Source organism: Hypomesus transpacificus, chromosome 11 (genome assembly GCF_021917145.1).
Source record: "Hypomesus transpacificus isolate Combined female chromosome 11, fHypTra1, whole genome shotgun sequence".
NCBI classification, from domain to species: domain Eukaryota; kingdom Metazoa; phylum Chordata; class Actinopteri; order Osmeriformes; family Osmeridae; genus Hypomesus; species Hypomesus transpacificus.
In genome coordinates, this window is record NC_061070.1 from 850,244 (window position 1) to 992,089 (window position 141,846).

Here is a 141,846-nt window from a genome sequence, read left to right on the forward strand (position 1 = left end):
TTGGCCTCCCCCTCTCCTCCATGCCTCCCCCTCTCCTCTTGGCCTCCCCCTCTCCTCCATGCCTCCCCCTTTCCTCTTGGCCTCCCCCTCTCCTCTTGGCCTCCCCCTCTCCTCCTGGCCTCCCCCTCTCCTCCTGGCCTCCCCCTCTCCTCCATGCCTCCCCCTCTCCTCCATGCCTCCCCCTCTCCTCCTGGCCTCCCCCTCTCCTCCATGCCTCCCCCTCTCCTCCTGGCCTCCCCCTCTCCTCCATGCCTCCCCCTCTCCTCCTGGCCTCCCCCTCTCCTCCATGCCTCCCCCTCTCCTCTTGGCCTCCCCCTCTCCTCCTGGCCTCCCCCTCTCCTCCTGGCCTCCCCCTCTCCTCCATGCCTCCCCCTCTCCTCTTGGCCTCCCCCTCTCCTCCTGGCCTCCCCCTCTCCTCCTGGCCTCCCCCTCTCCTCCATGCCTCCCCCTCTCCTCCTGGCCTCCCCCTCTCCTCCTGGCCTCCCCCTCTCCTCCATGCCTCCCCCTCTCCTCCATGCCTCCCCCTCTCCTCCTGGCCTCCCCCTCTCCTCCATGCCTCCCCCTCTCCTCCTGGCCTCCCCCTCTCCTCTTGGCCTCCCCCTCTCCTCCTGGCCTCCCCATCTCCTCCTGGCCTCCCCCTCTCCTCCATGCCTCCCCCTCTCCTCTTGGCCTCCCCCTCTCCTCTTGGCCTCCCCCTCTCCTCCTGGCCTCCCCCTCTCCTCCTGGCCTCCCCCTCTCCTCCATGCCTCCCCCTCTCCTCCTGGCCTCCCCCTCTCCTCCATGCCTCCCCCTTTCCTTTTGGCCTCCCCCTCTCCTCTTGGCCTCCCCCTCTCCTCCTGGCCTCCCCCTCTCCTCCTGGCCTCCCCCTCTCCTCCATGCCTCCCCCTCTCCTCCATGCCTCCCCCTCTCCTCTTGGCCTCCCCCTCTCCTCCATGCCTCCCCCTCTCCTCTTGGCCTCCCCCTCTCCTCCATGCCTCCCCCTTTCCTCTTGGCCTCCCCCTCTCCTCTTGGCCTCCCCCTCTCCTCCATGCCTCCCCCTCTCCTCCATGCCTCCCCCTCTCCTCCATGCCTCCCCCTTTCCTCCATGCCTCCCCCTCTCCTCCTGGCCTCCCCCTCTCCTCCTGGCCTCCCCCTCTCCTCCTGGCCTCCCCCTCTCCTCCATGCCTCCCCCTCTCCTCCATGCCTCCCCATCTCCTCCTGGCCTCCCCCTCTCCTCCATGCCTCCCCCTCTCCTCTTGGCCTCCCCCTCTCCTCCTGGCCTCCCCCTCTCCTCCATGTCTCCCCCTCTCCTCCTGGCCTCCCCCTCTCCTCCATGCCTCCCCCTCTCCTCTTGGCCTCCCCCCGCCCAGATAATCTGGCCCGCCCATGAAAAACTGAGTGCGATATCGCAAGTGCGATATCGTTTTTTCCTGGAGAGACATCATGGCGAGCAAATGAATGAAGCACAACAGTTGCTCAGTGCTTGGATGTACAAATGAAAACAAAAGTCTTTTTTTAGTTCCTTCATCTGCACACTTCATCTTAATTTTATTTTCGCTGGAAATGCGCTGACACAACTTCCCAAAGTTTTGCATGTCTGCGCCAAACATTTCAGCCACCACTGTTTCCTTAACTTGAGCCAATACAAGGTTGGCCTTGCTGACCGTCTGAAATTAAATTCTGGATCAGTACTAACTCTCCTTGGTCCAGCTACAAACCTCGGACAAGTAAGTCAACTGACGCTATATCATTTTGTTGATTACTATATGGTTACCTAGCTTGTTACCCTTAGAATCTGGCTGTAACATTAGCTCTGCAGCCATCAGCTGAGGTACTGTCGCTAATGTAAAGGTAGATGGCATCAAGTGTGTGTGTGAATACAAACGCTCTAACGCGAGTGTTGTACCCTTCTTTGTTATTTGGATAACCGTTCTGCTGTTGGTGTTATGGCTCGCGATATCCGCTTTTCTCCTCATTGAAATGACCTGATCTGGGTGATCAGATGAGAATGGCTAAATTCGAGGCATCTTACAGCAACGGGGCTACGAGCCATTGCGATACATCCCTTGTAAACATTAGCACATGTTGCCGCCCCTCTCCTCCTCATTAGCATTTAAAGCTACAGACACAGAAACAGCGCGTTCTGAGGAAAGCTCATTGTGGGACTACTCGTGGTGCCTATAATTCTGCACCAAGGCTGAATTTCGGGAAAGATGCTTCAGATACAGTAATAGGGGACCACTAAGGCCTATATAAAAGCATCCGAAAACAGCATTTCATGTGACCTTTAATTTTCCACTCCTCTCTTTTCTCAGCCCCAATCTAGTGTGTGTGTATGAGTGAGTGAGTGAGTGAGTGAGTGAGTGAGTGAGTGTGTGTGTGTGTGTGTGTGTGTGTGTGTGTGTGTGTGTGTGTGTGTGTGTGTGTGTGTGTGTGTGTGTGTGTGTGTGAGAGAGAGTGAGTGTGTGCATGTGAGTACAACCCTCTATGTGCCCACAGTGTCTCTAACCTCACTCACATACACAAAGTCATTATCTTACATCCCACAAAGCCAATTAAAACAACCACTGTTTTATCTCATTCGAACAGGCGGCTTGTTACTCCACAACCATGTCCTGATAATTGGTGGCTTCTGATCCTTGCTGTAATGAGACGTGTCTGAGCTGGAGATTGGGAGCGTTATCAGGAGTGTTCTGAAGCAGCATACACTCCTGCTTATTAGCATGCCTGTCCAGGTGTGGCACATATCTAGGAGCCTATATAGCCAGGGGGCTGGATGGCTAGGAGGCTAGAAAGCTAGTTTGGCTAGGGGGCTTGATAGCTGAAGGGTTAGGAAGCTAGGGGGCTAAGAAGCTAGGAATCTAGGGGGCTAGGAAGTTAGGGGGCTAGGGGGCTTGGAAGCTAGGGGGCTAGGGGGATAAAGAGCTAGGGGGCTAGGACGTTAGGAAGCAAGGGGGTTAGGACGTTGGGGGTTAGGAAGTTAGGGTGCTTGGAAGCCAGAGGGCTAGGAAGCTTGGGAGCTAGGAAGTTAGGAAACTAGGGGACTACATTTACATTTACATTTACATTTATTCATTTAGCAGACGCTTTTGTCCAAAGCGACTTCCAAGAGAGAGCTTCACAAAGTGCATAGGTCACTGATAATAACAACAAGATAGCCCCACAGCATTGCGGGTAGTCAAAAACAAGAAGTACATATTGTGGACAACCAAAAAATAGTGCTAAAGGGAAGAAACCATAAGAGCATGTAGTTAAACAAGTTAAAATTACACAACATTGATCTCTAAGTGCAGGTGTACCTGTAGGAAAGCAATAAAAATAGGATTAACTAAAAAAAGAAGAATACAACAGTTTAAATCAGCTACCACTAACCAACAAGAGCAACAGTCTAAGCAAGAGTCATTGTGAACCTTGAGGAAACTAGCGTTGGATTCAGCAAACCATTCCTAAGTACCATTGTACTCCCGGAACAAGTGCGTCTTGAGCCTTCTCTTGAAGGTGGAGAGACAGTCCGTGTCTCTGATGGAGGTGGGGAGTTGATTCCACCACTGGGGTGCCAGGCAGGAGAAGAGCTTGTGCTGGGACCGGGCTGTCTTGAGAGGTGGGACCACCAGGCGGTTGTCTGAAGAAGACCGTAGGTGGCGGGTGGGGGTGTAAGGCTGCAGGAGAGACTTGATGTAGTCGGGCGCAGTTCCATTCACTGCTCGGAAGGTCAGTACCAGGGTCTTGAATCTGATGCGGGCCGTTATGGGTAGCCAGTGGAGGGAGATGAGGAGCGGGGTAACGTGGGAGCGTCTGGGTAGATTGTAGACCAGACGGGCCGCTGCGTTCTGAATTCTCTGAAGAGGGCGGGTTGCGCATGATGGGAGACCGGCGAGCAGCGAGTTGCAGTAGTCCAACTTGGAGAGGACAAGTGCTTGGACAAGCAGCTGGGTGGAGTGCTCAGACAGGTATCTCCTGATCTTCCGGATGTTGTAGAGGGTGAATCTACACGACCGGGAGACCGCAGCAATGTGGGCCGTGAGGGAGAGCTCGTTGTCCATGGTCACCCCAAGGTTCCTGGCAGAGGATGAGGGGGTCACCGTCGCAGATCCCAGGGTGATTGAGAAGTCATGGGAGATGGAGGGTTTGGCCGGGATGATGAGAGGGCTAGGAAGCTTGGGAGCTAGGAAGTTAGGAAACTAGGGGACTAGGAAGCTGAGGGCTAAGAAGTTAGGGGGCTAAGAAGCTAGGGGGCTAGGAAGCTAGGGGGCTAAGAAGTTAGGGGGCTAGGAAGCTAGGGGATAGAAAGCTAGGGGTGCTAGGGGGCTAGGAAGTTAGCGGGCTAGGAAGCTAGGGGATAGAAAGCTAGGGGTGCTAGGGGGCTAGGAAGTTAGCGGGCTAGGAAGCTAGGGGATAGAAAGCTAGGGGTGCTAGGGGGCTAGGAACTTAGCGGGCTAAATTGCTGGAGGGTTAGGAAGCTAGGGGACTAGGAAGCTAGGGGGCTAAGAAGCTAGAGGGTTACAAAACTAGGGGGCTAAGAAGCTAGGGTACTAGGGGGCTAGATGCCAGTTAGCTAGAGGGTGTAGTATGTCAGTACAAACACAGAGGAAACTTAACCCTTCAGCATGTCGCGTGTCTTCTCTCCTGCATGAGTGTCGTGTGTGTCTGGTATGTGCTCATGCAGACCACCATGAGCTGGAGGGGGGGGTCTCTCTCTCTTAAGCCCCCAGGCCAATAACAACAGGGTGGTCTCTCTCTCTTAAGCCCCCAGGCCAATAACAACAGGGTGGTCTCTCTCTCTTAAGCCCCCAGGCCAATAACAACAGGGTGGTCTCTCTCTCTTAAGCCCCCAGGCCAATAACAACAGGGTGGTCTCTCTCTCTTAAGCCCCCAGGCCAATAACAGCAGGGTGGTCTCTTTCTCTTAAGCCCCCAGGCCAATAACAACAGGGTGGTCTCTCTCTCTTAAGCCCCCAGGCCAATAACAACAGGGTGGTCTCTCTCTCTTAAGCCCCCAGGCCAATAACAACAGGGTGGTCTCTCTCTCTTAAGCCCCCAGGCCAATAACAGACCTCTGCCACCTGCAGTGGAATCCGGATGGGAAAATGTTGCTGTGATTTCCCTAAAGAGCAAGTGTAACATTTGCCGTTGAGTTTCAGGGAAAAGCTTTAAGCAACAGGCCTCTCTCTCTCTATCTCTTTCTCTTTCTTTTTTGTTGTTCTAAGACTGTTGTTCTAAGATTATTGTTTTAAGACGTTGTTCTAAGATTGGCCTGAGTCCTAACAGTGTTAGGAACCCCCTGGCTTCCCAGTCTCTTAACAGGCGTACATTACACTGTACGCAGTGTACACACACTCACTGGCACACACAGTCACTGACACACAAACACACACTCACTGACACACACATGAACAAAAACCAGAATAGGAAAGGTTGGCACTATACACAGAAATCAAATCCAGGTACCCCCTTCCCCTGATTCATAATATCGCCTCCCTCAGGCCCTGAGACACAAGCTGTTGGCTAATGCGAATGCTGGTTTAGCATCGTTAAAGTTTAGCATCGCTAAAATTGAGAAATGACCACCAAAGCGCAAGGAAGGCACGGAAAGGTAAGGGAGAAAAGGATCGACAGGCGAATGCCATAAAATGTGCCAACATTTAGAACATGTTTGGGGGGGGGGGGGGGGGGGGCTTTAGCTGCTTCAACATCAGCATAACCTGTAGAGGAAGGGGGAGAGGTGGCTACTCGATATCAAGACAACATTGAATTAATATAGATTTTCCATCTAAATTATCAGAATGGTTGAGATAGAAATCTGAATGCCATACAGGCCTAAACGTTGAATCACTATTGCAATACCGATGAAACATAGCGATAGGGTACAAGTTTTTGTACCGTTATAAAGCGGAAAAGTATCTAAATTGGAAATGAGAATACGCGGATGGCCGTGTCCTCTAGCTAGCGAAATCCTAACTTAAACAATGTGAATCTGATAGCAGATAAACAGGCTAAATAGCCTTCATTTCAAACCTATATGTAATAGCATGCCCCATTCCATTACTGCAAATACATTTATATATAGTCATTTTACATTTAGTCATTTAGTCATTTATATATTTAAAACTATTTCTGTAAAGAAACTCTTGATGTAATCTCCAAAACTCATGCTAAACAAAACAGAGTTTAGATAGAGTTCGGGGAATTGTTGGTAAAGCATACATTCTGGATATAACTATCGAAGCATTCGGTCTTGAACACGCAGCATGGACAACAGTTTCTTTCCAAGGGCCATCGGGCTTCTGAATAGACATTGATATGGACACTGTCACTTTCAGCCATCAGCAATATTGCACTATTGTACTTCACTTGTCTTAGGTTAGAATAGGTTTATAAGGTTAATATAGGTTATTTCAGCTACTGGTTGCATTGTAAGCAATATTGCACTATTGCACTTCACTTGTCTTAGGTTAGTATAGGTTTATAAGGTTAATATATGTGTATTTAGAGGTTTAGTATACTATTTTGAAAATTGTATATTATTTGTATATTACGAGGTTTACTATATTTGAGCTTATCATAGATGTAATCTATGTTCTGTGTACTTATGTTATGCCAGGTGCCCAGTCTGACCCTGTGTTGTTCTGTGCATCTGACAATAAAAGACTTGAACTTGAGACCTGCTCTGATCAGGCCTGTTTTACTTGGTTGATATGATAGAGATAACCTTTGACCTCCCTCGGCATCACCCCACATTCCCAGAGTGCAGAATGTCCCATCTCTCTCCACTCATGAGACATATTAGCTTTAACACCAATGCACCTCGATCTACAAGTTCAAATACTCAAAGAAGAAGGAGATGAGAAAAACAAGAGACGTGACACCAACAAACAAAAAGCAGGATGAATAGGAAGAGAGGGGAGTTTAGAATCGTGGCAGATCCATCTCTTCACCAGCTGTCAAAGCTGGACTTGGAGTGGAAGATTAGGGGGGAACAGCGTCCAGGCTGAGACAGAGAGAGTTTGGTCTTGCCGCTACATCAGAGCCCTCCACCCCAATCAGCAGTCCCTCTCAAAAACCCACAGCACTCCAGAGAAACGTTTATTGAGAAATGTAATATTTGGCAGTATAACAATAGATTGACAGTGAGAATCCAAACATTTTTGTTATCGTACAAGGCAAAGAAGGTTGAACATGTCGCACATTCTAGTATGAATAAAAGTGTAGTAGGTATAAAACAGGTACATGACTCCCTCTCTGACTTCCCTCTCAGGATGAAGCGCAGCAGACAGGCTTATCTTTCTTACACAGCCGGCAGGACACACACACACAGCCGGCAGGACACAGACACACAGCCGGCAGGACACACACACACAGCCGGCAGGACACACACACACAGCCGGCAGGACACACACACACAGCCGGCAGGACACAGACACACAGCCGGCAGGACACAGACACACAGCCGGCAGGACACACACACACAGCCGGCAGGACACAGACACACAGCCGGCAGGACACACACACACAGCCGGCAGGACACACACACACAGCCGGCAGGACACAGACACACAGCCGGCAGGACACAGACACACAGCCGGCAGGACACACACACACAGCCGGCAGGACACACACACACAGCCGGCAGGACACAGACACACAGCCGGCAGGACACACACACACAGCCGGCAGGACACACACACACAGCCGGCAGGACACAGACACACAGCCGGCAGGACACAGACACACAGCCGGCAGGACACACACACACAGCCGGCAGGACACAGACACACAGCCGGCAGGACACAGACACACAGCCGGCAGGACACAGACACACAGCCGGCAGGACACAGACACACAGCCGGCAGGACACACACAGCCGGCAGGACACACACAGCCGGCAGGACACAGACACACCTGCTGTCTGGCCATCAGCAGAGACTCATATAGGCAGTGCTCCATAGATCCTTCCTAAGCTGGGGTCTCTTCCAGAGGCATGCTGGTTGCTGGTGCTACAGGTCTTCTGCTACACAACAATCCAGTGGTGTGTGTGTGCACGTGTGTGTATGTGCATGTGTGCGTGTGTGCACGTGTGTGTCAGAGGGCACTGAAGATGGCTTCCATTCATTGCATCCGTACAACACAACATGAATATCATACATGAATGTCATTCTCATGCATCCCATTGAACAGGAGATGCCACCATCAATCAGTTTGAGAGAGAGAGAGAGAGAGAGAGAAAGGGGGGGGGGGGGAGAGAGGGGGGGAGAGAGAGAGAGAGAGGGAGAGAGAGAGGGGGAGGGAGAGAGAGAGAGGAGGGGGAAAGAGTGGGGGAGGGAGAAAGAGAGAGGGGGGGAGAGAGAGAAAGAGAGAGAGGGAGAAAGAGAGAGAGTGAGAAAGAGAGAGAGAGAAAGGATGGATAGAGAGAGAAAGAGAGAGGGGAGGGGGAGAGAGAGAAAGAAAGGGGAGGGAGAGAGAGAGAGAGAGAGAGAGAGAGAGAGAGAGAGAGAGAGAAGAAAGAATGTGTGCGTGTTAAAATGTTCATCTGGCGTGAAGGATGTGACGTGTGCATGTGTTTGCCAGAGGCGATGCAGGATCAAACATTTTCAACTTTTGAAAATAAATCTAATCTCAAAGCCCTATCCTCCAGAAACCATTTCTCCTAATCCCTTTCTAGACATCTTTACACATAAAAAGACGTACATCACCGGCATGCTCCCAGATAAGGAGGGTACACTTGTAAGTGAAACGCCAATGGAAAGCCAAAATGAAGACATTCGGCCAGACAAGAGGAAGCTGGCAGGCCTGCAGATCTTAGATGGAAACATAAAATCCATTATTTTCTCCAGAGATGTGGTGGTTCTGGCCCAGTCTGCTGCACAGCCCTTCTCCTTTCTTGGAATTTGTTCCGCTGTACTGAGGGGGCTAATGAGGTTTCTGTGAGGTGGGCTAATTTTAGAGGGGCTCCAGGTGTTGGTGGATGTGGAGAAGATAAGAGTTATTCCAGTCGTCGTCCCCCTCCCCACATCTCTGCTGAGGGCCCGGGGGGTGAGGGTGGGGGGTGAGGGGTAAGGGAGGGGGGGGGGAGCTTCCTGGGAGTTGATGGGGGGGTGGGGCATCTGTCACTGAGTACTCATTTTAGCTAAACTCCACGGGAGAAAGGTTGAGGACAGCTGCTTCTGGTACCTGGTACAACACAACACACACTCACACACACACTCACTCTCTCATTCGCATACACGCACATGCACACACACACACACACACACACACACACACACACACATTACTACTAGTCCAACAGGGGGGGAAGACAGGTGCATCTCCTCCAGAAACAACAGTCAAGACATCTTGGAGAAAAAACAAACCATGTCCTAGAACAGTCTTGGATTTCATCCACTGGGTGGGAAAACACATGTCCACACTAATTACTTTGTCTCTCTCGTCACCGTTGTTGCCCTACTCCCCCACAAAGATGGGGTGATGCAAGGGCAACTCTTTTGTACGCTCCATACAATGACTCATGCTGTACAATGAGAACATTCTTTGGAAATGAATCTCCATTTGAATAACAATGACAGAAAAGAAAGCAGTCCTGTAATAACAATTACAAAAACAAAACCGTTTTCACCCTCAACACTTCCCATACACCACCAACTGCAATCTGAAACGTAGACATGTTTCAGTACAAAAGGAAGAGGAGGTTGGTTGTGAGTGAGGTGGTGTTGCAGACCTCTCCCTGGGTCTGTGTTCAGGCCGGACTGAAAGCGTGGTTGTAGCATTCAGAGTAAATCTGTCTATCTGGGTCGTCTGCGTCGTCTAAACCCCGGCCGGCTGACTCCTGCGTCAAGGGTTCGATGTCCTCATCCGATGTGGAGGGATGAGTGAGGATGATCCTTGGGATCTGGGAGGGAGGATTGACGAGAAATGGAACCAGATTCAGGAAACAAATTATTAAAGAGAAATGATACAACCTTAACCTAATTTGACACAATCAAATTTGAGTCTACAGTAAATGTACAAACTGAGGTGGGAGGTTGAAGTGGTGAGCAATAATTGCAAGGAGTGAGCAGGTTGATAATAACGGGGGTCAGTCACTGAGATCAATGTTACCTCATGCTTCTACAGTGGGCTACCTGCATTTAGCAGAATAATTGTTATTTGGAAATTTGTCGGCTAAACAAAAACCATTAGGGTCCTGAAATGTAACCTTATTTGCAACCAAAAAGACAAATCTGATCTAGGGTCTTGCAATTTACATAGGTCATGCCTTTGAGTATAGAGCATTCAGATTTTAAGTGGTAATTTGATCATAGCAGTAATATTGTAGTAAGTACTAAATCCATGGCAATCCTGTCTGGTTTGAGACACTGAGGAAGTGACTCCTGATCGATCATAGCACAAACACAAATGTTTTTCAGTAGCATAAGAAACTGTGCACCCTCACAAAGAATAATAAAGTATTTTTTCCCCACCCATACGTTAGGGGAATGTTTAGTGAGAATGCTGTGTAAAATGTTCATACACTTGTTTACAAGCACATTCTGAACCCTAAATACATTTAGTCACAAAAACATTTTCTGGCCAGTGTCAAAGCATTGCTAATTCACGTTCTACAGCATAAAAGTAAATTGACGGTGTCTATTTGAATGCAAATGGATATATATCAATTTCAACAAATTAGCATATTGTTGAAATAATAATTTACTCAATCCAAACAACCAAATTGCAGTTTGCAGTCCACCAGGAATGCACAACAAAGAAACACGATTTGTGAATTTGTTTGTAGATGCAGAGTTCTGTTTTTGCAGGTGAAAACATATGAACAAATGAAGGGCACAGCTTTCATGTAATGAATCATGGCTGTAGAATACAGACCTGTTGTGGTGCCTGTAACCCACAGTATGAATAATGGAACAGGGGTTTCTGACGACAGCACAGATGGGCAGCATCAGAAGCTCACTGTGCTCTGAGAAGGTGTGGTAAGACATGGCTCTTACCGTCATGGTGTTCTTCACCTGCTGTAAGGTGTCGGTGAAGGACACCTCAGGAGAGCGACCAAACAGCCTCCCATTCAGGCTCCTCTCTGGATCAGCCTGCCACACCAACACAAGCAAGCGACATTTCATTGGAAAGAAAAACAATCATTTGAAATGTTGTTAAGGTGAGAAAGGGGAGGTAGAGGTGTTTGCAACAGATTGTGATATAAAGCTGAAGGTAGAAAACTTTTGGGAAATCCCCCCAAGAATAAACTCATAGCAGAAATTCTTAATTGAAAAAAAAAAAGGAATATCGAAAACCCAAATGTTCTGCCAGTGAACCCACTCTGAATTATGATTGGTCAGCTCACCAGTCCATTGCCATTACAGACAACTGCCTCTATTCTATTGGTCAGGAGCTTTCTCCCCACAGAGGAACTCTCCCCAGCCAATGGCTGCGGCGGTGGTTGTGAGAGGATGCTTCCATGTCCCCCCTCATGTTGTTGGTCCCCCGGCACCTCCATCTCCGCGGTGACACGGGTGGTTGTTGTGGCAACGGCGTCTCTTAGGAAGTTCCTCTGTCTAAGGACCATCATCTTAATACAACTCCCAGCATTCCTCAGGGCGCTGACAGCCTGGTGATGACTCACTTCCTGCATGTCTAGACCATTTACCTGGAAGACGGGAGGGGGGGGGAGTTAACTTTGAGGGAGATATTCTAACACACCAAATACAGCTGCTTCATCTTGTAGCTTTAACATTACAGATACATGAGGCAGGGGGAAAGGAGAAACCAGGGAGAAGGAGAGAGAGAGATGAGGCAGAGGAAGGAGAGGAAGGAGAGGAGGAGTAGAGGCAGGGGAGGAGTAGAGAGAGATGAGGCAGAGGAGGAGGATAGAGGAGATGAAGGAGAGGCAGGGTAGGAAGGGGAGAGGCAGGGGAGGAGGAGGAGGAGATGAAGGAGAGGAAGAGGACAGGCAGGGGATGAGGAGGAGAGAGAGATGAGGCAGAGGATGAGAATAGAGGAGAGGAAGGAGAGGAGGAGGAGAGGCAGGGGATGAGGAGGAGAGAGAGATGAGGCAGAGGAAGGAGAGGCAGAGGAGGAGGATAGAGGAGAGGAAGGGGAGAGGCAGGGGAGGAGGAGGAGAGGAAGGAGAGGCAGGGGAGGAGGAAGAGAGGAAGGAGAGGCAGGGGAGGAGGAGGAAGAGAGAAAGGAGAGGCAGGGGAGGAGGAGCGAAAGGAGAGGCAGGGCAGGAGGAAGAGATGAAGGAGAGGCAGGAGAGAGGCAGGGGAGGAGGAGGAGGAGGAGGAAAAGAGGAAGGGGAGAGGCAGGGGAGGAAGGAGAGGCATGTTGAAGCAAAAGTGAAGACAGGAGAGAGTGATGAGGAGGTCAGGGTTGGAGGAAAGAGAGAGGTAAGGTGTGAGAGGTCAGGGTGAGAGGTCAGGGGTGAGAGGTCAGGGGTGAGAAGTGTGGGATCAGTTCCAGGTCATTAAAGCTTGTCAAGTGCCTCAGTTCTCATCCTCTGGAAATAACACCTCTATTAATACCAACCTCCTTCAGACTGTTTACCGCCCTGTTTATAATTAAATGTTGTTCACATATTCAGCCCAGTGTTAGATCTTGCACATACATTTATTTAGGCTTTGATTTAGAGTATTTTTGGATTGTGTTTTGTCAAGGAACTATGACAGGCTTCAGTGTGAGTATCCTGTTGTCAAAGATCGCCCCCTTCGGTGCAGCAACAGTACTGCAGCAGCAAGTCCCACTGCCTGTCATGAGCTAGGGGTTAAACACATACGTATGAATGAAGGGCTAGGGTTAGCAGGGGGTTAGTATAGATACCATATTTTTCGGAAATAAAACCGCGATTTAGAACCCAATTTTAAATGTTTCTTGTGGCGGTGCGGTTTATATTTTGAAGCGGCTTATAGCACGTTTTTATGACAAAACAACAGTAGAAACACTTTTTTCGTGAATGCTATTTAACCCGTTAAGGAGTTAAGAAGTAGCTTCCCATATATGTGATCGTTCGAACGCGGGTCTCACAGCGTAACGTCGCAAATATGCGTAGCCGGTGAAGCCACCTCCCGGAAATTCGTTTTTGCAGGTTGGGATATCTGGCATAGCACGATAACATTGCTACGAGTATTATACTAGCTCACTTAGCCCGGAAGCTAACTAAAGCTAGCTAGCTACCGTTTTGGAAAAATTACTTACCCTTTGGGGACCGTCGGAAATATTTAGAACTCACGCGTCTACAGGTTAATATTAGTTCATTCTAGAGCTGTCAAACGATTAAAATATTTAATCACGATTAATCCCATTAATGTCATAGTTAACTTGCGATTAATCGCAATGAATCGCATATTTTATCTATTCAAAATGTCCATTGATTTCTATTTGTCCAGTTATTTTTTCTCATTTTGATGCTCTTATCAACATGGAAAAGTGGATCGGATTGCTTAGTGCAAATATTTTATTTTATTGAAAAAATTGCAATCTCCTGGCTTTGACAAGGGGGCGGAGAATTTGCATCAGCTGTGTGCTCGGCCATCAAGTGGTATTTCAGACTGGACATGCTGCGATGATGGGTCAGTTCACAACGACAAAACACACAGATCACTTTGGTCTTACCAATGGAACCATTTGGCAACTTTTTAAAAGTAAATGTTCCATTCAGAATTTTGTTGGCATCCATTTCGGCGTCCACTCAAAACGTAACGTTAGCCTACTACTCTTTAGCCGGGTCGCAAGCCCAGACAAGTGTGTGCGGCGTGCCTGTTGTTTTGTTTCCGGTGTAGCTAATCCGGTGTGGTGTTGTAGTTTTTTTAATGTCAGTAGAAAGTGCAACAGTGCAACAGCATGTGAAAAAAACTAAAGTTTGCTTGGCCAAAGAGAACGATAATCGCGCGGAAAACAAATTGACCCTGTTAAAATGGGTTTGTGTTAACGCCGTTAATAACACGTTAAACTGACAGCACTAGTTAACTCCCGGGCAATAGAAAACATACAATACGCACTTCCTTACTTTTGTTTTCGAAGTGTGTTCCACAATGGCATGCTATACTGCCTATACTCGTGCATTGCTTGGTAGGCTATCATTGTTCCCGTATCAAGTGAGTGGGTTGCGCTTTATAGAAAATTCGGCTTATTTTCCCAAAAATACGGTAGCTTGGGTTATGGTTAGTGTAGATAGCTGGGGTTATGGTTAGTGTAGATAGCTGGGGTTATGGTTGGTGTAGATAGCTGGGGTTATGGTTGGTTTAGATAGCTGGGGTTATGGTTGGTGTAGATAGCTGGGGTTATGGTTGGTGTAGATAGCCGGGGTTATGGTTGGTGTAGATAATTGGGGTTATGGTTGGTGTAGATAGCTGGGGTTATGGTTGGTGTCGATAGCTGGGGTTATGGTTGGTGTAGATAGCTGGGGTTATGGTTGGTGTCGAGAGCTGGGGTTATGGTTGGTGTCGATAGCTGGGGTTATGGTTGGTGACGATAGCTGGGGTTATGGTTGGTGTAGATAGCTGGGGTTATGGTTGGTGTCGATAGCTGGGGTTATGGTTGGTGTAGATAGCTGGGGTTATGGTTGGTGTAGATAGCTGGGGTTATGGTTGGTGTAGATAGCTGGGGTTATGGTTGGTGTAGATAGCTGGGGTTATGGTTGGTGTAGATAGCTGGGGTCCAACCTCGAGGACTCTGTCTCCAACATGGACCCCTGCCTTCTCAGCTGCACCTCCTGCAGAGACCCTGGATATGAATATGCCCTGTGAGAGAGAGAGAGACAGAGACAGTGAGAGCAGTAGTACAGAGCTGTATAGAGCAGCAGTATATAGAATCAGTGTAGAGCAGCAGTATACGGTTTGTATAGATAGAGGAGAAGTGTAGAGCTGAAGTATAAAGCACTAGTATAGAGCAACAGTATCAAGCAGTATAAAGCAGCAGTATAGAGCAGTAGTATAGAGCAGCAGTATAGAGCCGCAGTAAAGAGCAGCAGTATAGATCAGCAGTAAAGAGCAGCAGTGTCAAGCAGCAGTGTAAAGCAGCAGTGTAGAGCAGCAGTGTAAAGCAGCAGTGTAGAGCAGTAGTGTAGAGCAGCAGTGTAAAGCAGCAGTGTAGAGCAGCAGTGTAAAGCAGTAGTATAGAGAGCAGTAGTAGAGCAGTAGTATAGAGAGCAGTAGTAGAGCAGTAGTATAGAGAGCAGTAGTAGAGCAGTAGTATAAAGAGCAGTAGTCGAGCAGTAGTATAGAGAGCAGTAGTGGAGCAGTAGTATAGAGAGCGGTAGTGGAGCAGTAGTATAGAGAGCAGTAGTAGAGCAGTAGTATAGAGAGCAGTAGTAGAGCAGTAGTATAGAGAGCAGTAGTAGAGCATAAGTATAGAGAGCAGTAGTAGAGCAGTAGTAGAGAGAGCAGTAGTAGAGCAGTAGTAGAGCAGTAGTATAGAGAGCAGTAGTATAGAAAGCAGTAGTAGAGCAGTAGTATAGAGAGCAGTAGTAGAGCAGTAGTATAGAGAGCAGTAGTAAAGCAGTAGTATAGAGAGCATTAGTAGAGCAGTAGTATAGAGAGCAGTAGTAGAGCATGGTATAGAGAGCAGTAGTAGAGCAGTAGCATAGAGAGCAGTAGTAGAGCAGTAGTATAGAGAGCAGTAGTGGAGCAGTAGTATAGAGAGCAGTAGTAGAGCAGTAGTACAGAGAGCAGTAGTATAGAGAGCAGTAGTAGAGCAGTAGTATAGAGAGCAGTATTAGAGCAGTAGTATAGAGAGCAGTAGTAGAGCAGTAGTAGAGCAGTAGTAGAGCAGTAGTATAGAGAGCAGTAGTAAAGAGAGCAGTAGTATAGAGAGCAGTAGTAGAGCAGCAGTAAAGAGAGCAGTAGAAGAGCAGTAGTAGAGCAGTAGCAGAGCAGTAGTAGAGCAGCAGTATAGAGAGCAGTAGTATAGAGAGCAGTAGTAGAGCAGTAGTACAGAGAGCAGTAGTAGAGCAGTAGTATAGAGAGCAGTAGTAGAGCAGTAGTATAGAGAGCAGTAGTAGAGCAGTAGTATAGAGAGCAGTAGTAGATTAGTAGTACAGAGAGCAGTAGTAGAGCAGTAGTATAGAGAGCAGTAGTAGAGCAGTAGTATAGAGAGCAGTAGTAGATTAGTAGTACAGAGAGCAGTAGTATAGCAGTAGTATAGAAAGCAGTAGTAGAGCAGTAATATAGAGAGCAGTAGTAGAGCAGTAGTATAGAGAGCAGTAGTAAAGAGAGCAGTAGTATAGAGAGCAGTAGTAGAGCAGCAGTATAGAGATTAGTAGTAGAGCAGTAGTATAGACAGCAGTAGTATAGAGAGCAGTAGTAGAGCAGCAGTATAGAGAGCAGTAGTATAGAGAGCAGTAGTAGAGCAGTAGTATAGAGAGCAGTAGTAGAGCAGTAGTATAGAGAGCAGTAGTAGAGCAGTAGTAGAGCAGTAGCAGAGCAGTAGCAGAGCAGTAGTATAGAGAGCAGTAGTAGAGCAGTAGTAGAGCAGCAGTATAGAGAGCAGTAGTAGAGTAGTAGCAGAGCAGTAGTATAGAGAGCAGTAGTAGAGCAGTAGTGCAGCAGTATAGAGAGCAGTAGTAGAGCAGTAGTAGAGCAGCAGTATAGAGAGCAGTAGCAGAGCAGTAGCATAGAGAGCAGTAGTAGACCAGTAGTAGAGCAGTAGTAGAGCAGCAGTAAAGAGAGCAGTAGTAGAGCAGTAGCAGAGCAGTAGTAGAGCAGCAGTATAGAGAGCAGTAGTAGAGCAGTAGTAGAAGAGCAGTATAGAGAGCAGTAGTAGAGCAGTAGTAGAGCAGTAGCAGAGCAGTAGTAGAGCAGTAGTATAGAGAGCAGTAGTAGAGCAGTAGTAGAGCAGTAGTAGAGAAGCAGTATAGAGAGCAGTAGTAGAGCATGGTATAGAGAGCAGTAGTAGAGCAGTAGCATAGAGAGCAGTAGTAGAGCAGTAGTATAGAGAGCAGTAGTGGAGCAGTAGTATAGAGAGCAGTAGTAGAGCAGTAGTACAGAGAGCAGTAGTATAGAGAGCAGTAGTAGAGCAGTAGTATAGAGAGCAGTATTAGAGCAGTAGTATAGAGAGCAGTAGTAGAGCAGTAGTATAGAGAGCAGTAGTAAAGAGAGCAGTAGTATAGAGAGCAGTAGCAGAGCAGCAGTATAGAGAGCAGTAGTAGAGCAGTAGCACAGAGAGCAGTAGTAGAGCAGTAGCATAGAGAGCAGTAGTAGAGCAGTAGTATAGAGAGCAGTAGTAGATTAGTAGTACAGAGAGCAGTAGTAGAGCAGTAGTATAGAGAGCAGTAGTAGAGCAGTAGTATAGAGAGCAGTAGTAGATTAGTAGTACAGAGAGCAGTAGTAGAGCAGTAGTAGAGCAGTAATATAGAGAGCAGTAGTAGAGCAGTAGTATAGAGAGCAGTAGTAAAGAGAGCAGTAGTATAGAGAGCAGTAGTAGAGCAGCAGTATAGAGATTAGTAGTAGAGCAGTAGTATAAACAGCAGTAGTATAGAGAGCAGTAGTAGAGCAGCAGTATAGAGAGCAGTAGTATAGAGAGCAGTAGTAGAGCAGTAGTATAGAGAGCAGTAGTAGAGCAGTAGTATAGAGAGCAGTAGTAGAGCAGTAGCAGAGCAGTAGCAGAGCAGTAGCAGAGCAGTAGTATAGAGAGCAGTAGTAGAGCAGTAGTAGAGCAGCAGTATAGAGAGCAGTAGTAGAGCAGTAGCAGAGCAGAAGCAGAGCAGTAGTAGAGCAGTAGTATAGAGAGCAGTAGTAGAGCAGTAGTAGAGCAGCAGTATAGAGAGCAGTAGTAGAGCAGTAGTAGAGCAGCAGTATAGAGAGCAGTAGCAGAGCAGTAGCATAGAGAGCAGTAGTAGAGCAGTAGTAGAGCAGCAGTAAAGAGAGCAGTAGTAGAGCAGTAGCAGAGCAGTAGTAGAGCAGCAGTATAGAGAGCAGTAGTTGAGCAGTAGTAGAAGAGCAGTATAGAGAGCAGTAGTAGAGCAGTAGTAGAGCAGTAGCAGAGCAGTAGTATAGAGAGCAGTAGTAGAGCAGTAGTAGAGCAGTAGCAGAGCAGTAGCAGAGCAGTAGCAGAGCAGTAGTATAGAGAGCAGTAGTAGAGCAGTAGTAGAGCAGCAGTATAGAGAGCAGTAGTAGAGCAGTAGCAGAAGCAGAGCAGTAGTAGAGCAGTAGTATAGAGAGCAGTAGTAGAGCAGTAGTAGAGCAGCAGTATAGAGAGCAGTAGTAGAGCAGTAGTAGAGCAGCAGTATAGAGAGCAGTAGCAGAGCAGTAGCATAGAGAGCAGTAGTAGAGCAGTAGTAGAGCAGCAGTAAAGAGAGCAGTAGTAGAGCAGTAGCAGAGCAGTAGTAGAGCAGCAGTATAGAGAGCAGTAGTTGAGCAGTAGTAGAAGAGCAGTATAGAGAGCAGTAGTAGAGCAGTAGTAGAGCAGTAGCAGAGCAGTAGTAGAGCAGTAGTATAGAGAGCAGTAGTAGAGCAGTAGTAGAGCAGTAGTAGAGCAGCAGTATAGAGAGCAGTAGTAGAGCAGCAGTATAGAGAGCAGTAGTAGAGCAGTAGTAGAGCAGTAGTAGAGCAGTAGTAGAGCAGCAATGCGGAGCTGCTTTGCAGCCCTCCGTCCTCTCCTGGGCTGGGACTAACCTCGTCTTGCTCCTTGTAGGGCAGCGAGCCCTTCCCTCCCGCTATGCTGATCCCAAGGCTGCTCCTCTGCCCTGACACCTTGATCTGCAGCTACCCAGAGAGAGCAGGGGAGGGAGGGAGAGAGAGGGAGGGAGAGAGAGGGAGAGACCCAGAGAGAAGGGGGAGGGAGGGAGGGACCCAGAAAGAGAAAGATTAGGTGGGAGACTAATTTATTTACTTCCACCATCACTAAAAATTCCTTCCTCAGAGACGTGTGACATTATACTGGAGATCTCAGAGAGCTAATTTTTCAACTAAACCAGCCTCTAAGCCCTGGTCCTCATGGCCTGCATGTTTGACATGTTTCCCTGCTCCAGCACACTCTGATTCTAATTAATGGATTTTTATTAAGCTCAGCAAAAGCCTGATGTTGACCTATTCATTTTTATAAAGGTTTGTTGAAAGGGGGCAACATCTAAGCACTTTTAGTACAAGAAAGGTGAATTTCAAATGGATTTTTTTATATATATCCTAATGAATAAAGCATGCAGACCTGGGTTGAGAAAGGCTGCTCTAACCCTAAAGGTGTATTCAGCTGATGGCTGAAGATGTGTTCTGTCTTAGATAGCCTGGAGGTTTGGGGAAGGTGGTGTTGGGTTACTCTTAATGGCACTTGGGAGATGAGTGGCTCTGAAGGAAGGGTCGTCTCCAAGGAAACGGCCGGGCTCGGCTTCCGATTGGAGGAGGGGAAGGGGCTCTCTGAGCTCTGTGGGGGGTCGCCATGGGGACCAGGGATGGCGTGGGCAGCTTTGTGGCGTTGGAGCTTCCTGTCGTCGAGGCGTTGGGGACGGACGTGCCTCGCTACCCCTTCCTCCTCTAAGAAACAGCCAGCAGGACCTCTCTTCATGAAGGGGGAGAGAGACAGAGAGAGAGAGACAGGTAAATGGATAGCATTTATGTAGTTCCTTTCTACCTTTGAAACACTCAAAGTGCTTCAATTTTCTTGCTTCTCTTTCTCCCATTCACACGGCGGCAGAGCTGGCATGCACGGTGCTGGCCTGCCCATCCGGAGCAACCTGGGGCTCAGTGTCCTGCTCAAGGACACTTTGACACATGGCCTGGAGGAGTTGGGGATCGAACTGGCAACCTTGCGTTTAATGGATGACACTATCTGCCCCCCTGAGCCACAGCCACCACAGAGAAAGAGACATGGAGAGAGAGAGAGAGAGAGAGAGAGAGAGAGAGAGAGAAAGACAGAGAGAGAGAAAGACAGAGAGAGAGAAAGACAGAGAGAAAGACAGAGAGAAAGACAGAGAGAAAGACAGAGAGAAAGTGACAGAGGAGAAAGACAGAGAGAAAGTGAGAGAGAAAGCGAGAGAGGGAAGGGTAAAAAGACACAGTGTCACTCTGGCACCACCAAGCGTGGCTATGAGAGATCAAGCTCACGTCCTCAGTGTGCTCCTCCTCCATCTCCTCCTCCGCCTCCCTCTCAGGGCTGGCGCAGCAGTTCAGCACTGTGTCGTTGACGGGGAACAGCTTGAGCGCCCCCTGCAGGCTGTCACTGGCGGCTCCCCACTGCAGGCCGGAGACGGGCCAGTTCTGGCTGCTGGAGTCTTCCCCGCACCCTGTGTGAGGCTTCCCCCTGGCCTGGAGAGAACAGCCAGAACATGGAGCTTATAGCTCAACACACCACTCCTCCACATTCCACCACCAGGGAACCTGAATGGCCTGTCTGCTGACATGAGGTACTGCCATCTGGGACAGCTGCTTGGTGTTAACCCTAATGCCTTAACGGACCGCTGAGGGAACATGATTGGTCCATCTTCAGGAGGAGCCTGTTAATGAAGTGTCAGTGATGACTTTGACAGGTCTGGAGAGTGCCGGGAGGCAGCACATGGATCAGCAGATGTTAGGAAGATTGGCAGCCCTCTGCTGGTTACTGTGTGAGTATGTAGCTGTGTGAGTCAAGGCTCTGGCTCCTGTTCTCTGACGGTGCTATCTCCCTCCCATTACCCCCCCCCCACCCTCCCTTTTCTTTTTCTCTCTCATCTTTCCGTTTAGTTTTTTTGTACTCCTGTGGTAAATTCTTCCAAGCTTCTTGCAGGATTCGTCATAAATTGGCTCCTGTTGTTCTCTACTGTGCCCAAGTATCCCACAAAGCTTCTGTGGTGTCCAGGTGGACGCTGACGACACCATGAAGTTCTTCACATGGACTTGGAGACTTTCATGCTGTGTGGACGTTCTCAAACCAAAATAGCACATTCAACCAGAAGAGGAATGACATCATAGTTGTCAGTGAGACATGAGAGATTCTCGGCTTGCTGTCACGGCTCAGATTTTGGCAACACTTTAAATGAACGTTAAATACATTTACTACCAAGTAACTACATAGCAATACCCTGCAAAACATTTTGGGTATATTGAAATTGCTATGTAATTAAACAGTATATTAAGTGATAGCGGTATTGGTTGTTACAAAAGTTGAAGGTAATATGGGGGAGGGTGTAAGGGGTGAGTTAAACGTAAAACGGGCGGTTTCCAAAAAGCCACGTGTTGACGTCAACTCGGTGGCTCCACCTTATTTGGCTCTGGTCTGTACCTTTTGTCACGCCACAAAATGTACATACACATCTGACCATATGCTCAACACAACCGCAAGCTGTTAATATGATTTTGTCGCTAACAGTTATTAGCAAGGCTAATGTCTCCTGTATCTAGCATCTAAAATGTATGATGATTTAGATTATGGCAATGGGTTTAATGTCATTTTATTTTCCTGACTGTTTCATTCGAATAAATAACCTGTGTTGTCATGTAAATCTACAATTCACGATGCATGTTTGCTCCGCAGCTTCGCTCGTTGTAAACCAAACCAATCAGGGCGCAGCTCATCTATATATTCATGAGCATATCATAAAAGGAGAAACCCTCTAGTTTAATTCCAGGGCTAATTTACAGGGTGCATTAGGGCTCATAGAACAGCACCCGGGACATTTTCAGCCCAACCAATGTTACATACCCTATTCAGAGACCTTAAGGAACAGTGTGAAATACCCTATAAAATCAGTCAATGACCCCTTTAAGTGTATTTGTACATCACTTAAGATAAATACAATAAAAACTATTTAGGTAACGTTAAAGTAAAGTGTTGCCCCTTTTTTGGTTTAATTTTGAGTACTTGCTACAACAAAGGCAGGAACATACTAACATGTTTCCATAGGAACATACTAACATGTTTCCAGATGAACATACTAACATGTTTCCATAGGAACATAATAACATGTTTCCAGATGAACATACTAACATGTTTCCATAGGAACATACTAACATGTTTCCAAAGGAACATACTAACATGTTACCAGATGAACATACTAACATGTTTCCAAAGGAACATACTAACATGTTACCAGATGAACATACTAACATGTTTCCAGATGAACATACTAAAATGTTACCAGATGAACATACTAACATGTTTCCAGATGAACATACTAACATGTTTCCAAAGGAACATACTAACATGTTACCAGATGAACATACTAACATGTTTCCAGATGAACATACTAACATGTTTCCAAAGGAACATACTAACATGTTTCCAAAGGAACAAATTGGCACTTTCCCCCCTCCTTCCCCCCTACTGGATGTACCCTCTTGCCTCAACCTATCACATCTTCAGGTTCATGGTTTACACAGTATTGTGCATGTGCAGACAGGAAGTGTAGACTGAAGCCCTCCCCTTCCAGAGAGATATACAGAAGTTCCTCTAGGAGACAAGGTCACTTCCTGTGCAGAGTGAGACATGGTTACATCCCTGTGCTGTCTGGGACAGCTGATGATAGCTGAGCGGTATCTTCAGTGAATCATTAGGCTTTCATTGTGCCAGGAATCATATCTTTAGAATCAAGGCTAGACTGTGACCTCACATATCATAAACACCCCCGTCTCCCCGTACGTACACCAGCATATTACACAGTCATACATGTTCACTGATGAGATGCAGCTTCATGTTCACACGGCAGCAGACAGATGGAACCGATGGAACAGACGGCCCAGGTAGGTGAGTCAGACCACAAGGTGAGACATGCAGGACTGGAGACACAGGAAGGGACGGGGTGGTGGAATGAACCCTTCGAGAGCATTTATAGATTCAGGTGAAATGTATTTGAAAATCTATGAAGTTTGATTTGATGAGAGAGTATGCAAATGAACATCCTATTGACTTAATTTAATCAGCAACTAGTTAATAGTGCTATTTTGCTGCTCTTATATAATGAGTTTAAGTATATTAAAATGAATAAATTAATCAACTTCATGAGAGCAGGGATGTCTTGTGATTTTGGTGGTTTGACGTTAACTGATGAGAAGATTATGATTTAAAGTAAAATAACTGAGGTGACAGTACTAATGTTATTCTTACTCAACATATTTTCACAGTATATTTTATAGATTCACAGGGGTTTAGGATGCTTAGTTTGAGGGTCATATAAAAAAAAATCAAATAACTTGGTTTTATACCCCTTTTATTGTATCAGTGGTTAAAAGTCATCCAAATAGCAAGGCTAAGAATTCCTGCCTATTTGAGAATGTGTTTTGTGCAGCTTAATCAGAAAATAGGAATCGATTATAATAATTATAATGAAACAGTACGTCAAAGATGTAGAAATCAACATTAAAACCAATTTTATGGTCCTTTCCTGGCAAAAAAAATTAAGACAAAAAAAATACATATATTGTAGTGTACCAGATGAACAACAGCCGTTCCTAATTTAAGACAAATATAAGACTTTGAGAAGAGCCTTACTGTACAGTTAAAAAAACAACAGCATTTTCAACCAGCAGTTAGTCTTGCTGTTGTTTATACTTTTATGACAGTATAAAAGGAAGTCAAGTCAAAAATAACAATTTTAAGAATCTGTATGATAAAAACAAAGCAAGGCAAAGCAACTGGGGAGAGCCAGGCAGCCTTGCTCACTTCCTGCCACCCAGAGGAGGACAGGAGCGAAGCCTAGCTAGATGCTCTGGATAATCAGCCCTCACTTCCTTATTCACCCAGCCAATCAGAGAAAGTCTACGATTCATCCAGGAAGTCACATGACAGTGGTCAGAAGCTCCAAGGCTACTGACTCACCCCAAAGACAATTTTGTTCATTTCTTTAGTAAATAAAATAAGTACCAATTTCGATTATAATTGTTTTTTTTTGTTTGTTTTTTTTACCTGAAATTGATAAAGAGGCTGGCTATACAATTTAATTTACACCATCTGAGCTGCCAAAACGTATAAAAGTATCAATATTCACAAAATGTCTGTACAAGAATCCTCAATCAGTAGGTTCTAACACGATTGGGTAAAATGTTTCCCCAAAATGTAAAAAGTAAAATAGTCACCCAGTGTTTTCAAAAATAAAAATAGAACACATATATATATATATATATATAATATATTTAAGACGATTTTAGACAATATTTAACTAAAAAAAGTACAATAGTGCAACTACCTACTGTCCATAAAAAAGCATCTCTCTCTCTTTTTTAAACAACTAAAATGTAAAAATTAAATTAAAAATAAAAAAAGGAGCAAACCTGTGCAGATTATTTGCCATGGGAATGGTTTGATCAGTCAGAAGGCACATGAGCCCTGGTAGTGTGAGAGCCAAAACACATGGGGAGGGGGGGGGGGGGGGGGGGGGGGTTAGCTGCAGATGACAGAGGAAAGTTCTAGAAGGTTCCGGAAGGTCTTGGAAGATTCTGGAACAAACAGAACTGGTTGTGGAGAACACAACGGAATCCCAGGGCGGAGCCAGAGGAGGAAGAGGTTCATAGCCAGGCCACAGTAGGGGATTGTGGGTAAACAGTTGATGGATGGTGTGTCTGAGCGGGTGAGGAGGGGGGGGTGACGAGAAGCGAGAGACGGGGGGCTGGGAGCGGGGTCAGAGGTCAAACAGAGGTGGTGACCCGCTCGCCAGCGCTATTGACCTCGTTTTTGTTGGAGTCCAGGCCCTTGGCTGCATTCAGGTCGTTCCGCAGGTTCTCCACAGCTTTTTTCATGGTCTTCAGCTCACCTGGGTGAGGTGTAGCTCTCCTCATCAGGGTTCCCTGCAAGGGGAGGGGGACACCATTATGTTCAGAATACGAATTATGATAATAGGATGTCAGATGGCTGAGCGGTGAGGGAGTCGGGCTAGTAATCAGAAGGTTGCCGGATCGATTCCCCGCCGTGATAAATGACGTTGTGTCCTTGGGCAAGGCACTTCATCCTACTTGCCTTGGGGGGAATGTCCCTGTACTTACTGTAAGTCACTCTGGATAAGAGCGTCTGCTAAATGACTAAATGTAAATGTAATAATAATTATAATGTTTTATCTGTAATTTGCTTATCTTATACTCAAAGCGCTACAGTACAATAAAAATGACTGAACTCATAAAACATAATATACTATAACAATATTAACATTTAAATTAACAATTAAAGACATTACTAAAAAGGTATGTTTTAGGCAAATGCTCAAAATGGCCAAGCGAAGGAGCACTTTTCCAAAGTTCCACAGTTTGGGAGCAGTGCATGAGAAGGTTCTTCCACCCATGGTCTGTGATAGTCAGCTGACCGAACAGGTTGGGGATGATGGTAATAATAATGATTCTTATAATGGGTGTGGATCTCCTCAACAGGGTTCTTAATGAGGGGAGAAGCAGGACGTTATTATATTAAAGCTAAGATAGATGCCATCATGCCATAATTAAATACATTCAAATATGAGAAACAAAAAACAGATATTGTCTCAATTTCTGCGCTTTCCTCCAGCTCGTGTTTGATTGACAGGTTTCACCAAAGAAGCCAAGAAGGAAGGCCTGCCTCGGCTGGAACAGGAGTGCTAGAACATGATTGGCTGGAACAGGAGTGCTAAAACATGATTGGCTGGAACAGGAGTGGCTGCTCCAAAAAGGAGAACTGTACATTCCTCTGGCACTGAGCTGTCGGTGTTGCAAAACAGCTCTCAGAGTGCCCCGTCAGCCAACTCAACCCGTCAGCTGACGAGGCCTGTAGTGCACTAAACCTTGTTTTGGTTTTTACTGAAGGAAAATTGTACCTTTAATGATAATAATAATAATAATGGCCATTGTTCTCCAAAACAGGAGTTCCCAATTGGGGGAGGAGAGTTACTTCAGTACACAGACCAAACAGGTCTGTGTGCTATCTCTGACCATGGAGGTGTCATCTTGAGGGTGTTGTTGTGAAGACTCGAGCCTGCCTGTCTTGTTAGTCTGCAGGCTGATGGTGACATCCATGACACTTTGGACACTCTTCCAACATCAACAACCTCAGCACACACACACGCCTCCCTGCCACATCACACTCTGTGGTTCCTCCGCCCCCCCACACCCACACAGATACCCAACCTTTGCACACGCTCACCTTCTCGTCGTCCTCCTCCTCGTCGTCCTCAAGGAAGTGGATGGCGCTGATGCGCTTGGGGGCGTGCTCGTCCCAGGTGTCGTCCGCCATGCCGTGGACCAGGCTCTCCAGGGCTCCGCAGCGCGCCAGCGTGTCCGTGCCTGACACAGGAATAGCGACAGGGGGCCAACCAATCAGCACACAGGGGTGGGTCTCAATCTGTCCACCTCCCTCCTCATGTCTCCTTCTCTCTCTCTCCACAGTCTACTCTCTCTCGCTCCGCTCTCTCATTCCATCAGTCGCCCCCCTCTCTCCACATCTCTCTCTCTCTCTCTCTCTCTCTCTCTCTCTCTCTCTCTCTCTCTCTCTCTCTCTCTCTCTCTCTCTCTCTCTCTCTCTCTCTCTCTCTCTCTCTCTCTCTCTCTCTCTCTCTCTCCTCTCTCTCTCTCTCTCTCTCTCTCTCTGCCCATCTCTCTCCCTCTCTCTGCCTCTCTCTGCCTCTCTCTGCCTCTCTCTGCCTCTCTCTCCCTCCCTCTGCCTCTCTCTCCGTCTCCTGGAGCCATCATAGGGGATCAGCAGAGCCAGAGCCCAGCTGTGAACAGCCCACAGGAAGAGGAGGGGCTGTGGGCCTGTCAGTCAGCAGGTTCAGACTCCAGGCTCCACCCACACATCAACACCAACATGCTAGTGCTTCAGAAATAACACATGAACACGCTGGTGCCTCAGATCCTGGGACTGTTAAGCTTTAATTCCAGCAGCCGTCTGCAAACAACTTCAGACCACTAACCCCAGTGAAAACCCATCTTGATGAAATGAGCACTTGACCTAAAAGGTCAAGTGAGAGAGAGATCCAGAGAGTGATACAGAGAGAGAAAGATTCCCCAGATTACAGACCGTGTTTCCTGTATGATTGCTGAGCATGGTGCCCGGCCTCCTAGGCCTGTGACCCGGAGCTTGTAAATGAGAGCTTTGAACTGCCTGATCACAGTTTCAAATCCCAGCTTAGTCACAGGCTTACAGCAAGACAATCTCCACCCTCCCACACCCTGTTGTAACCTCCCGGCACCCCGTAACCCCTCTTCCCTACCTCATGTCCCCCCTTAACCCCTCCTCCCTACCTCCTGTTCCCCCGTAACCCCTCCTCCCTACCTCCTGTCCCCCCGTAACCCCTCCTCCCTACCTCCTGTCCCCCCGTAACTCCTCCTCCCTACCTCCTGTCCCCCCGTAACCCCTCCTCCCTACCTCCTGTCCCCCCGTAACCCCTCCTCCCTACCTCCTGTCCCCCCGTAACTCCTCCTCCCTACCTCCTGTCCCCCCGTAACTCCTCCTCCCTACCTCCTGTCCCCGCCGTAATCCCTCCTCCCTACCTCCTGTCCCCCCGTAACCCCTCCTCCCTACCTCCTGTCCCCCCTCCTCCCCTCCTCCCTACCTCCTGTCCCCCCGTAACTCCTCCTCCCTACCTCCTGTCCCCCCGTAACCCCTCCTCCCTACCTCCTGTCCCCCCATAACCCCTCCTCCCTACCTCCTGTCCCCCCGTAACCCCTCCTCCCTACCTCCTGTCCCCCCGTAACCCCTCCTCCCTACCTCCTGTCCCCCCATAACCCCTCCTCCCTACCTCCTGTCCCCCCGTAACCCCTCCTCCCTACCTCCTGTCCCCCCGTAACCCCTCCTCCCTACCTCCTGTCCCCCCGTAACCCCTCCTCCCTACCTCCTGTCCCCCCATAACCTCGCTCCTTAGCCTCTCTCTGGGAGCTGGGCTCAGATCCCCTGCTGATCCTTGGGGATGGAAGGTTACATGACTACATCTCTAACTGGGAGGTGGGGTTCGGGAGGACAGGAAGTGGTATGGGGGGGAGGATGGAGGTTAACCACAGAAGAAGATTCCCAAAGGGGATAACGCCTGTGTAGTTTCAATAAACATGGGATCAGAAGGATAAATGGAGTCAGGCCTGAGAGAGAGAGAGGGACAGAGAGAGGGAGAGGGAGAGAGGGGGAGAGAGAGGGAGGGAGACAGTTGCAGAGTAAGAGAAAGTGTTAGACACTGAGAGAGCTAGAGCGAGTTGGAAAGAGAGAGAGTAAGAAAGGATGAGAGCTAGAAAGAAAGAAAAGGAGCAAAAGAGCTAGGGAGAGAACAGGAGAGAGAACAGGAGAGGGAGAGAGCTAGGGAGAGAACAGGAGAGAGAACAGGAGAAGGAGAGAGCTAGGGAGAGAACAGGAGAGGGAGAGAGCTAGGGAAAGAACAGGAGAGAGAACAGGAGAGGGAGAGAGCTAGGGAGAGAACAGGAGAGGGAGAGAGCTAGGGAGAGAACAGGAGAGAGAGAGAGCTAGGGAGAGAACAGGAGAGGGAGAGAGCTAGGGAGAGAACAGGAGAGGGAGAGAGCTAGGGAGAGAACAGGAGAGGGAGAGAGCTAGGGAGAGAACAGGAGAGGGAGAGAGCTAGGGAGAGAACAGGAGAGAGAACAGGAGAGGGAGAGAGCTAGGGAGAGAACAGGAGAGGGAGAGAGCTAGGGAGAGAACAGGAGAGAGAACAGGAGAGGGAGAGAGCTAGGGAGAGAACAGGAGAGGGAGAGAGCTAGGGAGAGAACAGGAGAGAGAACAGGAGAGGGAGAGAGCTAGGGAGAGAACAGGAGAGAGGAGAACAGGAGAGGGAGAGAGGTAGGGAGAGAACAGGAGAGGGAGAGAGCTAGGGAGAGAACAGGAGAGGGAGAGAGCTAGGGAGAGAACAGGAGAGGGAGAGAGCTAGGGAGAGAACAGGAGAGAGGAGAGCAGGAGAGGGAGAGAGCTAGGGAGAGAACAGGAGAGAGGAGAACAGGAGAGGGAGACAGCTAGGGATAGAACAGGAGAGAGGAGAACAGGAGAAATAGAGAGCGAGCTCGAACAAGAGCTAGAGAGGGGGGAGACAGTGAGCGAGACAGCTAGAGAGAGAGAGAGACAAGTGCGACAGCGAGACAGAGAGCTTGTAATGGCAGCAGGCCAGACAAATCTAAGCTCTTTAACCCTCCAATCCAGTGAGGTTTTTCTGAACACAACCAAGGAACAGAGTCTGCAGAGAGAGGGAGGGAGGGATGGGAAGAATGGAAGGAGGGAGGGAGGAATGGAAGGAGGGAGAGAGGGAGGGAAGAAAGAGAGGAATGGAAGGAGGGATGAGCAGGATGGAGAGAGGAGGAGGGAGGGAGTGATGGAATAGGTGGCATTAAAGGATGGACTGATGGAGGGATGAAAGGATAGAGGAACACAGTGATTCCTGCAGGACCAGTGGATTGATGTGATTGGATGATGGATCGGAGGTGCCGAGCGCACCCGCTCCGCTTCCCCAGGCAGACCATGTGACCCCGTCACGTGACCCCATCACATGTCCTGATGTGATGGGTCCCGAGGTTGATTTTGACAAGGAAACGGCAGGCTGCGAGTTGTGTGACATCACCTAACCTGAGGATTAACCCAGATAGAGGAGTAGTCTATATAGGGGCGTGGGGGGATTAGAAACCATCATCTATTTATACTTGTACGTTCTGTTTGAGCGTAGCCCAGGGCACCGTCCTTGAAGAAGCTTTGAGGGCGGTTTCTCTCCCTAATAATATTAAGAATGTACTCATTTTGAACACATTCATCCAAGGCAGCATACAGGGGGGTTTTGAACCTGTGCTCCCCCACTGAGCTACACTCATCCAATTATCTATGAACACTGCCTGGCTTCCAGAATGTTCTCCACTGCTGTTCTTACATAAAGGTCCCAGATGTTGACCGTTGGACTGAATTGGGAATATACAAAGTTGACGAAAGAGATATAGAGGATAAGAAAGAAAGACAGCAAGTGGAGGGAGGGAGGGAGGGAGGGAGGGAGGGGAGGAAGAGGAGGATGGATGGTTGAACAGAGGCAGAGCAGGATGGATGGACAGAGGAGGATGGATGGACAGAGGAGGATGGATGAATGGTGACCAGGAGCGTACCTTTGTTGTCCGTCTCGCAGGGCTGCTGGGGCAGCAGCACGCAGGTGAGCACCTTTTCCCCCGACTCTGGGTCCACGTCGGTCTGGAAGGTGAGCAGGGGCTGGGACTGGTTCTCTGACAGCCAAAGGGCCTTCAGGCGCAGGGTGGTCAGGGACATGGGCAAGTGGGCCAGTCTGGAGGGTCACAGGACAGTTCAACACATGGTAACATTCAGGTTACCCTGGTCACTGTCGTGCACCACCACATCTCCAGATCAAACTCCGGAAGAACGGCAACTTAATTCAATGCTGTGACACCTGAGATGAAGCGGAGGTCAGAGGTCGACCGGGTGTAGGTGAAGGTCAGAGGTGGAGCGTGCGTGGGTTTGAATACCTGTTTCCGGAAACGTCGAAGACGTGTAGTTCTGTAGCCTGGGACAGCTCAGAAGGGATCCGGGTCAGCCTGTTCTCCCGCACACAGAACACGTTCAGGCTGCTGCAGCCGCCGATCTGAAACAGGGAGGAGCAGGCACACACATCAAGTCAGGGTGTGGAGGGGCAGGCAGATGGGGACCTGCGGTCCTGGAGGCAGACCGATCGACTGGCTGTGACACTGGGCAGACGGGGATAAAATTAGCCACAATTAACCTCGGAGTGTGTCAGTAACTGCAGGGGTTCTGCTCCACACAAAGCGCCTGTAGCACCACCTACTGAAGCACAGAGAGAGGGGGACAGAGAGAGAGAGACAGAGAGAGAGACAGAGAGAGAGAGAGAGACAGAGAGAGAGAGACAGAGAGAGAGACAGAGAGAGAGACAGAGAGAGAGACAGAGAGTGTGTGTCTGACTGAAGGTGTGTTTGTGTGGATCAACCTGCTGGGGGAGTCCTCATGTCAACAGGACATTGGGTGACCCTGAGTGCTAGCTATGTATACAAGATGAGTTCAACTGGTACTACTGTTGAATATGAATCACCTACTGAGGAAGTGTCTGTGTGCTGGTGTATGTGTTTATGTATGTGTGAGGTAAACTACCAGTGTGATTTCTAAAAGGAAAGAATCAGAGCCACTCGAGAAAGAAATTAAATGCTTAAAGAATTCAACCACCTAGTTGTAGGTGTGAATGCATGACACAGGGAAGTTACTGAATGACTTCTGGAGTAAACAACCTCAAATATAGTTTCCAGAAAAGACTTTTCTTCTGGGTAAAACATGAGATGGCCTGGAGCCAATTGTATAAAATTAGACCTAGTCTTAAATGTAACTAAGTCTGACTTGCCATAGACACTTCAATGTACCTTTTGCAAAAATCTTACCTCTGAGTGACTAACGTAAGACTGACTTAAACAGCCTGTTGTGCTTTGCATTATGGGTAAAATAAGACACTTCGAAAGATTGATACATTTAAACCTGCTGAAAACCTATATCTGTTGGAGAAATACAATATTGAAAATGTTGTCTTATTGGCAAATAGAGTATGCATTCTTAAGCTTCTTAGACAAATTTAACCCCAACGCTAGTTCCATTTATCAACAACTCCAATGCAGCTGGCTGGCGCTAGCATCAATAAAGTGAGTTATGTTGTCATGTACATTTTAGAGGAAAAGCAGAACCCAGTCAACATTATCTGCAGTTACAATTAACAAACTTCATTCCTTTTGTAATAAATCATGCTAAGATAATGTCGTAGCCTACTAACAGATTCTTGGCGTAGCAACTAAGCCCTTACCGCAAGCCTTAGCCAGGGGGGAGAAGTGGCTAACTTTTCTTCCTCAAATTAAGTCAGTCTTACTGTTTATGCAATAGACAGGCTTAATTAGAATAGTCTGACCTGACGATTCAAGACTGTCTCAGGCTAAGACTAGTCTTAAACTAAGTTTATGCAACTGTCCCCAGTGGGACTCCCCAGGTCTCAACACAAGATGTACACTCAAGCATCTTCTCTCCTTGAAAGGACGTCCAATGGCCCCATCTCCTGACCACCTGGGACCTTAGTGCATGGCCCCATCTCCTGACCACCTGGGACCTTAGTCCAATGGCCCCATCTCCTGACCACCTGGGACCTTAGTCCAACAGGAGGATTGGATCAGTTAGGCTCCCATCACCGCTATTCCATGACTCTGTGACGCTCCATTCATGGCAGAGGCAGAGATAAGGCAGGGACAGCATAATAGAGGGAGGGACAGCATGGTAGAGGCAGGGACAGCATGGTAGAGGCAGGGACAGCATGGTAGAGGCAGGGACAGCATGGTAGAGGCAGGGACAGCATGGTAGAGGCAGGGACAGCATGGTAGAGGCAGGGACAGCATGGTAGAAGTAGGGACAGCATGGTAGAAGTAGGGACAGCATGGTAGAAGTAGGGACAGCATGGTAGAAGTAGGGACAGCATGGTAGAAGTAGGGACAGCATGGTAGAGGCAGGGACAGCATGGTAGAGGCAGGGACAGCATGGTAGAAGTAGGGACAGCATTGGACAAGCAACAAGACCCTTCCACGTCATTGTTTAACCCACTATCTCACTGCCTGTTTCTGTCTGTCTGTCTCTCTCTCTCTGCCTATCTGTCTCTAACTCTCTAAACAGACAAGAGGTTGAGAACAAAATGTGGACACAAACAAACACACACTGTGGCCCTCATCTTTCTGAGTAGGTCAGAGACATGAACAGTCCCAGCTCAGCTGCAGTACAACAGCAGGTCTGTTAGCCCATGAGTCTGAACCCTGCAGAGACAGCTGTGATTGGTGCAGGCCCTGCCTGGGCAGCTGATGTCATGGTACTGTCTGTACCACACACACGTGCAGACCAGTATGGATGCATTAACGCACACACACACACACACACACCAACAAAAAAAAGCTATCGAACAGACTTTTCATTCAAAGCTAACATTGAGGTGGGTGAGGAAGGGATCGAACCACAAACCCTCTGCTAACCCCTTTCGATCAATGCAAACCTAGTTCAGGTTCTGGACTGTTACTGGAGCCAGTTTGCCGTTTGTTCACCTTATGAACCTTGTAAGAACCGGTTTGCCCTTGCCTGGGCTGGAGAGACCTGTCATGATGTCACTGTATACATCTGGGTCTCCGCTTCCCCAGCAACGCTATGTCGAGTAACTTCTTTAGTTTGTTGCTTATTTGTTCAAAGTTTCTATACAAAAGCACGCAGCGGCCATGTAGCGCTGGGGTTTATTGATATACAGACTTTGCTCTCAAAGCTCCCGAAAGCTTCTTTTGGATTTCCACGAGGACCACAGCTCAAGGAGACTCGTTTGTCTCCTCCATGGACCGCACGTAAGCTGGGAACAGGAGTGGGTCGATCTATTAACACCATATGGAGAGTCAGGTGGCTGAATGGTGAGGGAATCAGGCTGGTAATCTGAAGGTCGCCAGTTCGATTCCCGGCTGAGCCAAATGACGTTGTGTCCTTGGGCAAGGCACTTCACCCTACTTGCCTCGGGGGGAATGTCCCTGTAGTTACTGTAAGTCGCTCTGGATAAGAGCGTCTGCTAAATGACTAAATGTAATGTAAATGTATATCTCAGTTGACTTGTTTTCACCCAATACCAATAGCTTAGCCAGAATCTTATTTTGGGACGGTCCCATCTTAAAATGAAGGGGCTTCTCAAAACGATTCTTTCATTTTTAGGCTACACTACTGCCACATACACCAGACAACCCATTTACCACAAGTACTGCTACTGCATGTACAGAAGAAGGAGAGAAATAACGAAAGATATCAACTGCTAGCATGTGATTGTAGCATGTGATTGCAGCAGGTGATCGCAGCAGGTTCCCTCAGTGTCGGGCAGCGTGTGGGGCAGCGTGTGGGGCAGCGTGTGGGGCAGCGTGTGGGGCAGCGTGTGGGACAGCGTGTGGGGCAGCGTGTGGGGCAGCGTGTGGGGCAGCGTGTCGGGCAGCGTGTGGGGCAGCGTGTGGGGCAGCGTGTGGGGCAGCGTGTGGGGCAGCGTGTCGGGCAGCGTGTGGGGCAGCGTGTCGTTTGTCTCAGACGGTGAGTAGGAGGAGGCGGAGCCTCACTCACCATATGGTCACAACTCTCCGGTTGCTATGACAACATTGTGGAGGACAGCCGCTTATGTGCGTGAAGTCATCTTTTTTAAACCTTTTTTGAAAACCCAGGAAGGGCTGACCTAGTTACGACTTTTCTTTGAGAGCGTCCTGGCCAGGACAGGCAGCAGCAAGTCACAGGGGGCTTACCTCTTTGGGGAGCCAGCTCAGCTGGTTCCTGTCACAGTTGAAGTTCGACAGCCTCTTCAGTTTGCCAATACTCCTCGGCAAGTTCTGGAACACAAGAGGCGAGGAGGAGGAATGTTACTGTATACCAAATGCTGACAATCTGCCCATGGTTAGAGTATACCATCAAAATCTGTATTTGTACAGTTGTCAGTCAATCAACAACAACACATTTGAGATGACTGAGGTTGTGAAGGCAGTTGACCAGGGCTGGCTGGATGCCAGGTCTAGGATTATTAAGTCAATATAGTGTGAAATGCATATTTAAATCTATATCTCTTGATTTCTATTTACAGGTTAGGAACACTAAGGTTTGACGGTAATCAATAACAAAATAGATATTAACTGTACACACTAGTGTTGCCACGGTACTAACATTTCAGTAGTCAGAACTGTGATAAATATGACCATGATCATTGTGGATGGAGTTCAGACCAAATGCAATGACTGGACAGGCAACTTGCTATAAATTCCGGTATCATACTTCTTTATTCATGTAGGTTTTGAGTACCGACTTGTTACCACGGTACTGGCTTTTTTGACCCCACTCGTAGACACCAGAACACAGTTCAAAAACGACATAAACATGTACACTAGAACATGTGTACATAAGAGATACACACAGACTCTGTCACACACACACACACCATGTATAATCACAGAGAACACTCGTACACTGATGGCTGTAGGCCAGATGCTCTGATTTATTAACACGATTAGACAGTGAAGATGACAAACACATCTAATTGGCTGGTGAGGACAAGCAGCATCCCACAGCAGGAGGCTCTCAGCCAATCAGCAGGGCCGCTCTGAGGACAAGCTAAGTGGTCAGAGGTTAAACTATTTAAAGAAGCTCTTCTATTTGGGGATTTCTCACTTTATATATCTTTCCAGAGGTCCATCTCCCCTGTAGACATCTCTCGCACCCTCGCTCTCTCGTCACTCACACACAGAAAAGCCAGCATTCGACACCCCAAAACCCATCCAAGCCCTTCTCTGTCAGGACCAGCTCAGTCAGGCTCACCTGGATCTGGTTCTCTGTCAGGACCAGCTCAGTCAGGCTCACCTGGATCTGGTTCTCTGTCAGGACCAGCTCAGTCAGGCTCACCTGGATCTGGTTGTCTGTCAGGACCAGCTCAGTCAGGCTCACCTGGATCTGGTTGTCTGTCAGGACCAGCTCAGTCAGGCTCACCTGGATCTGGTTCTCTGTCAGGACCAGCTCAGTCAGGCTCACCTGGATCTGGTTCTCTGTCAGGACCAGCTCAGTCAGGCTCACCTGGATCTGGTTGTCTGTCAGGACCAGCTCAGTCAGGCTCTTCTGGATCTGGTTGTCTGTCAGGACCAGCTCAGTCAGGCTCACCTGGATCTGGTTCTCTGTCAGCACCAGCTCAGTCAGGCTCTCGCAGCTCCCTATGCTCTCGGGTAGGTGGGTCAGGCGGTTCTGGTCGGCCTTCAGGATGGACAGCTTCCTCAGTTTACCTGCAGAGCACAGGCCTCAAGTCACACTCATACATAGACCCTGCCCAGCACATTACGGAGAAACAGGGAGAGAAACAGACAGAGAGAGACAGAAAGAGAGGGAAAGACACCCAGGGAGAAACAGAATGAGATACAAAGAGAGATACAAGGAGAGAGAGATACAAAATAGAATAGAATATACTTTATTTTTTTATTGTGCATTAGATACACAACTAAATGTGCTTGTGCAACCACAAAAAAAACTATGCAGAGAGCGAGAGAGCGAGCGACAGTGAGACAGAGAGACAGAGAGACAGAGAGACAGAGAGAGAGAGAGAGAGGAGCTCGGGGCTGACCGATGCCCTCTGGCAGAGCGTCGATGAGGTTCTGGGAGACCAGCAGGTCTGACAGGGCCTGCAGACAGCCCAGCTCCTCTGGAAGGTGCTCCAGCTTGTTCTCTGATACGTCCAGACACACCAGACTCCTCATGCTGCCCATCTCCTGAAGGACGCACACGCAACAGGGCACACACACACACGCAGGCAGGGACACACACACACACAGGCAGGGACACACGCACAGGTGCTCATACACAAACACACACACACACACAAACATTTACTGAGGCAAGATGTGTAAACATACATGAACAGATGGAATCATTATCCACTTAATAGGCTTCATGTCTTTAAAAGCAATCGCTTGCTGTGGTATCAAATTCCATGAGAACAAGCTGCCCTTTAAATGTCACAACAAAACTCTTTAAAGTCATATTCAAAGCACTGACAAATAGCAGCATGTTAGAAATAGCTTACTGCAGGTATTTCAGCCAACTGGTTCCCATCCAACCACAGATCCTTAAGACTGACAAGTCCTCCAATTGTCTCTGGCTATGTGGGAGGCAGGAGGGGAGGGGAAAGAAAGGAGAGACAGAGATACAGAGAGAGAGAGACAGACAAAGAGAGAGAGATTGATATATACGTACAGTGAGACAGTGAGAGATATAGAGATCCAGCGAGAGATAGAGTGGGACAGATACAGGCAGGTATATATCGAGAGACAAATGCACACAGACAGAGAATGATATCTCGGTGACAGAGACAAAAAGTACACGAGGCTGTGGAAGAATGTCAAGGATGAGGGAGCTGTTCTTCCCCTGTGGAGGAGGTCCAGCTCTCTGTGTGTCAGGTCTGGCCACGCGCCCAGGCAGCCTGCATGCTCACCACACAGCACTACTGCAGGAGCACTACAAGCTGCCAACACCACAACCTGCAAGACGCTTCAACTCTACCTAACTACCATGTGACTACATAGCAACACTTTACATTGAGGTTACGTTAACTACCATGCAACTACATAGCGACACTTTACATTGAGGTTACGTTAACTACCATGCAACTATATAGCAAAACTTTACATTAAGGTTACGTTAACTACCATGTAACTACATAGCGACACTTTACATTGAGGTTACGTTAACTACCATGCAACTATATAGCAAAACTTTACATTAAGGTTACGTTAACTACCATGTGACTACATAGCAACACTTTACATTGAGGTTACGTTAACTACCATGCAACTATATAGCAACACTTTACATTAAGGTTACGTCAACTACCATGTAACTACATAGCGACACTTTACATTGAGGTTACTTTAACTACCATGCAACTACATAGCAACACTTTACATTGAGGTTACTTTAACTACCATGCAACTACATAGCAACACTTTACATTGAGGTTACGTTAACTACCATGCAACTACGTAGCAACACTTTACATTGAGGTTACGTTAACTACCATGCAACTACGTAGCAACACTTTACATTGAGGTTACGTTAACTACCATGCAACTACATAGCAACACTTTACATTAAGGTTACTTTAGCTACCAAGTAACTACATATCACTTTACATTAAGGTTACATTAACTACAATGTAACTACATAGCAATGGTTGTAGTATTGTTTTGCCTAAATATCTTTTCCACACCTGCACACTTGTCAGATGGGAAAAATTATACTCTTTTTAAAAAAACTTTATTGATCCTGTTGACGAACACACCCTGACCTCTCTCTCTCCACACTTGACCCTGACCCCTCTCTCTCTCTCCACACTTGACCCTGACCCCTCTCTCTCTCTCTCCACACTTGACCCTGACCCCTCTCTCTCTCTCTCTCTCTCTCTCTCCACACTTGACCCTGACCTCTCTCTCTCCACACTTGACCCTGACCCCTCTCTCTGTATGTGATGCTATCTTGTTGGGGAGATTTCCTGTCCACTTACCAAATTGTAGAGTTCATTGTTTCCGAGGTCCAGTTCTTCTAGTCTGTGGAGTTGAGACAGTGACCTGGGAGGCAGGACCAAGAAAGACAGTTTGACTTTACTACTCACAGTTACAGTTAGAGATACACTAACAGTTAGTTAGTTGCAGTAACAGTTACAGTTAGTTAGTTACAGTTAGTGACAGTAGCAGTTACAGTTGCACCGGAAGGGTTAAGCACACTGACTGGTCACCTTCCCTTGCTTCTAACAGATTTCACACCCAGATGTGTGTGTGTGTGTGTGTGTTGGCAGCAGCAGTTCCAGTGGCAGGTGACATGTCCCTGCTGAGATGGGGAGTGCCTTGTTGTGCCAACATTGGAGTCAATCTCTAGTGAAGCGCTGACGCTGTTCATGCAATTTAGAAGACACCCTGTCCTATGTCCTGTGTGACTGATCTGTAGCCAGCTCATACTGCCCTTGGGAGCAGATAGACAAAGAGAGAGAGAGACAGAGAGAGAGAGAGAAAGAGAGAAAGAGAAAGTGAGAGAGACAGAGAGAGGTCCCGAAAGAATCCCAAAAGAGGGAGGGAGAGATAGAAGACAGGGAGTGGGAGAGAAAGGGAGAGAGAAAGAGACTGAAAGAGAGCAATTTAAGAGAGAGTCACTCGCTTTGATGTCAGTTGAGTGGGCATGTCCAGGTAGGGTTGTTTGGGTTTGTGTGTGTATGCAAGCGTGTGTGTATTGTGTGTGTGTGCAGGTATGGTAACAAGAGCACAGGGAGTACTGTGTGTGTGTGATTTTCTAATTACTCATCACACCAGACAGACAGCAGGACAGGAGACAGACATCAGGACAGGTGACAGACAGGAGAATACTCACTCAGGCAGGAATGTCAGAAGATTTTCTCTCAGTTCCAGAGACACCAGGTTGGTGAGGCTGTAGACACAACATGACATGTCTTAGTCAGCTAAACAAAAGACAAACTTGTTGGTATTTAGTTGCATCAATGGAACCTCAGCCAGCCTACCACAGAACCAGAGCCTGCCTCGTGCTATCAGTGCCCTATGACCAGGAAGCGAGAAGTGTCTGCTTTTATCACAACCTTGACACAATCTCGCCAGTAAACACAGCCCACGTTTAAACCCTGTGTAGGATACAACATCCTGCAAGAAGCTTGGAAGAATTGACTACAGAGTACAAAAAAATAACTTGACGGAAAGATTAGAGAGAGAAAAAGAAAAGGCAGGGGGGGGTAATGGGAGGGAGGGAGTTAGTGGTTGAGCAGGCCGTTGTACCATGACCTTTGAACGATGCCTGTGCATGCCACCTTCAGTCCGAGGTTCAACTGCAGGAAGTGCTATAAAATGCGCCTGTTGAGACGGAGCAGTCATCCACTTAGCTATTACTATCTTGAAAAAGTGCAGAGTCAGGTAAAAACACCCTACACACCTTCTGGCAGCTCCAATAGGATACAGGTGGAAGCCCCTTCTAGTGGTGTCCCAGGACGGATCACAGACTGGAAGGCTCTGGTCCTGCACAGCCAGCCAATCCTTCAACTGCGTTACTGTCTTTCAGTGACCTCGTGTGTCGAACGTCTTTTTATAGCAACAAGGCAGCTATCCGTGTGAATGCGCTGGATCCCAGAAGCACAACAAACACATGACCCCAGCAGGAGCAGTGACCAGGGGGATTAGTAGAGTCCCACTGAGCTTTAATCTAAACACAATCTCTGCTGCATAACAGACGAGCCCTCCTCTGTCACGTCGATGGACGAGGAACGTTTGCAACTGGTGCTGTTGTGGGATGCTTTCTGCTGCGATGGCAGGGTTGGTGAGATACCAGATACTGGGTTTGGATGGTGAGGTACCACCAGGGTTGGAGAGGTACCAGGGTTGGTTAGAGGTACCAGGGTTGGTGAGGTACCAGGGTAGGTGAGGTACCAGGGTAGGTGAGGTACCAGGGTTGGAGAGGTACCAGGGTTGGAGAGGTACCAGGGTTGGTTAGAGGTACCAGGGTTGGTTAGAGGTACCAGGGTTGGTTAGAGGTACCAGGGTTGGAGAGGTACCAGGGTTGGAGAGGTACCAGGGTTGGAGAAGTACCAGGGTTGGTTAAAGACATGGAACCTATACCGACAGGCCTAATGGACTCGCTCACTTAGTCTTTAACAGCGTAGTAAGTAAAAAAACAAAAATAGTGGATAGTGACAAGATCTCTCTGGCTAAGTTATCACCACATGTTCCTAGTGACCTGCTGTGAAAGCCAGCGTCTGTGACTTTAATGGACAGTCATGAGCGTAGAATTACGAGCCGTCTGTAATCTAGAGCCATTTATCACTGAGAGGGTTAGGCAGGAGAGGAGGACAGACACACGTCTGGTAAATATAGCTTCCCGTTCATGAGAGGATGTGTAGTCATCTCTAATTTACCACAGAGCGGCAAGTTCGAACGACACAGCTTTCACTCCCACCCTGGTCGGTCTTTAATGTGCCGAGGAGGGAGGGAATAGTAGGGAGGGGAATAAGAGATAAGAAGAGAGGGAGAGAGTAAGAGGGGGGGAGACAGAGAGGGAGACAGTGAGAGAAAGAGAGCACCAAAGAGACAGATAGAGAAAGAAGGAGGAAATTACACAGGAAATGAAGTATGTCTCAGAGGATGAGAGAACAGGAAGCAGACCCAGCATTCCGGCCGCTGGTCTGCCATCTCTGCCCCGCTCATGTCCCTCCGAACGATGAGAACAACAGAAGAACACAGATACCGGCGTTCTTCATCTAAACATGCTGCGTGTCTATAAGAGTGAGTCGACAACAAGGGGTAAGGACCTCAAAGAGATCTGTGGGGAACGCCTGACCGGGTCAACAGTGAACCGCTCTACACCAGGACCTCACCACACTCTGTGGAAGGTGAAGGAGGTCAACTTGAGTGTCCAGACCGTCTGCAGGAGGGAATACAGAGACATACTTACTTTCCAATGTTCTCAGGAAGGGCTTGCAGAGAGATGTCGTTGATGGAAAGGCATGTGAGGTTCCGCAACTCTGGGAAGCTCTCCGGCAATCTGGGGAAACAGACTCAGGGCTCACACACTGGCACGGCCAGGGAACGGCTGTCGGCTGCCTGGAGCCAACTAAACCTACTGCATCACTCTCTCTTCACATGTTCTGCTCCCCAAACGGTTTCAGACTCACTTTCACCTAAGCCTACATTTGTGTTTGAAAGAGTGAGTGAGTGAGTGAGGGAGGAGACAGTGAGAGTGATATATATAGAGCACAAAAAAAGAGAGACAGTGATACAGACATAAATACAGAAAGAGGACACTTTTGGACCTATGTGTGTGTGTGTGCGTGTACAAACTGATTTGTCCCCCCCCCCATTTGCCCCCATTACAGTAGGCATGCTGCATCTAGGCTGAATTTAAAGCTGGACAGAAATATTCTGTCACACACGTGAGCCAGTCCTACGCAACACCATGTGGTGCTGTGTGTCACACACACCCAAATTCCCATGCAATTACAGAGATATGTTTTCATTGTTATGCAGCCAGAACAGCCTTGTAGATTGTGGTATATTGTTCTATAGTGTTATTATTAAAACACATTCCATTTATATTGGTATATCAGTCCACACCTTTGTGTGTGTGTGTGTGTGTGTGTGAGAGATGAGCTTCAAAACACCAAAGGACATAGGAATAATGAAACCAAACTCCCCAAAAAAGCTTGTTTTGAAAATAGTTCTCCATCCATCTCTCCTATTTGAGCGAGCAAGCAATAGCCCCTGTCCCCCTGTCATGTGACCGTACCTGGTGAGGGGGTTTCCGCTGAAGTCTGCCACCTGCAGGGCCTTGCAGTAGGAGATGGTGTCTGGGATCTCCATGATGTCTAAGAGAGACAGAAAACACATCAGGACTACACAAAGACTCAGCACGACCTGGGTAGGGCTCAGACACTACACCAGTGTTTCCCACACATAGACTAATTTGTGGCGGTGCGCCACAGAATCAACACCGGCCTCCACATATTGCGTTTCATGAAACATTTTTTTGTATCGCTATTTAAGTTAAAACACGCAGCGTATTCGTTCAGCTGCATTTCCTTTCCCCTGCCCTCCCTCCGTCTCTCTGTCACTCATGCGTCTTTCTCACATATGCACAGTCACAATGTTAGCACACGTTAGCAACAATGCATACATACGCCGTTCTAGTAAGACCGACAGCTATATCAGCGAGCTTTCAGCATTAGTGCCGTAGCTAAAAGTCGAGGAAAGTTGAGGCTACTTTTCGCTAGGTACCTTACTCGAAGGTCCCCCTTCTTTCTTTAGGTGAGAAGTCTCAGGAGCTAACCTAGCTACTTACCCGGTGTCCTGGAGCCGACCAGTTAAATAGTTGTTTAGCACTAGCGTGGCTACATGGATAATGCAGAAATGATATATTAGTTGTTGTTAATTTTGTGAAGGTGTGAATCATTTAGGATTAATATTTAATGTAACAAATTATTAACAAATTAACTGTGTAACGAATTATTAACGAAGGAATTATTACGACTCCCCCCCCCACCCCCCCCGGTCTGACAACCCCCACCCCCCTCCCCGCCACAACTAGATTTCTATTCTGTGGGAAACACTGTACACACAGACTCAACATGACCTGAGTAGGGCTCAGACACTACACACAGACTCAGCTCGACCTGGGCAGGGCTCAGACACTACACACAGACTCAACATGACCTGGGTAGGGCTCAGACACTACACACAGACTCAACATGACCTGAGTAGGGCTCAGACACTACACACAGACTCAACATGACCTGAGTAGGGCTCAGACACTACACACAGACTCAGCACGACCTGGGCAGGGCTCAGACACTACACACAGACTCAACATGACCTGGGTAGGGCTCAGACACTACACACAGACTCAACATGACCTGAGTAGGGCTCAGACACTACACACAGACTCAGCACGACCAGGGTACGGCTTAGACACTACACACAGACTCAATATGACCTGGAGAGGGCTCACACACTACACACAGATTCAGCATGACCTGGGTAAGGCTCACACACTACACACAGACTCAGCATGACCTGGGTAGGGCTCAGACACTACACACAGACTCAGCACGACCTGGAGAGGGCTCAGACACTACACACAGACTCAGCATGACCTGGGTAGGGCTCAGACACTACACACAGACTCAGCATGACCTGGGTAAGGCTCACACACTACACACAGACTCAACATGACCTGTGTAGGGCTCACACACTACACAAAGACTCAGCATGACCTGGGTAGGGCTCACACAATACACTACAGACTCAACATGACCTGGAGAGGTCTCACACACTACACAAAGACTCAGCATGACCTGGAGAGGGCTCACACACTACACACAGACTCAGCATGACCTGGAGAGGGCTCACACACTACACACAGACTCAGCATGACCTGGGTAGGGCTCACACACTACACACAGACTCAGCATGACCTGGGTAGGGCTCACACATTACACACAGACTCAGCATAACCTGGGTAGGGCTCACACACTACACACAGACTCAGCATGACCTGGGTAGGGCTCACACACTACACACAGACTCAGCATGACCTGGGTAGGGCTCACACACTACACACAGACTCGGCATGACCTGGAGAGGGCTCACACACTACACTACAGACTCAACATGACCTGGAGAGGGCTCGCACACTACACACAGACTCAGCATGACCTGGGTAGGGCTCACACACTACACACAGACGAGGCTTGCCGGACTCAACCATGAGACAGTACATGTCAATAGAGATTCTCAAAGGAAGACAGGTCCTAAACAGGCTGGCTGAAACTATCTAAACAGGAATGGCAGGCACATTTCTACCATTCCGCTGCCAGCCAGCGTACAACATTCTTCCAATACATTTTACAGACCCAGACGGTAAACACTTAACCTCAATAAAACATAACCCCTTTGTGTGCGTGGGTCTGTGTGTGTGTGCATGTGTGTGCGAAGGGGGGTCTGTGTGTGTGTTAGGGGTCTGTGGGTGTGTAAAGGGGGGTCTGTGTGTGTGTGTGTGAGAGTGTGTGAGAAAGAGGGTCTGTGTGTGCATGTGTGTGTGTGAAGGGGGGGACTGTGGGTGTGTGTGCGCATGTTTGTGTTATGGGGGTCAGTGTGTGTGAGTGTGTGTGTGTTATAGGGGGTGTCTGTGGGTGTGTGCGAGTGTGTGTGTGTTATAGGGGGTGTCTGTGGGTGTGTGCAGTTCTATAACAAGCAGGCTAGGTCGTGCAGGGCACTACCCTCAACAGTGGAGCCTCCCTGGCCAAGATGTGTGGGCTGAACTCTACCACTGTGGCTTGGGCAGGAGGCGGGGCGTGTGAGGCACGGCGTGTGAGGCAGGGCATGTGAGGCACGGCTTGTGAGGCACCGTGTGTGAGGCACCGTGTGTGAGGCACCGTGTGTGAGGCACTATGTGAGGCACCCTGTGTGAGGCACTGTGTGTGAGGCACTATGTGAGGCACCCTGTATGAGGCACGGCGTGTGAGGCACGGTGTGTGAGGCACTATGTGAGGCACCCTGTGTGAGGCACTGTGTGTGAGGCACCCTGTGTGAGGCACGGCGTGTGAGGCACTGTGTGAGGCACCTTGTGTGAGGCACTATGTGAGGCACCCTGTGTGAGGCACTGTGTGTGAGGCACTATGTGAGGCAACCTGTGTGAGGCACAGTGTGTGAGGCACGGTGTGTGAGGCACGGTGTGTGAGGCACTCTGTGTGAGGCACTCTGTGTGAGGCACTCTGTGTGAGGCACTGTGTGTGAGGCACCCTGTGTGAGGCACCCTGTGTGAGGCACCCTGTGTGAGGCACTGTGTGTGAGGCACCCTGTGTGAGGCACCCTGTGTGAGGCACTGTGTGAGGCACTGTGTGAGGCACTGTGTGTGAGGCACTATGTGAGGCACCCTGTGTGAGGCACTGTGTGTGTGGTACTATGTGAGGCACGGTGTGTGAGGCACTGTGTGTGAGGCACTATGTCAGGCACCCTGTGTGAGGCACTGTGTGTGAGGCACTATGTGAGGCACTGTGTGTGAGGCACTGTGTGTGAGGCACCATGTGAGGCACCCTGTGTGAGGCACCATGTGAGGCACCGTGCCAGCGCAGCAGATCCCCGCCCAGCGGAGCAGGACCAGGCCCTGAGTCGTGTCTCAACAGCCCAGGATCCTGTTGTCTCATGTCAGCCTAACGTGGACAGAGACACAACTGCCAACGCATTGTGTTGGGACTTTCAGTGGGTCTGAGTGAGTGTGAGTGTGTGTGTGTCCGACCCCCTTCTTCCTCTCTGTGAAGCACATTGTGTTGCCTCCTGGTATGAAAGTGCTATTTTTGTGAGTGAGTGAGAGTGAGAAAGTAAAACTTGTCTCACCATTGCGGGAAACATCCAGCTCGACGAGCTGCATGAAGTTGGCGATCTCTGGGGGAAGGCGCTGGATCTCGTTGTCACTCAGTCCCAGTTTTCTTAGCTTCACCAGCTGGAAGAAAGGCTGAAGAGAAACCCGGGTTTACACCCAGACAGGGACGTTACACACAGAGGAGGGCAACTTCTGAAGAAACATTGGAATTTGTCCTGATTCACACACAAAGTAAGAAGAACATTTGAAAGGTTAGCAGAGTTAGTGGTGGACCAGAGCAAAGTATAGTCATTGAGAGTGGTCAGTGGCATGGCAATGATTGGTCAGTCCCCGATCATCCTGACGTAATGAACTGTTCTCCAGCCTCTGCATGGCCTAATTGTCTTGGTGAGGCCTCGTCCTGGCAGTCCCAGGCTCACAGAAACCAGCTACCCCACCTCAGGAAGACTTTCAGATGGATACGGGGAGCCACAGGAAATGAGCAGAACAACCTTCGCATCAACCCTCCGGCCCGCTTGAACGCTCCTGTTCTAGCCTTGCCAAAACGTGAGCCAGGCGCTGCGCATCACCAACAGCCTCGAGACCTACACAGCGAGTGGTGATTTGGAAGCTAACAGAACACCAGCCAATTAAATGGAGAGCCAAGTCAGCATCGACAGCAACGGCAGGGGCCAAAGGTCGAGTCAGCTAGGGATCATGAAGGCTTGTGCAGCCCTCTGCATGATCCCTCTCTCTCTCTCTCTGCCTCAGCTATGTAGCCTAGCTTAGCCTACTTCTATGCTCAGCCCGGTATGTGCCAGTGCCCATTTAGCAAGAGCTGCTAGCATAACAGATCGATACAGTGATTTTCCCTATTGATGAAAGCGGACAGCAAGCCCCAACACATCAGCACCTATATCCGTCCCCGACAGCCAGGTCTCCCACACAGTAGATCAGAGGTGGACATGCTCTGGGCTCCAGGCTCTGCTAGCACTGTGCCCTGCATAACGTCTCAATACAGATTTGCCAATCATTAGGACACTGATCATTACGTAACATCTAGGGACGTAGGCATTCCAAGGCTAACCCAGCACCGATCACTAGTAGGTTAGGTTAATCCCCAACCCTTAGCGCTGAGCTAAAAGCTAGCCCTACAGCCTAGATGGGGGTTTCAAGTTCAAGGTTTATTTACCATTTGTAACAAGTTCCATTTGAATGATTTGGTCCAGCTCCTCCTGACAGTTTCCTAGCAGCCTATAAATCATCTAAACTTGTAATAAATCAATCCTAACCTATATGAGCTATTGCTACAAGATGTGTCTAGTATCCTGTTTAAAGGGTATGTGATTGGCAGTTCAGAAATGCTACGTTTCTGGTTCTGTTTCAACCCTGCTAGCCATGTCATTCTCATGCAAGATCACAACAAGATCACAATAAGATCACAACAAGTTTACTGGAAGCTGGAGAGGGGGACAGGCGCCTAGGGCACACCCCAACAAGAGTACCTGGATGGGGGGGGGGGGAGTATGCACGATACTAGCATGCATTAGGTTTCATGCTCGTCTTGGTCATTTGTTTGTGAACTTTGTCAGGTCTGAATGATTAGATTTCAGTTGCTGAATGCTACTGACCAAGGGCTATGTGTTCACCTATTCAGTCATACAGACGTACAAGATATAGTCATTGAGTCAAAAACCTTGACAGAAGCTCAGAAGAAAATGTGCCCTGCGGTCTCAACTCACTCTTAACCACTGTTTCAGACCAAAACCACTGTTTCAGACCAAAAACACGAATCACCCGCTTGGTTGACGTCCCGACACAGCAGGTTTTCAACCGACGATGACGAAACGCCTGCAGGCTAACAGCAAACTGGTTCCCCTCGCAGCCACCTCACCACACACCAGCACCCCTCCCCTGGCCTGGCCTGCATGCTGGCCCCAGGCTCCTCTCACACCGAGTTACAGGCTACAGTCTGCTGTCACCACTCCGCCTCGGTAAAGCCTAAGTCAATATTTGACATGGCCATTAGCTCCTCTGAGGTTTAGGCTTCTGTAAGCGACGCAGGCAGACCCTGCTCCTCGGGTCTGGACTAGGCTTGTGACACCGGCCTGGGCAGAGGTTGTGTCAGCCTTGCTCGTCAGGTTTTAAGAGAGGAAAGCGACAGCGGAAACTAAAGGCTTCAAGATTCGGCAGACTCGCCCAGCCGCTCCCAGCCTGGTCAGTGGTGCTTCCTGAGAGCATCTGTAAACCTGTAGGCTGATAGCTGCACAGCTTTCTGGGAGTTTCTCAAAGCAGCCCAGGTATCAGTGACACCGTCTGCTTCAGGAAAATCGACAAGAAATCTAAGTCAACCGACCAAGGAACAACAAGTGCTTGTTGTTTGCAAAGCCTGGCTTACTAGAGACAGGCCGGTGGGCCATCTTTTCAATGATCCAGCATGACTAGGCCAAGCCAAGGTGACAAATGCTCCAGGGACAACTTGTTCAAACAAACAGCTGCAGAAATTCATTAGGTTAAATACACAGACTCCTGGTGTACACCAAGTTTACGCATCTGAGAAACAGGGGGCATCTGGAGGTCACGTAAACCAACAAGGGAGAGCAGCCATGGAGAATGTCAAACATTCCAGGAGCCTTTGACATGGTCCCATCTCCAGTCTCTCTGCCTGCTTTGACTCAGGCAGGAGAAGGAAAAAAGAGGGAATGTTAGGCTAGCTAGGGTAAAGGTAGGCTGGGTAAAGCAAGGCTGGGTAAAGCTAGGCTGGGTAAAGCTAGGCTGGATAAAGCAAGGCTGGGTAAAGCTAGGCTGGTTAAAACTAGGCTGGGTAAAGCTAGGCTGGGTAAAGCTAGGCTGGGTAAAGCTAGGCTGGGTAAAGCTAGGCTGGTTAAAACTAGGCGGGTTAAAACTAGGCGGGGTAAAACTAGGCTGGGTAAAGCTAGGCTGGGTAAAACTAGGCTGGGTAAAGCTAGGCTGGGTAAAGCTAGGCTGGGTAAAACTAGGCTGGGTAAAGCTAGGCTGGGTAAAGCTAGGCTGGGTAAAGCTAGGCTGGGTAAAGCTAGGCTAGGGTAAAGGTATGCAGGCTACAGGTAGGCGGGGTACTCTAGTCGAGGGAACACTTTGATAAGGAGCTTGGGTAGCTTAGCTTTCCCTAGCCTATGAGGCTGACTGTATGCCTCATGAGGAACTCTACCATGACAACTTCTTTAAAAGTTGCAAACTGTGGAAGGGAAGAGAAGTGTGGACAATGCTGTTGTTAACAGACGATCATCTGATGGTTGCTACCACTATGTAAGAGGGGGGTCTAACACAGGGACAACAACCCAATCACCTTTCAGGGTAGGCTGCTTCCCTGTTCACCCACTTCCACTTAAACTACATGAAACTGGAAAACATGTTAGTCTTTAATTTAATTAGTTAATTATTATAAAGTAACACAACAAAAAGGAGCTCTAAACAAAACTTGCTTATTAGTGCCATAGCTGAATCTCATGGATAATGTGGGAGATGGTAAGAGCAAGATATGATTAATTGCTTTGATCGTAAAAGGGCCATCTCTAAATATTCAGATCAAACAAGTGTGTGAGCCTATTCTATCCTACTTCAGGTGAAAACTTGGGGAAATATGGTTGGGTGCAGAAATGAGCCCATTCCTATTCCTACAAGTTTTCAATAAAACTGAAAATGACAATTCTATACCGAGGTTCCTTTCTCCTCAAATGGGTTCAGACCAAATTGACCATTCTCGGCAGCGCCTTTCTTCCGTGTCATGTACTGATAACTGGTTAGGACAGAAACTCAAGAAAAGTATTTTCTAAATCAACCAGAACATGTGTATGTTTATATAATATACTTCGCTCAACCCAATGCTTAGAGGCAGTCATCTTTAGAATACAATTCACTGCCATTTAACGAAAGCCTAGTCAATTTAGTCTTGTGTTACATAACAAATGCGACTGCATGTGATAGGGCCACTACAAGCGTGAATCAACAGTAATCGAGAATACTGACTGTGTGACAGATACTGCTTTCACTCCGCTTGTTCAGATAGCATTAGCGACAAGGCAGGGAGCACCACAAACAGGAGTTGGTCTTGACGAGCTGAATCTCATCCTGCCACGCTTGAGATCCCCCCCTTCTCCTCGCTTCAACAACCACACGGAGCGGGGATGACTGTGCTGTGTCTGTGCATGCCATAGCAGGTCCTGTGTCTCTGAGCGCTGGGTGGTTTGACACCTGGGTTAGTACGGTCCAGGGGAACAGCGTGCTCAGTGACACTCCCTTCTCACACAACACCACTATACTGAAAAAGGGATGACCGAGAGGAATATAAAAGGTGTGTTTCCTGCTGATAAATAAGAACTTGGACAATGTTATCGTTTGTTTTGGCTGTGCACCCAGCAAGACATGTCAGGTTTTACCATTGGGCAACTTTATATTCAGAATTAAGATGCAGCCTATGGCTCTTCTGTTTTCTCTTAGAGATCTGAGAGTATTCCTTGTATTTCTCATTGTTTTGGGATCAAATCATCGTAAACTTCTTTCAATTTAGGGGTGAATCATTAAATTGCGCAAGGGAAGTTTGTTATCAGTTTATTAGGGGGTCAGATGATTTTGTGGTTAGGGAGTCTGGCTATTAATCAGAAGGTTGTTGGTTCGATTCCTGGCCCTGCAAAATGACGTTGTGTCCTTGGGCAAGGCACTTCACCCTACTTGCCTCGGGAAGACTGTCCCTGTAGGCCTACTTACTGTAAGTCGCTCTGGATAAGAGCGTCTGCTAAATGACTCAATGTAAATGTATCAATAATAGCTGATGTGACAGGAGTTAATAGCTGAAAAGCTGATTCCTAGGAGTGCGACCCAGTCAGGTAAACGCGGATCTGAAATGAATAAATGTAAATCTGCATACTCGATTCAACCTATGATTTCACATACTTAGGCTAATCACCAAAAACTGAACAGAAAACATCTCATATTGGAGTTATGACTCCTCGTTTGACAACGGGGCACTAAGACAAATTGGAGCCTCCGTTGAGACTTGAGTTATCAGCTGTCAGCCGGTGCACCGGCGGACATGAGGGAATGTTAAACGACGGCCCGTATTTACGCTCGTCTGAAAACGTGAATACCCACTTAGAAGCCTATAACTTAAAAGTAATTGTAATAAGTAATATAAAAAGCTGTGCCAAGCCCCAAGTCTAAACTTGGAAATCTTAGAACTACAACTTGCGTGCAGTGGACGGCGGATCAGCGAACTGTTCCCACGAGATGCAACATGTATACACCTTGAATATACCGACATTATATTTGATGGGGGTTTACAGCATGTGTCGTAACGATAAAATGTTAAGTTAATCATTGAACTTCTCGAATCGCTCCAGTTTACCTAATTGTGCTAGGTAGCCAAGCTAGCTAACCGTTCGTCGCTTACCTTGGGCAAATCACGGAGTTGGTTGGCGTCCAGTAAAAGCTCCTCCAAACTCCGTCCATAGCGATAAATCTCATCGGGGACGTAGAGAAGAGAACAGTGTCGTTTATCGACCATTTCTACATGACGGTTGCACCGCCAGAGTGGGATGCAATGAAACATCACGGGGTGATGCAAAATCTGCTATTAAAGTATCTCGTAAAGACGCCTATAAAACGTAAGACCGAGCGCAACAGTTTACTGCATGCACTATAGCAACTATTTGGCTTTCTCAATACAAGCTTCCTTTCCGAACGAATTGCGACAAGTTAACATCCAAACCACCTCCCCGTCCGTAAATAAATAGCGTTGAGCATTAGCATGGAATAATCGTCTGTCAGTCTCAGTTTGTGACTTTGTTGTTAGGTTTTTCAGATTTTGCGGTAGTCTCTTTGATCAGGTTACCACTGGAATGTTGAGCAGTTCTCACAATCGTGTGTCGAAAAAAAGTCCCATTTCTGATTCCGGTGGTTTTCAATTCGTTTATTGTTATCCTGGTCCTAGAGTTAATTTCCTCCCGTCCAGTTTCTGACCCGGAACATTCAACTCCCTCATTCCAATCCGACGTCACCATTCCTGACTGCTCCTCCCTTTCATTGTGTTCCACTGTAAGCGACACATCGCTCCCCCACTGTTCGTTCAAACTGTTGCACTCTGTGGGTTATTTTCGTATACATTTGAGCTATTTAATACCAATGTATTAGGCCTATGGCCAGATCTATATAAAAATACGACACAATAAAATGTAATACAATTAAAAAGTTTAGAATTAAACAGGCTACTGGAACAAGAATGATTGCTTTGAACCACAATCTACCATAATCTAGCCTACTTTTCTATCACAAGTGATAGAAAGTGCTTAAGCGTTCCTAATTAGCCTACCTACATATTTGTTTCTATTGGCACTGGTAAGGGAAATATATTAATCATAAATGATACAGCATGATCTTTATCATGTTTTGCATTGCCTACTTTACTAGACCATATAACAATTGGCTGTGAATGGCTGTCTAACCTCTTTGTTTTAGTTTTTCGATATGATCAAAGATTGTGTATGGGGGTAGCTAGCTCTAGCCTATATATTTGATATGGGACCATCTGTCGAACATCATCAACTCCACATCACACCAATAGGTGGTGATAGTTCTCCATTTATCCATGAGAACCCAAAGCTGCAAGAAGACAAGGGAAATAAACCTCAAATATCAGACACGCGTTGTAGGCTACATTAACTTGACAATGTGTAGCCTATAGTTAACCTACAGGTTAACGTAAAGGTCGATTTGTGTTTGACTTGATGTGTCGTTGTTTGAAAATAACCATGCCTTCACTGAACGAATAGTGTTCGTCAAACAGCGCCTCACACGGGCCGTCGATGTTTAAATTCGGGCTTGTAATGGTCCGCCATAAAAATGGACCAGCCTTTTCAGACTCAAAGCAGGCAAAGTTTACGTTACGTGAGAAGTGTAATAGCAAACAGCTAAACAAAAGTTTTAATACTTAGTAAGTAACTAGTTTGAAATTGTTCATAATTCTTCTCCTTCATCCTCCTTCCACGCGCCGCTTATCCTAGTCGGCAGGAAAGGTGACAGTGCTTAAACCACTCGACCGTGCTCTGTGACCGTCAGCCTTCAGGCACTTACAATACCACATTTGTAAACCAACTGTAGCCTACCAGTCATTGTAGAACTTTCTATTGAAACAAGTACATCAGCAGTAAATAGATTCAATTATTGATTAAAATGTAGGCTACGTAAATAATTAGCCGTTTTGTTCATGTTGTCTTGTCGGTAGGGTAGTAGGCTACTCATTTCCCATCTTTCGAAAAAAAAATCTTAATATAAAAAATAAAAATGGCGATAATTAAATTATTAAACTAGCCTAGTTCCATCAGATTGTTTTTTTTTGTTTGGGATGATATTCCACCCCTCCTTCACTATTTAGCTGGAAGGTGGAAGATTGGAATGCAGATTTAGACTCCTGTAATACCTTGAGATGCTACAAAGCTTTCCCTTCCTAAGAAAGACATCCCTTCCTACCTTGGCAGAACCTTCCTTATAAACGGAAGTACAGACACCAATGTTTTGTGCTGGCAGTGGAGGGCGGGGCTTAGAGCACACCTGAGTTCCTTGGAAACTCCTCCACACTAAGAAGTTAGAAGGGTTCTTTTCAGAGCAGCGCTGGTTTGGAAGCACTGAGAGTCAAACTGTTCAAGGGGATACATGGATTAAAATATTGTGCAGTAACCTGGAGCCAGAGGCCTACCTGGACTGAAGCAGCCTTAAGGACATTGAAGTGGCTGACAGGTGTGAGGTCTGGACAGGTGTGGTTAGTGGACAGGTGTGGGTAGTGGACAGGTGTGATAAGTAGACAGGTGTGGTTAGTGGACAGGTGCGGTTAGTGGACAGGTGTGATAAGTAGACAGGTGTGGTTAGTGGACAGGTGCGGTTAGTGGACAGGTGTGATAAGCAGACAGGTGTGGTTAGTGGACAGGTGAGCTGTCTGGACAGGTGAGCTGTCTGGACAGGTAAGAGGCTGAAGAACAGCATGCGTCCCCCTGCCTCTGTTCAAGGCAGGCTGCGTCTGCGACCGTGGCTGGAACAGCAGATCCAATCTGGGAGATACCCAGGGGTGTCCTGGCTAGACCAGGTAGGAAGCACAACCCCTTCACTTACTATTATTGTTCACTGTGTCTGGTAGCTGACATGTGGTTACTTTGCTCTGTGCCTGGTAAAAACAGACCGTTCCTTGACTTTGACCACCAAAATACTGCATATGCATTATTTGTATGTCGCTTTGGATAAAAGTGCCTGCTAAATAACGAAAACATATGAATATTACAGAATGACAATGACAAAGATTCAGTGTTTCCGCTATGTTGATGTTGGCGTGGCGGTATCAGAAATAGGACTGTACAAAAGGCCGTCTATCAGCTGTGATTGTTAGTAGGAATAGCAGAATAGCACGGACACACGCTTCACATCACGAGCGGGCACGCGCCCCACTGTGCGTCCTTTAGAACTGTAAGTCGTATAACTTATGCTGTCGGTTCATTTAAGCCTGTTATTGTATTAGTCTATAGTTCTTGCAAATTTAAATTAAGTTAACTGGTGATTTTCGTTGTTTGTATTCTCCACCTGCTTGCTAAATTGCACGGGGCTGTTGATTTGATAGCAATTGCTGAACTTGCTCACGTTTGTATTTTACATTTACAATTAGTCATTTAGCAGACGCTCTTATCCAGAGCGACTTACAGTGAGTACAGGGACATTGTCCCTGAGGCAAGTAGGGTGAAGTGCCTTGCCCAAGGACACAACGTAATTTGGCACGGTCGGGAATCGAACCAACAATCTTCTGATTAATAGCCCGACTCCCTAATCGATCAGCAACCTGACCCCCATTTTAGATGCATTATTATGCTGAAGTAGTTACACTGCATTAAGATAATGTAATTTATAGTGGGTTTATTGTTATTATTATTATTACAAGCAGGCTTTTTAGATCCAGACAAAAAGTTCCATACATGATTAGATATATTGTGTGAAAACGACACAGTAAACATCACAACCGTTAGTATTTGTTTCCAAACAGGAAGTTAAATTTGTGTTAATTTGAGACATGTCTGTGCATGTGGAACATCGAAGCGCAATACTTTTCTTGTCCTATTTCATCTCGTCAATTGTCTCTTGGTTCTCAGTCAGCAGGGGTGTTCCAGATTCCATGGAAGCATGCAGCTCGTCACGGCTGGAGCATTGACAGGGACGCCTCTCTGTTCAGGAGCTGGGCTATGTACACAGGTAGCAGACCAGGCAGATTCTCTCACACACACACACACACACACACACACACACACACAAGCCCTAACTGTATCGTTTCCGCGCTACTCTATCTTTCTCTACTCTGTTTCTCCCTCAGTCTCTCTCTCTCTCTCTCTACTTTCCTCTAACTTTCCCTCTCTCTCTCTCCCTCTATTTTTCTCTCATCCTTTATTTCCCTCTCCCTCTTTCATGACCTGCTGAATGTCCTACAGTTCGTTGCCTCTCTACGACATTTATCATTTTCCTGAAGCTTGCTGCTGTGGCAGGATGTGTATCAGTTTACCCTAAGGACAGGTCGTGGCACCTGATATCATTACTGAAGCCATACCAAAGGTCACATTCAGGAACAGATACCCATAGCATCACACTGTAATTCATCTCCTGTCTGGGGGCTGTAGTTATCTAAACATCACAGTACACAAGCAACAGCACCAGCTGAACTAACGGCTAAAGTGTTAACTCCCCTTTCACACTTGTAATCGGACAGTACTGGTGAACCTGTGGTATTTGTGATTGGCTAGTAGTTAACCTGTAATGGCAGTGATTGGCTGTTCTTTATGCAGTGATCAATGGAATTGGCTACATTGGCAATAATTAATCACATATCCAGATCATTTTTGCAGAGGGGATAAAAAATCTAATTCTGGTAATGCCTAGGGCAGGGGTCGGCAACAGGCGGCCCGCGGGCCAATTGTGGCCCGCCAGCGATTTTATTTGGCCCGTCAAAATATTTCCAATTATATATTTTTTATAACGTTTTTTTCCCCGTCGACTTTTATTTTGAAACCGGAAACTGGGTATGGTGTCATTAGATGTTGTCGACTTCATGCAGCGCCGGCGTCGCCTGCAGCCCGGTTGACTTGAAGTAACCAATGGCATTCTCAGCTTCAAGGCAGCCGGCTGTCGGCGCTGCCGTCGCTGCATGAAGTCGAATACACTTATTGACTTTTCTGAAGTATTTTTTCGCCATGTCATCGCTACCATATGATCGCTACACCTCACGGCTGACAGATCGCCTGAGGTGAAAGCACAGTTATGGTTAGTAATCATGGGCAGCGCTCTCTATGGCAGCGCTAGGAAGGGGCTAGCAGGTGCTTCAGCACCCCCAAGAAAGACCAAAGCACCCCGATAGCACCCCCCACGACATTGCTTATTAATTTATAGTTTCAGGCCCGGAATGGCCATCGGGAGAATAGGGAGAATTCACGGTGGGCCGCTTTGCCCGCTTATAAATTGGGCCAGAAGATCGCCTGCTTTCTCTTTGTTTTTTTCACACACCGAATAACAGGATATGCCTTAAGTTTGTTAAGTTACTGTGTGACTGAAAAGTAAGCTAATAGGCTACATTATGTTTTAATCTAATTAAGCGCATGATCAGACCGTGCATTAAAAAGTGCAGTTCAGTTGTCGCGCATGTTTCTCAAACACAAACCATAATTTATTGTTGTGGAGGGAGTTAGCTAGATTAAGCTGAAGCGAAAAAAATAAAATGGAAGGGATAAGATCCCAGGAGGAACTGAAAAAGCCAGGTAAAAAATTAAATTTTTGCTCGCATTAATGTGAAGTTCCGATTTCACCTCACATTAAAACCTTGACTAGGTCCTAGTAATCCTATTCTCACTTGATGACAGTATTTATGTGCACCAACGATGACGACCCACCACGTTGGGATGACAGTGACGACCATGTTGATACAGTTCGTTAACAGACCACCAATGGGCTCATGCACATGGTTTATTATCGTTAGCTATTTGTAGTAGACATACCCATTCTCCATATAGGCCTAGTTGTTGCGAGTGCACGTATCGCAAGGGCACCTTTCGCAGCGTCTAAATAGGCAGTAACCCAGACTCTGGCCCGCCGTCTAGTGGCGAGGAAAAATACTGGCCCGTGGCCCAAGTTACTTGCCGACCCCTGGCCTAGGGTATGAGACTGGGCCACTGTTTCAGCTGCTGTACTGTGGTGTCTAAGCTGCGGTGGCTGTAAGATTCTTTGCCAGCATTCACATTCTCCTCTCACACACCTCATGATTTAGTGTTCTGAAGAACCCGCACAGCCGCAAGAGCAGGCACACAGGTCTGGTCGGATCTGTAGGTCTTGGCAGGTGACCAGGAGTGTGTGTGATTGGGTAGTCTGTATATGTATGTGTGTGGGTGTTTGTGTGCATGCATGCTTGTACATGAGTGTATGTGTGTTCGTACGTGTCTTAGCAGGCAGGCTGGCGCATAGATAGATCTTAATGGATGTGCTCTGCTGTGCGTGTATGTGTGTGTCTATGTGTGTGTGTGCATGTCTGTGTGTGTGTGCAGGCAAGTATATACCGGGCAGGGACAAGCCAGACCCCAAGACCTGGAAGGCAAACTTCCGCTGTGCCCTGAACTCCCTGCCGGACGTGAGGGAACTCCGCGAGCAGAGCCTGAAGAAGGGCAGTCTGGCCTCCAGGGTGTACGCGCTGCTTCCCCCCAGGGCCACGGGCCGGCGGAGGAGAGGTCAGCGGAAGGGATTCGAGGATCTAAGGGGCAGGGCTTAGGAGTCAGGGGTTAAGGGCTCACCAAGAAGGGAGGGGCTGTGGGTGCAGGGTGCCACACGCTGGTTTCCATGGTGGATTTTTCTCTGTAGATCTTCATGCCTAACCCTAACCCTTGCCCTGCCCTTGTTTGTCTCTCTGCTGGTCTCTTTGATTATCTCTATCTGTATCCTGTATGTTCACCTCGATGTGTCTTCCACAGGTCTCTCTTCTGGTCTCTCTCTGGGTGCCCAGGGATGGGAGGCAGCTGTGAAACTCAGGCCAGACCCCCAAAGCAGCTCCTGTGTTCCCCTGGACAGGTTCCCAGGTCAGCCACCAAGCCTCTCTCCTGTCCACAGCTGTGTGCTGACAGCCGTGTAAAAACAGCTAGGATGTTTCTGGCCTTCTGCAACTCCCTCCACGCTCTCTCCCCAGACGTGTTCTGCAGCTCCAGAGGGCTGCAGGAGGACGGCAGCTCGGGGTCCTTCCAGGCCAGGGCCAGGGAGAGTCTTCCCCCCTACTGCACCATCAAGCAGGAAGAAGCCACCACGGCGGAGCAGATCTCCTACTGCTCCTCCTCCTCCTCAGCCACAGCCGAGCAGATCACCTCCTCCTTTCATCTCCTCCCACAGGCCTCTTCCTGCACCCCTCACACACAACGTGAGAACTGCTTTTTGTGGTACAGACGGATACACGCCTTCTCCAACAACCCTAGAGTGTTTGGTAACGGCCCTGTGTGATGTGTGCAGGTATCTGGGACAGCCCCTCAGTCGACCAGGAACAGACAGAAGCTGTGTTTAAGGTAGTAGCATCGCTGAGGTCATATACCGGAGACTGTTTACATCCATCCTAACTCTAACCACTGATGTCATATACTGGAGACTGTTTACATCCATCCTAACCCTAACCACTGATGTCATATACTGGAAACTGTTTACATCCATCCTAACTCTAACCACTGATGTCATATACTGGAGACTGTTTACATCCATCCTAACCCTAACCACTGATGTCATATACTGGAGACTGTTTACATCCATCCTAACCCTAACCACTGATGTCATATACTGGAGACTGTTTACATCCATCCTAACTCTAACCACTGATGTCATATACTGGAGACTGTTTACATCCATCCTAACCCTAACCACTGATGTCATATACTGGAGACTGTTTACATCCATCCTAACCCTAACCACTGATGTCATATACTGGAGACTGTTTACATCCATCCTAACCCTAACCACTGATGTCATATACTGGAGACTGTTTACATCCATCCTAACCCTAACCACTGATGTCATATACCGGAGACTGTTTACATCCATCCTAACCCTAACCACTGATGTCATATACTGGAGACTGTTTACATCCATCCTAACCCTAACCAATGATGTCATATACTGGAGACTGTTTACATCCATCCTAACCCTAACCACTGATGTCATATATTGGAGACTTTTTATGGTTTACTTGGGAACATCAACTCAACACACTCCCTACTCTAGTTTATTCAAGACTTCCACCTTGCTAGCAGACATCTTTGTGTGCCTGTGTGTGACAAATAGAGAAAAGAGTATAAATATATTTATATTGTGTGTGTGTGTGGTGCAGATTGTGGACCAGTTGAGCAGCTCAGACTGGGGCCAGTCAGGAGAGCCCAGATGCTGGAGACCTCCTGGTTCCTTCTGGGAAGACTGTTTCTGTAAGTGCTTCTTTAACATAGCTCACCCTAGCGAGATAGACCAGTCCTGGACCAGTCCTAGGGCTGAACTACCATAGCTCAGCCTAGCGAGATAGAGCAGTCGTAGGGCTGAAGCTTGTTTCCCTGACACAGGTTAAGACAGGTCCCTGTCTCTCCAGACGTGGACAGATAGCCTCATTATGACGACAGATCAGCTGTGCCCACTCTCCAGCCTAGCTGTCCGGTTGTTCATGCCAGATTGCTTGTTTCTTTTGACTGTGAGGGAGCCACCTTCTGTGACAAGTGTCCTCTGCTGTTCCTCCAGCTGGTGACCTGGACCCCCTGACATCAGACCCCGGGGCCCTGCAGGCGGACAGCTACTGGCCCTGCGCATCGCTCAGAGCCCCTGTGGAGGCATGCACACCGGGCCTGTCTCAGTAGCCCAGCCCTGCCTCCTCCCCTGGTTCTGCTCCCCTGCTGGAAGAGGACATGGTCCAGTGCCCGCTATGGGAGGGGAGGACAGCAGGTGACAGTATTGAGACGCACCCGTAGTCCCCTCAGACTGGCAGAAGGGAGATGCTACGTGTGTTCCAATTCTAGAACAGGGTTTTAGAACAGTAACAACAATGTATTTAGCTGACGCTTTTATCCAAAGCAATTTGAACTTCGACCTCTTGATCTGCAAGCACATGCTTTACTGATAAGCTCTACCCATCCTCGTATACCCAGCCCAACAGAGTTTTCCTAAGCAGATATTAGATTCAACTTTGTAATTAAACAGCACAAGTCCAGTACAACAAAATGCATTTAGCAAGGGCAGTGTTTCAATGTTGAGAGTGCTTAAGGACAATGTCTTCAAGTGCAATGGCATGTATAAGGAGATGTGAAATCATGTAATCTGGTAAATATAGGTTTTTCACTCAACTTGAAATAAGTGTTTCTCCTTCTGTCACATATACAGACAGATAAACAGGCCTGTAAGTGTCAATCACCTAAACATGTTCTTTGTGTGTATTTCAACTATAAATATATTTGTATTTTGAATTAAACATGATACTTTCATAGTCTTTTCAGCATATTTTTGTATGGAAACTTGTGATGCAGAACACTGAACCAGGAAGTGAGACATCTCTAATGTTAAAGATCCTGTCAATATCCTGATCCTGTGGAATTGAAAATTAGTTAAGTTCATCACACCACAGAAGAATGTGTTAACTACCCATCCAAATTCGAATTAAAAAACACAGACAAGTATGTTAAATTAAGCTTTTAAATTGTGAGAAAACCAGCAGTCTTCTCTGTTTGAGACTGGGGGGGCGTGTCACCTGAAGGAGCTGAAGCTCCACCCCCTCAAATTTAGCAACAACAGCAACACTAGCTAAATCAATTGCAGATATCAGAACAGACCATCCTGCAGTCTGAGTTTTTTTATGTATTAATGACTGTCTTTGCATCGTACCAGCTGAGTAAAAGAAAGCAACCGTCTGTGATCTGACGTAGATACGTGGCTGTGATGTAGATCTGTCAGGCTTCGCCCCGCCTAAACAAAACCTGAGCTGAAACGGGAGAGAAACTGTTCAACGGTCTAATTCCACATTTCAGTGCGACAGTTTTCGCACTTTCAGTGATTCATTTCACACGTATATAAATGTACTGAGAAGCAAATTATGGAATTAGCTTTACAGGATCTTTAACTGGTTTTAAGTTTACATAGGATAAGTACAGAGAAGAATTCAGATCAGACATCTTTATTGTCAGGTTCCTCTCATTCAGAAGAATGGGTGTTTACAGACATGAATTATGTATAAATATGCAATTGCAAGGCAATCAGCGTTTTCAAGATTCGGGGAGGTTCGTCCTAGAGAGACATGTAACTGTTGAGTAACAGGCAGTTCCCTAAACGATAAAAATGGCTGCCATTGTCACAACGGCGAAACAGCGAATCTGATGAGTCCACAGTGGTTAAGGGGGCGGGGCTTAATAGTCAAAGGCACTGCTGAAGCTTCGTTTCTGGCCGCCTCGCCAGTTGCCCCCACCACCACCTCCATAACTGTTTCCACGGTTACCGCCCCTTCCTCCTCCACCGCCCCGGAACGAGCGTCCTCCGAAGCCACGGTCGCCACGGTCACCGCCCATCCTTGGTTTCTCCTCCAGCTCGGGCAGCTCCATGGCGATGGTGAGTTGCCAGCGGCGACCGTCCTGCCATGTGTCCTGGAGGGAGAATGGAGAGGGTGTAAGCAGGTAACCGTGACAACACCATACCCTAAAACTTCTGCACTCAGTCATGGACAAGGTCCTGCCACGTAGATGAAGAGGCGTTGTTGTGTCACCTGAGACTGTAGCATCACTCTGCCATGTCTGACTGCCTCGCAAGCTACCGTAGCATCACTCTGCTGAAAGCCTAGCTACCATGGCATCATTCTGCTATACCTGACAGCCTAGCTAGCTACCGTAGCATCACTCTGCTGAAAGCCTAGCTACCATAGCATCATTCTGCTATACCTGACAGCCTAGCTAGCTACCGTAGCATCACTCTGCTATACCTGACAGCCTAGCTAGCTACCGTAGCATCACTCTGCTGAAAGCCTAGCTACCATAGCATCATTCTGCTATACCTGACAGCCTAGCTAGCTACCGTAGCATCACTCTGCTATACCTGACAGCCTAGCTAGCTACCGTAGCATCACTCTGCTGAAAGCCTAGCTACCATAGCATCATTCTGCTATACCTGACAGCCTAGCTAGCTACCGTAGCATCACTCTGCTATACCTGACAGCCTAGCTAGCTACCGTAGCATCACTCTGCTGAAAGCCTAGCTACCATAGCATCACTCTGCTATACCTGACAGCCTAGCTAGCTACCGTAGCATCACTCTGCTATACCTGACAGCCTAGCTAGCTACCGTAGCATCACTCTGCTATACCTGACAGCCTAGCTAGCTACCGTAGCATCACTCTGCTATACCTGACAGCCTAGCTAGCTACCGTAGCATTACTCTGCTATTCCTGACAGCCTAGCTACTGTAGCATCAGGCCAAGAGAGAGAGGGGGGCAGGCATTGAGGGATGTTCCATAACTTAATCCCTGCCCGTCTGTCTATCCACACCAGTGTTGGGTGTAACGCGTTACTGTAATTAAATTACTTATCCACTGAAAAAGTGAAGGGATTACTGTTAATTTTTAAGTACCGTAATTTTCGGACTATTAGGTTATATAAACTGCAGCAGCTAAATTAAATGATGTGTACATATATAAGCCGCACTGGACTATAAACCGCAGGTGTTTTAATGTTTAATTACCATATGTAAGGATTCGTGCACAGAGGGGATTGTCGGGAAAGAGATGGCTGCTTGTGGAAGCTCCCATTTATTAACCGTTAAGGCCAATTTATACTTCTCCGACTCAGTTACGGACAGACATACGCACGGATTGGTTGAATTTATACTACTCCCGACGGCTCTGCGTGCTGAAAGCAATTCACCGCCAAAACAATAGGTGGCGCTGCACTGCGATGCTAGCTAGGTTATCGAAAAGTCGGCGCAAATGTACAAATTAGCCGTTTCATCAATAAAATAAGGCCAATTTATACTTCTGCGTTTTTACGGACACGCCCACAGGGAACTCCCTCTCCGTCAAGGAACTCTCTGTGCCCCTCGCAGAGCTCTGCGTGCGCCTCCTGATTTTCCTGACTATCCGTCTGTCCGTCCGTCATTTTACGGATACCCCTTGGCTGTGTTTGGTCCGTATTAAGAACCGCTTGCGTCAGGGGCGAGATTGCTGTGACCAACAAGAGAACAGAATCCTTTGACCTCCATTGTTAAGTTTTTACAACTCATATTTCAGCTTAACAGTACATGTAGATCAGCATCTGAATTCAAATGTGACAAGAAATGGGCAGTGTAGTTGCTGAAAATTTGCTTATTTTATTGATGAAACGGCTCATTTGTACATTTGCTGCGACTTTTCGATAACCTAGCTAGCATCGCAGTGCAGCGCCACCTACTGTTCTGGTGGTGAATTGCTTTCAGCACGCAGAGCCGTCGTAGTATAAATTCAACTACTCCGTCCGACTCGGTGCGTGCGTCTGTCCGTAACGGAGTCAGAGAAGTATAAATCGGCCTTAGCCGTAAAAATCCATAGCTGCACCGTTATATAAGCCACAGGGTCGAAAAATGGAAAACACGGCGCAGATTATAGTCTGAAAATTATGCTAATTAGTTACAGTTACTTGTAATGTACTTGCGTTACATACTGTAAATTAGTCAAACAATCCTGTATAAATCAATATTGAATTTAAATCTTAATTCATCATCTTAGGGTAAAAGTGAACGCTGCCTCTTTAAATTCTTTAGCTGTAGTTGCAAGAGAGACGTGAGTTTGCTGCATAAGCGCAGGCTCTAGCGGTTTGAAGATGTTGGACTCGGCCAAAGCGTCCCTAACTGTTTTAGCAAATGGACATATTTCAAGTACCTCACTTTTTTTGTCACAGGTTGACAAGAACATTCATGTAAAGTGCAATCTATGTCCTGGGGAGAAAAGACTATCTGCGGCTGCGGCTAGCACAAGTAACCTACTGAAGCACCTCACAAGGCAGCATCGATGAACACTTTGGAGTGATCCATGTTCATCAACAGATAACACCTCAGCAACACCTGTTAAGCAAAACTTGATTTTACATTGCCAGTGCAGAAACTGTCTGAAGGTGAGCTTAAAAAATGATTGCAGGCTACATAGTGGAAGAGATGTCGCTGCTTACTCTAGAATCTCATATCTTTTAGGGGCATATTAGACAAAGTACCTGTGTGTAGCAAAAAAAGCAGCCCTACCTTATCGAAAACCTTTTTCCTCATACCTAGATAAGTGTTACACCAACATGGAAACATGGCTTAAAATAACATCTGAGGGTTTCGAATATATTTCCACAACTGCCGACATTTGAACGAGCCATAACAAGAGTTCTCGGATACAGCTTGATGTCATGTTTCACTTAAAGTTAAACTTTTGTATCATGCACATATTGTTTGGTAACTAAAGAGTAAATAAGGTTGCATTTGTTACTAAAATGTTAAGGATTAGTATGTTTGAAAAAGCTAAGATGTTTGAAAAAGCTAAAAGGCTAAACTATTCCAAGTTTGACTCATTATTTCCTTTCTGTTGTCTATCTGGTCAAGGTTTATAGGGATTGTGAGAAGTAATGAATTACATTATTTATTGAGTAATTAAATTACTTACAAAAGTATTTAAAATGCAATATTGATTAAGTAATTAGTCATTAATTACTTTTTTGAAGTAACTTAACCAACACTGTTCCACACTCACCCCCTCTCTCAAGCTACAGCTAAACAATCACACAAAAATCAGTCAATACCAGGCTACCGGAGGGAGCACTGACCTGGACCTCCTTGACTTTGTCAGCAGGCACGTCGAAACACACCCCCTAGAGGAAAGAAACGGAACAGCATGAAACCACGCAGTCTAAGATGATTTATGCACGAGTGTGCGTGTAGCAACGGTGTATGAGATCATGTGTGAGTGGGCGAGTGTGTGTATAGACTCTGTATAGCCGCAGTGTGTGTATTGACTCTGTATACCCGCAGTGTGTGTATAGACTCTGTATACCCGCAGTGTGTGTATTGACTGTAGCCGCAGTGTGTGTATAGACTCTGTATACCCGCAGTGTGTGTATAGACTCTGTATACCCGCAGTGTGTGTATTGACTCTGTATAGCCGCAGTGTGTGTATTGACTCTGTATAGCCGCAGTGTGCGTATTGACTCTGTATAGCCGCAGTGTGTGTATTGACTGTGTATACCCGCAGTGTGTGTATAGACTCTGTATACCCGCAGTGTGTGTATTGACTCTGTATACCCGCAGTGTGTGTATAGACTCTGTATAGCCGCAGTGTGTGTATTGACTCTGTATACCAGTGTGTGAGCGCGTACCATTTTGCCCTTGACGAAGGTCATGCCGCGGAGGACGTTGTCGATCTCCTCGCCTAGCTGCTCCTTCAGACCCCGCCACGCGTAGCCAAAGCTGTGGATCTCCTGGGAGCAGCTCAGCTGCATAGTGGTGAAGCCCTGCGGGGGGGGAGGGAGAGGGGGGGATTAAAGGCTAGCAGGTGGAGGGTAGCAGGTGGAAGGTAGCAGGTGGAGGCTAGCAGGTGGAGGCTAGCAGGTGGAGGCTAGCAGGTAAAGGCTAGCAGGTAGAGGGTAAGAGGTAGAGGCTAGCAGGTAGAGGGTAAGAGGTAGAGGCTAGCAGGTAGAGGCTAGCAGGTAGAGGGACTCACAGCGTCAGAGTTGAGCAGAGACCTCTGCTCCAGGGAGGTGGCTCCAGAGATGTGAGCCAGGGCAGCAGCCAGGGCGCTCACCGCCCCACGCTCCTCAATCAGCTTCTCTGCCGACGCGCGGAAATACTCGATGGCTGTCGTCGGCACAGAGTCCAGATACCTACATCCAGACACACACGTCAGACCTTCTCTGTACCAGACCACACAGCAGCATATCACAAGTGGTTTTGCCAAGCTGTGGGTTTAGAGGTGGGGAGAAACACACCTGACGGCATCTTTACTGGACGACTTGATGATGTCATGGGCAGTAGGAACACCCACACGTTTAAATGTGATTCCCTGTAAACAACACAAGTTTATACATGGTGTCTGGTGTAAACAACAACAAACGTTTATAGCATCTGGTGAAAACAACAACGATAGCATTCTAGGGTAAATCACAACAAACGGTGATACAAAATGGTTCATCATGGTTCAGAGCCTGGCGGTTGAGTGTCCAGGTTGCTAGGGAGCGTGGGCGGGGTGGGACTCACAGCCTTGTGCTCTACGTGGCGTAGTTGGTCCTCCTCCTTCCGCTGGTAGAAGCAGATGCACACGCCTGTCCGGCCAGCCCTGCCCGTACGGCCGGACCTGTGGATGTACGAGTCGACGTCCTGGAAGACACGCACAGGCGTTAGTCAGCACCTCGCGGCCAGCTACAGACATGTCTCCCCTCATCCCTCTCCTCCCCTCCCTCACCCCCTCACCTTGGGAGGAGAACACTGCACCACCAGGTCCACCTCGGGGATGTCCAGGCCGCGGGCCGCTACGTTGGTGGCCACCAGCACCTCGAAGGCGCCGTTCCTGAAGCCCTTCAGCGTGATCTCCCGCTGCTTCTGCGGGATGTCTCCGTGCAGGGACTGGGCGCTCTGCAAGCCCAGCACACAGCGTCAGGACCGGCCACGCACGCACGCTCCACAGGCGGGCCTTGTGGCGTGCCAGAGTGTGGCCCTGGACAGGTCTGGGCGTGGGCGTGTGTTACCTGTTTGATGGAGGCATTCAGGGAGAGTTCGTTGGCGTCCTTCTTGGTCTCACAGAAGATGATGGTGCGCCCGTGACTCCCAGAATACACCTGCACCACGTCCCCGATGACGGCCGCTCGCTGGGACCAGTGACACGCAATGGCCATGTGCTGGACACACACACACAACAAGCAAGATACACACACACACGCAGGGGGTCAGATGACTGAGCTGTTAGGGAATCAGGCTACCAGTCAAAAGGTTGACGGTTCGATTCCTGGCCGTGCAAAATTAAGTTGTGTCCTTGGGCAAGGCACTTCACCCTACTTGCCTCAGGGGAATGTCCCTGTACTTACTGTAAGTTGCTCTAGATAAGAGCGTCTGCTGAATGACTAAATGTAATGTAATGTAAGAAACACACACACACACCTGGGTTTTCCCTATATGCAGTAACAGGTTGGTCAGGTGCATTTCTACAGAACCACTCTGGCAAGATTATATCTCTTGGTATTTAACTGAGAATTTCCTTTCATCTCCTTTTGTTTACCAGGCAAGTTTATCAGGATTCTTGTAGTGCAACTTTAGGCTGGTGTTCCTGTCCAGTAACACAAAATCAACGTTTTAAAAAGCTAACATTTCTGATCCATACAGATGCATATGACCAATCACAACCCGGACATTTCACAACTCCTGCACAGTAGCCCATCAGGACGTAGCACAAATATCTGGAGCACGCCCGTCCTCTGCTAAAAGATCAGTAAAAATACACGGTCATGTAAACCAGGTACAGTCCAATAACCTTCATGAATTTGTCTGGTAAACAAAGGGAGACGGGTTCCTCCAGGTTAGCCCTCCCTCGGACCCCAACCATGGGCGGTGGCCAGGTACTGCTCGTTTGGGCCACAGCCACACCAGGAATCATGTTAGCCCCACTATGGAACAACCAAGACATTTACAGAGCACAACAAGCCAACCTGTTCCATTATCATTCAGCCGTTCTGAACATCGCGCTCTCCCGACTGACACCGTCTTGAGCCCCACGAGTGAATGGTTTAGCCCCCCCAAAATACTCTGCCGCCGCCACTGACCCCAACTGTCACCACCCCGTCCCCTCCTCCCCTCGCTTCCTCCCTCCCCTCCTCCTCACCTCCACCGTGGTGGCAGCCTTCTGGGTCTTCTTGCCAATCAGGTCCACGTGCTCGTACTGGCCCCTCATGTAGCGCTTGGCCACCTCGTACACCCAGGGGGGGCAGGTGGCAGAGAACAGCAGGGTCTGGGGGTTGTCCTCAGAGTCTACACACACACACACACACGAGATGGTTAGACACACACACACACACACACAGGAGGTGGTTAGACACACACACACACACACACACAGAACTGGCAACACCCACTCCTAACTAGCTACACACACAGTCATAACAGGGACGCCACTACCTGCCATCGAGCACATCCAGAGGAAACGCTGTCTGCATGGAGCTTGCAGCATCCTCCAGGTCTCCTCTCACCCAGCCTACACACTGTTTATTCCACTGCCCTCCGGCAGGTGTTTCAGGTGCCTCCGGACCAGGACCAGCAGACTAAAGAACAGGTTTTTCCCCAGAGCTGTCTCTTTACTGAACTGGAACCCCAGTTGATCCACTCCCCTCATATACTGCTAACTCTCCTCTTCTACCTCACATCTGCCTTCACTTTGCTATTTGCACTACTGGAATGTCCATTTGCACTACTGACTATTACAGTAACTGTTTACTTATGCATCTTGCACTACAATATCTTAACAAGATCATGCTCATTTGCACTGCCGACTGTTATTTACAGTACCAACTGTTTACATTTGCACCGTACTTCTAACTGTAATATGCAATCACTTTCCACTGCACTTTTACACTTTTTTCGGATAGCTTCTGTCCATATTTTATTGCACTACACTGTATATCCTGCACTTGCTGTTATTGCACTTCTGGTTAGACCTAAACTGCATTTCGTTGCCTTGTACCTGTACTTGTGTAATGACAAGTTGAATCTAATCTAAACCAGTTACACACACACACACACACACAAATAACTAGCTACACATTCAAAACCAGCCTAACTCTAGTCTTAAATAGCTACACACATACTAATAACTACCTAGACACACACACCTGCAGCATTACAATTAGGAAGACACAACTAAGCACTCAATCCTGCACAGAGATGTGTCCACAAACACACACACACCTTTCTTGTAGGAGACAGACAGGATCTCCTCAACCTGCTCAGCAAAGCCCATGTCCAGCATCTGGTCCACCTCGTCCAGCACAACATGTCGGAGCTGGGAGAGGTCCAACTTGTTGTTCTGGAGGTGGTCCTTGATCCGGCCTGGCGTGCCCACCAGGATGTCGATCCCGCTTCGGATGGCATCCACTGGTAGGACAGACACACACATGGTTAATGTATAAACAAAAGTATCTTAAGAGATTTTAGGATGGTTCTAGCGCAATGATGGTCCTAGCTCCAGGATGGTCCTAGTTCAAGGTAGTTCTAGAACCGTGTAGTCCTTGTTTCAGAAGGTCCCAACTACAAACTGTTCTCGCTCCCAGCACCAGAAGGTTCCAGCTCTGAACTATTTTAGCTCCAGGTGGTGGTTGAGAGGAACTCACGCTGGGGCATGTAGGAGCTGCCTCCGTAGAAGCAGGTCAGCGACAGCTTCTTGGTGACGTCCTTGAAGTCCTTGGCCACTTGGATGGCCAGCTCTCTGGTGGGGGTCAGAACCAGCACCTGACAGACAGGGAGGGATGGAGGGATGAGGAGGAGGACATGGGGAGATGGAGGGATGAGGAGGAGGACAAGGGGAGATGGAGGGATGAGAGGAGGAGGACAGGGAGAGATGGAGGGATGAGAGGAAGAGGACAGGGAGAGATGGAGGGATGAGAGGAAGAGGACATGGAGAGATGGAGGGATGAGAGGAGGAGGACATGGAGAGATGGAGGAATGAGAGGAGGAGGACATGGGGAGATGGAGGGATGAGGAGGAGGACAAGGGGAGATGGAGGGATGAGGAGGAGGACAGGGAGAGATGGAGGGATGAGAGGAGGAGGACAGGAAGAGATGGAGGGATGAGAGGAGGAGGACATGGAGAGATGGAGGGATGAGAGGAGGAGGACATGGAGAGATGGATAGGTAGATGAGAGAGCGAAGGAGACACAGATGGATGAACAGACAAGAGAAAGACACGGATAGATGTATGGATGAGATGAAGACGGATCAAACAGGATCAACCCAATCCTGTCTTACGTAAACCGTACATCCGTCTGTGAGCATCCAGCATGTGCTCGTGTAACGGTGAGGCGTGTGCGTGTTATGGTGGGGTGTGTGTGTGTGTACCTTGGGGGCTCTTCCTCGCCTCTTGTCTTCAGGGTCAGCCTGCAGTTTCTCCACCAGGGGCACGGCGAAGGAGAAGGTCTTTCCTGTTCCCGTGCGAGCCTGACCCACCACGTCCTTGCCGTCGTACACTGAGTTGAATGTCTTGGCCTGGATGTCAAACAGGTATTTCACCCCGCGCGCTGCCACGACAACGGACACAGGTGGGAGGGAGTCAGAGGGGCTCAATGCCAGCAGGGGGGGCGAGACAAGCATCCTAGACAGGGAATCTTCCAGAATGTGGAAAATGTTCAGTGGAAGTGAGGAGTTACCTTGCAGCAGCTTGATGGTCTGAGGGGAGATTCTGAAGTTGGAGAAGGCTCCTAGTTTTTGTTCTGGTGTCTCCTGAGAGGAGACAAAGACAAAACAATATCAGTTCGGATCTTCCGGCGGAGCAGGGCATCAACGTTCCACCATAACATCCATCGTTCCTGAGAGAAACCCGCCCCAGACAGTCTAACCTGTTAGGGTTAGTGGTTTGTGTTGTGGTGCCATAGAGGCTGGCTGCATCACACTGAAAACCTTTGTTCGGTTGACCGTTTGGTGTTGTTGACCATCTCCCCTGCTCACCGTATCTTTCTCGTTATCAGAGTCCTCCTCGCTGGACTGGGCCGGGGTCAGGGCCGGGGTCACCAAGGTGGAATGTCCGTTAGTCAGGGGGGTCATAGGTGAGATTCCGTTGACCTCCTGCTCCTCTTTGGCTGCTGCTCTCTTCTTCTCCTTCTTCCTCTTCTTCTTCTGAGGGGACGGAAGGATGGACAGGGTGGGGAAACAGCACACTCAATTTTAGTCACAACAGTTTCACACGTTTGTGTATTCATAGATCTAGTACATTCTTAACTCAAATTCTGCCAGAGCTCATCAGAGCTAGTCTGTCATCTAGTGGAGAGCGGTAGGGTTGCCATACCTCTGCTTTCTCTGCTTCGCTGATCTCTTCAATGGAATGAGTGGAGATTGTTTCCAAAGGTGATTCGACACTGTTGCCATTCGTGTCGATTGATGGTTCCGCGTGCCCGTTAGCTTGGTCTGCCTTGTCTCTCTTCTTCTTCTTCTTCTTGGGTGGTGGAGGTTCGCATTCTTCCACTTCCTCCTCCACAGGACGAGCATCCTCCAACTTCTTCATCTTCTTCAGCTTCTTCTCCTCCTTGGTCTTCTTCTCCTTTAGTTTCTGTAGATCATACATCCTGTTACCTCAACGGTCAAAACAACGTATGTGCTAACAATCTGTGCACGCGTTACGCCCTCATCTCGTTGAAATATACATTTTAAAGACAGCATGAGCTGTTGCACTGTTGGCCCGAAACCAACTGGAAGCTACGTCATCAAAATGCGCTAGGAGCACTGATCTAACATGTTGTGTCTACACGTGCCTGCGTGATTAAGTCGGTCGCGATGATTTAAAGATCGGCCTTACAACACATGGGTATCGGATAGCTGCGCATGTGATCTGTGTACAGTGTTCTCGTTAGCTAAACAGCCGACAAAAAAAAACACTTTAAATGACAAGTGTACGTAGGCGTAGTACCCACAGTGAATATGTATTATGTTGCCAAGATAAACATTACCCCAAGCAAGGCTTGCTACCTTACTGTGTGTGTAAACATCACAATACTAGCTAGCAACACAGGGCCGCATGTTCCTTGGACAACATGGAAGCATGCCGTGGCATTTTAGCCTGAATGTCCAGCCCTGGCTGCATGCGAGTCATAAATTACTTACTTTGGGTGTCTTGCTCTCCTCGGTAGAGTCGGTTTCCTCCACCATGGCTACGTCTTCGGTTTGAGAGATGATCTTTGACGGCATCTTCCTTGTTGGATTCCCTATCTCGTGGACACAAGCGATCTCCACGGGCACGCGTAGAAAAAGGACCGAGAATAAGTGACGTAACACACTTGCACCATTAGAGGGGGCGGTATCCCGAGAAGGCAGGCAAACGCACCAATAGCTGGCCTTTATTGGGAGTGGGCTGGGTTGTATGCGGAAGATGACTCCTGTTTGTTTGAAATCAGAGCAGAGCGCTGATAACGGCATTGAAGCAGCACCGCAAGAGCATCACAGCTGTCCGCGACACCGTGGCCGCTGCCCGTCTTTCCACCGAACAAGCTTAGTTTCCCATCCCGTCTTGGAATGGATGAAACAAGCCCCCTGGTGTCCCCTCTCCAGCAGTCTGCCGACTACAGCCGTTGCCAGAACGAAGCGACAAGTCCGCGGGGGAACTACGGAGGTAACGCCACCACACCGGGATCTGTGGTGCGCGTGTCCGGAGGGAGTCCCGGACTCAACCGAGAAAGACAGCCCCTTCTGGAACGGGACAGGAGCAGCCATCCCCGGGACCCACACAGAAACGAATTCCCGGATGACCCGGAGTTCAGGGAGATAGTAGAGAAGGCCGAGCAAGCCATTGAGGAGGAGATCTTCCCTGAGCGGATCTACCAGGGCTCCAGCGGGAGCTACTTTGTCAAAGACAGCCAAGGGGTGAGAGTTGCGGGGCCTCTGGTTTATTATCTGCTCGTTGAGTGGACAGTCAAGCGTTTGTCATCATTCTACATAACATGACTCATTCTATGCTGAATCACACCCTCCACAAGTCTTACCACTGTTTAAACCTACATACTCCCCCTCTCCATCCCTTCCTTCCTCCCCCCATCTCCCTCCCTCTCTCCATCACTCCCTCCCTCTCTCCATCACTCCCTCCCTCTCTCCATCACTCCCTCCCTCCCTATCTCCCTCATCACTCCCTTCCTCCCTCTTTCCATCCCTCTCTCCAACACTCCCCCCCTCCCTCCCTCGCTTCCATCCTCCCCTGTGTTGCTGAACTGATAGACTCATCAGCCCTGTGTCTCAATATAGAACCTCACAGGATGATGTCATCAGTTCACCTGCTTGTGACTCCCCAGCATCTCTGGTAGCTACTGATGTAACAACATGATCTCTACTGATGTAACAGTATATCTGGTAGCTACTGGTGTAACAGAATCTCTCCTGGTGTAACAGCATCTCTCTCCTGGTGTAACAGCATCTCTCCTGGTGTAACAGCATCTCTCCTTGTTAACTGCATCTCTCCTGGTGTAACCGCATCTCTCCTGGTGTAACAGCATCTCTCATGGTGTAACAGCATCTTTCCTGGTGTAACAGCATCTCTCTCCTGGTGTAACAGCATCTCTCCTGGTGTAACAGCATCTCTCCTGGTGTAACAGCATCTCTCCTGGTGTAACAGCATCTCTCTCCTGGTGTAACAGCATCTCTTCTGCTGTAACAGCATCTCTCCTGGTGTAACAGCATCTCTTCTGGTGTAACAGCATCTCTCCTGGTGTAACAGCATCTCTCTCCTGGTGTAACAGCATCTCTCCTGGTGTAACAGCATCTCTCTCCTGGTGTAACAGCATCTCTCCTGGTGTAACAGCATCTCTCCTGGTGTAACAGCATCTCTACTGGCGTTGTAACAGCATCTCTGGCAGCTGCTGATGTATGACGTATGTGGGTGCATGTGTACACGTGTGTACATTGTCTGAATTCCTGACACAACTCTGACAGTTCTCACAGACCTGTGACAAGTGTTCCCTGAACACGTTTACCCTTTCAATTCATGTGTGTAGTGTGTGTGTGTGTGTGTGTGTGTGTGTGTGATAATGGTTTAACACTGGAAAGGTCATGCGCTGGCGATTTTCAGATAAAAATAGCCAAATCTAACCAGGCCCCTCGCTTTGTGAAAAATGTGTATTCAATTACACTCAAACCCAATACACACTTTGAACACTGTTCTATTGGAGGTGGAGCTATCACGGTTCCTAGATGTAACCTTGTTACAGGGCCCCAGTCCTGAAGGCACACTGCAACCCCCCCCCCCCCCCCCCAGTCATGTGAGGTGACTCTAGATAATCTAATTGACATAAATGAGTTGCAAAACGATTCCAATTCCATCTGGTTCGTTTCACAGGCTCTCTGTGTTCCATGAATCACTCTCTGACTGCAGGGCTCAGGATGTAGTATAGCACTGCTATGATGTCACTTCCTGGCTGTGTGCGGCCGACTCGCGTGGCAAATGACTGCTGCATCGATTGAGGTGGAGGTTGTCCCTAGCAACAGGCTCGGAACTCCACCCTGGTTAAAACGTTGTCGAACGACGGAATCCCGAGAGCGTTTGAAGAGGAAACGTTTGGAAGGAATGCCAGCATTTATCTGCTTGTACTTGTCGAAATATCCCATCAATGTGTATTTGTTGCTCTGGGTGTGTGTGCTCTTCAGAAGATCATCGGGGTGTTCAAACCGAAGAACGAGGAGCCGTACGGCCAGCTGAACCCCAAGTGGACCAAGTGGCTCCAGAAGCTGTGCTGCCCCTGCTGCTTCGGCAGGGACTGTCTGGTGCTGAACCAGGGCTACCTGTCTGAGGCTGGGGCCAGCCTGGTGGACCAGAGGCTGGAGCTCAACATCGTCCCCAGGACCAGGGTAGGACATATACTCTCTCTCTCTCTCTCTCTCTCTCTCTCTCTCTCTCTCTCTCTCTCTCTCTCTCTCTCTCTCTCTCTCTCTCTCTCTCTCTCTCTCTCTCTCTCTCTCTCTCTCTCTCTCTCTCTCACTCTCTCACTCTCTCTCTCTCTCTCTCTCTCTCTCTCTCTCTCTCTCACTCTCACTCTTACTCTTTCTAACACTCCCTCCCCCCTCCCTCTCTCCGCTCCTCCAGGTAGTGTACCTGGCCAGTGACACGTTCAACTACAACGCCATAGACAGGGTGAAGTCCAGAGGCAAAAGACTGGCCCTGGAGAAGGTGCCCAAAGTGGGCCAACGCTTCCACCGGATAGGCCTTCCTCCGAAGGTAACCTGGTCCTTCACACCTCAACACATACCATCACATCCTGATATCCCTCAAGACTGTCACATCCATATCCCTCAACACTGTCACATCCATATCCCTCAACACCATCACATCCAGATCCCTCAACACTGTCACATCCATATCTCTCAACACTATCACATCCATATCCCTCAACACTGTCACATCCATATCCCTCAACACCATCACATCCAGATCCCTCAACACTGTCACATCCATATCTCTCAACACTATCACATCCATATCCCTCAACACCATCACATCCATATCCCTCAACACTATCACATCCATATCCCTCAACACTGTCACATCCATATCCCTCAACACCATCACATCCATATCCCTCAACACTGTCACATCCATATCCCTCAACACCGTCACATCCATATCCCTCAACACCATCACATCCATATCCCTCAACACCGTCACATCCATATCCCTCAACACTGTCACATCCATATCCCTCAACACCATCACATCCATATCCCTCAACACTGTCACATCCATATCCCTCAACACCATCACATCCATATCCCTCAACACTGTCACATCCATATCCCTCAACACTGTCACATCCATATCCCTCAACACTGTCACATCCATATCCCTCAACACTGTCACATCCATATCCCTCAACACTGTCACATCCATATCCCTCAACACTGTCACATCCATATCCCTCAACACCATCACATCCATATCCCTCAACACTGTCACATCCTTATACCCAGAGGTGGCACCACAGGTCCAAAAGTGGTGGGGTAAAATATGGGACATACACTCGCTAGCTAATAATAATGTAATGTAAGCTAGCTTTCTAGTTAACATGTAGTAGCTAAAAATGGATACTACTCTGCATGATCATGTTATTGTTATAGGGACACGTTGAGGAGTTTGACATAGTTAGACTACCTTGTTTCTTTCCAATACAATTAACGTTTTCGGTAACCATCTGCACTTACTCGTTTTTTAATAGTCTTTGCTTGATAGCGTTAGCAGCAATGAGTTGTTGAGAGGGGGGGTCGATGCTTTGCCTCTGGGGCCTGGTTGGCTGTAGCTAGGAGATCACTGTGACTGACAGGTGCATTCACTTGTTGCAGTCAGCGTTTGAAGTAGTGTGTTATACCAGAGCCTGTTTAAGGAGAGCCTGTCCACTCCCTATTAAGTAGCCCGACGTTGTCATACTCATAATTCTAGTCAGAATATGAGTCTGAGAACTCTCCATTGGGCTTTGACTACAGGGCGTGTTTCAAACGAGCCTGGAAAACAAATGCCTCTTCGCTCAATTGGATAGATCTACAACCAATCAGAGCAACAGAGTATGTGACGTATGTTAAGCACTGCATAGTTGTTGTCAACAGAACTAAACTACAAGCAGACTTGAAGTATGCTTGAAGTACGATTTTTGCCGGTGTTGTAAAATTAATTTAAGGGTAGGGAGAGTACTTGTTCACACGGTCAACCTTTTTGAGCGAAACAATAAAGGGCAATGCATATACGAAGTTCTCCGTTTAGGATTACAACTCCATAGGGGCCAGCTGATAAATTAAACTTTTACCGAATCCCGTAGGAAGGACGGCAAAAACATATTTTCCATCGACAAATGCCTTGATTGCGTCTCTCTGTTCCTCTTAATAATCTGTTCTCTCTGTTCCTCTTATTAATGCACTGTCGATGTCTTCTAAAACAGACTCTATGGCAGTATCATAACATCCCAGATCTCCAGCGGTAGCCATGTTTGTTCAAAACGAATTAAACTTAAGCGCTCTTTTGTGACGTGGGTGATTACGTTACTGTTGATCATCTGTCCATCATCGTATAAAGCCCGCCCTGGCAATTTAATTGGTTCGCCCAGATTCTGGTTTTCTGTAGTTGGTCCCCAATACGAGACCCTCCAGACCCAACTTCCCGACCAAATTTTTTTGGGGGCGGGGAGAATTTGGGCTGGCAGCCAGGCTACCTATTAAGCCCCATTGTACCGAATTTGGTTGCAGTTCCACCAGAGGTCCACTGGGGGTAATCGGGAGTGAGTGAATGCTGAATGCATTAGCTCATAAATGCATCTTTTCATCATTTATTTTAATCATTTCCTCACTTAAAAATGTATTCCTTAAATTACTTAGGTTTAATGGATGTACTGTATGTAGTCATTTTATTTATTTATTTCTGTCTAAATGCATGGATGTGGACATGTATTTATTCATTCATTTCTAAATATGTCAGGTTACTGGCGGCTCTGCCAATCCCTCAACACTATCACATCCATATAACTTTCACTCAACACTTTCATACTGTCATCCCCACCCAGCCACCTCTTTTAGACACCATTTTGTTTTGCTGTTAATGTGCTGTATGTTACTGTGTGATTGTGAAGGTCAAGGCATGTGGATGTCTGCTTGTGTGTATATATAAGTATATTCGTAGTAGATGTTTAAATGTTATTCTTCTCTTGTATAGCCCTTCTATAACCCCCTTTGTTATATGATTAAATAACCAATTAAAACAAACTGATCGGAAAAAATAGCACCCGAAAATACATCAGCGTGATGAAGAACACATGAAGAACTACCCAAAATGAAAGAAACCATCTTTGTAAAACATGTTTTAGTTTTGCTCATGTCCCATTCGCTAACATGGAGGGGGCGGGACTTATGACCTATGCTGCTTCCAGACACCAGGGGGCGATGGAGAGGTTTTTTCTTCACTTTTCAGAGCTGTTGTACCATTCATTCTTTTTACGGTCTGTGGCATCACACATTTCCTTATGAAGATTTCTTTCATCTGGTCTCAAACATACATAATGACAACCAGCAATGTAGATATAAATTGCTAATCTGACCATCCACCTGAAGTTATTCAGTTACCCAAATTTGTCCAGACATTTACATTTACATTTATTCATTTAGCAGACGCTTTTATCATAAAGTCCATAGGAAATGTACTTCCTCAAAAGTATATCAGTGTCATCCTTCATGTAGTGATTCTTCTCGGACATCATCGTGGCCCCATTCCAATACTCACCCTCCTCCTCAGTGATCCGAGATCCATGACATCATCAGGGCCCCATTCCAATACTCACCCTCCTCAGTGATCCGAGATCCATGACATCATCAGGGCCCCATTCCAATACTCACCCTCCTCTGTTTTCCAAGACGTTATCTCTCAGGTCTGATTAGTTAGGCCTGTGCTCCTCTGTTTTCCAAGACGTTATCTCTCTGGTCTGATTAGTTAGGCCTGTGCTCCTCTGTTTTCCTAGACGTTATCTCTCTGGTCTGATTAGTTAGGCCTGTGCTCCTCTGTTTTCCTAGACGTTATCTCTCTGGTCTGATTAGTTAGGCCTGTGCTCCTCTGTTTTCCAAGACGTTATCTCTCTGGTCTGATTAGTTAGGCCTGTGCTCCTCTGTTTTCCTAGACGTTATCTCTCTGGTCTGATTAGTTAGGCCTGTGCTCCTCTGTTTTCCTAGACGTTATCTCTCTGGTCTGATTAGTTAGGCCTGTGCTCCTCTGTTTTCCTAGACGTTATCTCTCTGGTCTGATTAGTTAGGCCTGTGCTCCTCTGTTTTCCTAGACGTTATCTCTCTGGTCTGATTAGTTAGGCCTGCGCTCCTCTGCACCCCATCACCACGCTGCACACACCAAATCAGGGTGGAAGAAGGGAGGGAACAAGGAAAGAAAAAAGATGAGAGAAAGAAAGCCATATTTGTTAAATGACACTGCATGCAAATCTTTCACAATGTTTCCTAAATCCTCACTGCCTTGTTGGTCAGGTTGGGTCCTTCCAGTTGTTCGTGGAAGGGTACAAAGATGCAGACTATTGGCTGAGGAGGTTTGAGGCGGAGCCCTTGCCGGAGAACACCAATCGGCAGCTGCAGCTCCAGTTTGAGCGTCTGGTGGTCCTCGATTACATCATCAGGAACACCGGTGGGTCACATACTCCTCTCCACCAATTGGACGGGGCGCAACAACCTAGAACAGGAAGTCTTAAAGGTCCCATGACATGAAATGGTCACTTGGACAGGGCAAATTCTTAGTTGCGTAGCACAGAATAAACAAGATGCCAGCACTGTGCAGCATATTCCTGCTCAAATCGGCAGACAATCGCAAACAAGGCTCGGGGGATTACTTTTCACAAGGAAGATTTAACATTACCATACTATTGGTTGTATTTTGTGAAAATAATAACCATGTCCTGTATCATAGCTACATGTATAACCTTCGCAGCAAAGCAAACCGTGTGAAAATCAGTTTGGTATGATTAATTAAATGGAGCGGTTGCCCGTTTCAAGATGGCGGCCCCACGGCTCGTCAGCGCCAGTAGGCAGTAGCGGTCGATGCAGCGTCTACTCTTTATTATGTCTATGTTGCAAACGACCGAAGCATGCCAGTTAGCCCCGCCTCTTTCTCCCTCATAGCATTTAAAGCTACAGACACAGAAACAGCACGTCCTGAGGAAAGCTCATCGTGGGACTGCTCGTAGTGGCTGTAATACTGCACCAAGGCTGAATTTTGGGAAAGAAACTTCAGATACAGTATTTGGGGACCACTAAGGCCAAAAACAGCATGTCATGGGATCATTAAGGATTCCAGTGGTCCAATCCTCGGGGATGGATGAGACAACCAAGCTAATGGATGTTAATGACTGCTAAATAGCTAGTATGGCTAATATGCTCACTGCTTCATATCATTGAGGCTAGGACTGACCCTAATGGCTTAGGTACAATGTTGGGGTGCTTGGTGCTGTGTGCGTCTTGACAGGAAGTTGGTGCTGCGCAGTGTTGTGCATGAACAAGCTCAAAAGAACGCGTTCATTGAACAGGTTTATTTTTATGAGAACGATGAACTGAACGCAACTTAATGACAAATAATGAATTTCAACGGTGAACACGTTCACATTATCTGAGGTCTAGCTAAAACGTTACGGAATGTTTACCTTCTCCTGAGGAGAGACGCTGTTTAAATCTGATTTTTAAACAGCGTCTGAATGATGATTTTTCGCACACATGTAACCAAAAAAGCAACGTATTCCAAGACAACAGCTGTCGGGTCTCATAAAAATGGCAAGTGAAAGCAGAGACGCAGACTCAGCGACTACATCTAATGCACATTATTATTTTTTGAGGGATTTTTACACACAGTAAACACACACCTTACAACTATGAAATGAACTGAACTCTGAACGAGTTCAGAATTTAAATAGTGAACTTTGAACGTAAACTATTTATGTTTACTTGTATGAACTGAACTTTGAACGAGTTCATGAGAGGTATGAATGTGCACAACACTGGTGCTGCGTGCGTCTTGACAGGAAATTGGTACTACGTATGTCTTGACAGGAAGTGACTGTGTCATGTTGTGTTTGTGCTTGCAGACAGAGGAAATGACAACTGGCTGATCAAGTACGACTACCCCATAGACACCGGGGGTAACAGGGTAAGAGATACTGTGTGGCACACCCGGCCACACAACCTGGTCACTTAAGATTAGAACTGGGTCTCCATCTTCTCCTGGAGCTGACCTGGGCTAAACCAGGCCGGAACCAGGCCAGGCCAGAACTAGGCCTGCTCCCTTCACATGACATGAACAGTTAGTTTGAATATAAATCCAAACTGACTGAACCATGTCCTAACCTTGTGTGCAGGAGACAGACTGGGTGGTAGTTAAAGGGCTGATTATCCTAACCTTGTGTCCATGTGTAGGAAACAGACTGGGTGGTGGTTAAAGAGCCCATCATCAAACTGGCAGCCATTGACAACGGCCTGGCCTTCCCCCTCAAACACCCTGACTCCTGGAGGGCCTGTGAGTGCACACACACACACACAGCCTCTCACGCAGACACACACTCGCACACAGCCTCTCACACACACACACACACTCAGCCTCCATGTAGTGATGGCTGCGGTCCTGGTCATTCCCAGACCCGTTCTACTGGGCGTGGCTGGCCCAGGCCAAGGTGCCCTTCTCCCAGGAGATCCAGGAGATGGTGCTGCCCAAACTCAACGACCCCAACTTCATCAAGGACCTTGAGGAGGACCTCTACGAGCTCTTTAAGGTGAGCACGCTCTGGGCCACGCACGGGGAACAACACGGGCTGGCTCTCATGGACCATTTGACTCGTTTTGAACAACTACGTCGAGTCTACAAACCCATTTTTTGCGTTATAACAATTGAAATAGTGTGTGTGTGTGTCTGTGTGTGCACTCGCGCAGAAGGACCCAGGCTTCGACAGGGGGCAGTTCCATAAACAGATCTCTGTAATGAGAGGACAGGTGAGTCACTTCTACACTGCTGACAGGGTTGACTTCCCCAGGTGTGTGTGGGTGGGTGTGGGTGTGTGCACCTGCCTGCCTGCCTGACTGTGTGTGTATATGTTTGTGTCTAACTGTGTGCGTGTGCATTATTTGTGTGTGTGTATGTTTGTGTCTGACTGTGTGTGTATGTTTGTGTCTGACTGTGTGTGTGTGTGTGTGTGTGTGTGTGTGTGTCTGACTGTGTGTGTGTGTGTGTGTATGTTTGTGTCTGACTGTGTGTGTGTGTGTGTTCCCAGATCCTGAACTTGACCCAGGCCATGAAGGAGGGGAAAACACCATTGCAGCTGGTGCAGATGCCCCCCGTTACCGTGGAGACTGCCCGGGCCCCCCAGAGAGCCAGCTCTGAGTCTTACACACAGAGCTTCCAGAGCAGAAGACCCTTTTTCTCCTGGTGGTAGAGGAGAGGGAGGAGGGGGGAGGAGGAGGATGGGGGAGGAGGGGGAGGAGGGGGGGGGGAGAAGAGAAGATGAGGAGGGGTGGAGTGGAAGGACGAGTTGGAAAGTCGAAGGGAAGATGGAGAAAGAGGCATGGTAGGGGAGGAGGAGGAAGAGAGGGTTGAGGAGGAAGAGAGGGATGAGGAGGTGGAGGAGGAGAGGGATGAGGAGGTGGAGGAAGAGAGGGATGAGGAGGTGGAGGAGGAGAGGGATGAGGAGGTGGAGGAGGAGAGGGATGAGGAGGTGGAGGAGGAGAGGGATGAGGAGGTGGAGGAGGAGAGGGATGAGGAGGAGGAGGAAGAAAGGGATGAGGAGGTGGAGGAGGAGAGGGATGAGGAGGTGGAGGAGGAGAGGGATGACTATGACTGCAGACTGTGTGGTGCGCTGGGTCCTATAGGCCCTGTTGACTCTCATCACCCGCTAAAGTGGGGAAGGGAGAGAGAAGGAGAGGGAGGTGAGAATGGGAGAGAGAGGTGAGGATGGGAGAGAGAAAGAGAGGGAGGTGAGGATGGGAGAGAGAAAGAGAGGGAGGTGAGGATGGGAGAGAGAGGAGAGGATGGGAGAGAGAAAGAGAGGGAGGTGAGGATGGGAAAGGGAAGTGAGGATGGGAGAGAGAAGGAGAGGATGGGAGAGAGAAAGAGAGGGAGGTGAGGATGGGAGAGAGAAAGAGAGGGAGATGAGGATGGGAGAGAGAGAGGGAGGTGAGGATGGGAGAGAGAAGGAGAGGATGGGAGAGAGAAAGAGAGGGAGGTGAGGATGGGAGAGAGAAAGAGAGGGAGGTGAGGATGGGAAAGGGAGGTGAGGGTGGAAGAGAGAAAGAGAGGGAGGTGAGGATGAGAGAGGGAGGTGAGGATGGAAGAGAGAAAGAGAGGATGGGAGAGAGAAAGAGAGGGAGGTGAGGATGGGAGAGAGAAAGAGAGGGAGGTGAGGATGGGAAAGGGAGGTGAGGGTGGAAGAGAGAAAGAGAGGGAGGTGAGGATGAGAGAGGGAGGTGAGGATGGAAGAGAGAAAGAGAGGGAGGTGAGGATGGGAGAGAGAAAGAGAGAGAGGTGAGGATGGGGGAGAGAAAGAGAGGGTGGTGAGGATGGGAGAGAGAAAGAGAGGGAGGTGAGGATGCAAGCTAAAGCTAGAGATGGAGGAGTGGAGAGGAAGACAAGATGAATGTGAAGGAGGGAACAAGGATGAAGGGAAGAAGAGATGGATGCAAGTAGTTGAGATGGAACAAGGGAGAGAGGGAGGAGAAAGGAGGCGGGTGAAAGGGAGGGAAGAGTGGAGAACGAGAGAGAGGAGGACGGAAAGAGTTTAGAGGCTTCACTTTCACTTGTAAATGAATGTGTTCATGCTTTTGAATTTGATCAGTTTTCTTTATCTTCACGAGGCTGAGCTAACTGCACTTAAAAAAATAAATCATTAGTTGGATTCCGTCAAAAACGTTATGTGAAGTGGTTCCACAAAACTGTTGAGTTGTTCAAAGGACACTTGGTACTAGTTGCTAAACTTAATGTCTTATACATTACTGAACACAGCTATGGGAAACCACTTGATATTGTGTTTTTTAAGTCCATCCAACATTTTATTTGTAAGTGTGCTGTGCTGGTGTCAAGCAGGCAGGGGATGTTGCTGTTCTGGAAAAGTCCTGATAAGACCCCAAACTGGGAAGTAGGGGCCGGTGTTGACGAGGGGTTCATTCACTATGTCGGTTCCGATTCTTCGTAGGTTATGTAGCACTGGCTGTCAGTGAGTCAACTCACCCAGGCTTCTTTCCTCATTGACATTATCAGGTCAAAACTGGGACTGAAAGTGCTCCGAAAACGGACCCCTTTCTTTGCCCAAACACTAAACCTGCATCCCCGGCGCTTTGCCAAGCTAGCGTCATTCCAGCCACGGCGAATGACTTCGGGCTAGGCTACTGTTGGAACAAGAGCCTGTGATGGGGGCATGTGCATGTTTTACGCCCTCCACTGTTCAGACCGAGCACCTGCAGAGTGTGTCATTTCCCCCACATCTCCGAGTAAACGCATTGATCTGCTTCCTGTTGTTACTTCTGATTCAAGTCGCGAGGTGGGTCTGTTAGTGGTGCCTGTTAGTGGTGCCAGTCTGAGCTAACGCAGAGATGACAGGAAAGAAAACGGCTCTTGAGCCGGGAATCACCACAGTCTGTTGACATGACAACATGACTCTGTCTTTACAAACTGTCATGTCACTTTATTTTGTGATCCATTTTTACCATTGTATCGCACTAACAAATATTTCTACTGAGGTATTGCTTTGGCAGTGCCCTGTACATGATTGTAATGTGTTGGTGGGAGAAAAAAAAGTATGTAGTCTATGAAATGCAATAAAGATGTACAGTATATGATCTGTTCTGTTGGTCCCAGGTCTTTGTGAACAGCAAGTCCACTGGCATGTCAGGTCCTTCTGCCTCTCTCTAAACTCTCTCCCTTTCTCTATCCCTCCCTTTCTCCCTCTCTCTCACTTTCTATCTCCCTCTCTCTCTCTCATTTTCTCTCTCTCTCCCTTTCTCTCTCACTTTCTATCTCCCTCTCTCTCTTCCACTATTTATTCTCTGTCTGGGAATCCCTGTTAAAATATCTGTAACCAGGGGTGATCATGACTGGAGAAAGAGCTCTCTCTCATGGTCTCTTTCTCTCCTTTCTGTTTTTCGGCTGTTCTCTTTCTCTCTCTCTCTCTCTCTCTCTCTCTCTCTCTCTCTCTCTCTCTCTCTCTCTCTCTCTCTCTCTCTCTCTCTGTCTCTCTCTGCACCCCTTCTCTCTCTGCACCCCTTCTCTATCTCTCTCTCGGCCCTGTTCCAGATGCTCCACAATACATTCTTTCTATCTGCTCAAGGCTGGTTGGTTGGTTGGCCGGCTGGCTGGAGGAGGAATGAGGAAACCGTGTTTTTTCCAGAAGTCTATGAATAGAGCCACAACCCACATCCTATAACCCCCTTCCACACTGCCCCTCCTCACACCCTCCTGTACCCTACACACACCCTCCTCCACCCTCCTGTACCCTCCTGTACCCTACACACACCCTCCTGTACCCTCCTACACCCTCCTGTACCCTACACACACCCTCCTGTACCCTCCTCCACCCTCCTGTACCCTACACACACCCTCAAGTACCCTCCTCCACCCTCCTGTACCCTACACACACCCTCCTGTACCCTCCTCCACCCTCCTGTACCCTACACTCCCTCCTCCACCTTCCTGTACCCTCCACACTGCCCCTCCTCGCACCCTCCCTTACACTGCTCCACCCTCCTCCACCTTCCTGTACCCTCCTCCACCCTCCTGTACCCTCCACTCCCTCCTCCACTCTTTCTAACCTCCTCACTGGTCCTACTCCAGCAGGTGTCCAGCTCTGCAACATGATGCAGGCCAGCCCAGACTGCAGGCTTCTGAACTGGGATCAGCCATGTACTGGACAGCAACCCTCCCTCTTCCTGTACAGGAACACTGTGTGCACTCATGCTCAATATGACAGGAAATGATGTCATGTACAATGTCAGTTCCACTGGCACTCTCAAGTCTAAAATAACACCGTGGTAGACGACCACTTTTTCTCTCCCCCCCACCACCTCTGTTCCCCCCCCTCCTACCTCTTTCCCCCACCTCTGTTCCCCCCCCTCCTACCTCTTTCCCCCACCTCTGTTCCCCCCCCTCCTACCTCTTTCCCCCACCTCTGTTCCCCCCCCTCCTACCTCTGCCCCCCACCTCTGTTCCCCCCCCTCCTACCTCTTTCCCCCACCTCTGTTCCCCCCCCTCCTACCTCTGCCCCCCCCACCTCTGTTCCCCCCCCACCTCTGTCCCCCCCCCCCTCTCCTACCTCTGTTCCCCCCCCCTCCTACCTCTGCCCCCCCCACCTCTGTTACCCCCCCACCTCTGTTCCCCCCCCCTCCCCACCTCTCTTTTCCCTCCTTCCCTCCCCTTCTATCTGTGTGTGATGGAATGCATGTCTCAGCAGTGTGACAGAGAGAGAGACTGAGAGAGAGACTGAGAGAGAGACAGAGAGAGAGACAGAGAGAGAGACTGAGAGAGAGACAGAGAGAGAGAGAGAGAGACAGAGAGAGAGAGAGAGACTGAGAGAGAGACAGAGAGAGAGACTGAGAGAGAGACAGAGAGAGAGAGACTGAGAGAGAGACTGAGAGAGAGACTGAGAGAGAGACAGAGAGAGAGACAGAGAGAGAGACAGAGAGAGAGACTGAGAGAGAGACTGAGAGAGAGACAGAGAGAGAGACACAGAGAGAGAGAGACACAGAGAGACAGAGACAGAGAGAGAGACTGAGAGAGAGAGTGAGAGAGAGACTGAGAGAGAGACAGAGAGAGAGACTGAGAGAGAGACTGAGAGAGAAAGACTGAGAGAGAGAGAGAGAGAGAGACACAGAGAGAGACACAGAGAGAGACACAGAGAGAGACACAGAGAGAGACACAGAGAGAGAGACTGAGAGAGAGAGACACAGAGAGAGACTGAGAGAGAGAGAGAGACACACAGAGAGAGAGACTGAGAGAGAGACTGAGAGAGAGACAGAGAGAGAGACTGAGAGAGAGACTGAGAGAGAGACAGAGAGAGAGACTGAGAGAGAGACTGAGAGAGAGAGACTGAGAGAGACAGAGAGAGACAGAGAGAGACACAGAGAGAGAGACTGAGAGAGAGACACAGAGAGAGAGAGACTGAGAGAGAGAGACTGAGAGACAGAGAGAGAGACTGAGAGAGAGTGAGAGAGACACAGAGAGAGAGAGACACAGAGAGAGAGACTGAGAGAGAGACAGAGAGAGAGACTGAGAGAGAGACACAGAGAGAGAGAGACTGAGAGAGAGACAGAGAGAGAGACTGAGAGAGAGACACAGAGAGAGAGAGACTGAGAGAGAGACTGAGAGAGAGAGAGAGAGAGAGAGAGAGAGAGAGAGAGAGAGAGAGAGAGACTGAGAAAGAGACAGAGAGAGAGACTGAGAGAGAGACAGAGAGAAAAAGAGAGAGACTGAGACAGAGACTAAGAGAGAGACTGAGAGAGAGACAGAGAGAGAGACAGAGAGAGAGAGAGACTGAGAGACTGAGAGAGACAGAGAGAGAGACAGAGAGAGACTGAAAGAGAGACTAAGAGAGAGAGAAACGCTGAAAGGGAAATAGAGGGGATGTCCTACTAATGGGATATAATTCAGCCTTAAGATTTGGGGAACAAATAAATGATGTTGTCAAAGGTTCTTTTTTACAACTCCATGCCATTGCAACATGGAAATCAATCCTGTATTTCAATAATATGAGTCTGTTCTGCATGCCTTGGTTGCATCAAGGCCAGAGTGATGTTGTTCACTGGACATAGGAACATCTCTGTTGTCTGGAATATTATTTTGCTTGCTGTTAGGTCCTGTCCCATGATCGATGTTTTGAAATAATATATTAAGACCAACTTGATCTCCTGAGCCTATGAAACTGTGTGAGTTCAGCAATGTTGCCCTTGTGGTAAATGTGGTAACCATTGTAGTTCCTTGTATTGTCTTGGCTAATAGTGCAGCACTTTGGCTAATACTGGTTGGTTGTTTTACCACTTGTGCTGCCTTCGGGTCACATGACCCAAAGGTTCATAACCAACCATCGTTGTGTTTACCCAATTTTACCCAATGCAAAAACAAATACAAATAATTTTCTTTTAACCTTCGTAATGTGGGGGGTCTGAGACAGCCCGACGGTTAAAAGAAAAAGCTTCACTTTGTTTTTGTATGCACTAAAGTTGTTGCAATATGATGCTGGGTCACAATGACTGATGGGTCACAATGACCCGAAGATAACGCAAGGGTTAAAACAACCAACCTGAAGAAATGTGACATCACTCACCTGTTGAAGCCACCAGCCAGAACAGCTCTTCAGGTTCACCTAGCGTCATAGAGCGAGAGGTGGAACTGTCTCTTTGAGGACTGACACTGAGAGGAGGAACTCTCATATGGTGTCTGTGCCTGGGGTTGAGAACAGCAGTAGATCAGATCTGTTTGGCTCCACATTCACCCTCAGTTATGCAGCTAATTGAAATCAGGCATGGCAACTGTTGGTCTGCTCTTGTGTGGAAGCAGGTCCAGAGAAGGACAGATGGAGTAAGAGGAATGGCAGGCAGGTTCAGAGAGGGAGAGATGGAGTAAGAGGAATGGCAGGCAGGTTCAGAGAGGGAGAGATGGAGTGAGAGGAATAGCAGTACATGACTGCAATGCTCTAACTATCCACAAATGTATGTTGGGGTTTAAACAGTCTGGGTTGGGTGACTGTCATGGTCACGGGTAGAGCAGAGCAGATGGTTGACCTTCCGTTGGGCCAACATGCAACTGAAGAGAGGAATTAGAGACAGACTGCAGTATGATGTGTGTGTCTGGGTGTGTGTCAACAGAGGGGTGTGTGTATGGGTGTGCTTGAGGGAGTACATTTCGGGGCCGTGTCTCCACTTGCCCAGCCAAAGAAAACAGCCATTATCTGGCACTGGCATATAATGTCTGTCTGGCTGGTTGGTGCTAGCAGATACTGACTGGCTGGTTGGCTATGTCGGTGTTAAAATTATTTTCTCCAGGTCTCTCCTTTTCTTAACACCTCCAGCTAAATCCACCTTCTCTTTCCCTCTCTCTTTCCCTCTCTCTCTTCACATATCTCTCTCTTTCCCTCTTTATTCACCTCTTTTTCTTTCCCTCTCTCTCTTTCCCTCCCTTTTTTTCTGTCTCTCTTTCTCTCTCTCTCTCTGTCGTAGTACAGAACAGTTAGCAAGGAAAACCTTCACAGCTCTCTCCCTCTCACTATCTCCACATCCTCCCGTGTCCCTGGTGTCCACAGCCCTGGGAGGGCAGACCAACAGGAAACAGAGATGCCAGCCACCTCCCTCTGGGATCCTGGAACCATGGTTCAGCCGTAGGCGTGACTGTGCACAACTGTGCTGTCATCAGAAGAGATCCTCCGACATGCTGGAGGTCTGACTGTGAAGATGAGGCGATGCTGTTGAGATTCTGGGCTGTGTTGATGTGGAGTCTTCACAGTAACTGTGTTGATGTGGAGTGTTTACAGTAACTGTGTTGATGTGGAGTCTTCACAGTAACTGTGTTGATGTGGAGTGTTCACAGTAACTGTGTTTGCCTGGTCACAGCTGGGCCACTGCTGTGTGGGAGATGTTTCTGGCTGGCTGAGTGGGTTCCTGTAAGACCCGCCCACTTCCCAGACTGACAAACACACACACACACACACTCTTATTTCCTCACACAATCTTGCTTTCTCACACAAACTCACTCTTGTTCTCTCTCACACACACACACATACACTTTGCTGTCTCACACACACACAATCTCTCTAACTTCCTTGCAAACACATCCAAAGACACACTTGGTACTCAGAAACTGCAATTAGAAGATGAAAGCAGACCCAAATAGACACCAAGTCTCTCGTGTGGCAGTGTGGAATTCAGATGGACCCAGCTGATTGGTTCTGGTTGTTGATCCCACAACAGGAAGTGCCAGAGGGTTCTGTCTGTATGTCATTAGAAGCAGTCACAACCGACACCCACCCCACAATCCCTCCCTTGCTTCCCTCCCCGCTTTGTCTCCCTCCCTCTTTCCCCTCTCTCCTTGATTATGGCATGTTATTCATTTAGCAGTCACTTTAGTCCAGCGCAACATAAAATACACAAGTGCAGAGGATGGTCAAGGACCAGAAGTGCTTAGTGCGTCTCTCTCTCTCCCCCCCTTCTCTCTCTCTCCCCCCTCTCTCTCTTTCCTCTCTCTCTCCCTTCTCTCTATCTTTCTCTCTCTCTTCCTCAATCATACACTAACTCTCTGAGGCCGAAAGCAGTTCTGTCGGGCTGTCTAAAGCACCCCTGTATGTCAGGTTACCATGAAGAAAAGAGTCTGCCTGCCTGCCTGCCTGCCTGCCTGCCTGCCTGCCTGCCTGCCTGCCTGCCTGCCTGCCTGCCTGCCTGCCTGCCTGCCTGCCTGCCTGCCTGCCTGCCTGCCTGCCTGCCTGCCTGCCTGCCTGCCTGCCTGCCTGCCTGCCTGTCTGTCTGCATCCCTGTCTGCCTGTCTGTCTTTATCCCTGTCTGCCTGCCTGTCTTTCATACTAATCTTTATTCCTTGTGGGTTTTGTCTTTCAGAAGAACACACAGTAATGTTACAGTCATGTTGGAGTACCTTTATCCTTCTCATCACACATGTTAGACATACAGAGGTACAGCATTCAGAGAGAATATGAAGGCACTGATTGGAATGGCAAAGGGATTTGTTGAATGTTAAGAGTTGGTCAAAACAACAGCAAAAGTTCCATTTAAGCACATCTCACTTGAGGTCCCAAGCTAAACACAGCGCCACTATTTTTCAGAACAGGCTCGTTCCCTTGTTTTCAGAAAGGCGACTCCCTAAGCATATGTTGCTAGCACGCCAAAAATAAAAACATAGGCTACACAGACACAAATAAAAAATTGCTTTGGTTATGCTGAAGAGAGTGAGTTAAATTAACGAACAAAATATCCACAAACCTGCACAGTCTGGGCTCGAAAAGTCTCTTGAAAAGTTTCTTGAAAAGAGACATAAGTGTATTGGAGGAGACCGTTAGGTTGGGTTGAGGTCCCAAATCGAACCCACCCGTGTCCACTCTGTGTGCAGACTACACAGTGGACATCCCCACCCTCACCCCAACACTCTCCTTTCACACTCCGCCATCCAAATCACCATCAAATCACCGTTTGCTCGCCACGACACTTCCGACAACCTCCGTACACGGCCGAGACGAGGTAGACCACCGCGGCCAGACAGGCGAACACGGCGGCGGTCAGATAGGCTTTGAACAGGCACCCGTGCTTGTACAGGTCCAGGTTACAGTAGGTGTAGCGCTCCGTTTGGTAACTCATCACCCCAAGAGCCGGCAGATAAAGCACAGCGGCGGCAACGTCGTGAACAAAGTTGCTTAGCAGCCACCGGTCGCCTCCCACGATGGGCACGAGGTTCTGCCGGTCCAGCAGCGTGACAAAGAAAAGCGCAAGGGTGAGAAGCCAGAAGAGAACCGAGACGAACAGGACAAAATGGACAGGTCCTTGGTATTTGTTTGCAGCGATGGTGACCCACAGCCCGGCTCCGAACACGATCTGGAGGATCCGAAGGACCCCGAGAAAACTTTTCAGAAACTTTCGGATATTCGCTGTCACCTGAGGCTGAGGGGACATCGCTGCACCGGGCATTAGGTCTTCGAGCAGGGCGGGGGCTCTGGAGCGGCCGCAAAAAGAGAACGGAGTGTTAAGAAAAACGAAATATGATACCAACAGGGTGGGGGCATCCAGAGGAAGGAGTGATTCAAATGGTCGGCTTGTCCTTTCTTTACACGGGCACGGGGTTTAAAACTAGAATGGGCGATTTCGTCTTTTTACGTTTCCTTAGTTGAATGCAGCGTCTGCTTCTTGGCACGGGGGCTGGGGGAAGGAGGCGACTCGAGAGCTAGTCTGCTCCTCCTCTTCCATCATCATCATCATCATAAGAGAAGGGGGAGGAAGAGATACACAAAGAGAGAGAGAGAGATGAGCTGCATGATTCAGTCCCCATCATTTAGTAGTCATCACAAAACTTCAAGGAACTCTGACTTGGTATTTGAGATGTCTTTGCTTGTTCGGCACACGCACACACACAAACGCACACACATTAGTTCACTGTCGCCTCAATCCCACAATTAGGCTTCCTACGTTTCACAATCAAGCCCAAAATGAATTGAAATTGAGGTGTCAGAATAAGTCTGATAACACGCACGCCGCCCCCCCCCCCCCTTACACACACGCACACACACTGACCATCTAATGTGAGTTGCCTAATTTGAACAAAGCCAGTCATGTGTTTTAAATTGTCTAGACTGCTATTGATTGGAGAGTCCTTCTTTGTAGACATATCTTTGCATACCTCGCGCGCACACAAGCACACGAGGGTCACGAACTAACGTCAGACGGACGGTCACCGACTTCTCCTGTCTTCTTCACCCTTAACGATTACCCGCTCTCAGGAAGCCCCGAGCCAGAACCATTGACGTCAATGGATTACACTGCTCCCTACGTGGCCGGGGGAGGACCCGCGGCACACCACGCCCCTCAGGTCAATGGTAGGTTTGGAAAAAACAACCCCAGTCCAATCGGACGGAGCGGTGTACATGTCTATGACGTCTGATTGGCCAATATCGAAATGTGGGCTGAGCCTGGAAACACTTATCTGCTGTTTAGTAAGAGCGTCTGTCAGGTCAGATATAAAGAGTCTTTATTGGGCGCTGTTATTACCAATATCAAGTTAATTAACCGGACCACTGAAAAACAGGAATACAACGTGAGACAATGCTGTAGGAAAATCTTAAAAGGCATCAACAATCTGGGGGTAGGTGAGTTGTCCATTTACCTTTTTTATGTCTTGCCAGCTGGTGTTTTGAGGCGCACAATAGCTATAGCCCGTTCCCCTGAACTACCTGTTTACGACACGCTTTTAAAGCGCTGAAGGCGGATACTCTGGACATTATACGTTGCAGGTTGCACCCAAATCGAATTCAATGTTTACAGACTAGATTGGCCTTTACCGTTATAGAAATAGTTTTGCTCTTGGCAAATAGTATTGTTCAGAAAATTCGGCTTAAACAGAGTGTAGCCTAGGTTTTATAATGTGTATGCATTGTGTGTGTGTGTGTGTGTGTGTGCGACCTGTTATTGCCTCTGTTGGTTGTTCGTTATTACTGTCTCTTTGTGTGAGACTTGGCCATGTCATCTGAGCTTCAGGGTGTCAGTTGAACACTCAGGGCTCTCAACTCACGCATTCGCCGTGAGACTCACACATTTCAACCATTTCTCACGCTCTCACGCAAAACCTAATTGTGTAGCGGCTACGTGGGACAAACGAAAAGTCGCTGAGAGGCTGAGGTTGGGTTGCTTCGTAGGCTGACGCGCTATTAAAAAGAAAAGATTCGCAGAGATCCAAGAAATGCGTGACGTTGACGTGGTTTTTATTGCTGAAAAGTATTGAAGTATTTGAATGTTCAGAAATCATAGTCAAAAGTTATTACAGCGATGTGGAAACATGTTGGTATCAATAAATGTTTGTGGTCAACAAAGAGTAAGGCGACCCATTCAGCCCCTCTTCCTTCATACAAGCCCCCAAGTGCACAGGTGCACAGGAGCTTTAACACTAATTGAGTGTCACCGCCCATACCCACGTAACTCCATCACACCGTAATCACACGATAATAAACAATAATACAAATAAGGCATTCCTGGCTCCTACACCTTGTATTTCTCTGAGTAAAGGGATCATTTGTCCCGCCATATGCATGTATTCTTTGTCTGGACTTAGCTATAGCCATGTCACTCCACCAGAACACCTGCAATAGACCTTGTGGAACTCCACAAGAACTCCAGAACACCTCCAATAGACCTTGTGGAACCCCTGGCCCTGTCCTTGACCAAAGCCCCTGTCCTTGTCCTTGACCAAAGCCCCTGTCCTTGACCAAAGCCCCTGGCCCAGACCTCGTCACTGGCCAGTCAAACCCAGTGAGCCTGAGTCTGAACTGGTATGAGCACCATCTGTAGGTTAATGGGCTTTCCCAGCAGACATCTTAAAGCAGGATTATGAACTAGGTAATGAGGCTGGCTAGCAGTCAACAGCTAGCAGTACAATGGGGCGGCTGTGGCTCAGGAGGTAGAGAGGGTTGTCTGTCAATCGCAAGATTGGCGGTTGGATCCCCGACTAGGTCATGTGCCGAAGTATCCTTGAGCAAGACTCTGAACCCCAAGTTGCTCCCGATGGGCAGGCCGGTGCCTTGGTAGCTCGCTGCCCTCGGTATGTGTGTGTGTGAGTGAGAGTATGAATGGGTGAATGAGAGGCAAACATTGTAAAGCGCTTTGAGTGGCGCTAAGGTAGAAAAGCGCCATATAAATGCAGTCCATGTACCATTTACAACCCTGTCAGCTAGCAGGATATCCATGGCCAGCTAGCAGGATAACCCTGGTCAGCTAGCAGGAGAACCCTGGCCAGCTAGCAGGATAACCCTGGTCAGCTAGCAGGAGAACCCTGGCCAGCTAGCAGGATAACCCTGGTCAGCTAGCAGGATAACCCTGGTCAGCTAGCAGGATAACCCTGGTCAACTAGCAGGATAACCCTGGCCTCACTAGTGCTTCTCCTCCATGGAAACAGAACGTGAAATGATGACTCTTAACACACTGCAATCTCCTAACAGAAATTCAGATCCAGTAGTGTGAATAAATGATAATAACATTTGTCTATGCATCAATCTAAACCTGTATTTCTTTCTCTCGTTCTCCATAGGTAGGTCCAGGCTACAGGCCCCTCTCTCCCCCCTCACTCTCTCCCCTCACTCTCTCCAAGCCTTTCTCCCGCCCTCTGTGGTGCCTCCCCGGCCCGGCTCATGGACGGCCAGACATCCTCCCCCCCCCCCCGCCCCCCCCTCCTCCTCGGCGGGGCCCCTGTGGCGGCTGAGCGAGCGCCGCAGCAGGAAGGCGGGGGCGGGAAACATCTTCACGGGGGTAAACCTGCGCCAGCTGCAGAGGCTGTTCCGGGCGGCTGGGGACCAGGATGCCGAGCGGCGGGCCCAGCTGGTGTGGGGCGGCGGGGACGAGGCAGAGCTGGCCCACGCCCTGGTGGAGCTCCGGACCCGGGGCCGACGCAGGGGCATCCGGGGGGAGGGCCGCAACGTGCTGGGCTCCCATTGGCTGCAAGCCTTCAACCACCTCAGGTAGGGCCGGGAAGGGGAGGGGCATGTATAGGTTTGCACACACTTTCACATCAAGAACAAATACACACCGACACACTTTCAAGCACTGCAAATTATTTGAAGCATGCTGGTACCCTCCCATGCCACCGTAATCAGTGAGAACCTTTTGAATATAACTCAGTCAGATATTAAAACACTACGCTAATCCTTCATTAGGACCGCTTCCCACCCCTCTACTGTTTCTATAACAACCCAAAAACCCTGTGAACTCTTTTGCCTGCCTCTCCCAGCCGGCTAATCCCTGCTCTGCTCCATGTCTCCTCGCTCCCCAGGATCAGGGAGAGCTCCACCTCAAGGCAGAGCAGGAACCAGGATCCCCTGGAGGAGGCTGGGGTCAGGCCAGAGAGCCCCTCCAGGGCTCCGGGGCCCCTACCAGGGCCCTCCAGTGAGGCCCAGGGCCTACCAGGGCCCTCCAGTGAGGCCCAGGGCCTAGCAGGGGCCACAGAGGCACCGGCCCCAGCCAGGGGGGGCCCCGGGCTGAAGAAAGCAACGGAGTGTGACACTGAGCGATACCTTCACCGCATCATCCACTAAGCTGCCCGTGCGGTATCGTCTCATGCCTTCTGGGACAGATTAAGTTGAAGATGTCACAAACAAACACTGTGTTTCCTTAGATACTGGGGGCTTGGAAGCCTGATAAGACAAGGAATCTCATGAGCACCAAAACACCTAACTGTTTTAATACCTCAGAACCCCCTCCCTTCTCCCCCCTCCAACCACCAAGAACCCTTCCCCCCCCCGCACCACCACCAGGACCCCATTCCCTGACTCACCACCACCCCCGGGACAATGCAATCCTACTAACCACACCCGCTACCCCCCGTCACGGCCAGAGTGGGTGAAACACGGAGCAATGCTCATCAGCCACATTTACATATACATATACATTTAGTCATTTAGCAGACGCTCTTATCCAGAGCGACTTACAGTAAGTACAGGGACATTCCCCCCGAGGCAAGTAGGGTGCAGTGCCTTGCCCAAGGACACAACGTCATTTGGTGTGGCCGGGAATCGAACTGGCGACCTTTAGATTACTAGCCCGACTCCCTCACCGCTCAGCCACCTGACTCCTGACCTGACTCCCACCTGACATCCGTAAATCCTGTTGATTTGTGTCTCTTTCACACTGCGTGCATACAGAGCTGACGTCTCACGTTCTCCAATGCGTGCGTCATGCCCTCCCTGCCACACACATGCCCTCGTCTGTTCATCAGTAGAGGACCTGCCTCTCAGGACCTGCCTCTGAGGACCTGCCTCTCAGGACCTGCCTCTCAGGACCTGCCTCTGAGGACCTGCCTCTCAGGACCTGCCTCTGAGGACCTGCCTCTCAGGACCTGCCTCTCAGGACCTGCCTCTCAGGACCTGCCTCTCAGGACCTGCCTTCCTGCCCTCTCCTCGTAAGCAGCTCGGGATGCTGCAAACCCACGGGGTTGTTTTACCACTACTTTACCCCAAAGACCAGAGGAGGTCCTTTTCATTCTTTAGCTTGAGGATTGCCTGCCGTGTGTGTTTGTGTGGCTGCGTGCGTGTGTGTTGATGAAGAAAGTGTTGACTAACTTCAGTTGAGTTCTGGATTTTAATAAGTATCAATCTGCAGATTGCGAGAGAAATCCAGACCTCTGACAATAAACACAACACCAGGCTTAGGTCTCAGTCATGTCTCTCTCAGCTCTGAAGGCCAGAGGACCATCTTTTATAGGGCACAAGAATGTAAACATAGATAGTGACAGTCAGGCAGTAATGGTGTTTCAACAGTCTTAGAGAAAGAGATTCACAGCTCCCAGCCATCATAGATGACCCCCCCCCCCCCCCCCCCCCCCCCCCCTGGTCATCACATGGGACATCTATTCAGCCTGACAAATAGACAATGTACTCTTATCAATTGCTAACGCACATGAGAACACACTATCTAGTAATCAATGACTACTTCTATTGATTGGTGAAAGTTATATAGATTAGTGAATTTTTTTGTTGATCAGTGAATAACATAAGTACACAGGAAATCCAATTTCCCTCCACAGAGTGTGTATGTGTGTTGTATGTGTGTGTGTTTCTGCTTGTGTGTGTGTGTCTGCGTGTGTGTGTGTGCTTGTGTGCCATCCTTCATATCAGCTGGTTTTTCCCCAAATTCAAACTTGAAAAATGTGTCAATATGCACTTTAAGTTATGATTTAATGGCACTAACATCTACACACTACTGGAATCTTGACACTCAAACAATAACAATGTTTTTTTGATTGTAGTATTTATCTTAATGTTGATAATCATTCTGTGATTGTCTAGACAGATTGTCTAGACAGAATAAAGACATCTTTGGAGAACTTTGCATTCACCTGAGTGTTTCGTTTAGAAATAATGATCTTCTATTGTGTGAGGATCAGACAGGATGAAGGGATGGAAAGATGGAAAGATGGAGGGATGGAGAGATGGAGGGATGGAAGGATGGAGAGATGGAGGGATAGAGGGAGGGATGGAGGGATGGAGGGATGGAGAGCTGGAGAGATGGATGGATGGAGGGATGGAGAGATGGAGGGATAGAGGGATGGAGAGATGGAGGGATGGAGGGAGGGATGGAGAGATGGATGGATGGAGAGATGGAGGGATGGATGGAAGGATGGAGAGATGGAGAGATGGAGGGATGGAAAGATGGAGAGATGGAGGGATGGAGGGAGGGATGGAGGGATGGATGGAGGTATGTAGTTATGGAGGGATGGATGGAAAGATGGAGGGATTGACGGATATATAGTGTGTAGACATATATACTGTATATATATATGTATATATATACATATATATATATATATATATATATATAGTATCTACCATAGTATGTAGTATGTCATAAAATAACATGTATATAGTGTCTACCAGGCTAAATAGCATGTATATGGTATCTTCCATACTAAATGGTGCACGCATGTAACAGGAAGTACACCCCCTACCCCCATGTATGGATCACATGACCTGGGTCATCATGGGGCCATAAAGACAGTGGACTGTTCTCTGAGTGGGATGATGATCTGGGCAGGTCCGTGTTGGGAGGTTATATACTGGTTCTGAAATGAATGAGTGTTGTATCCTAACTTACTCTGACGTGTTTTAAGCTGTGTGCCTCTGAAACGCAAGACAATTTAATTAAAATCTCATCTTTAAACAATGCTGTTGCTGTATTCAGTGTGGTGGGTGTCATAACTTCTGATATCCATGGTGGAGCTCAATGCAATATTAAAAGATCGGACCGCAGATTAAACTAAATCAACCCTGAACGTCATGACAGGCGTCACGCCTGTTCTGTGCGACCCTAAACGCTGTTCTTAATCTGCTGCCACCTAGCGGCAGGAAAGAAGAATGGCACATTATTTAGCTTTTTCCCCCTGACAAGTTCTTACTCAGTCGCTAGATGTCGGACGTGGACTTAAAATATGAAAGGACCACAGCGTCCGACTCACTATTAGCCCAATATTTACATTTACATTTAGTAAACGCTCTTATCCAGAGTGACTTAAAGTAAGTACAGGGACATTCCCCCGAGGCAAGTAGGGTGAAGTGCCCGGGAATTGAACTGGCAATATAGCATAAGGTTGGATAAATTAATTGATTCACTAAGCAGTGTTTATCGTAAATCTGTCGACACTGTTGTGGTGGGACTCATTTCTCGGAATAAGAGTCAGTTTACAGGTCAGAGGTGGAACAAATGGAGGCCTGGTGTAGGGATAATAATCTCTGCATGAATTTGGAAAAAACGAAAGAAATGATTGTGGACTTTAGGAAACCCAACAGGAGCCATCCCCCTCCCATCCGCATTGGGGAGGGCTGAGGTGGAAGTTGTCTCCAGCTACAAACACCTGAGAGTGCATATCAAAGACATGGAAAACCAACTGCAGTAGGCATGGTCAAAAAGGCTCACCAAAGGCTGTACTTTCTGAGGAGGCTAAACGGGCTGGTCTGGGAACGACAGTCCTTCCATGTTGTTATAGGTGTGAGGTGGAGAGCATTCTCATCTTGTGTGTCACAGTGTGGTACGGAAACTGCTCTGGTACAGATAGGAAGCCCCTGCAGCGGGTGGTTAAGACGGCCGAGAAAATGACTGGATGCAGTCTCCCGGCTCTCGGTGACACATACATCAACGGTCCGAGGCTACCAGCATCATGAAAGACTTTCCCCACCCTGCCAATGGACTATTCCCCCCCTCAGACAGGAGGCTGCGCAGCATCAGAACAACCAGGTTAAAGAACACCTTCGTCCCACAAGCTGTCAGAGTTGTAAACTCTGCCACACTCCATGACTGACAAACTGAACTTTTGACCTAAAAGTGACACTGAATTGTTTTACTTTGTTGCTAATTTCTCTGGTTCTTTTAGTATGTATCCATGTATGTGTATGATTGGTTGTCTGTATTTATTGTATTTATTTATGATGAGTAGTTTAGTTATTTATTTATGAGTGGTTTTAACCTGACCTCAGTACCTAATTTCGTTCCAGCTCACGTACCATGTTTTTAGAATGACAATAAATTATCCTTAAATCAATCAAGTTCTCCCCAGAGAAATCTTGACAGTCTATAAACCATCATGAACAGAGATGACCTCTCCGTCTGCAAATCTCTGAAAAGGGAGACGGATCAGAATACTTGTGACCGCAAGTTGTCTGACTCATGCACACACACACACACGCGCACACACACACACATGCTTGCACACTCAAATAAAACACCCACCCATCTCCGGATCAAGTGGCCACTTCATAGCATATGAAAATAATTTATAGGCCGACTTCTTCCCTAATTACTGAAATGATCATAAACCATGGAGCTTGACCAGAATCTGAGAATGAGATGATAAATGAAACTGCTGCTTCACTTGTCTCCTGAATCAGGGAATGATTGGCCTCTTTGATTACACCCACGTTCTTTAACAACCTGAGAGATGACATTAGAGGAGAGCAGGGTAAAGCAGAGGAGGGGAGAGGAGGGGAGAGGAGGGGAGAGGAGGGGAGAGGAGGGGGAAGGAGAGGATGGGAGAGGGAAAAGAAGAGATGAGGACTTGAAGTAAAAAAAGAGAATTTAAGAAGGGATTTCTGTGTGATTGACAGCTGAATCTGTTTCGTAAACTAAAGTCCATGTCTCTTCTGCTATATAATTAGAGCGTAGACCTTGGATTAGTACAGTTACATACACAGTGCATGGAGCACTGCTCCTGTTTCCATACCTGCACACACACGTACACACACTCCTACATGAACACTCGCACCTCTCTTTGACCACGGTTGTAGATGAGGTGCTATCTCTCTCTGTCTCCCTCTGTCTCTCTCTGTCTCTCTCTCTCTCCGGAGTCTTCACAGACAGTAACCACTGCGTCTTTGTATTGTGTCTTTGTTCTTACACACACACTGCTGTGAACCACAAGTTTCTCTCTCTCTCCCTCTCTCCCTCTCTCCCTCTCTCCCTCTCTCCCTCTCTCCCTCTCTCCCTCCCTCCCTCCCTCCCTCCCTCCCTCCCTCCCTCCCTCCCTCCCTCCCTCCCTCCCTCCCTCCCTCCCTCTGGCTCTCTCTCTCAGGCTCTCTCTCTAGGTTCAGTTCAGTTCAGGTCAGTTCAAAATGCTTTATTGAATGTTGCCAAAGCAGTCCTCAATGGAGGTACCACACGTGATTATAAACATTTCATAGAATGTCGTCATCATCATCAATCATCAAACATCATCAATCACAAGCAAACATATACACATATATACACACGTACACATAATGATAATAGTAGTAATGATCTCCCTCTCCCTCCCCCCTCTCTGCTCTATGCTCCCTCTCTCTCTGTACTGCACTAGTATATAAAAAAAAAAAAAAAATACAAATTCATGGAAAATATACAAGTTTTCTTTTGATGTGGAATTACTGTAACCTAGCCAGGAGAATGGGATGGGGACAGAATGATACTGGCCACTGTGTCGTTGTGAATCCAGGGGGGAATATCACTGTGTCCTCCATCACCATGCCAACCTTCGCCCCTACAGCATCGTATGCCTCATCACAATCTTGGACTCATTCACAGCACCCTCATCCCAGCAGAGCAGGGCTGCCCTCATCAGCCATGGTATGCTGCCATCTGGGACAGGGCTGGGCTGGTCTGGTTCATCGACCAACCACAATATGCACAACCATACCTCCCACGGTGTTCCCCAGTCTGGAGCGCAGTTGAAGATGATGGAAGGTGTGTGGTCGTCATCCCCTCTCCTCATCCTCTCCCCTCTGCCTTAACCCTGCCCACGGCCGTGCCCCAGCCTTAGTTTGTCTGCCATAGTGTGTCCCGGTGTTCTGTGTTTGTTAGTTCCACCTGTGTCTTGTTGATTGTCTTTCAGTGGTGTGTTAGACTAGTGCTTTCCCCTGTCTTGTTTGGTTCGGTGTATTAAGTCCTTGGCCATTTATCAATCGTTTGTTTTCCGTTCTTGCGAACTCGTTTCACGTCATCTTTCATTGCCCAAGTACAGTCCCAATCCAAAGCAACGTTTGCTTTGCCAGAGATTTGTACAGTTTGTATTTTGTGTTTGTGGGTTTGTGTAGAGTTTTGAAAAATGGAGCCAAACATTCTGAAACGGTGAAGAACTGTGAAGCTGCGCCAGGTAATGTTAGGAAATATATTCAAATACAAACTTGTGTGCTTTCTTCCAGCTTCGAAAGGAACGACCAAGAAGGCTCATGAGAACTGAGTAGGGTGCAGAATATTTAAGGGTTTATTATTTACATGAACGGGTTTACTAACACATTTACAAAGTCAATTAAACCGGCTTTGTGAAAATAAAACGATCCATGATGACCAAACTAACCTATGCCTCATAAGCTCAGAGGTCTACCTGCTAGGTGGTTCGTCCCTTCTCTCCCTGCTTGTTCCTCTTGGCACCTTTATAACGCTGGGCTGCCACAAACAGGTATAAGGAGGGGACACAATACATCCTCCCAGTCCAGTGAGGTATAATTATAACAGCATTTATAGAACCCCATATTCAACCTTAGGCCGAATCCCAATACTCCCCCTTACCCCTTCCCCTTAGTTTTGCGCGTTCCCGTGAGAGCTAGTGGTGTCCCAATACTCTTTTGGAGCTAGGGGAAGGGCTAAGACTAAGGGGTATACACCCCTTAAAACCAAGTATGATCGGGAGCTTACTTGAAACCTAGGGCTATGTGAAAACTGCGCGACCGGCAACAATGGCGACCAAAATCATTCAGAGAGTCCGATAAATGTTATATTATCGGCTTAATTGATTGATAAAAAAATTAAGACAGTCTTGTTTTGTGTTATATACAGTCATGAACATATATATTTGCAACCATTTTCCTAATTGAAACGTTTCAAAAAATCGCTGGTTTGGTACGTTAATGTTACAGTTCTGAATTGCACAACAGTCCCGCATTTCTTTGACTAGCATGTCTACAGTTCTAAGTAAACTCCATTAGCAGCGAATTTCGTTTAATATCAGTGCATAACGCTACTTGCTTTGGAGATTTCGATACGTGCTAGATGACGTACCTGTAACCAAGTGGTGTCCCATTTCCTAGGGCTATGTAGCCCTTACCCCTTACTTTCGAGGGCCAAGGGGAAGGGGTAAATTAAGGGGAAGGGGTAAGGGGGAGTATTGGGATTCGGCCTTACATTATAAGTAACTGACCATGATATGGTAATTAAGAATGGGTGGTCTTCACATTTAATACAACAACTAACTAAATCATTGGAACCAATACTCCTACAATCCAGACAAGGATGGGAGCTTCCCTTCCACTGTGGAACCTCCTTTAGGCATCCTGTCTCACAGGGACGTTCACAGGAATTTAGAAGGGCAGTTGATCTGGCCTGAAAAAAGAGCACCCCCCCCCCCCCCCCCGCAAAAAAGAAGAAGAAAATAAATAGCCTGCCTACTAATGATAATAATTCATGTCATGCATTACTTCCATCATTTATTCTCATTGTTAAAACAAAATGTTATAAACTAACCATCAGCGGACATGTAGCTTAGTTTTCCTACCAAAAATTAGCATGTGATAACGGGCTGGTTGTCTGGTAGGCAAGCTAGCCGTCTGATTATTTAGGCTAAACGTGGCTAACTGAGCCTGGATTTAGGAAGATTTTAATTGATTTCATAAAACTTGATGATGATTGTTCGTTTGTTATACATTTCTCCAACTTAAAACTCACCTTTTCTGACAACTTCAAAGCAGTTTTTTATCGACACAGAATAAAACAACCGTGACCGTCTCTTGAGTGCAAGAAAATGCAGGCTCAGGTGGTGGTCATGTGCAGTAGCTACCGCAGAGTAAACAGAGTAGGAGGCCTCCCCAATGTGACTTCCACTCTCGTTGCCCATAGGCTTATCGATTGGAAGTGAATAAGGCTACTTTATGAAATGTTTCGGGTGGCGATTTTTAAAATCTAGGTCAACATGAAATTCTGCTGCTGTTTAAATTCACTATTATTTATTTATTTTCCTCGGAGGGGCACTTTGACTCGAGGAGGGCAAACGGGCAGTTCCCCAGGCAACCTTAGCCATAGCGTGTGCACGTCCCTGCTGTTTCCAGCCGGACACTTTTTACTGGGACACGACAGCCATTCTGTCGTGCTCATGTTTATCTTTGTCCTTATGGAGTCCCCCCCCCCCCCCCAACACCCCCTCCCCACACACACATACACACACTACCCCCCCCCCCCCCACACACACACACACACACCCTGCCCTTCTCTCCTCCTCACCACACACACTCTGTCACTCTGCCCCCCTCACACACACCTCTTATCTTAATGACTGGGACGAGAGCAGGCTCTCCTCTCTTCTCCTCTTTCCATCAGCCATGTGTGTGTGTGTGTGTGTGTGTGTGTGTGCATGTCTTGACTGACAGGCTGTTATTCTTTGTAATAAGCTCTAACAGGAATAACAAACTCATCTAATGTATTCTCCTGTGACGTTCTCAACATCAACAAGAATGTGTATGCTTATTATTATACCCTGTCAGTCTGCTTCTGTCTGGTTCCTGTGTGTCTGAATGTGTGTTTCTGGTGTGTGTGTGTGTGTGTGTGTGTGTGTATGTGTGTGTGTGTTTCTAGTTTGTCTGTGTGTGTCCTGAAGCATAGGCTCCAGAACCCCTCGGTAGACCATCACCAATGTCACCTTTTGAAGTGAGGAGCTGCAATGAGTCTGGCGATGTGCAGAGCTTAAGCCAATGAGATTCCTAATAAAGCAACTATCCCTCTGTCTTTCTTCTTCTCTCTCTTACTCTTTCCCTTTGACTTTTTCCTCTCTCTCTCTCTCTCTCTCTCTCTCTCTCTCTCTCTCTCTCTCTCTATCTCTCTCTTGTCTCTTTCTCCCTGCATTTCCCACCAGTCACTTCATATTCACATTAACTCCCTTCAAACAGGATAATGCTCAACTGAGTTTGAACAGGATCCAGCCTGGCACAACCTGAGAGGGAGAGAAGATAGAAGAGGGGGAGGAGGATACGGGTTGAGACAGAGAGGGAGATAAAGAGAGTGAGGAAGGGTGAGAAAGAGGGACAGAGACAGAAAGAGAGGGGGAAACAAAAAGAGAAAATAAGAGAGAGGGAGAGAGAGAGGGAGATAGGGAGCTGTATTCAATTTAGCTCTGGATTGTTCAAACGTGTTGAAAAGGCAAAACATTCAAGGCAAACGCTGGCACACTGTCAGGAGAGAAGTTTGGTCAGAATGTGACTGCCCTGGACTGTAGACCTGTGTTTCTACACAAGAGGAGGTGAGGAGGAGTGATGGAGGTGAGGAGGGGTTAGGCAGGTGAGGAGGAGTGAGGAGGGGTTGGGTGAGGAGGGGTGAGGAGGGGTAAGGGAGGTGAGGAAGGGTTGGGTGAGGAGGGGTTAGGGAGGTGAGGAGGGGTAAGGGAGATGAGGAGGGGTAAGGGAGGTTAGAAGAGTGGATGAGGGGACAGAAAGTGTGAAGAGGGGACAGGCGAAGGAAGTTAAGGAGGTGTGAGAAAGGTGAGAAGGGGTGAGGGAGGTAAGGAAGGGGTTAGGTAGGATCAGGAGGGGTAATGGACTGAAAACAGGTTCATGTTGGCAATTAATCTGCCTAGTGACAGCAGGAAGTCAGCACTGATTGGCTATCAGCTATACTGTGAAGTCCACCGTGATGATAAATGTGGCATGCGTAGACATTAATGGAGCATGGAACTCCCCTTCCTGGTCTTCCAAGGTGTGTGTCTCTGTCAGGGAGTGAGATGGACCAGGGTGTGTGTCTCTGTCAGGGAGTGAGATGGACCAGGGTGTGTGTCTCTGTCAGGGAGTGAGATGGACCAGGGTGTGTGTCTCTGTCAGGGAGTGAGATGGACCAGGGTGTGTGTCTCTGTCAGGGAGTGAGATGGACCAGGGTGTGTGTCTCTGTCAGGGAGTGAGATGGACCAGGGTCTTCTGGGAGGAAGATGGCCTCTTAGCATGTATAATGGCTGCCTCAAGACAGACTAATAGAGCCATGTATTACTCATGATTATTACTGAAGACCACTCCATAGCTCTTACTGAATCAAACTGGGATTCGATTGGGCTTCAGATCACACATTCTCCCTCCCCTGTTCTCAACATGTGGCTTCATCATTCTTTAATTCGAACTTATTTCCTCTCTATTTCTTTTTGTCTCTCATTCTTGCTTTCTATTTGTCTCCTTCTTTCTTTCTCTGCCCCCACCCCCTCTCTCTCTCTCTCTCGTCCTCTCTCCTCGTCCTCTCTCTGTCATGCTGAAGGTCAGCTGGTGTGGTCTTCAGGATGATGTTGTCTTCAGGCTGTGTTCTCGGTTTACTGGTGGCTATGGCCAAAGGGACATATGGTCTATTTGTGTCTCTCCCACACTGTTTGGTGTGTCGTCAGTGATCCCCTGGTGAAATCCATCCATCCACCATTCACACCCCCATCTATCCAACTGTCTATCCATATATCCATCCATCCAATCATCCCTCCATGCACCCACCCACCCACCCAACCAACACTTCATCCATCCATAGCCCACGATCCATTTATCCATCCAGCTATCTATATGATCTATTCAACTGTCTATCCAATTGTCAAGCAATTCACCATCATCCATCAATCCATCTACCCAACTATCCATCCTTTCACCCACCCTCCATCCACTGTCTTTATTCAACGTCTCTGAAAACCCTTGTTGCCTTGGTAACACCCCACTCTCCTGGTCCATCAAGACTCCCTTTGTGAGCAAAACAATGACACATGTGGCAATCTCTGTCAACACATTGTTGACTTTGGATTTAGAAATAGCGTTTAACAAGGGCCGAGTCTTTCAAGAAAGGGAGAATGAGCGGTAATAACAGTCCCATCCATCTACTGGCTGCAGGCTGACGTCCTATGACAGCCCTACGCAGGCCTGTCACACAAGCCAGTCAGGACAGCGTGATGTCAGAGCACAGGAGATGACAGCCAGGGCTGACTGCTAAATGGTGCGATAATCATTTCTATTCAAAGTCACTCCGCCAGCACGGCAAAGATATTTGATTGCCAGTCAAAGAAAAAGGGATAATGTTCTAAAAATAACCACACTGTCAACGTTACGGCCATGAGACACTGGGAACTTTTTCAAGCATGATTGCCAGCAACTGCTGCCACTAGTTTTTGATGAAACATTTTTCAGCAACATTGTGCCAGTCTGCTCACTTCACATCAGTTTGTTGACAAGAGTCGGATTAATTAACACTTAACTATCGTTTATTTTAGGGATGCACCGAATCCAGATTTTTGGGGAATCCGAAACTGAATACCGAATCCTACTCCCATCCTCAGTCCATCAACACAGTCAACACATTAATGAAGTAAACAACGTCCACAGCAGTGCATTTTTCGTAAAAATAAAAAATACAATTACTGTAAAAAAAGAAAAAAGGGCAACATTATGCCAGGAAGACAAGTGGGAAAAACGATTTTGACATTTACCATATGCCTATGTTTACTTCATCTCAAGATCCAATCAATATCCAATCAATATGTGGACAGAGAGCAGACCCTGTGGACAGAGAGCAGACCCTGTGGACAGAGAACAAACCCTGTGGACAGAGAGCAGACCCTGTGGACAGAGAGCAGACCCTGTGGACAGACAGCTGTGGACAGAGAGCAGACAGCTGTGGACAGAGAGCTGTGGACAGAGAGCAGACCCTGTGGACAGAGAGCAGACCCTGTGGACAGAGAGCAGTACCTGCGCCTGCAAGCACTGGAAGTTGAAGGTGTTTCCTCCAGGGGTGTCTCTCAGAGCAAAGCTAAAGCTCTGATACCATCACACATGCCAGCACGCCTACATCACCTACAACACCATCATCTCCTACATCAACTACATCTCCTACAACACCATTATCTCCTACATCAACTACATCTCCTACATCACCTAAAACACCATCATTTCCTACATCAACTACATCTCCTACATCAGCTACATCACCTACAACACCATCATCTCCTACAGTAACTACATCACCTACATACCCTCAACACCATCATCTCCTACAGTAACTACATCACCTACATACCCTCAACACCATCATCACCTAAATGTACTACATCTCCTACATCTCATACATCATCTATACCACCATCCATTATGCCAGGAAGACAAGTGGGAAAAACGATTTTGACATTTACCATATGCCTATGTTTACTTCATCTCAAGATCCAATCAATTTCCAATCAATATGTGGACAGAGAGCAGACCCTGTGGACAGAGAGCAGACCCTGTGGACAGAGAACAAACCCTGTGGACAGAGAGCAGACCCTGTGGACAGAGAGCAGACCCTGTGGACAGACAGCTGTGGACAGAGAGCAGACCCTGTGGTCAGAGAGCTGTGGACTAGACTGCCCTAGACTAGACTACACTAGACTAGACTGCCCTAGACTAGACTACACTAGACTAGACTGCACTAGACTAGTCTGCACTAGACTAGACTGCCCTAGACTAGACTACACTAGACTAGACTGCACTAGACTAGACTACACTAGACTAGACTACACTACACTAGACTAGACTGCACTAGGCTAGACTACACTAGACTAGACTGCCCTGACTAGACTACACTAGACTAGACTGCAGTGTGTGATAGATAGATGGACGTCCCATAGCCCTCCCTCTGACAGACAGATACACAGACTGGGTGATTAGGAGAGGAACCGCAGCAGTGGGCACATTGATGGCTGGATGGCTGGATGGAAGAATGGCTGGATGGGTGAGTGGACAGATGGATCGATGGCTGTTCTGTTAGCCATGGTTCTATTCTGTTAGCTGAGATCCTGGCATGACAAGCACAATACCCAGGAAAACTTCAACACAGGCTCCCATCTAAGAGACACCGTGTTTGTTTGGTGTGTGTGTGTGTGCGTGCTTGTGTGAGGAAGTCAAGGTGGGACCAGAAATAACTCTTGCAAACTCAGTAGTAAAACTGACAGAGCGCCATCTGTGGAGTTTGCTGGCAGACATACGTTTGTTCTCTCTCTCCTCCCTTCGTCTCTCTCTTCCTGTCTTCCTCTTCCATCTCTCGCTCTTTTCTCCTAAATACTTTCTCTGTGTCACTGTCTCTGTCACAGACAAACACGCTCACACACACGCAAACACACCTGGCTGCTCATGCGTGCGACACAGAGGGGAAACACAAACACAAGTAAACACACACCTAACCACCAACCACCAGCATGGTTAGGCACGTCGTTAACATGCATAGGTTCTCTGCTTCAGTCGTCCTTCTCAGGCACTGGCACGATCCCTGCAGCCTCTTCCTGATGTCACTTCCTGATGTCACTTCCTCCTCTCCGTCTGGTCCAAACGACATGATACTGTAATAAAGCTAGTAGGACTTTCCCTCCCCCCTCTCTGTCTCAACATATTCATGTACTTTACGTGCTTGTAAAAATATCTCTGACAAAATCAAGCAGGTTATATCATTAGAAAAGAATAGTTAATGTAAAAGTGTTTTTTGAACAACAGTGTGTAACTGGTTGAAACAGTCCAATTTTATGAACCATGTGCGTGGCATACGATGAGAGAAATGTTTTTTTTTACGTGATTGTATAGTTTTGAACGAAGTGTTTCATTTTGTGAAAGATTAGAGGTGTTCTGCAACTTGTGTGTTTGGTTGTGTGAATCGTGTGTTGGGTTTCGACAAAGTAAGCCCTGTTTTCAAAATTGTGCTTACGTAAGCAGTTGGAAAAAACTTTAAGTGACATCATCTTATATTTCTGTGTCTAATGTACACAAGCGTGGTAGTGATTTGCAAAAGCAGTTGTCGTCTTATCCCATGCAGAGATGAACTTTGACTGCTGCTCTAGTTTGACACCATGAGAGTGTGTGTATATGTCTGCATGTGTCTGTGTTTTGTTTGGCTCAGACTGATCTGTCTGGCTGTGGAACAGAGTCAGGAGGCCACAGCTTTGATCACAGGGTGTTTCAGAGAGAGAGGGATGGATGGAGAGAAGGATGGAGAGAGAGAGAGAGGGATGGAGAGAGAGATAGGGGGATGGAGAGCGAGGGATGGATGGATGGAGAGAGGGATGGATCGAGGGGTGGAGAAATGGAGGAGAGTGGAACAGGGCAGAGAAATATGTCAGCAGATGGGTGCCATGGTGCATTTTGACCCAGACACCCTCCCCTCCCTCCAGCTATCCCTCCATCTCTCTGTCTCTCACTCTCTCTCCCTCCTTAACTCCTTCACTTCCTCCCGCCCTCCCTCCCTCCCTCTCTCACTCTCTCTCCCTCCTTCACTCCCTCACTTCCTCCTGCCCTCCCTTATTCCCACTCTTCCTCTCTTGCCCCCTCTCCCTTCCTCTCTCTCTCCCTTTTGAACTCTGTCACGCATACACACACATACACAGTTTGCGAGAAGCATGCAACTAGGTTTCCGCTTGGTAGATGATGAAGAAAGAGTTTTACAGGACTTGTCATCTGCATCTGGATTAGATCATACACTCTTCAAACTAAAATAATTGGTTGAGTTTTCACTCAAGGTCTTTGACTTTATTGATTTTTCATGGAATTTAAACAATTAATCCTGGAATGGAATCATTAGTATTCGTCACCATCACATATTCCTACAGGCGTGTGTGTGCATGTGTTTTATGTGTTTGTGTGTGTGTGTGTGTATGTGGTTTGCAAACACACAAACCACATACACACAGACACTCTCTCTCACACACACACACACACAGAGACAGACACTCACACACATACAGCTTCCGTCCCTCTCTGTCTCACATGGCTCTGTTGTCCTGTATCAGAGCTGTGATTGGCAGCAGACGGAAGGGTTCAGCTTGCACCTGGTTGCATCAGCATGTGTTTGAGTTGCATCTGCCTAACGTGGTGTTTGTGTGTCTTCTTCCTTCTCCACCTCTCTCTCTCTCTCTCTCCCTCCACGTCTCTCCCTCCACCTCTCTCTCTTCCTCCACCTCTCTCTCCCTCCACCTCTCTCTCTCTCTCCCTCCACCTCTCTCTCCCTCCACCTCTCTCCCTTCACCTCTCCCTCTCCCTCCACCTCTCTCCCTCCACCTCTCTCTCTCCCTCCACCTCTCTCTCTCCACCTCTCTCCCTCCACCTCTCTCTCCCTCCACCTCTCTCCCTCCACCTCTCTCTCTCTCTCCACCTCTCTCCCTCCACCCCTCTCCCTCCCTTTACCCACCTACTGCCCCCCCACAGGTCCTGATATTCCTACTTTACAAGAGTAAGTGGGTCAGATAGCAAGGGTGTGTGTTATTGAAAGAGAGATACCTGACTGCGTGTTTGTGTGTGTCCATGTGTCAGTGCCCAGGTGACAGTGTGTGTGTATGTGAACGAAAGAGAGAGAGGAAGTGTGTGTGTGAGGGGGGGGGGGGGGTATTTAATAAGTTAGGGCCACTGGAGCCCTGGGCTTAATTAAGAGTTACAGACAGATTTAGGCCTTGGCATCTTACCGGCCTGCTTTCTACTCACACACACACACACACACACCACACACAGTGGGGAACGAGCCTGTCCTTGGATGTTTTATAAATCACAAGGAGAAATGGATGAAAATGACGGCAAACAAGGCAGGAGGAAGAATGGAGAAAGACTTTTGGAAGAAAAATGAAGAAAATGAAAATAAAGTGAGTGAGAGAGAGTGAGAGAGAGTGAGAGAGAGGAGATTAAGAAAGAATGTATGAGGACTGGCTGGGTAGAGTGCAACATGGTTTCATATCAGGAGTCTCTTTCATAGTGGATCCAACTGGGCCAGTTGGTAACTTGGTCTACAGACATGAAAGAGTACAGGAGAAGGGGAGAGGAGGAGAGAAAGAGAAGAGCAGAGACAAAGAGAGGAGGACGGGAATGGAAAAGAGAGAAATGGAGAAGAGAGGAGGAGAGGAGAGAGAAGAAGAGGAGAGAGGAGGACGGGAATGGAAAAGAGAGGAATGGAGAAGAGAGGAGGAGAGGAGAGAGAAGGAAAGGAGAGAGGAGAGGAGAGAGGAGGAGAGGAGGAGAGGAGTTCAAGAGAAATTATTATTGTGTCCGTGCCACTGTGAAGACTGTGTGCATTTGTGGGTGAAATGGTGAAATGGCTTAACCGGCTGCACTCAAGCAAAGTACAAATCTAAATCAGTACAAAAAGATGCTCCAAAAACAGGTTTTAGAGAGGATCAGGGGAGGCCCAGACGTGGTCATGTTCAGGACGCTCACTGGGGATCATGTTGTTGAGGGCTGGGCACCTGCTCTGGGCACCTGCATTGGGCACCTGCTCGCTGGTTATGTCGGATTGTGTTTGAGTAAAACAAATTGTTGATGTTTTTGGAGGGGCACCTGCATGTGTATTACATACGTGTTGGTGATACGGATTGACGTGTAGGTGCTTATAGAAAAGGGGAGGGAGATCGTCAGTGTAGACTTCTTCCACCTCCTCACCGGACGTGTCACATTCACGGACGAGGATGTTTAGTTCACACTGAGAATTTGCTGCACATGTCACTGTTGATCTGATCCGTCAACTGAAGAGACCTTTATGACCAAGGAACTAGCAAGAAGACACTCATTCACATGAACACACACACACACACATACACACACATACACAGTCTCTGTCTCTCACACACACACACACACACACACACACACAGCCAGGCCAGCCATATATCACAGTGTTGTGTGCGTGTGTATATTGTGTGACTATAAAGCAGCTGTGGAACGTGTCAGTAATGCAGCAACATGAAAGGTGGGAGAACACACCAGCCTCAGACTCAGAGTTTCTGAGGAAGCTAGCTGCAACACACACACACACATACTGTACACACACACACACAACCAGGACCTTGGAGCTGGGTAATGCTGTAGTTTATTTCAGTGGAAAGGACTCCATAGGGAGTCTGGTGCTGGAAGAGACTGAATGTCAGTGACTGTGTGGAAACTTCCAGAAACAAACATTGGTAAAGAGCCATGACCTACACAGGATTCTACTAAACACACCTGTGTTCCTCTCACTCCATCCTTCTGTCTCTCCATCCCTCTCTCCCTCCATCCATCCCTCTCTCTCTCCATCCTTCTGTCTCTCCATCCCTCTCTCCCTCCATCCATCCCTCTCTCTCTCCATCCTTCTGTCTCTCCATCCCTCTCTCTCTCCCTCCATCCATCCCTCTCTCACTCCATCCTTCTGTCTCTCCATCCCTCTCTCCCTCCATCCATCCCTCTCTCACTCCATCCTTCTGTCTCTCCATCCCTCTCTCCCTCCATCCATCCCTCTCTCACTCCATCCTTCTGTCTCTCCATCCCTCTCTCCCTCCATCCATCCCTCTCTCACTCCATCCTTCTGTCTCTCCATCCCTCTCTCCCTCCATCCATCCCTCTCTCACTCCATCCTTCTGTCTCTCCATCCCTCTCTCTCTCCATCCTTCTGTCTCTCCTTCTCTCCCTCTCTCTATGTCCATCCCTCTCTCTCCATCCTTCGCTCTCCCCCTCCCTCTCTCCCTCCACCACTTGCTCTCTCTCTCCATCTCTCTCTCCATCCTTCGCTCCCTCTATCCACCTCTCCCTCCCTCTCTCCCTCCACCACTTGCTCTCTCTCTCCCTCTCTCTCTCCATCCCTCGCTCCCTCTATCCACCTCTCCCTCCCTCTCTTCAACCCAGGTTGTCTCTTCATCCCAAGTTACTTCTTCCCTCTCTCCTCGTCTCTCCTCCTCTCTCTCTTTACAGAATTTCAGCAGGATGGAAACTTGCCCTCTCCCTGGCCGCGTCCTTCGGCGTCGTCAAATCCATTTACTTCACTAGATGGTGTTTTCCTCAAAATGCGAGAGAGGGTTTTCTAGTTAATATGCAGAGCAGCGGAACTACAAACGACACACAGAAGCAGAGGATGAAATATTCATGAATACAGAGAGCTGTCTGAGGGAGGCGGAGGGAGAGAGAAGGGGAGGCAGAGAGAGAGGAGAGAGAAAGTGTGTGAGAGAGAAAGAAGATGACAGAAAAAGAAAGAAAAAAGAAAGGGAGAGAGAGAAAATATATAGAGTGTATGAGAGAGAGAGAACAACAGGAAGCAGGGGGCAAGTCCTCCTTCCTCCCTCTCTACCCTCATCACTTCCTTCTCTCTCTCTCTCTCCCCCTCCCCCTCTCTTTCTCTCTCTCTCTCTCACTATCTGTCTCTCTCTTTCTCTGCCCCCCCCCCTCTCTCTCTGTCTCTCTCTCTGCCTGTTGACTCTTCTGGAAGGCTTCTGAACTCCAAAGTGTTGTAGAAGTGTTATAGATGTGTTGTAGAAGGCTTCTGGACTGTTCTAGAAGTGCTTCAGAAGGTTTCCAAACTGTGAAATGTTCTAGTATGAAGTGCATCATCAGCTCCCAGAATGTTTACTGCACACACAGAATGTGTGTGTCCTGGTGTGTGTGTGTTACCCTGTGTGTGTCCTGATGTGTGTGTTACCCTGTGTGTGTCCTGATGTGTGTGTTACCCTGTGTGTGTCCTGATGTGTGTGTGTGTTACCCTACGTGTCCACTAGCAACGCGAAAATCTCAACTCAAATCTATTTGCCTGGCTCCATCGAAAATTAATGGAAAGCATGTCGTCGCTCGCATTACGTCTCTGTAGTGGACAGGCAGGGTTATACTGGATACATGTCTAGGTGTGCATGTATGCGTTTGTTTCTGATGCATATACTGTAGAAAAAGCTATCTGTGTGTACTGTCTTTCTGTGTGTAAAGGCTTTTGTGTGTGCGTATACTGTACACACAGGTGTGTGATGTGTATTCTGTAGAGGTGTGTAGATGTGTGTGTACAGGTATGTATGTGTGTACTGTACAGATGTGTACAGATGTGTGTGTGTATGTGTGTGAGAGAGACTTACTAATCATAGCAAGTAGATGATTTATTGATTAAAAGGACTCATGAATGCAAAGATAGCATCTGGAGTCTTCTATTCATTACTAATAATGAAATCTACTTCCCCCTTCTCTGCCCCCTCTCTCTCTCTCTCTCTCTCTCTCTCTCTCTCTCTCTCTCTCTCTCTTTCTCACAGACAGATAGACAGGCAGGCAAGCAAACACACACACACACACACACACACACACACAGACAGCTCTGTTCCCTGCCAGCATGCCAGCATGCCAGCATGGTTTGAATTATCGACCTGAGCCAGCTGGGAGTCTGTGTGCGTCAGATTTACAGTGCCCTTACCAAGGTGCCAAGTCATCACGTCACAAATCTACCCCAGAGGGAGGGAATGGGAGGAAGGAACCCTGGCAACACCCAGTAACCCTGGCAACACCACACCCAAAAACCCTGGCAACACCACACCCATACCCTGGAAGCACACAGTAACCCTGGCAACACCACACCCAGTAACCCTGGAAGCACCAGTAACCCTGGTAACACCCAGTAACCCTGGTAACACCCAGTAACTCTGATAACACCCAGTAACCCTGATAACACCCAGTAACACCCAGTAACCCTGGTAACACCCAGTAACCCTGATAACACCCAGTAACCCTGGTAACACCCAGTAACACCCAGTAACCCTGATAACACCCAGTAACCCCAGGGTTTAAAGATCCGACATGCAGGGGAAACAGAGGTGTTGCTGTGTCTGTGTGGTCCTACAGCCGTGTGTGTGTGTGTGTGTGAGCTGGAGAACACACCACACAGTGTCTCTCCGTGTGTGTCTGCATGTGTGTGAGGGAGCATGTTTTGACAGGTGCTTGAATCAGGGATTAGGAGAGGGACGCAGGGTGGATTAAAGATGCCAGAGCCTCAGCTGCTGCAGCTGTCTGCTGCCTTTTACTAGATCATCCAGGGATGGGAGGATGGAGCGAGGGAGGGATGGGTGAGGGGTTTATAATGGTGCAAAAGTGGTTTTTGAGCTGTCAAAAGAGAGACTTATTACTAAATGGCTAAGTGTGTGGTTTTAGGTGTGTGTTTGTGTGTGTGAGAGTATATTTGAGGAAGTGTGAGAGTGTGAGGTTGTTTGAGGGTGTGTGAGGGTGTGAAGGAGCTTTTGAAGCTGTCAGAGAGTCTAATCCACTGAGCTGTGAAAAACTAGTTTCCAGGTAGTGTTCTCCCCCAGCACTGCTCCACCAGCCTCCCTCCCTCCCCCCATCCCTCCCTCCCTCCCCCCCCCCCCCTCCCTCCTTCCCTTCCTCCCTCTCTTCTGTGTCGTGTCTGTGATGTGCTCTGCAGGAGGAGGGTCACAGAGTCGTGGAGGCTGCACTCTGTTTGTCTGCTTACACACAGCTTGCATCATGCACACACGCGTCACCACAAACGCACACATTTAATCAATGTATTAATCCCATTTCAACTAAATAAACTCCTAGATTTGATGTTATGTATCTTCAATGGTGGAGGTTTTTTAACATTCAACATCCCCTTGCCTGCCTATGGTAGCCTGGCTGCCAGCCCAATTTAGCCCCGCCCACAAAAAATTTGGTCGGGAAGTCTGGGGTCGCTAGTTTGGGGAAAAAGTATGTCCGAACAGGAGCTGTTCGGACCAATCAAATTGTCAGGGCGGGCTTTATACAATGATGGACAGATGATCAACAGTAACGTAATCAACCACGTCACCAAAGAGTGCTTGTGGTTTGCGGAGCACCTGCTAGCTCATCTGACTGCGGGCATTCCATCCTGCAGTGCTGTTCCTGTTGACGTGTACGTACGTACACAGGTCGGGGAACTGCGAAACACTGACTATTAGTTTTTCACACAACACGTGTAGCTTCAGGTGACATTAGCTACAGCTGATATCTCATTGGTTGCGCTTCTTTAAACGTCAGCGACAACCAAGGTCAAAGTTTGAATATAATAACGTTGAGCGGTGCATCGGGCGAAGGTGTAGTGGTTACTCCCCGCTGGGCACCACCACTCTCCACACAGGGAAACCAGGGCACAGGGTGAGAGTTGGCCAGCATGAAGCGGCTTCAACAGTGAACAACTGGGCGGTTGGTACCCGCACTTGAATGTACAGATTTTGCACATTTGCATCCTTGTTGACAACATGAATATATGTAAATGTATTTGTACTTTAGAGTACAAACTTTAATTGACTTTGGGTAAAACGTTTTTTTTTTTGCCTGGCTAGAGAGTGCAGTGCTAACACGTGTGTTACTGAGACAGACGGAGAGACGACCAATATGTGCTCTGTGTGTGCTTGCATGTTCTTTTGAACGCACGTGTATGTGCATGTGTGTTTGTGTGATTGCAGATGTGTGTGTGTGTTTGATTGTTATTGTATAAGTGTGTGTGTGTGTGGGAGACAGAACAGACTTGTCCTAAGCTCCTGTGTGTGTCTCCTCTGAAGCTGTCGACTTAACCATCAGCTCCTGGAAAGAAAAGAAGATCATTCTCTCTAGCAATCACACACACACGCACATGCATGTGCACTCTCTCCATCTCTCTCACACAATCACACACACAAATATTAAACACAAACTTCTTTCACACACACACTCACTCTCTGTTGCACACAAACACACTGGACAATGTGTGTGCCACAGTGCCAAGTCAGTCAGGCAGAGGGAGCAGGCAAAGGGCTGATTATTGTATTACTGTAATGCCAGCAGACATGGCAAACACAATATGGCTATCATAGTGTGATAGAGAGACGTACCACACAGAAGGTTGTTTTGTTTTTCTTGTAGGGACTCACCATTCAATCCCATTCCAAATCCTAACCCTAACTCTGAACCTAACCCTTATTTTAATTCTAGCCCTAGCTTTAATTCTAACCTTCACCATAACCCCCCTGGAGATAGCACTTGAACTTGTTAGGTAAAAAAAGCATTTCCCACTAGTAAAAATATTCCTTGTTATTTTGGAGAGGCCTTCTGGTCCTCACAAGAATAATGACCCCCCCTCCCCCACAGGAATACAGGTGTGAAGAGAGAAGTGTGGGCAGAGCAGGAGAATCAGGTGTGTTTAATAAGATATGAGAGGACATGAGAGGTCCTGGGTGTGTCTCCTGTTCAAAAGCACGTGGCATTCCGCTCTGACAGCTCAAGATGGGGCCCAATGGGCCTCTTAGAAGCTTACAGCTACTATTTTAGTCAGAGGAGATTGATAGGTTGGAGGTAATGTGTGTATGAAATAGAGAGAGAAAGACAGAGAGGCAAATGGAGAAATGAGAAGAGAGAGAAGGTGTGTGTGGGCGAGAGAGGGAGAGGGACAATGGGAAAGAGAGAAAGACAAAGTGAACGAGGGAAACAGGAAGTTGGAGAGTGGGAGCTTGTGGATACTCTTCAAACGTTCTAACTCAGAATATCACCCAGATTGTGCATGTGTGTGCTGGGAGCATGCATGTAGATGTGTGAGCACGTGTTGTTAACCCCTGGAGTAAGGATGCTCCTGTCTCGTTCAGCGTTGAGACACGGGGAGCTGAGATGGAACCCTGGCCAGACGGCCTGAGCGAGGCAGTCACATGACCTGCAGATGAACCCCTGGCCAGACGGCTGTCACATGACCTGCAGATGGACCCCTGACCAGACGGCTGTCACATGACCTGCAGATGGACCCCTGGCCAGACGGCTGTCACATGACCTGCAGATGGACCCCTGGCCAGACGGCTGTCACATGACCTGCCTCAGTCTGGAGGAACTACACTGGGCTGGTGTCTGGCTGATGTGGCCTACTTCTCTCTCTTTCTCTTTCCCTGTCTCTCTTCATCTCTATTTTGCATCTTCCTCTGTGCTGGAGGAGGTGAAGGAGGTAGTGGAGGTGAAGGAGCAGGAGGAGGAAAGGTAAAGGAAAACCGTGTGTGAGTGTGTGTATCTGCGTGCTGTGTGGGTTCAGGGGGACAAGGACAGTGAGTGACTGTTTTTACACTGGCTTTTATGATTCCACTGGCTTCTATGATTCCTTCTGGCATCTGAGCTGAGTATCTATTCCAGTGCCCCCTACCTCCAAACACACACACACACACACCAGTCCAACCTCCTCCCTCCAGGGCACTGACGGTTGCTGCCTTGTTCTTGACCTTCCCACAACATTCCTGCCCCACACACCCACCCACACACACACCCAGATACACACACACCCACTTAGACACACACCCACACTCCCCCTCTTTCCGGAGGGTCTGCTAGTCCACCAATAGAGGTAGTCCTGAGCGCCTCTCTGCCTGTGAGTGCTGCTGTAACAGCAGACAGCTGCAGGGCCCAACACTCTGGGCTCTGGGGTGAGACTGGGAGCAAACAGGGAGGCTTGTCTCTCTGCGTTAGGCAGAGGCCCCAGTCAGGACGGGTGGAAATTAAATGTTTGATTGACCGGCTTTACGGGAGGTTTATTGTTGTTCCAGTGTGTGTGCCTGCTGTGTTTTTGTCTTTGTCGTAGTGTGCTTGTCTTCCTAAGTGTGTCTGGTGAGTGAGGATCTGTGTGTGTGCGGGGGGGGGGGGGGTTTGTTTGTAGACTGACCACACACTACTACTAGCAGGTTGTGCTGCACACAGATGCACGCACACACACACATTGATGAGGTCTTCACTTCCAGTGCTATGTGCTCGTAATCTGTGTTGATGAATAATGAGTGCAGATTAGATGTTACCTGGACATATTTACAGTGAATAAGCAGTCGTTTTCTCTCTCATCTCTATCTCGAGGTTTATTCTAAACCGGAACAGTATACCCTCTGGCTCAGGGCCATTGTCATAATACACAATATTCAAATCTGGTCAATATGTCCCCCCCAATATATTGATATAAATATAAATGTGCTTCGCTACGGCAGGCAACCACGCACGCTGTTTGAAATTATCATAAAAAATGTAATCATATTCATAACTAAGCGTGAAAATTGCCATTTTATGACTACTAGTATTACTGATACCGGTGTTCTGTAAGGGAGGTGTAAGCTCCAATGGTTTGTAAGGATGAGATGAGAGTGGGTGAAGAGAGAGGGGAGAGAGCACGAAGAGAGGGGGTGAGATAGCACGAAGAGCGAGGGTGAGGTAGCACGAAGAGCGAGGGTGAGATAGCACAAAGACAGGGGTGAGGTAGTACGAAGAGCGAGGGGAGAGAGCGCGAGTGTCTTGCTAAATATTCCTTGAAAAGAGTGAGACAGTTTAGCAATAGTGTGGACAAGAAGATTTCAGTGATAGGTTTTGAACTAGGAACAACTTTCACAAACCCCTGCCTGAGTTAGCTAAATAATTACAAGGACACTGGCTACCATTTGCCTGGATCTATCGTACATGACCTGTCTCTGATACTGAGTATCGGAGACATTCCCTCAAATTTATATTTTGTGGAAAGTTAAAACATCAATTTGGTACACCTTAGACACAATATCTGCACTTCATGGACGTCACTGGTCTTCATATTAAAATGCATAGATTTCTGTTTATATGATTATAGTGGTACTTTCTAAATCCATTATCTCTGCCATGACATACTATGAAACAAGAAAAGGTACATAATAAAAACAGAGCTATGTAATAAATACACTAGTAAAATGTAATAAAAGAAAGTGAATCCCATGTGATTAAAAAAATATATATTTACGTTTTTACCTTTTTCGGGGGGGGGGGGGATGGGGACAGACGGGGACGGACCCTCAGACTCCCCAGGGTTGGTCCCCCCCATGTTGACTCCATGGCTACGACCTTGGTTTGGCCAACCCGTAACGGGCAAATAATGGTGTGTTAAAACACAAAACTCTCTCTCTCTGTATCAGTTCAGTTTGCTCAGACAATTCGGGTTGAGCAGTATTGCCAAAGCAGCCCATATTGAATGGACATTTTAACATACAGTGCCAGTCAAAAGTTTGGACACATTTTCCCATGTGTATTATAAATGTATTTTAGAGTCCGTTGAATAACTCCTCCTATTATCTTACTCACCCACTTGACAATTTGGTATAAGGAGCTCTTGTTCTTCACTGACAGACTCCCATACCACACCACAATGGAAAATGACATAGTAGATTCAATAAAAGCAAAGCAAAACAATGACAGCATGTGTCTGTCAATGTGAAATTTGGCAAGCTTCCTAAGGCAACTCAGACACTGATGACTTTCTTACATACCATTTCACAATTCAAATCAAATGTCAGTTTGGAATCAATGACCATACCTAGGTATTTGTAACTCTCCACACGATCCACAACCTCCTTTAATAGTTGTGGTAACGTGATCTACAGTAAAAGTTCTAAAATCAATAATCGCATATTTTGTTTTAGTAGTATTTAACTGCAGATGAGAATCATCACACCAAGTCACAAAATCCTCCACAACTGGACCATGGCCAGACTCATCCCCTTGTAACAGGCTCACAACTGGACCATGGCCAGACTCATCCCCTTGTAACAGGCTCACTATGACTGCATCATCAGCAAACTTAATAAAAACTCTATTTTCATGTAGGCTTTGACACAAGTTAGTAAACAAAATGTATAATAAAGGTGAAAGAACACAACCTTGTGGGGATCCAGTAGATACACTTAATACATCAGAAAAACTACCGTTCACATTTACCTTCTGCATTCTGTTAGTAAGTCCAATAACCATCCCACTAAATCATGGTTCAGCTCGTAATACTCAAGCAGTCTTCTTGCTAGGATGTGGGGTTGAATAGTATTAAAAGCAGAAGAAAAATCAATGAACAACAGTCTTGCATGTGTTATGCTCTTATACTTTCATACTAGTAACATTTAAGTAAGAAATGTTTTTCTGTTTCAATTTCCCCTGATGTACAGTGCCCACAGATTCTGTACTCTTTAGGTAACCAGGTTTTTTTATGTCTTCCTTTTTCTATTGCAAGGCTGTGGTCACTCATTCTGTATTTAGTAGTGCTGTCAAACGATTAAAATATTTAATCGCGATTAATCGCATTAATGTCATAGTTAACTCGCGATTAATCACAATTAATTGCACATTTCTATTTCTATCTATTCTAAATGTCCCTTGATTTCTTTTTGTCCCATTCTTTTTTCAAATTTTAATGCTCTTATCAACATGGAAAAGTGGTTCGGATTGCTTCGTGCAAATATTTTTTGTTATTGAAAACAACATTGCAATCGCCTGGCTTTGACGAGGGGGCGGAGAATTTGCATCATCTGTGTGCTTGGCCATCAAGTGGTATTTCAGACTGGACGTGCTGCAATGATAGCTCATTTTACAACGACAAAACACACAGATCACTTTGGTCTTGTCAATGGAACCATTTGGCAACTTTTTAAAAGTAAACTTTCCATTCAGAATCTTATTGGCATCCATTTCGGCGTCTCGCGCTCGCCATCCACTCAAAACGTAAAGTTAACCTACTACCAGAGAATGTCTCATATCCGTAAACGGGCTCTGCTACTACGCTTTAGCCGGATCGCAAGCCAAACAAGTGTGTGGCGTGCCTGTTGTTTTGTGTCCGGTCTAGCTAGATCCGGTGTGGTGTTGTAGTTTTTCTAACTTCGGTAGTTGTTGCAACAGCATGTGAAAAAAAAAAGTTTGCTAGGCCAAAAAGAGCGTTAATCGCGCGATAAAAAAATTGACGCCATTAATTTGGGTTTGCGTTAACGCCGTTAATAACGCGTTAAACTGACAGCACTAGTATTTAGTGAGCAGCTGTCTCTGCTTTATGTCCTTGACAATATATAGAGATATTCAGCCATTTCATAGTTTCTGTTTAGGCCCCGATAGCAATCTAATTTGTTTTGAGTCTTGGTTTTTCCCAGTGTTCTAGGTAGGAGTTTTAGTTTTCTGTTAGTTTGTGATTAGTTTGATTTTGTTTGGTGTTAGTAAAGGGGTAGGAGGTGTGCCGGGTGGTAACTGGTTTGTTAGTCTCATAACCAGCTGGCACAGGGGGGTCCTCTCAGGGTTACCTTCATGGACTGCAAGGGCTTTAGATTGGAGGGTTTCCTCAGGACTGGATTTTAAACTCTACACTCTCTGTCTCCCTCATTCTTCTCACTCTTTCTCTTGCTTTTCTCTTGCTCGCTCTCTCTATATCTCTCTCTATATCTCTCTCTATATCTATCTCTATATCACTCTCTATATCTATCTCTATATCTGTCTCTCCCTTGTGTCTAGTGCCTCATTAGAATGGTTCCCAAGGTAACCCCAATGGGGTCAGAGGAGGGACTTTGATTGACAGCTGTGACATTCAGAGCTGCGAGGTGTGGACAGACTGGTGACAGCCCAGCGAGGTCATTGTTGTGTGTGTGTGTGTGTGTGTGTGTGTGTGGGGGGTGTGTGTGTGTGTGTGGGGGGGGTGTGTGTGTGTGTGTGGGGGGTGTGTGTGTGTGTGTGTGGGGGGTGTGTGTGTGTGTGTGTGGGGGGTGTGTGTGTGTGGGGGGTGTGTGTGTGTGTGTGTGGGGGTGTCTGGGTGAAACAGAAGCCTATGAAATATGCAGTGCTAAACTAGCTAACCACAGCCACCTCACCCTCACAGGAACCATGACTAATGGCAGACACACACACACACACCAAAAGTAGACTACTATTTCAAGGGATGGTGTATGAAGCTGGTATGCTATGTGGATTCCTCCACAGTATGGAGTGTGTGCATAACCATGGGTGTGTGCTTACATGTGTGTGTGTGCTTATAAATGTAAGTGTCTGTGCGAGTGTGTTTGTGTGTTGTTGGTCTTCACTAGGCTAGTAAAATAAACCCGTGTGTGTGTGTGTGGAGGGGGGGGGCATGGAGTGTAAGGAATGGCTCGGACAGTCCCATACCTTTGACTCCACATACACACTTTAACACTTTATTTTAGGATTAGGACAGACTGCCGATAGATTAACGTGTGTGTCAGGGGTGTGTGTGTATCTGTGTGTGTGTGTGTGTCTATATCTCTGTGTGTGTGTGTGTGTGTATATCTGTGGGTGTGTGTACATGCCAGTGTCTGCATTAGCTTGTTTATGCATGTGTACACGTGTGTGTCTGAATGTGTGTGCGTCTGGCTGTGTGCGTGTGTCTGGCCGTCTCTGGTGACATCATAGGGTGATAATAACCTTTAGTCTGGTTCAGACGGCGGGCTCGGCTGCCAACATGTCTGCTCATGTTATAGCCATGGAGACCTGAGCCAGACCATTAGCAGGGGGGAATGTTCCGGTCTGACCTGCTCCAAGCTAGGGAGATTTTCACTCTGATCCTCACGCAAATAAACACGAGGGGCCCCATCTTGCACCCAGCGCAATTGACTTCATTGTCAATAAGTATCATTCCTAGTTTGCATTCGACGCAAAGTGGACTTTTCCCTCCAGAGACGCACGTCGGTAAATTAGGGAATGACTTAGCGCTCCCAGGGGCGGTTCAGCGAAAAAAGGAGGTGTGTTCCGGCGCAAACGTTCCCTTGTGCTCCCGGGAGTCAGATGGCTGAGCGGTGAGGGTGTCGGGCTAGTAATCAGAAGGTTGCCGGATCGATTCCCCGCCGTGCCAAAGGACGTTGTGTCCTTGGGCAAGGCACTTCACCCTACTTGCCTCGGGGGGGAATGTCCCCTTACTGTAAGTCGCTCTGGATAAGAGCGTCTGCTAAATGTAAAATGTAATGGTTCTATTTAGCATTTTCAGAAAAACTATTCCAACACAGACCAGGGGCCTTTTCCATAAAGGCCGCTCAGAAAAGCTAAGACTTAAAGTCCTAAACCAGACTTGAATAATGCTGGGGACACACTATACGATTTTTCTAATCTTAAAAGATTTTCTAACTATGGGAGACCACAAACACGAGGACAAAAAATCCTAGATTTAGCCGTTTTGCTCCTACAGTGTGTGGTCACTCTTAACACACCTCACACCAAGGGAACATCTGATAAAATCTGGGGAACCATCAAGATAATCGGGACACATGTTACTTAGGATTGTCGGAAGGGCCGAAATCGGCCCGATTATCCTGTGGTGTGTCCCCAGTATAAGTTTAATTAGTCAAGGAATTAGTCGGGGATAAAGCGGGTTCCATAAAGGCCCTCTTTCAGCTCACGCAGTCCTACTAATTCAAGTCAGATTTAAGTAGTCAAGTTAATTGCGCATGCACCCTATTCTTAAGCGGCCAAAGAGGTAAAACATGGATCATACAGTCCACCACGGCAAAAACAATGCACATGGCTACGTGACTTCTTCCAGAAAGAACGTCCCCTTTAAATCGTGTACAATGATAGCTCCCTCATCCACCGCTTCAATCAAAGTAAAATGACACGCCATGATTGACGTCATGAACGACAGGCTATGTAGGTCAAGGACCTTTTTAGACCTTTACTTTGTTAATTAAAAAACACCCTCTAAACTAATCTAAATGGGCTTTTTGACATTGTTTAAAATAAATAGCCTACTATTAATCAATACATCCAGTAGCCTAACATTTTAACATGTTTTTTGTGTTGGAGGGTGGATTTAGGCTTGTTTTGCAATTGTAGGCTACTGTTAACAATTATATTGCTATGATATTTATACTCGGATAATTTAGATTGAGATATAGGCCTATGCCTGATGCCTAAACATTTGAAATCACAAACTAACATCCATACATTTACGGCTATGGTGTGTAGCCTATCAAAGCATTGTTCATCATTGTTTATGCATTAGGCTAAATGTCGTAGCCTATGTAGGATATTTAAGTAGATTTTCTATCAACAGATTGAACTGATGAGAATAAGAAAATGAGAATATCCGTGGTAAATCATCGTTTTCCCATTGGGTCACTGTGTTACAGGAACGTCTGGTTCAGCACCAAGTCACGCTAAGCCTGACAGTTAGTCTGACCCTGACCAGACTAATTTTGCAGTTTAAGTTGCCATAGTAACCGAGTTCGAACTACGTTGAGCTAGCTTTATGGAACCAAATGAACTAGAAATGAGTCAGACTAACTGACATAAGTGTGGCTTTTTCAGTAAACTTGCTTTATGGAACAGGCCTCAGGAAAAACGTTGTCTAAAGTCAATGGCGCGTTATTCAGATGCTATTTTAAGGGTGTAAGCTTGGTCCGTGCGCACTACTGGCTTGGCCAGGGTCTTCTTCCTGCGAAGCTACGTTACATTGTTTTGATTTATTTCATGGCTGTGTTAAATTAAGTAAAAGAGTACAATGGTTAAACTAATTCTAAGAAACTAAACAATTAAAAAATATACCAATTAAAAAATAATAATATATAAAAATAAGACTTAAGAATTTGAATGAGCAGCATGAGTGGGCAATTTAATGCAATGAGAAAACTGCTCTGCCTTTCCCATACAATGTCATTTCTCCATCTTTCACAGCCGACGAGAACGTCAGTCTCCTCGGCTGTGAACCGCTCCTGGCGTGCGCCTGGCAAATCCGCCGTTATAATAGCAATCCGCCATGGAACAAGCGCTGCTCTTAAAGGGAATGTGAGATGATGCTCTGAATGGTTTGATGCACGTTACGCCCAAACCACACCAATTAGTAATGTAGCTACTTCGGATAAAAGTGTCCCACCCACAAAGTTTATTGCGCTTTGTGTTCTGATACTTGCGTGTCAGATCGTTAAAATAGGGCCCAAGATGTGTATTGACAACAGTGTGTAGTCACTTATACAACAAGCCTTGAAACCCACTGGTTATGGGTAAGAAATGAATTTATTGGGTGCTTTTATTTAACTTTCTAGAGCTGTAGGTGTTAAAAGGGGTTTGGGATGATGTTGCCCATTTTATCAGATTCCTATCTTAGATAAGTCAAGTGCAACTTCTTCTACTTCATTAATCATTTGTTTTCTACAATCCCTAACCCTCACCAAAAGATGTCTGACTAACACTGATCCTAATCTTATAACTTCAACCGTCCATACTAACCCTAACCCTTCTCTGCAGAGGTTAGGGTTAGGCTGATGAAGACTAACCCAGTCGAAACGTCGGGAAGAGCTCTCCTTCTTAATTGTTTTAAAACATTGTTATTTGTATCCAGTTCAGTACTTGTGGACTTTTCCTAACCCTTCCTACCCCCTCCTCTTGAACCCGCTTACCTGCACGCCCTCCGTCAGTTGCGGCCGAAGGTCTCTTCCCGAGAGGAGCCTACTGTCCATCCTGCCTGTTGGAGAAAAATTCATGAGTGGAACTTAGAAGTGGTCAAACCCATAGTGGTACTGGGGGATACTAACCTCTCAACGATTCCTACTTTTCAGGATGATAAAATCCAGGTTGACAGTTTTCCAAGGACCAACTGTCATCACTTAAGGGGAATGTTGGAGAAGCTAACACCTAATCCTGAGACAAAACATGTCATCTTGTCTGTAGGTCTGGTCAATTGTCTAGACAGAAACCTAGTACCACGGTTAAGCAATTACAGCAACTTGGCAAGACCTGTGGGAGAACATTTCCTCATGCTGTTTTCTATGCTCCACTCATTAATTACTCTGACAGGTTGGCTAAGGACCAACAAGATCTAATGGAGCCTTTCAATCAATGAATTTATTATTGACAGATCTCCTTTTCATCCCTTACCGGAAATGGGGAAACTCCAGTTTAAAGTGACGGGGCAGGACCCGGTCCTTTGGACACCTGAAACTGCAGAGAACATGCTATAATTATGGATCAACCATTTACTGATATAACATCTAAAGATGACATACTCCCTGCTGACATCCGGGGAGTAGAGGAAAGGTACTTCAGAATCTGGTGCCAGCGTTCTGGAGCACTCAGGGTGGTAAGCGCTGGACACCCTGAGTGCTGTAGAGAGGGTCTTAAGAACCTGGGCACACAAGTTGGCCGTGAAGTTGGTACCCTGGTCTGTCTGGACATCTTTCGGCAGGCCAAAAGGTAGAAAATAACTTATCATGGCCGCGACCACCACCTTGGTGGTGATATTACGCAACGGTATAGCCTCAGGATACCTAGGAGCTGCACACGACTGTTAGGAGCTATTGGTTTCGGGTCTTGTCTTAGGCAACGCACCGACACAATCGATTGTTACCTTCTCGAAAGGTTCACCCATCACAGGAATCAGGTGGAGTGGAGCCGGCGGAATATCCTGGTAAGGTTTTCCCTTGAGTTGAAACGTGTGACATGTTTTGTGACGGGCCACGTCACCCCTCAGCCCCGGCCAAAAGAAATGTTGCAAGACACGGTTGTGTGTTTTGGTAACACCCAAGTGCGCGGACCATGGAGTGTCGTGAGCCAAGGACAGGACCTGTGACCTGAACAGAGTTGGCACAACAACCTGGATGACTGTGCTTCATTCTGTGTCGGGTCCCTGGTGAGAAGACCATTTGCGTAGCAGAACTACGTTCGCTACGAAGTAAGCCAAGGGCTGCGCATAAGCCTGCTCACGCGTCACAACAGCAGAGAAGCGAGCCCTAAGTGTGGGGTCTGACTTTTGCGCATTAGTCAAGTTGTCACACGTAGCTGACAACATGGACTCACCAGCCGTGGAAGACTGGCCCAGACTATGTTGTGATGTTTCCTTGGGTAGGATAGGAGAAAACTAGCCTGACGTTGTCATACTCATAATTCTAGTCAGAATATGAGTCTGAGAACTCTCCGTTGGGCTTTGACTACAGGGCGTGTTTCAAACAAGCCTGGAAAACAAATGCCTCTTCGCTCAATTGGATAGATCCACAACCAATCAGAGCAACAGAGTATGTGACGTATGTTAAGCACCGCTTAGTTGTTGTCAACAGAACTAAACTACAAGCAGACTTGAAGTATGCTTGAAGAATGAATACAAATGATTTTTGCCGGTGTTGTAAAATTAATTTGAGGGTAGGGGGAGTAGCCTACTTGTTCACACAGTCAACCTTTTTGAGCGAAACAATAAAGGGCAATGCATATACGAACAAGTTCTCCCTTTAGGATTACAACTCCACAAAAGAAAAGGAGAAACCACAATGGCCACTGGGTTTTCATTGTGTACCATCTTCTTCGTGATCATCGGGGCCAGCTGATAAATTAAACTTTTACCCAATCCCTTAGGAAGGACGGCAAAAACATATTTTCCATCGACAAATGCCTTGATTGCGTCTCTCTGTTCCTCTTTCAAAATTAATGCGCTGTCGATGTCTTCTAAAACAGACTCGATGGCAGAATCATAACATCACAGATCTCCAGCAGTAGCCATGTTTGTTCAAAACGAATTCAACTTAAGCGCTCTTGTGACGTGTGTGATTACGTTACTGTTGATCATCTGTCCATCATCGTATAAAGCCCGCCCTGGAAATTTCATTGGTTCGCCCAGATTCTGGTTTTCTGTAGTTGGTCCCCAATACGAGACCCTCCAGACCCAACTTCCCGACCAAATTTTTTTGGGGGTGGGGAGAAGTTGGGCTGGCAGCCAGGCCAGGAGAAAACATCCTCCGCACCGAAGGACAGGGGCAAATATGGTGTCATCCAGCCCAACCACACCACCCAACCGCCGAGACTGCGCTCACTTCACTCAATTTACCAGCTAACTTGCTTCGCAACACTGAACATGAATGGCGTATAGTATGTGAAAGACCCAGAGAAACACAAATTTCCGACGAGGCAAAATCCAGACAGTTTTGGAATCCCTGCCGGACGCATTTTTTTGGTTTCGAAAAGAGGACACGTCCGGTTAAAAGAAGACGTCTGGTGATTTTTTTGCGAGCTACTTGAACCAAGTGATTATGTGTTGGCAAGGTCAAAGAGTGTTGTAACTCTCTTTATATGGCTCTGGCCCATTGGTTGCAAATTGTTGCTCGTGCATCATTATACTATCTTCACATCGTGCAGTTGTGACTCCATCACTTGCTTTCCATGTTAAATCAATGGTATGCTTCACTTCATCGCGCTGTTGTTCCGTGTATTGACAACAACCTGTCGTCACTCGCGCACTGTGCTTGTTAATTACTTTTCAAGTTTGCACATATTATTAGGCGCAAATGCGAGTGAAATGCTTGCACTCCAGAGCCCTTCATCATCGGGTGACTGGCGTGGTATACACAACTGGCCCCTGTTGCAAGACGTAGTCTGGAGCAACGCCATGGGATTGGTAGACGCAACCTGTCTACTCTGTAGTTTCCTGCAGTCTGCCAAGATATGTCACTCACTGCGACGACCTGGGGTGAGTGGCAAAGAAGCACTCTAAAGGCCGATTTATACTTCTGTGTTTTTACGCACACGGGAAACGCCCTCTCCGTCAAGAAACGCCCTCTGCGTGTCCTCTCCGAGCCCCTCGCAGAGCTCTGCGTGCACCTCCTGACTATCCGTCCGTCTTTTTACAAATACCCCTTGGCTATGATTGGTCCGCTAACGACATCACATCATTTCCGGAATTTCACATCTCCTGCCCTTATATTTCCTGTTTCATTCACAAACCGCCATTTTTAAAAACGTAAATACAATCATGGAGAACAACATTGATGAGCGCCTGGTTGAAGAGATCCGGAGGTATGAGAACCTCTACAACGCATCTTTGAGGACATACAAAGACGCGCAGCTGACCACGAACTCTTGGAAAGAGATTTCGGTCGGTGTTGATGTGCAAGAGTGCCTTAAGAAATGGAGGAAGATTCGTGACAAATTTGTCCGGGTCAAGAAGACCACCAAAGGCAGCAGTGGCGATGCAGGGGGGCAGAAGGTCGATGCTTTCTTTCTGTCCATGTCGTGGTTGATGCCTCACGTGAAACATCGAGATACGTCGTCAAACTTCGAAAATAAGGTAAATATTTCTCGTTTTTTGAACAGCCTCTTTGTGCTCGAGCTAGTATCACAATCATACCTGCCAGCTCAGCCATGCTTCTGGTCATAAAAAAATACACGAAATGCACCGAACAAAGACCTACTGCCTGTTCATAAAGTGCTTACATTGTTGATGTAATGAATGCAGTTATGTCACTTTCATCATTGTAGCCAAATGCAATTTTCATATTGCTAACAGACCAACTGCCTGTTCTTTTATTATTAGACAGGGCCATCCTCCCCCGACCCATCCATCTCACCAGCTGAAGATTCCCCCGAGTCAGCCACTTCTGCACCTGAGGACTCCCTCCGAGTCAGCCACTTCTGCACCTGAGGACTCCCTCCGAGTCAGCCACTTCTGCACCTGAGGACTCCCTCCGAGTCAGCCACTTCTGCACCTGAGGACTCCCTCCGAGTCAGCCACTTCTGCACCTGAGGACTCCGCCGAGCCATCTACCTCAACTTGCCATCCGCCTCCCAGTTGTCGGACTCCGTCCACCCCTCCATCCACCATGGTACCGCCAACTCCTTGTTACCCAAAGAGGAAAAGACGAATGGACCCAGACCACAGTTCCATCACTGATGTGTTTGCCAGGATCGAGGAGCGAACTGTATAACAGTCTTGCGAATGTGGAACCATGTCCACCACCAGCAGCACTAGACGAATTTGCTTGCTATGGGCAAACCATAGGGTTTATGGCAAAGAATCTCCCCAAAGACAGGCAACGCTCAATTATGCACCAGGTATACACCCTGATGCATGAAAACCAGCCCGACAGTGTTCCCATCTACTGCAATTTGTAAATAGTTTGTATTTTGTTATATAACTGCACCTTGTTTGTTATTGTACTTTCGCACATTGTGCCTTATCACTTATGTTGTTATTGTTGGCACATTTGCCATATCACTTATTTTGTTTGTTTTCTTGTAAATAAAACAGTAAATTCAACAGTTGGGGATTTTATTTACATGGCTAATAGTCAGAATCAATAAATGTCACACTTATAGGAGTTCATAAAGCCTTCAGTTTAAACAGGGCTGATGATATGCCGAGACACTAAATAGTACGCTAGTATTGTGTGAACAAAGTAAGGGAAAAAATGACACACCAAACAGGTTTTGAGACAGTTAAAAACATGTATTTACAAGGTCAAGATCTAGGGTTAAGTGTGCCACGCAACACCATGTCATTCTGCCAAGGAACCGCTCCCTCAGGCGTCTGAAAGAACTGCATGAAGTCATTCCTCACACCCGTAGCAGCTCTGGTGGCACGGCTCCTTGATATCTGTGGTGTCTGTGACAGATTGGCATCGCAGCCACCACTCACCAGGCTGCACCATTCCCCCCGAGTCTTTGTCTGAGAAGCTGGGCGGTATGTAGCGGCTCCCTGGTGTGGTCGGCTCATCTGTGTAGACCAGGTAGTTGTGAAGAACTACACACGCCTTGACCACATCCCCAGCCTTGTCTGGATGGAACTCAATCGCCCTTCCAAGAATCTTCCAACGTGCCACCATGATGCCAAGGGTATTTTCAATTACCCTCCTGGCTCTGGAGAGGCAGTAATTGAAAATGGTCTTCTCCTTGCTCAGATTTGCCCCTGATAATACAACAAAAAACAACCAGAACATGGTTGCACCACCATCATCATAAATAAGATACTACGTTCTGTCAAATATCTATGCAATTCATAGGGATTGGGATATACCTGGAAATGGACGCATGATGTTGTTGTGCAAGGAAAAGCAGCATCAGCCACTATTACATGTGGGGAAGAAGCGCAGATGGCGGAAGGTTCAGTTTGTTCTCGAGCAGCTGTGACCCAAATGTGCTCTCCTTGAGAACGCCGCCGTCGCTCTCCCGTCCGTATCCTCCGACATCCACCATCGTGAACCGATACCTGGCATCGCATGTTGCCATCAGAACAATGGAGTGAGCACCTCTATAATTAAAGAAGTCACTCCCGACATGAGGTGGAGCCTTGATGTTAACATGCTTCCCGTCGAGGCTTCCAACGCAGTTTGGAAAGTTCCAGAGCCGCCAAAAATCCGCCGCTATCTATGCCCACTGGCTGGTTGAGGGACAGGGTAGATAGTCTGGCTGTAGAGCTGTCCACAATGCCTTGCAGACCTCAGACACAATGCTGGACATCGTGGAGGATGCCAGCTTGTAGCTCAACGCTACAGCCTGTTGGCTTCACCAGAGGCTAAAAGGCGTAGCACCACAGCAAGTCTCTGGGTGGCATCAACCGGCATACCGTGTGTGCCCTGGTGCCGCATGTGTGGCTCCACACGACGAAGAAGGTAGTCAAACTTGCCAGTCGACATTCGAAAATATGCAAAGTGCATCTCTTCGTCGACATCCTTCAGAGGTCGAACAAGAGATGCATATTCTCCCGTCAACTGCCTCGTTTGATTAAGTGGACGTACATTCCACCTTCTCCTCTTCTCTCGTTGCTCTCGTCTCAAGATAAATAAAAAACAAGTCCTCTTCCATATCAACCAGCTCCATCAACAATCGTGCTCTATTCGCCATCGTTAACTGTGTGTGAGGAAGACGGGAGGAGGTAAATAAACAACCAACGACTTCCACTCAAAGACGTCATGGGGCAGGCTTCTCCGAGGTTCAAAAGCTTTGCTCCACCTACTGTTCTGGCGGTGAATTGACCGAAACCAGTCAATTCAGTCCGTCCAGTCCGTCCGACTCCGTGCGTCTGTCCGTTAACGCAGAAGTATAAATTGACTTGAACTCCTCCAACAGTACCAGCTCCCGGAGAGAAGCACAGCCACCGGTCAAACAGCGATCGTTTTTCCCTAGCGAACTCAACAAATGTTTTTCCTAGTCTTTTCTCATGGTTCCGAAACCTTTGCCTATATGCTTCGGGGACCAACTCATGGGCGCAGAGTACCGCTGTCTTCACACACTCTGCCACTACTGCAAACTGTCCTGCAGTGGTAAAGCTGACACGATCTCTTGTGCATTTCCGCACAGCTTGCACTGCAGCAGCAACGGCCAGACTTCTCTGGGCCATTTCAAGGTGGTAGCGATGCGTTCGAAGACGCCGAAATATGAGTCTACCTCAAGTCTCTCTGAATGGCGGAACTATAGCTATATTTTTGCTCACATCGAATTGGGCGGTCTCACTCGGAGAAGGGGCGCCGATAACACCAGCTTCTAGCTCTGGCTGTCTAATCCTAACCTTTGCCTAGGCGTCTATTCGCCGTTTCTCCAACTTGAATTTTACAGCCTGGCCTGCTCTCTCTCCTTCAGCTCGCCCTCCAATCAGGCCAATCTCATCCTGAGCTTATCCGCAGCAGAACGAGGAGTAGCACCAGCACTGTCTACAAACACCCGGTCGGGAGAAAGAGGTGGCGTATGTCTATTGACGTCTTCCTTTACCAACACCCCTTTCTCCACCAAGCCTTCCCTAGCCGAGGCCAAAAGCTCAGCCTTACGGGCCTGCTTTGGGACTGTCAGACCGTAGTGGTTCGCTGTGGCGTGAAGGTCCTCTACACGTAATGCCTCTAGGTGATCCACAGAAGGCTCCCCAATAGAAGAGGACAAGGTCGAGGTAGCCATTCTACATACAACAACAGCTGACAAAAACGCGGTGGCATAAACGACCACAACCCCCCAGGGCTCCCAACCACCCGCTGCGCTCAGTGTGGACTGAAGGCTTCCTCTCGAATCTCGGACGAGCCCCCAACTGTTACGCACCCTCCAATGGCTCGGGAAAGGAGGAGCACGCAACCGCCCAAGGCTGTACAGCGGTGAAGGAAGCAGGAGGGTGGCGCTGTTTTATCCATTTCAAGAAGTTCCAGATGTTAATCCTTTTACTTTTGAAAGCAGTTGACGTACGTTGATAAAACAAGGACTACTCCTATGATGAGCACATGGCCAATGGAGTCTACCACCTACAAACAAAGGTATACTTACCATCAATACTTACTTGTTGGCTGTTGAAGATTCCTGGACCTACAGCCATCTGGAAACCTTATGCCACCTGTTGTTTAGTAGTAAAAAATTACCTGTGTGTTTTTAAAACTTCGTTTAAAAGGATTGTTTCAAGGATCTTCCCTAATATCCCTCTTATGGTCTTGTCTTTTAAAAGCTTGACTGCTAGAAAATAAGGTCTATATACACGTTCAGCCATTTATATCCGTTGTTGGACAATTCTGGGATTCCTTTGGATTTCTTGCATTGGGACTGGAATTACAGGATTCGAATTTCCCCTATGGGTTTCCACATAAAAACAGTCCCTATGTCCATGCACCCTGGATTATGTGTTTCGCCCACTCACTCACTCCCCTTCACCTAACCCAAACCCTCCTCAGCAGAGCTCATACTAAACCCAACACATACTAACTCTCCTCTGCATAGAATATACCAACCAAACTTTTAAAGGGGCAATTGACTGCAAAACCGATTTTACCTTGTCATAGTTGAATAACGACAGTTCGGTGGGTAAACTGAACATACCGTGAATATCAAAGTCCATTGACACCTGTAAAACGCTAGCTTTTCAACAAAGCTACCGGTCCTACGTAGGACCGGTGATCGCCCTCTTATTGGCTCTGGTCTGTATCTTTGTCACGCCCCAGAATTTACATCCAGACCAGCCCGAGGTAGCGTCTATCTCCGATACTAGTTTGGCTGCGCGCTGCTCTGTGTAGGCTACTTATAAGGAATTACAAAGACGAACATTTTGAATTATAACAAGGATATTGAAAATGGACCACGGTCGTTAATGCTGTGTTCCAGGCTGTACAGGGAAGGCTAACACTCACAGTCTTCCCAAGGAGCCAAACATTCAGCAGGCATGGCTACTGTTGTCTATGTGAAGATTCCGGCGAAGTTCGACACTCAATCTTTCATTTGCTCTGAACATTTCACCCAAGACCGTTTTGACAACCTTGGTTAATTTCAAGCAGGATTTGCTAGGAAGCTGAACCTGGAAAGAGGTGCTGTTCCGACCGTATGCTCATTGCAACCGCAAGCTATAAGGACAGTATGATGTTGTGCTAACAGTTATTAGCAATGCTAACGTTTCCTGTATATAGCATACCAGGTAGAATGCTAAATACGTTTCTACACACATCAAATGACTCTAGCTAGACTAGCTGTAGTCGGCATTAGAAGGGAAGCTTCCGAAAAATAGCCAGAAAACAAACAGCAGTCTGGCTTATTGCTAACGCCTGTCTAGATAATCTATTTGAAAGAACTGGAGAAAGGCAGGTTCTAGATACAGGATACGTTAGCATTGCTAGTAACTGTTACTAGTAACACCTAGACTGTAGGCATGTAAACAAGTTTAGCTTGCTAGTTAACGCAAGAGCATAGGTAGAATGTGTGATAATTTAGCCTAGTTTATTGGCAATGGGGCTAACGTTGATTCATGTTCCTGACTGTGTTTCATTCAAATAAATAACCTGTGTAATGAAAATCTACAATTCACGATGCATGTTTGTCCAGATCTTTGTCATGTTATTTTACAGCAAGATATCTAGAGCTAGCCTAGCTAGCCAACTGAAGCCGAGTAGAATCACGATATGGTTTGGTTGCTAAGCTGTAGCCTAACGTTCTACCCACCTAAGTCAATCCAGTTTGCTTCAACAACAGAAGTGGAAACAAGTAATGTTATCATTTCAAATGATATATAGTCAATCTGTTGAAAACAGTGTTGTGTAGACACAATAGATTTATTTGCGCGTTTTTATTTCAAGTCTCCAACTTCGGTGTTTCAGTGAGTGCTGCTGTTGGCAGTGTTGCGTTTTTGCTCCCAGCTTATCTAAGGTATCAGGGTGTATCGTATATAATCATAAAACTAACTCTCTCTCTAAAACTAACTCTGCTCTCTCTTGGAAGTCGCTTTGGATAAAAGCGTCTGCTAAATGAATAAATGTAAACTGACTGATTACACCTTAGTGTGAGATGGATAAGAGCCAGCAGATGGGTTAGCTGGCTTTGAGGTTCACTAAATGTTAATTTTACCCACCAAACTGTCGTTATTCAATTATGACAAGGTGAAATTGGTTTTGCAATCATTTGCCCCTTTAAAGGGGCAATTGACTATTTTTGGGGGGTATTTCACACTGTTCCTTAAGGTCTCCGAATAGGGTATGTAACATTGGTTGGGTTGAAAATGGCCCGGGTGCTGTTTTATGCCTCCCTCATAGATCCTCTGAAATGTTCCTGGGAAAAAACACTAGCTTTTCTCGTTTTATGGTATGCTCATTAATATTTAGATAAGCTGCGCGCTGATTGGTTGGTTTTCAACGAGTGAAGCTGGGGAGCAAAAACGCAACACGGCCAACAGCAGCACTCACTGAAACACCGAAGTTGGAGACTTGAAATAAAAATGCTTAGCAACCATATGGTGATTCTACTCGGCTTCAGTTAGCTAGCTCTAGATATCTTGCTGAAAAATAACATGACAAAGATCTGGACAAACATGCATTGTAGATTTACATTACACAGGTTATTTATTTGAATGAAACCCCGTCACGAACATGAATCAACGTTAGCCCCACTGCCAATAAACTAGGCTAAATTATCACACATTTTACCTATGCTCTTGCGTTAGCAAGCTAAACTTGTTTACATGCCTACAGTCTAGGTGTTACTAGTAACAGTTACTAGCAATGCCAACGTATCCTCAGCACCTGCCTTTCTCCAGGACTTTCAAATAGATTATCTAGACAGGCGTAAGCAATAAGCCAGACTGCTGTTCGTTTTCTGGCAATTTTTTCGGAAGCTTCCCTTCTAATGTCGACTACAGCTAGTGTGTAGAAACGTATCTACCTGGTATGCTATATACAGGAAAAGTTAGCATTGCTAATAACTGTTAGCACAACATCATACTGTCCTTATAGCTTGCGGTTGCAATGAGCATACGGTCGGAACAGCACCTCTTTCCAGGTTCAGCTTCCTAGCAAATCCTGCTTGAAATTGTCCAAGGTTGCCAAACTGTCTTGGGTGAAATGTTTTGAGTAAATGAATGATTGAGTGTCGAACTTTGCCGGGATCTTCTCATAGACAACAGCAGCCATGCCTGTCGAATGTTTGGCTCCTTGGGAAGACTGTGAATGTTAGCCTTCCCTGTACAGCGTGGAACACAGCATTTATGAAGTCGTAAATTTATTCATTTGCTCTGAACATTTCACCCGAGACAGTTTTGACAACCTTGGTCAATTTTGAGCAGGATTTGGTAAGAAGCTGAACTTGAAAATAGGGGCTGTTCCCACCGTATGCTCATCGCAACCGCAAGCTGTAAATACAGTATGATTTTGTTGCTAACAGTTATTAGCAAGGCTAACGTGTCCCGTATCTAGCATAGGTAGAATGCTAAATACGTTTCTAAACACATCAACACACTTTACTTAGCGAATGAATCTAGCTAGACTAGCCGTAGTCGGCATTGCAAAGGAAGTTTCCGAAGAAATTGCCAGTAAAAGAATAGCAGTGTGGCCTATTGCCAACGCCTGTGTAGCAGGGTTCCCACGCTTGACTTGAAAAATAATTCCATGCTACCTCCTGATTTTCCAGGTACCATATTAAGTGATGATCTATAGGCCCCTGAAGCCTTGCGCCCCCATTTGAACCCCCCTCCCCTCACACACACAGCCCCCTAGGACACCTGAATACTTACTTGATTTAAAAGATGTGCCAGTCATAGATTATGTCTTATTAGGTGTGCTCAAGCTTTCGGCGAGAACACAACCTTTGTTCTCCAGGGTTTCCGTGGGTCCTTAAAACGTATACAATCTGATAATCCGAATTTTAGGCCTTAAAATGTCATAAAAAGTCTTGAATATGATTTTGACTGGTCATAAAAATGTATTGGATTATATGTGACTTATATAACGTTTTAAACTTCAGTGCTTTTTTAACATGTTTGGGGGGGGGGGGGGGGATCAACCCACATGGAAACAATAAAAACACTACAAACTTCAGCCCGGTCAGGATTTATCGGAGCACGCCAAGGTAGTGTGTTGCAATGTGCATTGTGTGATAACGTGGTGCCTTTAAAATTGGAGTGTTCATGCACTGACATGTTTGGCTCAGAGCCCTTGTTTTTGATTTCACAAAGCACAGTGTCATAGTCTCTGGCCAAAACGGAGGGGGTCACCTACATTGACCTAGATAGGTTACTCCTGGGACAAGGGAGAAAGTCCTTTCCCTCTTTTTCTAAGAAGAAAGGTTCTCCGAAAATGCTTTTCTAAAAGCAATTAAAGTTGTATATGTACTAATAGGAAAATACCACATGTAAAAGGATATCATTTGATTCCTTCAGTGTCTGTGCACTTATTCATCTAAGACATTGAAGAGTCATTTTAAAACTTTAACCAGCTTAGATTCAGATATCCCTATTGAGCGGTTTCAGCTGTAGGAAATGGAGTTGGGCCACAGGCAGACTCCCATCCTGACCGGAAGGACTCCCCTTCACCTAGCTCATAATAACCCTAACTACTCCCCTTCACCTAGCTCATAATAACCCTAACCCTAGGCACTCCCCTTCACCTAGCTCAGACTAACCCTAACCACTCCCCTTCACCTAGCTCATAATAACCCTAGGCACTCCCCTTCACCTAGCTTATACTAACCCTAACCACTCCCCTTCACCTAGCTCATAATAACCCTAGGCACTCCCCTTCACCTAGCTCAGCTGGAAAATTAATCTGTTGATTAATTAAAATGGCCTTCCACCGGGACCAGGTGATATCCTACCTTACCAATGGGGTCACCCCACCTGGCCACGACCGTAACATTTCGGAACTGTCCGGCCTATTTCGTCCGTTCTCCCCCGACCGATGAAAATTGGGAGGAACTGCAGACCAACGCGGCCACCTGGTGTACGCTAAGCTATCAGTCCCTCCTACGCCATTATGACCTGGCGTTGGAGGCCAAGGTCTGCCACCTTCAAAACCGGTTCCAAAACCGTTCCAAAACCATCCCTTCTCTGGGTGGTTGGACGCCTGGGAACTGGGGGTCCGTTGGGCCGCAGTGGACCTTGGCGCCCCTGTGCCTCAAATTACCCTGAGGCACGTGGAGGTACTCCTCCCGGCTCCCGTCGTCCCCACGGAACCTGCCGCTCCCTGGATCGCCCCAGTCTCTGCATCCAGACCCTCCGGCCAGCCCCGCACGCCTCCCACCACCTCCCGCCGGGCTCTGTCCTTCCGGGACCTGGACCAGGCCCCCGGCATCCGTCAGGACCAGGACGCCGCGACCCCTCCATCCACCTCCTCACCCTCTACTTCTGCCCTCCCACCCCAGTTGGTGTCTGGATCCGCCAGACCCGCCACTCTGACCGTCCGTGCGATGTTCCACGCGGCGGAGAATGATCCTGTCGTTAACGTCACCCCGGCCCCGGAGACCACAGCCAACTCCCGGGTCCCGCCCAACCCCTTTACTCCTGTGGTCTCCCCGGGGTCGAGCAACACTGGCCTTGATATCTCAGGGGCCAGTGACGACGCTCTCCTGGCGGACTACTTAACGGACTTTGAACTCCAGACCGACACCCTCCCCGTACCTGCTCTCCCCCTCCCACCCTCCCCCTCCCTTAGGTTTTCCCTCTCTGAATTGGCGGAGGACGAAACCATGGACGTCTCTTCCAACCACGGAGGTCCCGACCCCTCCCACCCCTCCTTCGTCCGGTGTCACCCTCTCTGCTGCACTTCCTGGCCTGGTGTCGGCGGTGCACACGACCCGGCCCGGGGTCCAAAAAGGGCTGGTCGTTGTGCACTTATCGTTCGTTGTGCGTCCCATTTCTTAGGGATATGTAGCCCTTACCCCTCAGTTTCGAGGGCGAGGGGTAAGGGGGAGTATTGGGATCCGGCCTAACCTTAACCCTCCTCTGCATAGCTCATACCAACCAAACCTTTAAAGCGGCGATTGATTGCAAAACCGATTTTACCTTGTCGTAGTTGAATAACGACAGTTTGGTGGGTAAAATGAACATACAGTGAACCTCAAAGTCCAATGACACTTCCTTCCTAGGGAAATCTCAAAATGAAAAAATGTGGCTGTAAATCGCTAGCTTTTCATCAAAGCCTTTGATGAAACCTTTTTCATCAAAGCCTTTTTTGTCTCTGGTCTGTATCTTTGCCACGCCCCAAAATTTACATCTAGACCAGCCCACTCACTGGTGTTCTTGCCCAGTCCGAGGTAGCGTAGATCTGCGATGCTAGTTTAACTGCGCGCCACTCTGTGTAGGCTACTTCTAAGTAATTACAAAGTAGATTATTTTGAAGTATAACAAGGATATTGAAAATGGACCACGGTCGTAAATGCTGTGTTCCAGGCTGTACAGGGAAGGCTAACACTCATTCTTCCCAAGGAGCCAAACATTTGACAGGCATGGCTGCTGTTTGTCTATGAGAAGAAGCCGGCGAAGTTCGACACTCATTTATTCATTTGCTCTGAACATTTCACCCAAGACAGTTTTGACAACCTTGGACAATTTCAAGCAGGATGTGGTAAGAAGCTGAACCTGAAAATAGGTGCTGAACCTGAAAACGTATGCTCATCGCAACCGAAAGCTGTAAGTACAGTATGATTTTGTTGCTAACAGTTATTAGCAATGCTAACATCTCCCGTATCTAGCATAGGTAGAATGCTAAATACGTTTCTAAACACATCAACATACTTTACTTAGCGAATGACTGTAGCTAGACTAGCCATAGTCGGCATTGGAAAGGAAGCTTCCGAAGAAATTGACAGAAAACGAATAGCAGTGTGGCCTATTGCCAACGTCTGTCTAGCAGGGTCCCCACGCTTGCCTTGAAAAATAATTCCATGCTACCTCCTGATTTTCCAGGTACCATATTAAGTGATGATCTATAGGCCCCTGAAGCCTTGCGCCCCCATTTGAACCCCCCTCCCCTCACACAACCCCCTAGGACACCTGATTACTTACTTGATTTAACTTTACTTGATGTGCCAGTCATAGTTTATATCTTATTAGGTGTGCTCAAGCTTTCGGCGGGAACACAACCTTTGTTCTCCAGGGTTTCCGCGGGTCCTTAAAAAGTCATAAAAAGTCTAAAGTCAGATAATCCGAATTTTAGGCCTTAAAATGTCATAAGAAGTCTTAAATACGATTTTGACTGGTCATAATTATGTATTGGATTATATGTGACTTTTATAGCGTTTTAAACTTCAGTGATTTTTTAACGTGTTTGGGGTATCACTCCACAACGATACGAAACCCACATGGAAACACTAAAAACACAGCAAACTACAGCCCGGTCAGGATTTATCGGAGTACGCCAAGGTAGTGTGTTGCAATGTGCGTTATGTGATAACGTGGTGCCTTTAAAAACATTTCTGTTAACGTTACTTCGAATATAGGTAAGTGCAAGTTCAAGGAGATCTGGCTCGAGAACAGTGCATTTAGTGCTTGGTTGAAGACTGTCGAAAATAACCCATTTGAAGCCCGCTGCACTATGTGCAAGAAAACGCCGAACGCACAGTGTGCAGTGTCATAGTGCAGTGTCATAGTCTCTAGATAGGTTACTCCTGGGACCAGGGAGAAAGTCCTTTCCCTCTTTTTCTAAGAAGAAAGGTTCTCCGAAAATGCTTTTCTAAAAGCAATGAAAGTTTTATATGTGCAATAAAAATTAAAGGGACTAATAGGAAAATACCACATGTAAAAGGATATCATTTGATTCCTTCAGTGTCTGTGCACTTATTCATCTAAGACATTGAAGAGTCATTTTTAAACTTGAACCAGCTTAGATTCAGATATCCCTATTGAGCGGTTTCCGGTTTCACCTGTAGGAAATGGAGTTGGGCCTCAGGCGGACTCCCATCCTGACCGGAAGCACTCCCCTTCACCTAGCTAACACTAACCCTAACCACTCCCCTTCACCTAGCTCAGTGGTTCCCAACCCTGGTCCTCGGGACCCCCTGTCCTGCATGTTTTAGAGATTTCCCTGCTCCAACACACCTGATTCAAATGAATGGGTCGTTATCCAGCTCTGCAGAAGCCTGTTAACGACCATTCATTTGAATCAGGTGTGTTGGAGCAGGGTAACATCTTAAAGATGCAGGACAGGGGGTCCCGAGGACCAGGGTTGGGAACCACTGACCTAGTTCATACTAACCCTAACCCTAGGCACTCCCCTTCACCTAGCTCACACTAACCCTAACCACTCCCCTTCACCTAGCTCACACTAACCCTAACCACTCCCCTTCACCTAGCTCATACTAACCCTAGACACTCGCCTTCACCCAGCTCATACTAACCCTAACCACTCCCCTTCACCTAGCTCATCCTAACCCAGGATTGAGCAACACTGGCCTTGATATTACAGGGGCCAGTGACGACGCTCTCTTAGCGGACTACTTAATGGACTTTGAACTCCAGTCTGATACCCTCCCCGACCTGCTCTCCCACCCTCCCCGTACCTGCTCTCCCCCTCCCACCCTCCCCCTTGCTTAGACTTTCCCTCTCGGAATTGGCGGAGGACGAGACCATGGACGTCCCGTCCCTGCCTCTTCCAACCACGGAGGTCCCGACCCCTCCCACCCCGTCCCCTCCTCCTTCTTCTTCCTCACCCCCTCCTTCGGCCGGTGTCAGCCTCTCTGCTGCACTTCCTGGCCTGGTGTCGGCGGTGCGCCCGCTCCCCCTTGTACATACGACACGGCCCGGGGTCTAAAAAGGGCTGGTCGTTGACCCCCATCAGGACTGTCGTTATTATGGGGGACTCGAACCTCCACCGCCTCCCTCCAGTTCTGCTGGACAGAGTGCAGGTGGACTGCTACCCCGGAGCAATGTTCACACACGCTGCTGATATTTTAAACAGCGTCGCGACCCCCAACCTGCTCGTCACGCAGGTTATCCTGTCTTTTGGCTTAAACAACCGAACTTCTCCTTCGCCCTATGCCCACCCCCAGGCCGATGTGATGGTCCGCCGCGCTCACGAGGTCTTCCCACGGGCCTCCATAGTGGTCTCCTTAATTAATGTGGACCCAGCTTTGCCTGCTACTGAGGTAAACAACATTACGCGACTCAACGCGTTCCTGGCGTCCCCCACAGCCGTGGTCCCCCTCCTTCCCGCCACTTTATTCCGGACGCAGAATGATAGCATTCACTGGACGGCGTCCACGGCTTTTATGTTA

At 47.7% G+C, this 141,846-nt stretch overlaps 7 protein-coding genes and 1 long non-coding RNA gene across 12 annotated transcripts; 4 read left to right on the forward strand and 4 right to left on the reverse strand.

Annotated features, from left to right (window-relative positions):
* Positions 1–9,232: 9,232 nt before the first annotated feature.
* LOC124473894 (patj homolog) lies at positions 9,233–20,077 on the reverse strand. The gene is made up of 7 exons (XM_047029614.1): positions 19,997–20,077; positions 19,212–19,451; positions 18,572–18,661; positions 14,624–14,701; positions 11,311–11,613; positions 10,961–11,056; positions 9,233–9,864 (listed from the first exon to the last, which is right to left on the reverse strand). Exons 1-7 carry the CDS (start codon positions 20,018–20,020, stop codon positions 9,712–9,714), a joined length of 984 nt encoding a protein of 327 aa, XP_046885570.1. The 5' UTR covers positions 20,021–20,077; the 3' UTR covers positions 9,233–9,711.
* A 135-nt stretch (positions 20,078–20,212) lies between these two features.
* Positions 20,213–21,365, forward strand: LOC124473895. The gene is made up of 3 exons (XR_006956749.1): positions 20,213–20,295; positions 20,419–20,493; positions 20,699–21,365. It is a non-coding gene; the product is annotated as an uncharacterized LOC124473895 (long non-coding RNA).
* Positions 21,366–23,056: 1,691 nt separating this feature from the next.
* On the reverse strand, positions 23,057–51,249 carry lrrc1 (leucine rich repeat containing 1). Its single transcript, XM_047029163.1, has 14 exons — positions 50,632–51,249; positions 45,239–45,356; positions 41,634–41,712; positions 40,803–40,892; positions 38,721–38,777; positions 37,864–37,927; positions 36,388–36,462; positions 35,929–36,073; positions 35,475–35,593; positions 34,079–34,162; positions 30,266–30,381; positions 29,894–30,066; positions 25,965–26,104; positions 23,057–24,646 (listed from the first exon to the last, which is right to left on the reverse strand). Exons 1-14 carry the CDS (start codon positions 50,788–50,790, stop codon positions 24,488–24,490), a joined length of 1,578 nt encoding a protein of 525 aa, XP_046885119.1. The 5' UTR covers positions 50,791–51,249; the 3' UTR covers positions 23,057–24,487.
* A 1,548-nt stretch (positions 51,250–52,797) lies between these two features.
* LOC124473454 (interferon regulatory factor 1-like) lies at positions 52,798–60,001 on the forward strand. Of its 5 annotated transcripts, none has more exons than XM_047028870.1 (9): positions 52,798–53,075; positions 53,127–53,316; positions 54,365–54,464; positions 56,795–56,974; positions 57,215–57,319; positions 57,427–57,651; positions 57,741–57,793; positions 58,606–58,696; positions 59,001–59,997. In XM_047028870.1, the coding sequence occupies exons 2-9, from the start codon at positions 53,215–53,217 to the stop codon at positions 59,114–59,116; spliced, it is 972 nt and encodes a 323-aa protein (XP_046884826.1). In that variant the 5' UTR covers positions 52,798–53,075; positions 53,127–53,214; the 3' UTR covers positions 59,117–59,997. The 5 variants fall into 5 exon arrangements, with proteins under 5 accessions (XP_046884826.1, XP_046884825.1, XP_046884823.1 ...); XM_047028869.1 differs by having other exon boundaries at positions 52,798–53,024; positions 53,076–53,316; XM_047028867.1 differs by having other exon boundaries at positions 52,798–53,316.
* A 406-nt stretch (positions 60,002–60,407) lies between these two features.
* Positions 60,408–71,244, reverse strand: ddx21 (DEAD (Asp-Glu-Ala-Asp) box helicase 21). Its single transcript, XM_047028865.1, has 16 exons — positions 71,087–71,244; positions 70,275–70,535; positions 69,938–70,105; positions 69,640–69,712; positions 69,332–69,510; positions 68,609–68,726; positions 68,187–68,372; positions 67,108–67,253; positions 65,981–66,130; positions 65,706–65,867; positions 65,493–65,612; positions 65,225–65,298; positions 64,960–65,119; positions 64,616–64,750; positions 64,067–64,111; positions 60,408–60,886 (listed from the first exon to the last, which is right to left on the reverse strand). Exons 1-16 carry the CDS (start codon positions 71,168–71,170, stop codon positions 60,653–60,655), a joined length of 2,295 nt encoding a protein of 764 aa, XP_046884821.1. The 5' UTR covers positions 71,171–71,244; the 3' UTR covers positions 60,408–60,652.
* Positions 71,245–71,339: 95 nt separating this feature from the next.
* Positions 71,340–80,909, forward strand: pi4k2a (phosphatidylinositol 4-kinase type 2 alpha). Its single transcript, XM_047028866.1, has 9 exons — positions 71,340–71,842; positions 73,613–73,813; positions 74,049–74,180; positions 77,966–78,119; positions 79,567–79,628; positions 79,895–79,994; positions 80,114–80,247; positions 80,405–80,464; positions 80,743–80,909. The coding sequence occupies exons 1-9, from the start codon at positions 71,495–71,497 to the stop codon at positions 80,902–80,904; spliced, it is 1,353 nt and encodes a 450-aa protein (XP_046884822.1). The 5' UTR covers positions 71,340–71,494; the 3' UTR covers positions 80,905–80,909.
* Positions 80,910–89,070: 8,161 nt separating this feature from the next.
* marveld1 (MARVEL domain containing 1) lies at positions 89,071–90,922 on the reverse strand. The gene is made up of 2 exons (XM_047029915.1): positions 90,840–90,922; positions 89,071–90,402 (listed from the first exon to the last, which is right to left on the reverse strand). The coding sequence occupies exon 2, from the start codon at positions 90,131–90,133 to the stop codon at positions 89,630–89,632; it is 504 nt and encodes a 167-aa protein (XP_046885871.1). The 5' UTR covers positions 90,134–90,402; positions 90,840–90,922; the 3' UTR covers positions 89,071–89,629.
* Positions 90,923–91,100: 178 nt separating this feature from the next.
* On the forward strand, positions 91,101–94,668 carry avpi1 (arginine vasopressin induced 1). Its single transcript, XM_047029914.1, has 3 exons — positions 91,101–91,305; positions 93,237–93,663; positions 93,975–94,668. Exons 1-3 carry the CDS (start codon positions 91,116–91,118, stop codon positions 94,234–94,236), a joined length of 879 nt encoding a protein of 292 aa, XP_046885870.1. The 5' UTR covers positions 91,101–91,115; the 3' UTR covers positions 94,237–94,668.
* Positions 94,669–141,846: the final 47,178 nt, after the last annotated feature.

Bases quoted from the DNA above. Each gene is read 5' to 3' on its own strand.
- LOC124473894 (XM_047029614.1), bottom strand. From the start codon at position 20,020: ATGGAGGAGGAGCACACTGAGGAC. The intron at 11,057-11,310 runs GTGAGCTGACCA...TTGGTGTGGCAG, and splicing joins TCTGTAATGGCAATGGACTG to GCTGATCCAGAGAGGAGCCT. The intron at 9,865-10,960 runs GTAAGAGCCATG...CCTCCCTCCCAG, and splicing joins AGGTGAAGAACACCATGACG to ATCCCAAGGATCATCCTCAC.
- lrrc1 (XM_047029163.1), bottom strand. From the start codon at position 50,790: ATGTTTCATTGCATCCCACTCTGGCGGTGCAACCGTCATGTAGAAATG. The intron at 41,713-45,238 runs GTGAGACAAGTT...TGTCTCTCTTAG, and splicing joins GCTGGATGTTTCCCGCAATG to ACATCATGGAGATCCCAGAC. The intron at 40,893-41,633 runs GTACGGTCACAT...CTGTTTCCCCAG, and splicing joins AGCGGAAACCCCCTCACCAG to ATTGCCGGAGAGCTTCCCAG.
- LOC124473454 (XM_047028867.1), top strand. From the start codon at position 53,215: ATGCGTCCCCCTGCCTCTGTTCAAGGCAGGCTGCGTCTGCGACCGTGG. The intron at 56,975-57,214 runs GTCAGCGGAAGG...TGTCTTCCACAG, and splicing joins CACGGGCCGGCGGAGGAGAG to GTCTCTCTTCTGGTCTCTCT. The intron at 57,652-57,740 runs GTGAGAACTGCT...TGATGTGTGCAG, and splicing joins CTGCACCCCTCACACACAAC to GTATCTGGGACAGCCCCTCA.
- ddx21 (XM_047028865.1), bottom strand. From the start codon at position 71,170: ATGCCGTCAAAGATCATCTCTCAAACCGAAGACGTAGCCATGGTGGAG. The intron at 69,713-69,937 runs GTGAGCAGGGGA...GTCTCCTCTCAG, and splicing joins CTGATAACGAGAAAGATACG to GAGACACCAGAACAAAAACT. The intron at 67,254-68,186 runs GTGTGTGTGTGT...GTGTGTGTGTAG, and splicing joins GTCTGTCTCCTACAAGAAAG to ACTCTGAGGACAACCCCCAG.
- pi4k2a (XM_047028866.1), top strand. From the start codon at position 71,495: ATGGATGAAACAAGCCCCCTGGTGTCCCCTCTCCAGCAGTCTGCCGAC. The intron at 78,120-79,566 runs GTGGGTCACATA...TTGTGCTTGCAG, and splicing joins TTACATCATCAGGAACACCG to ACAGAGGAAATGACAACTGG. The intron at 79,629-79,894 runs GTAAGAGATACT...GTCCATGTGTAG, and splicing joins TAGACACCGGGGGTAACAGG to GAAACAGACTGGGTGGTGGT.
- marveld1 (XM_047029915.1), bottom strand. From the start codon at position 90,133: ATGCCCGGTGCAGCGATGTCCCCTCAGCCTCAGGTGACAGCGAATATC.
- avpi1 (XM_047029914.1), top strand. From the start codon at position 91,116: ATGTGGGCTGAGCCTGGAAACACTTATCTGCTGTTTAGTAAGAGCGTC. The intron at 91,306-93,236 runs GTGAGTTGTCCA...CGTTCTCCATAG, and splicing joins CATCAACAATCTGGGGGTAG to GTAGGTCCAGGCTACAGGCC. The intron at 93,664-93,974 runs GTAGGGCCGGGA...CTCGCTCCCCAG, and splicing joins CAAGCCTTCAACCACCTCAG to GATCAGGGAGAGCTCCACCT.